This window comes from Mobula birostris, chromosome 15 (assembly GCF_030028105.1).
Source record: "Mobula birostris isolate sMobBir1 chromosome 15, sMobBir1.hap1, whole genome shotgun sequence".
NCBI classification, from domain to species: domain Eukaryota; kingdom Metazoa; phylum Chordata; class Chondrichthyes; order Myliobatiformes; family Myliobatidae; genus Mobula; species Mobula birostris.
In genome coordinates this window covers 15,092,604-15,236,782 of record NC_092384.1, presented here as the reverse complement: position 1 = coordinate 15,236,782, position 144,179 = coordinate 15,092,604, and the positions used below count along the sequence as shown (strand labels likewise).

The following is a 144,179-nucleotide window of genomic DNA, read 5'->3' as shown; positions in this document are numbered from 1 at the left end:
CACCTAGGAACTTGAAGCTGCTCACTCTCTCCACTTCTGTTTCCTCTATGAGGATTGGTGTGTGATCCTTCGTCTTACCTTTCCGGAAGTCCACAATCAGCTTTTTTGTCTTACTGATGTTGAGTACCAGGTTGTTTCTGTGACACCACTCCACCAGTTGGCATATCTCGCTCCTGTACGCCCTCTCGTCACCTTTTGAGATTCTACCAACAATGGTTGCATCATCAGCAAGTTTATCGATGGTATTTGAGCTAAGCCTAGCCACACAGTCATGGATATAGAGAGAGTAGAGCAGTGAGCTAAGCACACACCCCTGAGGTTCACCGGTGTTGATCGTCAGCAAGGAGGAGATATTACCATCAATCCACACAGATTGCGGTCTTCTGGTTAGGAAGTCGAGGATCCAATTGCCCAGGTTCTCTAACTTTTCAATCAGATGGTGGATGGCTGTATGAGCAGCTAGTATCACAAGTACTGTTTATGCAACCACTGATGCCAGGCAGACAATCTCTGAAGAGTATCGACAATGGCTTGCATCACCCATCTTGTAAAGGCACCGCCCAATGGCAAACTACGTCTGTGGAAAAATTTGCCAAGAACAATCATGGTCATGAGACCACAACTGACCACGTCATATGACACAACACATAATGATAACAATGATTATAATGATGATGATGATAATGACGACACATATGCAATACAGGTGTTTGGTTTAAAATTCAACCTATGTATTTCAGGCCAATCACACTGACAGCTGCGGGTACATATGTTTTTATGAATAAAGGATCTATTGAAGAAAACTTGCATTTATTGCATTCATTGATATAAGGGGTTATTTGATACGTACATTTGTAAACTTTGAGCTACATTTGCTTGATCTTCTAGTATGAAAGGATAAAACAAACACTCATTCTTGAGCATCAATTTGGTATAGAAATGGAAATAGAAAATATTGAGAAATCACAGTATGTCCTGTGGCACCTGTGAAAAAAAAACTTCCAGTTGAACTCTTTTTGTTAGAGCCATGAAACAGAGAAAACAGGTTAGTTTTAAGATGCAGAGAGGGTGGGAAGGGAATCAATAGGACAAAGGGAATTCCTCTGATAGGGAGCTGAAAGGAAATTCCTCTGATAGGAAGGTGAAAGGAAATTCTTCTGATAGGGGAGTTTAATATTTAGTTCAAGTTTGCTGTCATTGGAATAAATACCCATGAAACAGGTCTTACAGCAGCAGCCCAGTACATTACACATGAGACAAACCTAAATTGACATAAACTTAAATTAACCAAAGTTATACATAACTTGGAAGACAAAGCAAACAAAATAAACATAACTGTATTAGTGCAAATTGGGAGAGAGAAAAAGAAACAGAATCCAGGGTGGTGTTAAGGGTTTTCAGTTCAGTTCAAGAACCTGATGATAAAGGGGCAGAAACTGTTACTGAACCTTGAGGTTTGGGTCTTAAGATTCCAATACCTCCTTTCTCATGCCAGCATTGAGAAGAGGCATGGACCTGATGGCTGGGTTCATTAATGATGGATGCTGTTTTCTTGAGACATCATATTTTGTGATGTCCTTGATGTGGACAGAGTTGTACCCATCATGGAAGTGGTTGAATCCACAATCTCTGTAGCCTCAAGCACTCCTGTGCATTGGAGTTTCATACCAGGCTATGATGCAACCAGTCAGAATGGTTTTCACTATTCATCTGTAGAAGCTTGTCAGTCTTCAATGACATGCAGAGATGCTGGCACACCTTCAGTTTCTATATTTCAGTGAAGTTTGTCAGAGTCTTCAATGACATGCAGAGATCCTAGCACACCTTCATTTTCTATTCTTCAATGAAGCATAAAGTTGAACTGTGTATAGAAAGAATACCTGACACAGGCATACTTGGTTTCAATGGGGTTTCATAATGGGAGTCTTCTCTAATGCTATTTATTGAGGCAAATAGTGAAGATGGAGCTACCAACTAAACATCTTTTATTGATGTGGTAAGTTCTCCGCTATTGGCAGTGCGCTCAGCCCAGGATAGATTTTCTGAGATGTTAACACCCAGGAACTTAAAGCTGTTTTTCCTTCTCACTACATAACCATCAATGAGTACTGATGCTTGTTCCCCTGATTTCACTTCTTTGGTTTTGCTAATGTTGAGTGCAAGGTTGTTGAAACAACAGCGCTCAATCTGGAGCAATACACACAATATTTTGCAGGAAGTCAGTCTGTACTCCTCCTTGTCCAGGATTCCTGTTGTTTATGAATGTATCTGGCTGCTTGATTAATCAGAGAGAAAACAAACAAAGTAACATAAAAGATAAGATGTCATACAAGCCCAGCACATCAGGCTGTGGAGAGAGAAAAACTGAGCCAACATTAAGCAACAAAATATCTGCTGGAGGAACTCAGCATGTTACCTGTGGGGTACAGGAATTATCAATGGTTCAAGATGAAACCCTGCATCAGGACTGCTACATTGTTCCTGCAAGTCCCAATGCAAAGTTTTGATTTAAAACACCATCAGCTCCTTTCCTCCTACAGATGCTGCTTGATCTACTGAGGTCCTCAAGATGGCATGAACTGTGACCTGCATTGAGTCGCACCTCAGCTTCAGTGATTTTATAATTGTTTTTTTAGGTTTGTAAGGATATTTGGGGGACAGAGAGGGGAGGTAGGAGTCATGTTAGTGTTTAAGGACAGGGGTGTAAGTTAGGGATGTAGTCTAAGTCTCCACTCTGCGTTTTGAAGACTGGTGACGCAGATGTGGGGCATCCATGGTTAGATGTTGGATGTCAGACTGTCAGAAAGTATTCCAGTGCCCCTCGCCACCACCCAAGGTCAGCAGGTTCCAGAGTCAGAGTTCTATGTGGGCAACAGGAACAAATGCCACAGACTCCCGGGTTTGCGATTGGAGTTTGAGGTCTCATTATCATCAGTCCAGAGTTTGAGGTGTAGTGTTGGGAGTGATGCTGAGGATTGAGTCTGAATCAGAAATCCGGAAGTCAAGGCCCATTGGCCGGAGATGAGTCTGCAGGGGAGGTTGAAGTGTCTACAGGCCCAAATCCATGTCTGCTGGAGGCTGGAGGCCTGCCCTGAATGGGACAAGAGTGCTGTGTTGGTGAGACTTGCAGCTCCTCATCTGTGTTGGTTGTTAATGGAAATGACTCACTTCACACACAACCTGAATGGTCCACCTGAACAATTATTTACTTATAGAATAGTACAGCATAGTACAGGCCCTTCTACTCACATTGTTGTGCTGACTCTCAAACCCTGCCTCCCATATAACCCCCCCACCTTAAATTCCTCCATATAGCTGTCTAGTAGTCTCTTAAATTTCACTAGTGTATCTGCCTCCACCACTGACACAGGCAGGGTATTCCACGCACCAAACACTCTGAGTAAAACACCTTCCTCTAATATCCCCCTTGAACTTCCCAACCCTTACCTTAAAGCCATGTCCCCTTGTATTGAGTAGTGGTGCCCTGGGGAAGAGGCGCTGGCTATCCACTCTATCTATTCCTCTTAATATCTTGTATACCTCTATCGTGTCTCCTCTCATCTTCCTTCTCTCCAAAGAGTAAAGCCCTAGCTCCTTTAATCTCTGATCATAATCCATACTCTCTAAACCAGGCAGCATCCTGGTAAATCTCCTCTGTACCCTTTCCAATGCTTCCACATCCTTCCTATAGTGACACGACCAGAATTGGACATAGTACTCCAAGTGTGGCCTAACCAGAATTCTATAGAGCTGCATCAATACCTCGCAACTCTTAAACTCTATCCCTCGATTTATGAAAGCTAACACCCAATAAGCTTTCTTAACTACCCCATCTACCTGTGAGGCAACTTTCAGGGATCTGTGGACATGTACCTCAGATCCCTCTGCTCCTCCACACTACCAAGTATCCTGCCATTTACTTTGTACTCTGCCTTGGAGTTTGTCCTTTGTGACGAAAGTACACATAGATTAAGATGTTAACTGTCCTGTGCTGGCACCAGTGGGATCAGCAGTTGGTCTTCAGGAGAAAGAGAGATAAGGAAAACAATGGAGCAGCATTTGGAGATGTTAATGAAGGGACGGGAGAGTTTAACGGAAGGAGACACGGTCTGAGAGCTGTCAAGATCGGCTCCTCTTTGAACCCTGAACTGTTTGAAGTGATGGACAGGCAATACCCCAGCAGGGGGATAAAAAGGGACAGGTTCGCTAAGGCAAGAGACAGACAACACCACGAGGTAACGAGACCCTGGAAGCGGTGTGCCTCCCACAAGTCAGTGGGAGTTTTGGCGGGCTGGTCGCGGGACCAAGCCATAGACGCACAGGGTGGAAAGGTACGATCGGCGGGAACCTGGTGTGTGTCCGCCCTTGCCTGGGTGCCAGGTTCACTGCAGAGGAGCGATCGTATCTGAAAACGGAGGGGTCACAGTCGGTGGAAGCCGTTTGAATATTCATTGGCTTTTGCTCTCTCTCTCCTTCCCCCCCACTGTCCGTCGCCACGGCAGTGATTACTGTGAACTGAACTGAACTCCATTGAACAGAACTTTGCGTCACTTTGAAACTGGTCATTTACCCATAGACAACGATAGAGCTTGATTGATCCTGTTATCCTAATTCTGTGTACATGTGTGTTTATCATTGCTGAACTGTTGCATTTATTATACTTTTGATTAGAGTACTGTGCTGCTTATTTCTTTAATAAAACTTTCTTAGTTCCAGTAATCCAGACTCCAACTGAGTGATCCATTTCTGCTGGTTACCCAATTACGGGGTACGTAACATAAGTGGGGTTCTCATCCGCGATTTTGAATGCTAAATTTGGGACGGAGTAAATTGATTGGGTTAAAATTCCCGAAAGAAAGAAAAGACAAACAGCAGAAATGGAGATTGAGGAATTTCTAAAGGCGCCGACCTTGGAGGCATTAGAGGATGCCAGGAAAGCGGAATTGGCAGCTGTGGCCAAATGGTTGAATCTTGTTAAGGGGAAGTTGACAATGAGGAGAGAGGAGATACACAGAGCTATCGTAGAGCACTATGTATCTAAAGGTGTGTTTCCGCAAGGGGAGCTGGAGATGGTGTCTATTGAAAAACCTGCTGGAGACACGGTACAGATGCAGCTTGAAAAACTGAGACTCAAGCACGAGTTCCGGGTACGGCAGTTAGAACACGAAGAGAAGCAGTTAGAAAGGCAGGAGAAAGAGAAAGAGTTAGAAAGGCAGGAGAGAGAGAGAGAGTTGGAGCGAGAAGAGAGGGATAAACAGTTGGAGTGAGAAGAAAGGCAGTTGGAGCGAGAGGAGAAACAGAGGGAAAGGGAAGTTGAGCTTGAGAAGTTAAAGATGATGGCAGAGCAGGGGCCCATGCCGAACCAAGGTGGAGGGTTCAGGGCGACCCAGGAGGTTAGGCTGGTTCCCCCATTTGACGATACCGATGTGGATCGGTACTTTCTCCATTTCGAAAAAGTTGCTACAAGTCAGGACTGGCCGAGGGATAAGTGGGCTGTTTTGCTTCAGAGTGTACTAAAAGAGAAAGCCCAACAAGCTTACTCAGCTTTGTCTGCAGAAGATGCCCAGAGGTATGAGGTGGTGAAAGAGGCCATCCCCAGGATTTATGAGTTAGTCCCGGAGGCATACCGGCAGAGGTTCCGGAATGCGAGGAAGCAGTGGGACCACACGTATTTAGAGTTTGCCCGTGAGATGCAGACATATTGTGAGCGTTGGTGCGCCTCGAAGGGGGTGGATGGGGATTATGACAGACTGGTACAGCTGACCCTGATTGAGCAGTTTAAAGGTTGTGTCCCTGAGGGTATGAGACCCTACCTAGATGAGAAAGAGGCGGCCACGTTAGCCGCAACTGCTAAGTTAGCGGATGAGTACGTGTTGACACATAAAATGAAGTTTGCCCCGAGTAAAAGCTACCAGAAGGGGTAGTCAGGATGGCGGGGAGAGTCCGCCAGAAAAGTCAGAAAGTAAGCTGGGGACTAGTGAGAAGGATAAGGTAGACCGGGAGCAGTCTGGTAGGAAGTCTGCTGGAGTCGTCTGTTATAATTGTGGGAAAGTCGGACACTTTGCGTCCAGGTGCTTTGCCCCAAAGAAGGAGATGAGAAAAGGAAAAACGGCGATTTTGACTGGCTGTATCGAGCTGGTAAATGAACCGCTAGGAGAGGAAAGGTCTGCCAAAGTTCAGGAAGGGCGCGAGAGGTTTATCTCGGCCGGATTGGTGTCGGTGAAGGAGGGGTTAAACCCAGATCCAGTGCGGATCTGGAGAGACACGGGAGCGTGTCAGTCATTGATATTGAAGAGTGTATTAGAGTTTAGCTCAGAGACCCAGACTGGGGAGGTCAAGGTCAAAGGTATTGGGGAAGGGACAGAGGCAGTCCCTTTGCACCAGATACACCTACAAAGCAACTTGGTCTCTGGACTAGTCACGATCGGGGTGAGGCCCGAATTACCGATGAAAGGCATGGAAGTCTTGCTCGGTAATGACCTCGCCGGGGGAATTGTGTTCTTGACAGTGAGCTTGACAGGTCAGCCTGCCAGCATTGAGGCCCCGCCCATGGACTCACAGGTTCATCCCGGGACTGCCGAAGTAAATTTAGCTGAGACGTTTCTGCCAGCCTTGTACGAGGAGGGGGTAGAAAGTGAAAAGGAACGTAATGAAACAGGAGGAAGTGGGGAAATTAAGGTAGATTTATCAGTAGAAAAGAAGGACTTTATACAGGTACAGGAGCGAGACGAGGAAACAGCTCTCTCTGAAGCAGGATTAAAAAGAGAGCCAGTAGGCTATTGTGTGGAGGAGGAGGTGCTAAGGAAGGAAGGGAGACCAAGTACCACAGATGAGGAATAGGGGATGGTGCCAAAAATCTCTGGGGATGAGATTTTTAACCTGGCCCACAAGGTACCCCTCGGTGGACATTTTGAGGTGCTGAAGGAAACAGTTGGCAGAACCATGAAAGAGGTTTACTGGCTGCACAGGATGTTATTGATTATGGCAGACGCGAACTGAGACGGTCACAGGCTTTTGATATGCTAACAAACCTAGTCGGTGTTAGCGCGGAAATCAATGAAGCTAGGGTCCCCCTGATAAGAAAAAAGAACCATTTTGAAAAGATGAGTATGATATCGACCAGATGGGAGAAGGCTGTTGTTTTGGTCAGCTCTGCTGATAAGGTCTCTCCCTTAATCCCCAAACAAAGTGACCCTTTAGGAGAAGTAATTAAACGGCTCGCACACGTGTGTTTGATTGTCCCGAGGCGATGCAAAGAACTGGGACGTTGGGTGGTGTTTGTCACGCTAGGTCAGCCTAGTGAGCAACACTCCTCTAGAATGAGTAATTCAGTGACGAAAGGGCTAACGAACACAGAAGTGTGTATTGGTGATGTGATACAGCTGTCTGAAGCCAGCTTGATAGTGAACCTTGAAAAAAATGAGTTCGGCCACACGAAGGTTACTTATCTGGGAATTGTGGCAAGACAGGGGCAGCTGGCAGCGATGCAAGCTAAAGTGCAGGCTACCTCTGACATCCCAACCTCGACAGACAAGAGGGCCCTCAGAAGGCTCTTGGAGATGGTGGGGTACTGTAGGAAGTTTTGCAATAACTCTGCGGTTACTACCCCTCCCCCTCCTACTAAGCCCTTGCGAAAGAAAACTAAGTCAGGATGGGACGACCCTTGTTATCGTGGTCCGGGACGAAACCCAATGAGAGGTTACACTGATCGCAATTCATCAGTGTTTTCGGCCACTATGAAGTTTGCTAAGTTGGAGCCTGGTTTAGGGGATTATTAATAATACATATAAAAGGAACAGAAAATGTGATTGCTGACTGTCTGTCAGGTGTTGACAACTTAAAATTCACTGTATTAGCCAAATAGCTGATGAAGATGTATATTTGTGTGTATCAAATAATGTATTCATGTTTGTAATTTTTACCCCGTTAAAAATCCTTAAAGGTGAGGGGTGTGACGAAAGTACACATGGACTTAGATGTTAACTGTCCTGTGCTGGCACCAGTGGGATCAGCAGTTGGTCTGCCACCTGTCTTCGGGAGAAAGAGAGATAAGGAAAACAATGGAGCAGCATTTGGAGATGTTAATGAAGGGACGGGAGAGTTTAACGGAAGGAGACATGGTCTGAGAGCTGTCAAGATCGGCTCCTCTTTGAACCCTGAACTGTTTGAAGTGATGGACAGGTAATACCCCAGCAGGGGGATAAAAAGGGACAGGTTCGCTAAGGCAAGAGACACATGACACCACGAGGTAACGAGACCCTGGAAGTGGTGCGCCTCCCACAAGTCGGTGGGAGTTTTGGAGGGCTGATCGCGGGACCAAGCCATAGACACACAGGGTGGAAAGGTACGATCGGCGGGTACCTGGTGTGTGTCCGCCCTTGCCTGGGTGCCAGGTTCACTGCAGAGGAGCGATCGTATCTGAAAACGGTGGGGTCACAGTCGGTGACCTCAGAAGACATTACAAAGGGCTCGCCCGAAAGCTGACTGCGAAGAATATCAAAGGTCTGTGTGGAAGCCGTTTGAATATTCATTCACTTTTGCTCTCTCTCTCCTTCTCCCCTACTGTCCATCACCACGGCAGTGATTACTGTGAACTGAACTGAACTCCATTGAACAGAACTTTGCGTCACTTTGAAACTGGTCATTTACCCCTAGACGACGGTAGAGCTTGATTGATCCTGTTATCCTAATTCTGTGTACATGTGTGTTTATCATTGCTGAACTGTTGCATTTATTATACTTTTGATTAGAGTACTGTGCTGCTTATTTCTTTAATAAAACTTTCTTAGTTCCAGTAATCCAGACTCCAACTGAGTGATCCATTCCTGCTGGTTTGGCAACGCAGTTACAGGGTACGTAACACCTTCCAAAGTGTACCACCTCACTTCTCCAGGTTGAACTCCATCTGCCACTTCTCAGCCCACTTCTGCATCCTATCAATGTCTTTCTGTAACCTTTGAGAATCCTCTACACTATCTACAACACCACTGACCTTTCTGTCATCTGCAAACTTTCCAACTCACCCTTCTACCCCCACATCCAGGTCGTTAATAAAAATCACGAAAAGTAGGGGTCCCAGAATCAATCCTTGTGGGACACGACCAGTCACAATCCTCCAATCCGATTGTACTTCCTCCACCACGACCCTCTACCTTCTGCAGGCAAGCCAATTCTGAATCCACCTGTCCAAACTTCCCTGGATCCTATTTTACCATATAACAATTACAGCTTGGAAACAGGCCATCTCGGCCCTTTTAGTCCGGGCTGAACTTTTACTCTCACCTAGTCCCACCGACCTGCACTCAGCCCATAACCCTCCATTCCTTTCCTGTCCATATATCTATCCAATTTAACTTTAAACGTCAACATCGAACCTGCCTCAACCACTGCTGCTGGAAGCTGGTTCCACACAGCTACCACTCTGACTAAAGAAGTTCCCCCTCATGTTACCCTTAAACTTTTACCCTCTAACTCTCAACTCATGTCCTCTTGTTTGAATCTCCCCCATTCTCAATGGAAAAAGCCTATCCACATCAACTCTATCAATCCTCCTCATAATTTTAAATACCTCTATCAAGTTCCCCCTCAACCTTCTACACTCCAAAGAATAAAGACCTAATTTGTTCAATCTTTCTCTGTAACTTAGGAGATAAAAACCAAGTAACATTTTAGTAAACCTTCTCTGTGCTCTCTAAATTTTATTGACATCTTTCCTATAATTCAGTGACCAGAACTGTACATAATACTCCAAATTTGGCCTTACCAATGCCTTATACAATTTCAACATTACATCCCAAATCCTATACTCAATGCTCTGATTTATAAAGGCCAGCATTCCAAAAGCTTTCTTCACCACCCTATCCACATGAGATTCCATCTTCAGGGAACTATGCACCATTACTCCTAGATCCCTCTGTTCTACAGCATTCTTCAATGCCTTACCATTTACTATGTATGTCTTATTTTGATTAGTCCTACCAAAATGTACGCACCTCACATTTTTCAGCATTAAACTCCATCTGCCATCTTTCAGCCCACTCTTCCAACTGGCCTAAATCTCTGCAAGCTTTGAAAACCTACTTCATTATCTACAATGCCACCTATCTTAGTATCATCTGCATACTTACTAATCTAATTTACCACCCCATCATCCAGATCATTAATATATATGACAAACAACATTGGACCCAGTACAGATCCCTGAGGCGCACTGCTACAGTCCTCCAATCTGACACACAGTTATCCACCACTACTCTCTGGCATCTCCCATCTAGCCACTGCTGAATCCATTTTACCACTTCAATATTAATACCTAACGATTGAACCTTCCTAACTAACCTTCCGTGTGGGACCTTGTCAAAGGCCTTACTGAAGTCCATATAGACAACATCCACCACTTTATCCTCATCAACTTTCTTAGTAACCTCATCAAAAAATTCAATAAGATTTGTCAAACATGACCTTCCGTCCACAAATCCATGTTGACCGTTCCTAATCAGACTCTGTTGTCATACGGAGGTGGCTGGGGACGGACCAAAGAGCAAGACACAGACACTGAAGTACTAGGGACAGGACTAGCATTCTGGCTGTTGGCAAGGACATGGACAGGAAAACCAGGAACCTGGAACAGGACTGAATGAGAGAGCTAGGAGCCTGGGCTTGGACTCCAAGCCAGAGAGTGGACAAGGACCCAGTACCTGGGTCTTGCTTCTGGCTCGGACCCCAGAACTAGGCAAGGACGAGGCTTGGCAGGCAGGCAGGATGAGGCTAGAGATTAGAGGCAAGGCTTGGCAGGAGGCTAGAGGTTAGAGGCAAGGCTTGGCAGGAGGCTAGGCTTGGTAGGAGGCTCGGCAACAGGCTAGAGGCAGGAGGCTAGAGACCTGGCTTGGCTCGGCAAGAGGCGAGGTGAGGCTTGGTAGGAGGCTGGAGACTAGAGACGAGGCTGGAGACTAGGGGCGGGGCAAGGCAAGGCCGGAGACTAGAGGCTGGAGAATAGGGGCCGGGCGAGGCCAAAGACTAGAGGCGGGGCGAGGCCGGAGGCCGGAGACTGGAGACTTGAGGCGAGGCCGGAGACTGGAGACTAGGGGCGGGGCGAGGCCGGAGACCGGAGACTGGAGACTTGAGGCGGGGCGAGGCCAGAGACTGGAGACGGGGCGAGGCCAGAGCCTAGAGCCTAGAGCCCGGAGGCCGGAGACCGGAGACCGGAGACCAGAGGCGGGGCGAGGCCGGAGACCAGAGGCGGGGCGAGGCCGGAGACCAGAGGCGGGGCGAGGCCGGAGACCAGAGGCGGGGCGAGGCCGGAGACCAGAGGCGGGGCGAGGCCGGAGACCAGAGGCGGGGCGAGGCCGGAGACCAGAGGCGGGGCGAGGCCGGAGACTAGGGGCAGGGCGAGGCCGGAGGCTGGAGACTGGAGACTGGAAACGATGCGAGGCCGGAGGCCGGAGACTGGAGACTTGAGGTGAGGCTTGGCAGGCTCCTCCTGGGCAGGGCACGGTACTCCTGGGTAGGGTGCGGATCACCACCCGACAGATGCAAGGGACAGGAAGGGACAGAACCAACCCCAGGTAACAACAAGACGGCCTGCCTTACCTGGGCGGAGGCAAGGGACAGGAAGGCAGCTAGGTACAGGGTGGCTCCAGGAGAAGACTGCAGGCGAGACGAGGCGAGAGTTACCGACAAGACAAGGCAAGGCTTCTGGCAAAGCAAGGCAAGACGAGAGCTTCAGGCGAGCCAAGACGGGAGTTACCAGCAAGACAAGGCAGGGCTTCAGGCGAGGAAACAGAAGGCAGAGGAAGGGATACAAGGAGTAAGGACAAGAACAATCCAGCAGCCACTCCTCGGTCTCTGAAGGTATTTATGCAGCCAGCCCCAACGAGCATCAGCTGACTCAATTAGAGCTCAACAAGCCAGAAACAGGGTAGACAGGAAAACCTGGAGCAAGGGTCGATGGACGGGACCGTGAACCGGAATTCAGACTTCACAGACTGGACCATGACACCTGTCTATCCAGATAATTATATATACCATCTCTAAGAATACTTTCCATCAACTTACCGACCACTGACGTCAAACTCACAGGCAGGTAATTGCTAGGCTTACTCTTAGAACCCTTTTTAAACAATGGAACCACATGAGCAATACGCCAATCCTCTGGCACCATCCCCGTTTCTAATGACATTTGAAATATTTCTGTCAGAGCCCCTGCTATTTCCACACTAATTTCCCTCAAGGTCCTAGGGAATATCTTCTCCACTTATCCACTTTTATATTCCTTAAAAGCGCCAGTACTTCCTCTTATTTAATCGTCATACTTTCCTTAACTATCCTTCTTGTTTCCTTTACTTTACACAATTCAATATCCTTCTCCTTAGTGAATACCAAAGAAAAGAAATTGTTCAAAACCTTCCCCATCTCTTTTGGTTCTGCACATAGCCGTCCACTCTGATTCTCTAAGGGACCAATTTTATCCCTCACTATCCTTTTGCTATTAACATAACTGTAGAAACCCTTTGGATGTATTTTCACCTTACTTGCCAAAGCAGCCTCATATCTTCTTTTAGCTTTTCTAATTTCTTTCTTAAGATTCTTTTTACATTCTTTATATTTCTCGAGCACCACATTAACTCCAAGCTGCCTATATTTATTGAAGATCCCTCTCTTTTTCCGAACCAAGTTTCCAATATCCCTTGAAAACCATGGCTCCCTCAAACTTTTAACCTTTCCTTTCAACCTAACAGGAACATAAAGATCCTGTACCCTCAAAATTTCACCTTTAAATGACTTCCATTTCTCTTTTACATCCTTCCCATAAAACAAATTGTCCCAATGCACTCCTTCTAAATCCTTTCGCATCTCCTCAAAGTTAGCCTTTCTCCAATCAAAAATCTCAACCGTAGGTCCAGAACTGTGCTTCTCCATAATTATATTGAAACTAATTGTATTGTGAGCACTGGACCCGAAGTGCTCCCCAACGCATACCTCCATCACCTGCCCTGTCTCATTCCCTAACAGGAGATCCAACACTGCCCCTTCTCTAGTTGGTACCTCTATGTATTGCTGCAAAAAACTATCTTGCACACATTTGACAAACTCCAAACCATCCAGCCCTTTTACGGAATGGGCTTCCCAGTCTATGTGTGGAAAATTAAAATCTCCCACAATCACAACCTTGTGCTTACTACAAATATCTGCTATCTTCTTACAAATTTGCTCCTCCAGTTCTCGGTCCCCATTAGGTGGTCTATAATACACCCCTATAAGCGTCACAACACCTTTCCTATTCCTCAATTCCACCCAAATAGCCTCCCTACACGAGTCCACTAATCTATCCTGCCAGAGCACCGCTGTTATATTTTCTCTGACCAGCAATGCAACACCTCCCCCTCTTGCCCCTCCTATTCTATCACACCTGAAACAACGAAATCCTGGAGTATTTAGTTGCCAATCACTCACTTCCTGTAACCACGTTTCACTAATAGCTACAACATCAAATTTCTAGGTATCAGTCCATGCTCTGAGCTCATCCACCTTTCTTACAATGCTCCTAGCATTAAAATAGATGTATTTAAGAAACTCTCCACCTCCTACTCTCTGTTTATCCTTAATGGAGCAAACAACTTTGTTATCTTTTACTTCCTTGTCCCCTACGTGCCTTCTGACATTCTGAATAAGCCTACCGTGTGGGACCTTGTCAAATGCCTTACTAAAATCCATATAGATCACATCCACTGCACTACCCTCATCTATATGCCTGGTCACCTGCTCAAAGAACTCTATCGGCTTGATAGACATGATCTGCCCTTCACATCTGACTGTCCCTGATCAGACCAAGATTCTCTAAATGCCCATAGATCCTCTCTCTAAGAATCTTTTCCAACAGCTTTCCCATCACAGACATAAGGCTCACTGGTCTATAATTACCCGGACTATCCCTACTACCTTTTTTGAATAAGGGGACAACATTCGCCTCCCTCCAATCCTCTGGTACCATTCCCGTAGACAATGAGGACATAGAGATCCTAGCCAGAGGCTCAGCAATCTCTTCCCTCACCTCGTGGAGCAGCCTGGGGAATATTCCGTCAGGCCCCGGAGACTTATCCGTCCTAATGTATTTTAACAACTCCAACACCTCCTCTCCCTTAATATCAACATGCTCCAGAACATCAACCTCACTCATATTGTCCTCACCGTCATCAAGTTCCCTCTCATAGGTGAATACTGAAGAGAAGTATTCACTGAGGACCTCGTTCACTTCCACAGCCTCCAGGCACATCTTCCCACCTTTATCTCTAATCGGTCCTACTTTCACTCCTGTCATCCTTTTGTTCTTCACATAATTGAAGAATGCCTTGGGGTTTTCCTTTACCCTACTCGCCAAGGCCTTCTCATGCCCCCTTCTTGCTCTTCTCAGCCCCTTCTTAAGCTCCGTTCTTGCTTCCCTATATTCCTCGATAGACTCATCTGATCCTTGCTTCCTAAACCTCATATATGATGCCTTCTTCCACCTGACTAGATTTTTCACCTCACTTGTCACCCATGGTTCCTTCACCCTACCATTCTTTATCTTACTCACCGGGACAAATTTATCCCTAACATCCTGCAAGAGATCTCTCAACATTGACCACATGTCCATAGTACATTTCCCGCAAAAGCATCTTCCTAATTCACACCCGCAAGTTCTAGCCTTATAGCCTGTAATTTGCCCTTCCCCAATTAGCAAATTTCCTGTCCTCTCTAATTCTATCCTCTTCCATGATAATGCTAAAGGCCAGAGAGCGGTGGTTGCTGTCCCCCCCCAGATGCTCACCCACTGAGAGATCTGTGACCTGACCCGGTTCGTTACCTAGTACTAGATCTAGTATGGCATTCCCCCTAGTCGGCCTGTCAACATACTGTGACAGGAATCCGTCCTGGACACACTTAACAAACTCTGCCCCATCCAAACCCTTGGAACCAATCAGGTGCCAATCAATATTTGGGAAGTTAAAGACACCCATGAGAACCACCCTGATATTTTTGCACCTTTCCAAAATCTGACTCTCAATCTGCTCCTCAGTATCTCTGCTGCTACCAGGCGGCCTATAGAATACTCCCAATGGAGTATTCTATAGGCCCCCTTCCCCCTTCCATTCTCCCTTCCTGTTCCTGACTTCCACCCATACTGACTCAAAACAGCTACGTTACCCACCTTTTCTGTAGCTGTAATAGTATCCCTGACCAGTAATGCCACCCTTTCTCCCACCTTCCGCCCTCTTTATCCCTTTTAAGGAACTGAAATCCAGGAATATTGAGAATCCATTCCCACCCTGGTGCCAGCCAAGTCTCTGTAATGGCCACTACATCATAATTTCATATATGTATCCAAGCTCTCAGTTCATCACCTTTGTTCCTGATGCTTCTTGCATTGAAGTACACACACTTTAGCCCTTCTACCTTATTTATTGAGATACAGCACAGATTAGGCTCTTCCATCCCTTTGAGCCATACCTCCCAGCATTTCCCCGATTTAACCCTGGCCCAATCACGGGACAATTTACAATGACCAATTAACCTACCACCAGTGTATCTTTGGACTATGAGAGGAAACTGGAGCACCCAGAGGAAACCCAAATGGTCACGGAGAGAATGTACAAACTCTTTACAGGCAGTGGCAGCAATTGAACCCGGGTTGCTGTACTGTAAAGCATTGTGCTAACCACTACACTACCATGACAGCCTTCAAGTCTCCAGCTGGTTTATTGTGCTCTAGACTCCAGCACCTGGAGTTTCGCATCTCTCTATAAGATGGATGAGCTCCATCAAAATTAGCCAGTTCAGATACAAATCTTCTGACTCTTGTCTTTTTTGATCTGGATAACCATTACTTTCTGATCTGATCTTAAGACTTGGTTGAGGTACGAATTTAAAAATGATAATATATCAACACTAGAAGAGCTAATAACTCAACTAAAAATGAAACATTTAAATAGATTTCATTTCCTTCTTGAATTTGAAAATCAGCGAAGTCACATGTTTAAAGGCAATAAAGAAATGTTGAAAATGGTTACCAAGGGTACAATTGGTAGAAATGGCAGTGTTCCAGCTGGGTGTTTGCTGAATATGATGGTGTAATTGAATATAGGAATAGAGAACAAGATTCCCATCAGCTTGCTGTGGGAAAATGAGCTTTTCCGAACCATTAACTTCCTTCTGGTAAAGAATCCCTTTATTGGTGTGCTTCCCGTTGGCCCAGTCCTATTCAAACATTGAGCTGTGATATTTTCCATGATATAACCAGACTCTCACTTCAGTTTGGAACAATACTTTCCATATTATTACTTTGGAGAATGAGATTTCCGATCACACATTACTGCATTATTATGCCATCGCAACCACCAGGATTACTATTTTTAATAATTAAACAAAATACAAAGCTGGCGTAAGATCAAGAGCTCAAAAAATAGCAGGAAAATGAAAAAAAACTGCAGATTCTGGAAACCTAAAATAAAAAGAGAAAAATACTGAAACTACTCTGTAGGTCAGGAACTATTTGAAGAAAGAGAGAAAGAAAATTAATGTTTAGGCTCCAAAACATTGCGTAAGAACTGGGAAAAAAATAGAAAATAAAGATATTTTAATTTTGGAGATGTGAAGAAAACAAAGCAAATACTTGTGACTGGGCAGAGATCAAGACAGAAACACAAATAGTGGTGATGCTGCATGAGAGAGGAAAGTAAAGGTTTACCGATTAAAAGTGAAATCTGTCTCAAGGGGTTTAATCAGGAGATTAATAAGGATAGGGACCATAAGACCATAAGACATAGGAGCAGAATTAAGCCATTTGGCCCATTGGGTCTGCTCCGCCATTTCATCATGGCTGATCCATTTTCTCTCTCAGCCTCAGTCTCCTCGCTTCCCTCATATCCCTTCATGCACTGACTAATCAAGTATCTATCAATCTCTGCCTTAAATACAAACAATAATGGTCTGCACAGCTTTCCTCCACAGAGGAAAGAGAAAAAGAAGCAATGCTGGTCCTCTGAAATAGAAAACACAACAGATCCTGAAAATGTGAAGTAAAATGCTTGAAATAGCAAAGGTCAGGCAACATATGTGGAAAGATTCCTTGCAAGTAGACTCATCCCGCCCCCCCCCCCCACTTTCTGCTTTCCATAGGTATGTGACTCCCTTGTCCATTCATCCCTCTCCACTGATCTCCCACCTGGCACTTATCCTTGCAAGCAGAACAAGTGCTTCACCTTCTCCTTCACTACCATTCAGGGCCCCAAACAGCCCTTCCAAGTGAGGTGACACTTCACCTGTGAGGCTGTTGGGGTCATTTACCGTGTTCGGTGCTCCCAGTGTGGCCTCTTGTATATCAGTGAGACCTGACATAGATTGAGAAACCACTTCACCGAGCATCTACGCTCCGTCCACCAGAACAAGCGGGATCTCCTTGTGGCCACTCATTCTATTTCCACTTCCCATTCCCATTTAGATATGTCCATTCATGGTCTCCTCCACTGTCGGATGAGGCCACACTTAGGGTGGAGGCACAACTCTTTATATTCTGTTTGGGTAGCCTCCAACCTGATGGCATGAACATCGATTTCTCAAACCTCCAGTAATGCCTCTACCCCCACCTCACCATTTCCCATCCCCTTGTCCCTCTCTCATGTTATGTCCTTGCCCACCCATCGCCTCCCTCTGGTGCTCCTCCTCCCCCCCCCCCCACCTTTCTTCTTTCTTCCATGGCCTTCTGTCTCTTTCACCAATCAACTTCCTAGCTCTTTGCTTCATCCCTCTCCCTCCAAGCTTCACCTATCGCCTGGCATTTCTCTCTTCTCCCCCTCCCCCACCTTTCCAATCTACTCCTTGTTTTTTTTTCTCCAGTCCTGCTAAAGGATTTCGGTCCGAAACCTGTACTTTTAACTGTACTTTTTTCCATAGATGCTGCCTGGCCTGCTGGATTCCTCCAGTGTGTTGCTCGGATTTCCAGCATCTGCAGATTTTCTCTTGTTTGTGATATATGGAAAGAAAATTGATCTGGATTAACCTAACCTATCACCAGGTTTAGCCTGTTTTGAGACAAACTGGAAAGCTTGGCTATCTAAAAGTGCTGAATTCAATGAATCCTGATCGATCAATGGAAGATCAATTGTTTTTTTTTCTTAAACAGTATAAGATGCAGAAAACTGAAAAATCATAATGGACATGGAATAGAAAATTCATCATTATAAACAAAGTGTTAAGCGGTTCCTCAATCTGTGTTTGGTGCCCGTCATGGAGAGGAGTCCAAATCTTGGGCACTGCGTGCAGTGCAGTGAGGACGTGGCAGGCTGAGACGGTTGCTGTAGACTGGGAATGGTTTAATGAGATAGTTACAGACACTGACTGAGGTAGTAAGAGTGCACAAACAACAGAATACATAAGAGCTTTACAGATTCTGAGATTGGGACGATGGGAACCTTGCTGACAGAGAAACAAATATTGCAACTATTACTTGGACTGAGACAAAGAGCATAATGCAGACACTGAGACTGGAATAGAGAGGACATTGCAAAATAACCGGGGAAGTGAGAATGTTACATATTCTGAGGTTGGGAAAATTACCCACACCAAGACTGACAGTGAGAACATGACAGGCATTAGCTCCAAGGCAATGCATTTGGTGCAGACTCTGTGACTGAGAGTGAGATTGTTGCAGGTACTGAGACAGCAATTGGAACACTGAGAATGCTGCAGACATTGGGGCTGAGACAAAGAGAATGTTATAGACTGAGGCAAGGGGTCAGTGATGATGTGACAGGCTTTGTGACTGAGACAGTGACAAGGTTGCAAACTGACACTGAGAATTAATCAGACTGAGACTAAAATAATGTGAATTATTATGAGTGTGACATTGCAAATTCATCACAAGGACAAGATTATTACAGGCTGAGGCTGGAACAATGGGACAGTGAGATTGTCAGGAACTTGTTTACTGTTCAGTCTACTGCAGTGACATTACTAGCCCTCTGCACCCTTACACATTTGCTCCCTTGAACTCACCCCTGCTCATTCAAGGAGATCAACAGCTCCCTCATGCCGACCTCCTGCACCTTAGTATTTGTAGTCTCGAGGATTATTCGAATAAGCAGATAAGAATGTATGCCTTGCATGCAGTTTAATTAGTGCACTCTTCCTGCCCTCTAACACTTGAGCTGAAAATTAACCTGTACAGCACTGGGCAGGACTGCAAACTCCGGGAGTTAAAATAAACAGCTTTCCTTAAGAACTCTAGCTATGGGCACTGATTTTATTTTCTCTCTCAGGTAGAATGCCCAAATGTCATATTCCCTTCTACTACGATCTAGTATGGACTAAGATCACACCTGGAGAACACTTTGATTCTATGGATCAAGTTGGCACTCCATCGAGTTTGTGGCTCAGACCTAATTGTTTTCTAGGTTCATACAGATGATGTTGAGGACAAAGGGAGGAATTAGGGGCAGAAGGCCCGAAACATTGACTGTACTCTTTTCCATAGATGCTGCCTGGCCTGCTGAGTTCCTCCAGCATTCTGTGTGCATTGCTGGGATTTTCAGCATCTGCAGGTGCTTGTGAGTTAGGGGGTCAGATTAAGCTTTTAATGACAGTGATATGGGGTAATGCTCTACACTCGAAAGTGAGTGTGTGTTGAAGGGCATCCATGATTGGATGTCAGGCTGGCCAACCAATGAGGACATGGGCTGGTGGCCCCAAGTCAACAAGTTGTTGGTAGGTTCCAGGATCAGAATTCTGTGCGAGTAAGAGGCAAGAGGGCTGGTAACTCCCTGGCCATGTGAGTCAATGAGACCAGAGTTCAAGGCCTAAGTTCAGGTCCCATCATTGGTGACTCCAGAGTTCGAGGCCTGCTTTTCGGGGTCCTCATTCATCTTCATCGTCGGTGAGTCCTAGGCTTGATACTTGAGTTTGAAACCTGAAAGTCCAGAAGTCGAGGCCCGGCATTCAAAGCCCTGCTTCTGCGAGTCCATTGGGGAAGTCGAAAGGCCATGAGTGCACTGGTGGCCCGGAGATGGCCTGTCCTGGGACTGGAGTACCATCTGTGTGTGTGCATGGTTGGAAAGGAAGTAAGCGGTCTGTCCTGGGGTTGTTCTGTTGTTGCTTGCTTGTGTGCTCTGCAAAAATGCTGGGCATGCTTTGGGGAAGCCGGAATGTGTGGCGACACTTGTGGGCTCCTTCAGCACATTGTTAGGTTGCTAACGCAAATGATGCATTTCATTGTATGTCTTGATATACATGTGATAAGTAAATGAATCAGATTCTTACATCCTTGTGGTTTTGTTCAAGGGAATTGGCTTAAATGGAAATAGGTCAAGAGTGATAAAGAGCAGGCTGCTGATTCACTCTCTGTCAATTTACTCCTTTGTTCTATGCATTCTGACGCTCAGAGTCATATCACGCAGGCCATTAGCAGTCCCAGTTTTAATTCATGGTCAAACAGAGGATTGGGGATTATGTCATATATCCTGACAGTCAGCATACCACGCTAGTATTGAAGAGGTTGCCTAAAAAGGCAACTAATAAGTAGAAATGTAAAGTGTAGATCAGTGCTAGTTCTTGTTAGAGGAAAGAAGGAAGATTCATTCTCACAATTCAAATATGTTTGTTGTTCAGAATGTCCTGTAATGTCTGTCTCAAAGAATCATTGCCCAATTAGCCTTCAAATTCTCAACTGCTGACCATTGCTCCAGAAATGCACTGTATTTTCAGTCAGAAAGCTCCAACCATTGGTAATCCCTGCTCTGGCAGCCTATTCATTGAAAATGGTGTGCAGGCACAACCTTAGGACAGACTGCCAAGGACACTGTGAGGAATAAGTTCCAGGGCCCTGTAACATGCATCTGGGAAATGAATTACAAGGTTAGCCTGACCCCATTCAGTGTAACACATGAACCATACTGTCGGCTATATTATAATGAATGTAACATCTAGTCATGCGAGCAGCACTGTCAGTGGCTGGGAGCTTCTTCAGGGACCAACCCCAAGAAAGGCTAGTAGCTACACCTGGTCTGCATTTACTCAGAGGTAATCAGCTTCTAAACAAAAAGTGCATTGTGTCTGACACAAGAGAAAGTAACCTGCGAAACTGTAAGGGCCAATGCCATGCAGGAGTGAGTTGGTTCCAGAGATTTTATATTTTGCACCTAAGACTGGTGTATGAGATGAAAAGGAGGTAGACATGTCTTTTATCTTCAGGAGGTCAGTAGGCCTCCAAACATTCTCCACAGCATTCCCTTTAAGAGTGGATAGAGTGGAATTTGTGAAGAAATTCCACGAAAGCTCTTTTGCTGTTCCTCATAGTGCACTCTTCTGGACCGAGGTCTCAGATGTTGTTCCCAGGATTTGTTGGAGTCACTCTCCCAGTCCAGGTATCACTACTGGGATTACTCTGGCTTTAACCTTTCCATCTGCTCTTTCAAGTCCTGGTATTTCTCCAACTTCTCATATTCTTTCTTCCTGGTGTTACTGTCATTCAGGATGGCCACATCTATTACTATTGCTTTCTTCTGTTCCTTGTCTGATATTACCATGGTTGGCTGGCCAGTACCTGTTTATCAGCCTGTCCTTGGAAGGCCCACAGGATCTTAGCTCTGTCGTTCTCCGCTACCTTCTTGGGTGTTTCCCATGTGGATCTGAGAGTGTCCGATCCATGCTCAGTGCAGATGTTCCTGTGCGCAATTCCTGCAACTTGGTTGTGTCGTTCAGTGTCTGCTGTCCCTGCCTGCATCTTGCACCCTGCTACTACGTGCTGGATGGTTTCGGCAGATTCCTTGCACAGTCTGCATCTTGGGTCTTGTCTGGTGTGATAGACCCCTGATTCTATTGCTCTTGTGCTCAGCACCATGAGCAGCGCCTCTGTGCTGTCTCTCAGCTCTGCCATTTGCAGCCGTTGGTAGGCCTTTCTTATGTCAGCCACCTCCGATATCTGGTGATGGTACATCCTGTGCAGTGGGTTGTCCTGACATGGCCTCTGGTCCTCTGGCTCTGCTTCCATTTCCATATCCCCTGCCTGCTGTCTGAAGGGATTCTCCTAGCAGGTCATCCTTAGGGCTGTCTTCCCGACATACTCATGGATGTTTCACATTTCTTCTAGGACTGTGGCCTTGGCACTTCCAAGTCCCATTCCCCTTTATTCCAGTGAGTTTACAGTCACTCGACGTTGGACTTTGGATGGAATCCTCCATGAATTGTTAGTAGTTTCCGGGTCTTGATATCAGTGGCTTCCAGCTCATACCTTGGCCAGCACACTGGGCACCTGATGACTGGTAGCTGAATGTGTTGATGGCTCTGATCTTGTTCTTCCTATTCAGCTGGCTCTTGAGGATCTGTCTCACTCTTTGGAGGCACTTGGATGTTGCAGCCTTCCTTGCGTCCTCATCGTGGTGGCTTCCATGTGGCTGCCGGATTCCCAGGAATTTGTAGCTGCTCTGTACATCTAGATTGTGGCTGTACATCTAGATAACTCAGTTCCTTCAGCCTTGATGAGTTTGCCTCTTTTCACTATCTTTCCAGTTTTCCAGTCCAAATGACATCCCTTGTCAGGTGGATTAGTGAGTCGATGTCTCTTTAATCTCTGGCATACAGCTTGATGTCATCTATGTACAGGAGGTGGCCGATGGTCACTCCAGTCTTGAACCAGCACCCACATCCACTCTTTGAGATGATCTGGCTGAGGGGGTTCAAGCCTATGCAGAACAACAGTGGGGATAGTGCACCGCCCTGGAATACTCCACATTTGATGGTCTCTTGTGCTACTGGCTTTGAGTTAAGATGATAAGACCATAAGATATAGGAGCAGAATTAGGCCATCTGACCCATCGAGTCTGCTTCCCCATTTAATCATAGCTGATCCTTTTTTCCCTTCATCAGCCCCTCTCCTCGGTCTTTTCCCCAATCAAGAACCTATCAAACTTCCCCAATGACCTGGTCTCCATAGTGGCCTGAGGCAAATTCACCACCCTCTGGCTAAAGAAATTTCTCTGTATCTCTGTTTTAAATGGATACCGCTCTCTTCTGAGGCTGTGCCCTCTTGTTCTTGATTCCCCCACCATGGGAAACATCTTTTCTACATCTACTCTGTCTAGGCCTTTCAATGAGATCCCCCCCCCCCCACACTATCCTTCTAAGTTCCAGCAAGTACAGACCCAGAACTATCAAGTGATCCTCATATGATAACCCTTTCATTCCCAGAATCACCCTTGTGAATCTCCTCTGAACCCTCTCCAATGCCAGCACATCTTTTCTTAGATGAGGAGTCCAAAACTGTTCACAATACTCAAGATGAAGCTTCACCAGAGCCTTATAAAGCCTCAGCATCACATCCCTGCTCTTGTATTCTAGACCTCTTGAAATAAATGCTAACATTGCATTTGCCTTCCTCACCACCAACTCTACCTGCAAGTTAACCTTTAGGGTGTTCTCCACAAGAAGTCCCAAGTCCCTCTGCATCTCAGATTTTTGGATTTTCCCCTCACTTAGAAAATAGTCTGCAGTTTTATTTCTACTCCTAAAGTGTATGACCATGCATTTTCCAACATCGTATTTTACTTGCTACTCGCTTGCCCATTCTCCTAATCTTAGTCCTTCTTCAGCCTACCTGTTTCCTCAACACCAATCTTCATATCATCTGCAAACCTGGCAACAGACCCACCTATACCATCATCTAAATCATTAATGTACAACATAAAAAGAAGTGGTCCCAACACTGACCCCTGTGGAAAGCCACTAATCACTGCCAGCCAATCAGAAAAGGATCCTTTTATTCTCACTCGCTACCTCCTACCAATCAGACAATAGTCTAACTATGCCAGTAACTTTCCTGTAATTACACAGGCTCCTGTAACTTTCCTGTAATACTATTGGTAAGCAGCCTCACATGTGGCACCCTGTCAAAGGTTATTTGGAAGTCCAAATATATAACATCTACAGCACCCCTTTTATCTATCCTACATGTAATCTCCTCAAAGAATTCCAACGGGTTCATCAGATAAAATTTTCCCTTAAGGAAACCATGCTGACTTTGTCCTACCTTCTCCTGTGTCACCAAATACTCCATAACCTCATCCTTAACAATTGACTCCAACATCTTCCCAACCACTGAGGTCAGGCTAACTGGTCTATAATTTCCTTTCTGCTACCTTCCTCCCTTCTTAAAGAAAAGTGGAGTGACATTTGCAGTTTTCCAGTCTTTTGGCACCATGCCAGAGTCCAATGATTTTTGAAAGATCATTACTAATGTCTCCACAATCTCTACTAGCTACCTCTTTCAGAACCCTAGGGTGCAGTTCATCTGGTCTGGGTGACTAAAAGCATGTATGACTTATAGTTAACTTGTAGCATTGTCCTCCAATGGCTTATTGAGTTCTTGATGAAGGTCCTTAGTGTCTTGTTGACCTTGCACAGAGAGAGGCATTCCAGGATCTATGTGTGGGGCATTGAGTCAAGCCCAACTGTGCTTAGGTTGGTTTGCCTGGTCTTGAAATTTCACATGACTGCTTTGTCTACTAGTAGTTGGTGCTTGGAGCCTCTGGTTCCATTATTAATACCCCTCTGAGCAGGACTCGGGAACTTACACACAGCTTGGTGGCTCTGATGGGAGCTTCCATGTTGTTGACAGGCAAGTTATAGGCTAGTATTTTGATAGTGTCGTTCCTTTGTGAGGATCGTTCATTATCAGTACTGTCCTTCCTTGAGTGAGCCAGTCAGGGTGGGAGGCTGCTTCAAGCAGTGGGTTTATTTGAGCTGCCAGCTGTGTATGTAATGCTGTTACTTTCTTTGGCCAATAGGTGTGTGTCATGTCAGGCCCTGGTGATGTCTAGTTCTTCATCCTTGCTACCTGTTGCTGGACATCTACTGCTGTGATGGTGACTGGTCCTTCCTCTGGGAGATTGCACAGGCTTTCTTGTAGGCCTTTTAGCCATTGGGTACTGGTGTTATGTGATGCTTCTTTCTCCTATAAGCTCTTCCAGTACTCCTCAGTTGCAGTTTTGGTTGGTTCAGATACTGGCATGTTGTTGCTCCCGAACTGTGTGAATACTTTTCCTGGTTTGTCAGAGAAGAGTGCATTTCGTCACTTGGCTACTGCGTGCTTAGTGTACCTCTGTAGTCTGGTAGCCAGAGCTATTAACCATTGCTTGGCAGTTTCCAGGGCTTCAGCTATGGACATACCTCTGTACTTCCTTGGTAGTTGAGATGAGTCTTTGATCTTCCCATCTTTCTGCAGCTCAGTTAGTCTGCTGACCTCTGACCTTGTGGATTTCATCTTGGCTTCCAATCGCCATCTCCAGGGGGTGTTATGACAGTACTTTCCACTGTATTTCATTTTGTAGCCCAGCATTTCTAGGACTGCTGTTGCCAATGCATATATCAGGTTATTGGTCTCAGTTATGTTGGAAGTTGCAATTTTGAGTAGCACTTCATTGGCTGCTTCTAGCATGCAGTCTGATGGAATTTTATCATCAAGTTTGGGGAGCCTAGTTCGTTGATAGACAGTCACCAATTTAGCTATGATCTTCTCTCTGATTGCAGCAGCCAGCGTGAATGAGCCCTGAGATGAGATTGGAACTTTCATTTCCCGTGCTATTACGTTTGTGCCATCTGGGAGTTATGGAGATGGGGTTTGAACTCGTATTTCCCGATCAGCTTGGTTCTGTGGTGACATTGCTGATGTGCATCGTGATTGTCTGTCTTCCACTTCAGTATGTGACAGCAATCCTCTGTTGACAATGTTTGATTGCTGGGCAACCAGTTGTTTTTCGGTGAATGTGGGTGACGGTCTCGTTGTTCTCGGAGTCCCCCCATGTGCTTGACGTATCCTCTTTCATGTGGGTGGCTGTTAAAGCAGCATTCCATGAATTCCATGTTGCTCAGTCTCTTATGTTTATGGTTTGTTCCGATGGTCAATTTCTCACCAGACTATTGTCACGGACATTGTTAATCCGGGCGATGTCCGAGCCGGCATGACTCTCCTTGTTCTTGTCACTCTCACGCAGAGGTTTTTGTGACCAGATATAGCATAAGCATGAGGGGTCCAACCCAAGACCCCTACTGGGACAGAAAAGGGGGGTGAAATCCTAGAGATAGTGCTCATTGGACCTCTTCCTGGGAAGGGGTCTCTTGGTGAGCTCTTTGGGTCTGGTGGTCGTAATTCCAGCAGTTTTAAAATAGCTTCACTCAATTGATGTCAGCAGAGTGGAAAAAAATGCTATAAAACAGGAAAATCAAATCAAAAAATGAGCTCCCTTTATCCACGAGAGGGCTAAGACATCCAGAGAATGCCCAAAATTACTTCACTCCACATTAATGTGATATTCATCAGTGTGGTCTTCGTGGCTGAGTAGTTGAATTTCAGAGGTCAAGTCATTAGGTAAGTCAAAGGGGATGCTGGTGGGCTGTTGCTTAGTCAGGGCATCAAAGGTCATGGGAGAAAGCAGGACAATGGGATTGAGAGGGATGATATATCAGCCATGATGGAGCAGACTCAATGGGCTGAATGGCCTAATTCTGTTCCTATGTTTTATGATTTTATGGAATTTCTAACTTTAAGTTTCTCTGAATATACAAATTGATTATATACTGTAACATTGCCAACCTTTGATGAAAGATTCCAACATAATTAAAATATCAAGATATGCTTTACAACTTTTTATAAAGTCACAACTGAGAAGCAATCCAAAACAAGCATGCTTATGTCAAAAAGTTTGGGCTTGATCCCTGATCTCACTTTTTCCCTCATTTCAGAATATCTGTGATTGAATTCCACGGCCACACAAATTTCCCTTGGGACCAAACACATTTTGGCTTTTGCTCAGAAAAGCAGAATTATTTCCAGCATTAGCATTATCAGGATTGGTGCTCTGTGCAGCAGTTCATCTGATTTTATTTCAGTTTTTTTTATTTATTGGTGATTATTTTTTCTTCTCTGACGTGAGAGATTGCAGTTGCACATAAATCATCTTTGAAAGTTTTAACTCCAAACTGGCAGGAGGTACAAACTGGCATGCATACAGCATAGCTGTAACATAAACAGGCCAGAGGACTTTTGAAAGCAGCAAGCAAAGGTTCAGGCACTAAAGTTGTTGTGCTCCTCATTAAAACCTATGGAAAAGCTATGAAATTGCTCAGTAACCTCTTTAGTATTGTTAGGGGCGTCTTCTGGAGTTAGGGTATATTAAAAATATTAGGTTTAACAGCATTCATTCTTCAGACCTGAACATGGATTGTAGGTTAAATTTAAGATGCAGCCCTGAACAACAGTTTTACTGGAGCTATGGATACCAGTTGATTAAAAAACAGATGAACACTGAGTTCTCTAACTTCCATTAATGCCCCTCCTCCCCTTCCTACCCCATCCCTTATTTATTTATATATTATTTATTATTTACCCCTTTTTTCTCTCTCTTTTTTTTATCCCTCTGTCCCTCTCACCATAACTCCCTGCCTGCTCTCCATCTTCCTCTGGTGCTCCCCTCCCACTTTCTTTCTCCCTTGGCCTCCTGTCCCATGATCCTCTACCTTCTCCAGCCTTGTATCCCTTTTGCCAATCAACTTTCCAGCTCTTGGCTCCATCCCTCCCCCTCCTGTCTTCTCCTATCATTTTGGATCTCCCCCTCCCCCTCCCACGTTCAAATCTCTTACTATCTCTTCCTTCAGTTCGTCCTGATGAAGGGTCTCAGCCCGAAACGTCAACTGTACCTCTTCCTATAGATGCTGCCTGGCCTGCTGTGTTCCACCAGCATTTTGTGCGTGTTGCTTGAATTTCCAGCATCTGCAGATTTCCTCCTGTAAAGCTGATTAACATTCATTTTGGGTGTCTGAAGTGTGGGGGCAAAGGGGGAGGTGTGTGAAAAATATATGTAATTCAAGGGAAGCAACTATAGAATTGTCCTTTTGTTACTTTGATCTTTAGCATATACAGCGGCATGCGAAAGTTGGGGCACCCCTGGTGAACAAAGTCACCGGAGAGACACTGAAGCTAGTGGATACGCTTAGAAGAAGAGGCTTGTTTGACAAATATTACATGACATTTTACGTATTACCTTTGTAAAAGGTACTATACCCTGTATATGAATTCGAGAAGGTCTACATTGGTGAGACATTTTATAAATTGGGGACCGTTTTGTCAAGCACCCCTGCTCCTGGTGGCAAAACATTTTAATTCCCATTCCCATTCTGACATTTTGGTCCATGACCTCCTCTTGTGCCAAGATAAGCCACCCAGAGGGTGGAGGAGAAACACCTTATATTCCTTCTGGGTAGCCTTCAACTTGATTGCATGAATATCAATTTCTCCTTCTAGTAAAAAAAAATCCCCCTCCCCTTCTCTATTCCCCACTCTGACATCTTACCTCTTTGCACCTGCCTATCATGTCCCCTGGGTCCCCTCCTCCTTCCCTCTCTCATGATCTACTCTCATGTCCTATCAGATTCTTTCCTTTCCAGACCTTTACTTTCCCCAACCACTTGGTTTCAACTATCACCTTCTAGCTAGCCTCTTTTCCCTCCCCTCCCCCCTTTTTATTCTGGTGTCTTCCCCCTTCCCTCTCAGCCTGAAACATTGACTATCTATTCATTTCCGTAGATGCTGCCTGACCTGCTGAGTTCCTCCAGTATTTTGTGCAAGTTGCTTTATTACTATTTTGACAGGTAATACAATACAATATACCTTGTTACATTAAGTGAATTTGTATTAAATCATTGCTTTCATTACTTTGATTTCCAGTTGTTATGAATCCTACAATGACTAAATTCTGATGATAAGCAAGTAGGATCACTATTGGAAAATCCTGGGCCACAGTTCCGTTGTGTAGACCCAGCTAATGTGAAAGCCTTCCCTTAGGGAAATCAGTAATGCATTTCATTCCTGACTGCAAAGGTTTAGGATATGTGAAGCATGAGCAAGATCAAGAAACAATAAACATATCAGTATATGTGAAAAGTTAAAAACTATAAATTTTGGTTAAAAGACAATACACAAAAAACTGGATATCTGTCTTCAGAGTCTGCACTGACTATTGACTATAGGCATTAACGGGGGGCCCAAAATTGCTAGTAGCAAGTACTGCTTCGAGTTAGCCAATGACATTTCAGTGGATGGTACACATGTTAGTATTGAAATAATTCTGAATACAATGCATAGAAAGATTAACAATGGCTAAACTGAGACAGGAACAGAAGAAAAGTCAAAATTTTCAGTGATGGCAAGAGTCTTGGAAAAGGTGACAAAAAGGAGCTATGTCTTGTATCGTCAGGATCAGCTGGAGGTCTGAAGGCAACAGGCTGGCGGAGGTTTGGAATGTAATCCTGTATGAAGGTTCAGAACAGAAACGTAAGACCACAGGAGCTGAATTCGGCCACTTGGCCCATCATGGCTGATTTATTATCCCTCTCAACCTCATTCTCCTTCCTTCCGAGAACCTATCAATCTCAGTGATTTGGCCTCCAAAGCTATCTGTAGCAATGGAGTCCACAGATTCCCCACCCTCGGGGTAAAGAAATTCTTCCTTATTCCTGTTCTAAATAGATGTCCCTCCGTTCTGAAGCTGTGCCCTCTGGTCCTAGAATCACTCACGATAGGAGATATCCTCTCCACATCCACTTTATTTAGCCCTTCAATATTTGATAAGTTTCAATTGGACCCTCACTGCATCATTCTTCAAAATTTCAGTGAGTACAGGCCCAGAGCCATCAAATGCTCCCCATACCTTAGCCCTTTCATTCCCGCAATCATTCTCATGAACCTTCTCTGGACCCTCTCCAATGCCAACACATTCTTCCTTAGACAAGGGGCACAAAGCTGCTCACAACTCTTCAAGTGTGGTCCGACCAATGCCTTGCAAAGCCTCAAAATTACAACTTTGCTCTTATATGCTACTCCTCTCAAAAAGAATGTTAACTTTGCATTTGCCTTCCTTACCACTGATTAAACCTACAAGCTAACCTTCAGAGAATCCTGCATAAGGACTCCTGTCCCTTTGCGTGTCTGATTTTTGAATTTTCTCCCTATTTAAAAATAGTCTACATCTTTATTTTTTCTACCAAAGTGAATGACCATACACTTCCTTACACAGTATTCCATCTGACACTTCTTTGCCCAATTTCCCCAATTTGTCTACATGCTTCTGCAAATTTCCCTTCCAACACTACTTCCCTCACAAACCCAGGGTGAGTTCTATCATATTATGATCACTGCCTCCTAGGGGGCTTCTTTACCTTAAGCTCCCTAATCAAATCTGGTTCATTGCAGAGCACAACACCCAATCCAGAAGTGCCTTTCCCCTCATGAGCTCAACCACGAGCTGCTCTAAAAAGCCATCTTTTAGGCATTCTACAAATTCCCTCTCTTGGGATCCAGCACCAACCTAATTTTCCCAATCTAACTGCATATTGAAATTTCCCATGGCTAAAATAACATTGCCCTTTTGACATGCTTTTTCTATCTCTTGCTGCAATTTATATCGCATATCCTGACTACCGTTCGTGGGCCTGTATATAATTCCCATCAGGGTCTTTTCACGCTTGTAGTTTTCAACTCCAACAAGAAGGATTCTATGTCACCTCTTTCAAAGGATTTGATTTAACTTTATTTTTTAACCAACTACTCACCCCAACCCCCCTGCCTACCTGCCTGTCCTTTTGATACGATGTGTATCTTCAGATGTTGGGTTCCCAGCTATGATCTTCTTTCAGCCATGCCATGACTCAGAGATGCCTGCAACATTATACCTGCCCATCTCTAACTGTGCTACAAGATCATCTACCTTATTCTGTATACTGTGTGCATTCAAATATAACACCTTCATCACCTTCTTTGATTTTACCCACTTGTTACACTTCAACTCATCCCTCAGATTGCCCTGTAATTTGTATGTTCTTCCTCACAGTCTCACTACACAATGCATCGTCTTGTACACCAACTGCTCCATCCTCAGCCCTCACACTCCGGTTCCCGTCCTTCTCCCTAATTAGTTTAAACCCTCCCCATTAGCTCTAGCAAACGTGCCCACAAGGATATTGTAATCCTCCATGGATTTGTACATGATATAGAGAGAAGTTTAAAGATCTCATATTAGTAACAGTAAGAAAGGTCATCTACTGCAATACTCACTCCCCCCCCCCATTTCTCATCTACCCACAATTTCCATTAATCAGGAGTCATGCTGAATAACCATTTGTTATTTTCACCATCACACATTTAGCACTATTGCAAGCCTTGTATCTTTCAATTAAGACAATCAAATTGATTAAAAACATTGCAAAATAGTCACTGGCAAGCCTCTATCTGATGTAACAAGAAGCAATGGAAATTATTGTGATCTTCTTGTCTTAACCTCCCCAGCTGAGGGAGGCCATGAGACCAGGACGGCCACCAGGACTAAAGTCATTGAAAATCAGAATATCCACACCCTACATCCACGCGCCCCCCCCCCCCACCTCTAAATAAGCACACTGCAGACACTGAAAACAGGGGTATCTTGCACCTTAATTCCATTTTCTTTCATTTCTTTCATTTTCTTTCTCTCTGAAAAGCCGTGGATAGTGAAAACATGTACCCCACTGATCAATATTCTCATCACAACCAAAGAAATACAGAACAACCAAGAAGAAAAGAATGCATTTGGGGACACTATTGCTCATTTTGACAATGACAGCTCTCAGCTCAGGTTTTGACATTGCTCGTCATTGAGAGGACAGTATCCTGGCAGGAAATGCAACTGTTCAGACATCAAGTACAAATTTACTGCAACCAATGAAAAAAGAAAGTTTAATAGATCATTTGATGGACAGGTCCACAATAACAGTGCTGTGGCAGAGGACATACAGTGACTCTGTGTTCAGCAGCTGGATGCTGGTCAGAATTTTAGTTCTAGACTGACTTTTCAGCACTGCAGTGTTTAAGGACAATAGGTATCCCATTTCTTGAGGTTTTCTTGAATTGTTTGAAAATACCCCAACTTGCAGTAATAGAACTGTCTGGACAGTATAAAATTTCCAATAAGCTTCTTAATTATTTTGCATTTCTTACTTCAATTAAATTTAGAGACCAGTATAGGGCTCAGATAAAAGGGCAGAGGAGGGAAATAGGATCAGAAGGGAAAAGCTGTGATGCAGTGGAGGGTATGAGAGATGAAATAACAAAGGAGATCATAATAAGAGAAGGAAATGAACTTAAGGACCTGTGTTATGTTTTGTAACTCCAGGAACTAATCAAAAGAAAAACAACAGAGCCTGGGATAACTTGTCTACTTTGTTTTTCTTTCCTAAGTTGCTCACGTATGATGTGGTGACGTGATGACGTACGCCATTTGCGTACTTCTTACATATAACCCATAACGAATTGTGTAAGCAAACAAAGAATGCTTAATCAAACAATATATTTACAATACTACTCAAATATTACTGAAATATTGAATACACCACACCATGGAAAATAGAAACAGTCGGGAAGGCAGCACCTCCACCATTCTATAAAATCATGACTCATCCTTCACTTCAAGGCAACTTTTTGCACCTAATTCCCTATTCCTTGAGTCCTTTTGTCCAAAGTATTTTCAAATTCTACATAATACCTAACAAACTCTGATTGTTCTCCATGGCAGAGAACTCTAAGGAGCTTCAAGAATCCAATAGAAGGAGGCTTGTCTAATCCTTATCCTGTAAGGCTGGCCTTTTGCTTTGTGACTAAGCCTTTGACTTTGGATTCTCCAAGCTGAGGAATCCATCCATTCTTTCAATTCCATACAGAGCCTTGCTTGTCTCAATTAAATCATCGAATACCAGAGAGTTGAGGTCAACTTCCCTCAATCTCTACATTCCAGTAATCAATCTAATGAATCAGATTTGCACCAACCCAAGGCAAGTTCATCCTTTAGAGACAAAAACTATGTATGCAAAGCACTCACAGAACTGTTGCCTTACCAAAGTCTTGTTTCCTTGCAGCAAGATCTCTTTCAATGGTTCGATGGCTCAACTTAATATCAGAGAATACAACCTGAAATTCTGACTCTGTTTTATACTTAAGCTCTTTAACCAAGAAGGCCCACATATGTATCACTTGCCTGAATAATTTGTTGCAGAACCTTCATATTTACTTGCTGTCTTCATATGCTCACTTGCTTAACCTATCGCTTTGCGCAGACTTTGTGCCTCACAGTTAATATTCTCATTTAGCTTTTGACAAAATTAGAAAGGTTACACTCTATATTTTCATTTCAGGCATAAACGTAGATTGTGAATGGATGAAATCCAAGTGGCAGCCCACTAGTAACAACCTTACACTCTCTGTACCTTTGTCCCCCTTTAAGCAATCCCTTATCCACGCTAAAATATTTCCCTTAATCCAGCACGTACTTAATTTATGAGAAGTCCAGTGAAATGCTGCATAAAGTCTTTCTCCCCATTTTTCATATCACTAGTTATATCATCAGAATCACTAATACTTAAATCAAATAGCTTTTCTTTTTCAATAAACCATATTGATTCTGCCTCATTCTGTGATTTTCTAATGGTTAATTATCTAATAATAGATCCTGACAACTCAAGCTAATTGTTCTCTAATTATCATACACCCTCTTTCTTTGACTAGCAGAGAAATATTAAATCTGCTGGCATTGTTCCAAAAATTAGGAAGTTTGGAGATATCAACAGTAATTTCCTATTTTGCCATTAAAATCATAAATAGGAACATATTATCAAAATGGTAAGAGATTGTGTAGCAAACGATGCAGGGGCTTTTGGGTTTCCAAGTGCACAAAAAGTCAGTAATGTATCTCCTTTTGTCTCCTATGGCAGTGAGTAGTTAGGAAAGTCTATAGGTGAGCAGGCTCAAGGGATCAAGTGGATTACTCCTGCTTTTAACATCTGTATATATGTTCATATGTAACATATTGACTTTATCTCTAGACTCTTCAGAAATCAGGGATATTGAATATCTGGACTGGGACTTGGTTGGCTTTTTAATTTCCTCAGTACTAACTATTTCAGAATATGAATTATTTTAGTTCCTCCCCTCATTCAATCCTTAATGAGTGCAATGCAATGCTTGCCTGGATGATTATAGCTCCAACAACACTCACACCATCTATCACAATGCAACCATTTGGTATGTACCTCATCCACCACTTTAACCACTGCCTCTTCCCACCAATGTGCACTGAGGCTGCAGTGTGCAACATTTAAAAGATGCACTTTCACAACTTTCCACCAGCGTACTTCTCAAACCCCCAGAACTTAAGAAGAACAAGAGCAGCAGCGTATCAGGACATTCCGCTTACACAGATCTCACCATGTCACACATCATCCTGATTTGGAAACATTTCACCATCTCCTTACAGGCGCTGGACCAAATCCCTGGAACACCCGGCAAAAAGGATTATAAGGATCACTTCACCATATGGTCAGCAGCAGCCCAATAACACAGCTCATCGTTCTGCTCAGGTACAAGGTGCTACCATGTTTACCGTCAAAATTCAAAAGTTCAAAGTACATTTATTATCAAAATACATATACGAGGGGTTCATGGCCTAAGGTGGAAGGAGTCAATTTTAGAAAACCTAGCACATTTATTTTTCAATATAGTCCCCTCCTACATGTACACACTTAGTCCAGCAGTTGTGGAGCATACGGATCCCTTCTTTGTAGAAGTTGGTGTCTTGGACCTCCAGAAGTGGTCCACAGCAGGTGTAATTGATATGTTCATGGCCTAAGGTAGAAGGAGATGAGTTATTAACTTCAAACTTTCTGTATTTTCACTCAAAGAGTTGAAATGCACATGCATGTAACATGATAACATGTATAATTCATCTACTTCTACCTCAGGCCACAAACTTATCAATCACCCCTGCTGTGGACCACTTATACAAAGAAGGGATCCGTATGCTCCACGACCGCTGGACTAAGTGTGTAAATGTAGGAGGGGTCTATGATGAAAAATAAATGTGCTAGGTTTTCTAAAATTGACTCCTCCTACCTTAGGCCACGAACTTATCAATCACCCCTCGTATGTCACAATATACAACCCTGAGATGCATTTTCTTGCAGGCATACTCAATAAGTCTATAGACAGAATCAGTGAAATATAGTCCAACTTAGGCATTCAACCAGAGTGCAGAAGACAACAAACTGTACAAGTACAAACAGAAATAATAACAATAATAAATAAACAATAAATATCGAGAACATGAGATGAAGAGCTGCTGAAATTGAGTACGTTGGTTGTGGGAGCATTTCAGTGATGGGGCAAGTGAAGTTGAGTAAATTTATCCCCTTCGGTCCAAGAGCCTGATGGTTGAGGGTAATAACTGTTCCTGCACCTAGTGGTGTAAGTCCTAAGACTCCTGTACCTTTTTCCTGATGGCAGCAGTGAGAAGAGAGCTTTTCCTGGGTGGTGTGGGTCCCTGATGATGGATGCTGCTTTCCAGCGACAGTGTTTAGTGTAGATGTGCTCAATGGTGGGGAAGGCTTTATCCGTGATAGACTGGGTCATATCTACTACTTCTTGTAGGATTTTCAGTTCAAGGGCATTGATGTTTCCATTCCAGACTGTGATGCAGCCTGTCAATATACTCTTCACTTCACATTTGTGGAAGTTTGTCAAAGTTTTCGATGTCATTCCGAATCTCCACAAACTCCTAAGGAAGTAGAGGCGCTGCCATGCTTTCCTCATAATTGCACTTGTGTGCTGGGCCCAGTAAAGCTCCTCCAAAATAATAACACCGAGGAATTTAAAGTTGCTGATCCTCTCCACCTCTGATCCTTGGGTGGGAATTGGCTCATGGACCTCTTGTTTTCTTCTCTTGAAGTTAATGCTCAGCTCCTTGGTCTTGCTAACATTGAGTAAGAGGTTGTTGTTACAGAACCACTCCGCAGATTTTCAATCTCCCTCCTATGTGCTGATTTATCACCACCCTTGATTTACCCTATGACAGTGGTGTAGTCAGCAAACTTGAATACGGTATTTGAGCTGTACTTAGCCACACAGCCATTAGTGCAAAGTGCTCAGAGCAGAAGGCTAAGCACACAGCCTTCTGGTGCACCTGTGCTGATGGCGACTGTGGAGGCGATGTTGTTGCCAATCTGAACTGACTGAGGTCTGCAAGCGAGGAAATCGAGGATCCAAATGCACAAGAGGGTATTGAGTCCAGGCCTTGGAGCTTATTGATTAGTTTTGGGGGGATGATGGTATTGAATGTTGAGCTGTAATCGATAAAAAGTATCCTGATGTATGCATCTTTGCTGTCCAGATGTTCTAAGGTCAAGTGAAGTACCAATGACATGACATCTGTTGTGGACCTGTTGCTCCAGTAGGCAAATTGAAGCAGATCTAAGTCCCTTCTCACATAGGAGTCAATAGGTTACATCATCAACCTCTCAAAACACCTCATCACTATGGATGTAAGTGCTACTGGGCAATAGTCATTGAGGCAGGACACCACTCTCTTCTGGGCACTGGTATAACTGAAGCTTGCTTGAAGCAGGTGGGTACCGCACACTGCCAAAGTGAGAGCTAAAGATCTCAGTGAACACTCCAGCCAGTTGATCAGCACAGGTCTTTAGTACTTGACCAGGTACCCCGTCTGGGCTGCATGCTTTTCGTAGGTTCACCTTCCTAAAGGACTTGAGGATATTTGTAAAGAACTTGCCTCACAATAGCTTCCTGGAACTAATTAGCAAAGGTCAACATGTGACCTCGCTTTGCTGTTTGTCAAAGTTATCTCTGACATTCAGAAGCATTTCAAAAATATTGAAGATGAAATATGTCAGTTTTAAAAGACCTAGAAATTTTTAAAATAATTTCAAATACTTAAACAAGTACAAGTATTGTAAAAGATTGTTGCTAACACAAACATTTTTAAAAATGTAACAGCCTATTCAGTCCTTTCTTCAATACAGGCAAATGGAATTCGATTATGAATCCTGCGGAAGGTCTGACCTGACCTAGCAAGTTTATTCTCCATCACATGACCTGAACAGTGGAGCAAAGTGACAGATCTGCTGGCAGGGATCTGTGTAAACAGTGGCACTTTATAGCGGAGTTGCTGGTGAAATCCAAGAAAACCTAGTTCAATGTGAATGAACCTTAGTTGTGTTTCAGCATGGCATCTATCATCCCTGAAATCTGAAAATCGATCTAATTTTGCACAAAACTCCAATGCTGCATTGTTGAACTGTTACTCTTCAATTGCACTTGTAACGAGGGCATTCTCTGTACTGCAATCTAGCAAAGTTCAATGCAGATCACGGACACTGCCTTAAATTTCAGTAACAAATACTTGCAATACTTGTACTAATAGCCTTTTCTTGACAGATGCTGTGAGGTGGTAAGGGTTTTCAGCATTACCATTCAGTTATGACCTTGAATGGTTAATGATTGCTAAGGGCATCTGGAATAATGTCTGTAAGCACAAAGACTTCCAGTGTAGCAAACCACAAAGATCCTTATTTAAAATTCCAAACAGTGGTTCCTTCAGAACAATGCAATAGTGTCCTTGTGCCTAGAGGATGCTGTTAGCCATTTAAAGCAGGTCAGCTCTTGGCAGATCATCACATCCCAATCTGCTGCTTGCTCCATAAGCACTTGTGATAATAAACATCCCATGATGCAATTCATACTGTGGATTCACAAACTGTATTAACAAAGAGATCTTGACTTGGACAGCAGCCACCTTTCAAACACCCTTAACTGTTTCAGCTCTGAGATTTCCTCTGCTCTCAGAATGTAACAAATCTAATTAATTGTGTCATGATCTTTCAAACTCAGTGCTAACTCTTAAGAAGCTTCTGTACTTGGACTAGACTGCAGACCATTTTTGACTGCTTTAACATTTGGCAGCTAAATCATGCAAGGTGTCTCTACATTGTACTGGATGGGTTATTAAATTCTTCTGGGCTGGTCAGGCATTCTGAATCAGACACACTGATTTGGACTTTTGCCAGTCAGATTTAGTTGTGCTTCAGCAGTAATGCTAATTTCATGCAGCAGTATTTGCAAGAGCTGCCGCTTTGCATGACTAGAAGTCCTACTTTACTACTTCTTTATGGTTTCAACTTCTCATTAATCCGACTTGTCTGAGATTGTCTAAACCTTGTCTAAACCTTTAAAAATAATTGCATGCCTATTACTTATTATATTAAGTAATTAAAAGCAAGATCATGCACTTGTTTCTCAGAAGTGCCATTTCTGAGTATCAGATAAAAAGAGGTAAGTTAGATGTGATGAGATAGAACATTAAGAGACAGACACAATTTGCATTCTCAGATCAAGGGATTCCATGATGCCTTTAACGGACCAGTGGAGTTGACTAACTTTGTTGTATTGGAATTAAAGTGCCTTTGTTTGTTTATTTGTTTATTTATTTATTGGTGATGGGCCCCTTAGGTCCAATGAGCCCCTGCCAGCCAATTACACCCATCCACCAACAGATCTATTTTATATCAGATGAAGAAAGAACATCGCCTGCCGATCTAGAAACAGCCGTAGGATGATTGGGAGGGCAAACTTGTAGAACAGTAAGAGCCAGATAGGAACAGATCGTACAATCCACAATGTCTGTACCAAGCACAAAGCCAATTTAAATTGCATATCTGCCTGCCAGTGATATATATAGAGCACTACAGCACAGAAACAGATCCTTCAGCCCATCTAGTCCATATTGACCTGTTTTTCTGTCTAGCCCCCCCCCCCCCCCCCCGCCCATACCTCTCCATCCATGAATTTCTCTTGTATATTGAAATCGAACCTGGTCCTACCACTTCCACAGACAATTTCCTGCCAGTTCATGCACCTGTCTACCTGCCTCTCAAACATTGCTATATTGCCTGCTTCTACCACCTCTCTGGAAGCCACTACTCAGTGTGAAATATGTAACTCATCAAACTCATTTAAACTTCCCCTCTCTAGTATTTGTCATTTCTTTCAGGAAAGACACTCTATCTATTTTATCTATGCCTCTCATAATTTTAGATACTTCTATTAGGTTATTCTTCAGTCTCTGATGCTCCAGAGAAATCAATCCGAGTTTTTCCAACCTCCCCTTATGGTCTTGTTATGATCTCCTTAAATCCTTCTAAGCTCCTAATAGAGTTTTGTCAAGTCTTGAGTCAGTATGTTCTAAGATAAACAGTGGCCAATAGAAATATATTTTTATGGTCTTCAAATTATTAACAACAGCAAACATGTAACTCACATTTTATAACCTCTTAATCCAAAATTGGCAATATTGTGATCTTGGAGTGACAGACACGAGAGGCAGGATCTGGCTTTGGTAAGATTCTGAATATGTTGCTAGAGCTTAGAAATTAATTATCCCTCCTTATTGATTTTTTTTTCTCAGGAATTTTGTCCATTATTGCTTTGCTAAGTTTCATACCTTCTCTAAAACCACTTCAGAATGGTCCAAACTTTGATTCACGTGCATTCCAGAGGTATTTTGGAGCTTCCTGACAGGGTAGAATTCCACACCATCCTCTGATACAGATAGCAAGAAGGCTGCACTGATGCATCCTTGAAGAAATTTTAGAATCTCACTACCTTGACCACAGGGTTTGGAACACTGCCTCAAGATTTGGAATAAGCCACCTGGAGGATGCACCACGAAACTTAAATCAACAAACTGTCAGGAATTTGGGAAAACTTTGAATTGAAATGAAACAGCAGGAATGGTTTGAGGGGAAGAAGAATGGCACCACAGCTAGCATAGCTACTGTCTGATGAGAATGACTCATTGGTTGCTGAATACAGCTGCATTGAACACCACCGGCACATCCCTCCTCACCATCAACAGGAAGCACTGCCTCAAAAAGGCAATATCAAAGGTTTCCACCACTTGGGCCACGTAATCTTTTTGCAATTACCATTACGCAGAGGGACAGAAATCTGAAATCCTACACCACTAGTTTCAGGAACAGCTACTTCAGTTTCCGGAATCAACCGGCAAAACCCTAATCTCAACAGTTTAGCAACACCATGATCACTTTGACACCATAGCACTAAATTAGGTTTCGTTTTTTTATTTGTTCTAATTACTTTTTACTGTAAAGTGTTTGCATAATTTATGTCTTTCATGTGAATATTGCTTTTTGATGATGCTGTTGCTGGTAACTTTCTTGTTGCACCTGTGTGTACAGGTATGTGTGTAAATGACAGTAAACTCGCCTTTGATTTTGAACTAGTCATCTCCATCTTGGGCACTAGCCTACAAGGTACCCAGGACATCTTCAGGGAGTGGTGCCTCAGAAAGGCAGCATCCTTATTAAGGACCTCCAGCACCCAGGGCATGCCCTTTTCTCACTGTTACCATCAGGTAGAAGATACAGAAGCCTGAAGGCACACACTCAGCGATTCAGGAACAGATTCTTCCCCTCTGCCATCTGATTCCTAAATGGACATTGAAGCTTTGGACACTAACTTTATAATATACAGTATTTTTGTATTTGCTATTTCTTTTAAATCTATTCAATATATGTAATTGATTTACTTGTTTATTTATTATTTTTTTTTCTCTCTCTGCTAGATTATGTATTGCATTAAACTACTGCTGCTAAGTTAACAAATTTCATGTCACATGCTGGTGATAATAAGCCTGATTCTGATTCTGTAAGATCTTACTACAAACTATAAACTGCCCAATGTGAGAGGCATCAGCCAGTTAGTAAGCGATTTGCTTCTCAAAATGGATTTCCATCGAAGTTATTTCAACAATAATGACATTTTGAACGTTGTAAGGTGACCAAAGATGGTTCAAAGGAGGATTATCGGACTCAATTTGATAGCAATGTACATGAGGAGATATGACGCTTGGCCAAACAATAACAGAAAAGAGGGAAAGGGAGACCATCTTTCTAAAAGTTTAGGGAAGAGATTCGGTCCTAAAGAAAACTGGGGTTGCGCACAAAGCCAGAAGTTGAGGCATGTTTTTGAGATATTTTGCATTTCCACATCTTGCTATGCAGACTGCATGATATCTCAGAAATGGAACCTGGTGTGACGAGATATACTAAAGCTTTGGTCAAGAAAATGGAAGAAGGTTTAGGAAGTTGGGATCAAGCATACCCCTTGATACTATAAAAAGATCTTAAGAGAGAAATCAGGAGGGCAAAGGTAGGGTACAAGATGGTTCTGACAGGTAATGTTAAAGAAAATTACATTGCAAAGGATTTTATAGGTACATCAAGGGTAAAGAATATATTGCCTGCTCCTGAGCCATTTGCCCAACCCCCACCAAGGAACATTCACTGGGGTTCTACTCATTCAGCAATATAAGCTAAAGAACTGAACAATGTTTTCTTTTGTCATGATCGGATACAGGATAAAATTTCTTTTGTTCTGCTTCAGCAGTGTCAGTTAGTCATCATATTCACCAGTAAGACCTTTGAATATCTCACATCAGACATCCTTATGCCCAAAATGAAAAAAAATCCATTGTTCCGTTCCAATGAAGTTTCCTCTGCAGCATGAAAGAGGATGTAATTACAATTTCTTGCTGAAGAGAGCGGATAATTCTATCCTGAAAACCATAACCAGGCCTGCATACTGTGAGGCAGATGTAAAACATTCTGTGTTTTTGTAAAAGAAAGATGTAAAATTAAGTTTTTTCATGAATAATTTTAATACTTGAGTTTCTGCTGATGAGGTAAATCCATTAAATCTGCCATTTAAATTACTTTGATTTCCAATCTAGTTAGGTTTTGTTCTAAATTTTTTGCTGTTAATCATTAAGTTTAAAACTGATTATATTGAATCAGGCAAAATGTTGAGATTCTATACAAAACCTCAGTTAGCACTTCTAGGGTGTAAATGGACAGCTAATCCATTACTTGCTATTAGTAAAGGTAAAAAATCACCTCAGTATGTATTACAAGTTTATTACCTACCTCTGAATATCACAGAGACTGAATGCATACTTTACATTAAGCAAGGACATGAAATTGGATCTGGGCCCATTCCCATTCTTCAGCCCTGTTGTGTTGCTTTGAACAAGGAAACAAATAAGGAAGAAGAACCTGAATCCAGAGCTGCATTTACCGGCTCCCTTTTTTCAACTCAGGTAGGATATTCACATAAATTAGCTCCCTCGGATATCAATCAATAAAGGGACCATAATTACTAGGCTTGTAGATGATGCCACAACTGGCCGTGTAGCTGTTGGTGGACAGGAAAACTCAATGCCATAAGAAGATATCGATGATCTGGTTAACTGCACAGAAAACAAGGTGAATAGACTTTGATCCAGACAAGTTTGAGGCAATATATTTACAGAGGTGCGGCCAGACAAGAGTATACCAAAAGAACAAGGAGAGGCTGAGTGTTGTGGAGTAGCAGAGGGATGTTGGAGTCTGTGGATAAGGTAGGCAACAAGGTGTAAAGCATACAGTATATACCTTTGTTAACCAAGACGCCAAAAATAGGACTCGGAGGTTTTGCTGGAAGAGCAGAAATGGGTGTTAGGCCACATCTTGAAGCCTTATATCCCCACAGAGAGTGTAGTAGAACTTTATGAGAATCCTACTAAGCGGCGTTACCATGATGGCTATGAAGTACATTTGACAGGTTTGGAGTTGTTTGGAACAGACCAAGTTGAGGATTCTTATACGGGGTGCATGAAGTTAATTGGCTATTATAAATTGTCCCGTGATTAGGCTAGCATGGAATTGGGGGACTGCTGGGTGGCGTGGTTCGAAGGGCCAGACTGGCCTACTCTGCACTGTATCTCAACAAATGAAAACCATGAAATAAATACAATTAAGAAGTGGTTGGATAGAAGAACTAGGAATCTTGCTTAACCGAGTGTCAAAAACAGGTGATAAAAGTTTAAAGTGTTTGGTGAAAGAGTCAGAGGGGAGCTGGAGACTGAAACTCATGATTTTTGTATAAAAGTACTTGTAAAAGCATTTAAACAGCTGAGGGCTACGGGGTTCAAGACCTCCAAGATCAAGTGCTAGAACGTCGAATTAAGTTGAACACTGTCTTGTAACTTTCCTATGATTCTATTATTCTATGAATTTGTTACTATTACTTTGATCTTTGTTAATAATAACAATAATGGTTATAAATTATTCATTAGAGAGTTATTCATTAGGGAGAAGTTCCTTTCTCCAGAGTTATCTAGAGCATTAATCTTGGTAACATTGGCATTTCAACTCATAAATAGAATGAGTGGAAATTGTCTTCAGAGCAATTTACATAATGAAAAGTCATGGTGACGAAGAGGATGTCCCAGCTCAAAAACAATGTTACCCTGGAGCCCAAGAAAACCATTGTTTTAATTGAAATGGCAACTGTGCTTCAGTAAATATTCCAGCACCACAAAAAGCAAATGGTAGTTTGGTTAGTGAAGCAGTACAAATTTACAGGATCTCTTTAATCAAAAATACTCAGAAGAAGAGGAGAACTGCAAAAGTGGAAGCAGGAAACCGAACTCAGGCGAGACAATCAGTGGCAAATTTATCATTTAAAGTGATCTGCTCGTTCCCTGCAGCTTTGGTAATTCTTAGACCACACACTATGTAGCAAGTTTGTTTTTGGTTTAATGTAAATTCAATAAAATTTAATAAACGCACAGAAACTCACATCGATCTTGTGTAGAAAGTTGCACATCTATAGAAACAACATCAAGTTTGCTCCCGATGCGGCCTTCTATATATTAGACAGACCCAACGCAGGCTGGGAGACCGTTTCGCTGAACACCTATGCTCTGTCCACTCATTTCTGTCCACTCAAATGGTCCTATTATTTTGGATCTCCCTCTCCCCCCCCACTCCCACTTTCAAATCTCTTACTAACTCTTCCTTCAGTTAGTCCTGATGAAGAGTCTCGGCCCGAAACGTCGACTGTACCTCTTCCTATAGATGCTGCCTGGCCTGCTGCGTTCACCAGCATTTTTTGTGTGTGTTGCTTGAAGTTCCAGCATGTGAAGATTTCCTGGTGTTCGAGGTATTCTAAACAACTTGATCTAATGCATGGTAGAACTTGGACTGACAGTTTACAGTCAGTGAAGGCTGGAGCTCCCAAGTATAATACAAGCAGGTTAGTGGGATCCTGCTGCTGATGCAATGGGAACTATCCACCACATATCTGTCAATGCTAACCGGTAAACCTTTTTAACTGCCAGTGAAACATTCTTATCAAATTGTAATCACAGATTCATTGTCAATGTTGTCAGACAGATGGTGAGAATCTTTGGTCTTTCCATTAAAAATACTGTAGATGAAGGCCAAAGAGATAGCTAAGAACACCTCAAAAGGTGGCACCCTCAAATGAGCATATGATGGACTTTTCAAAAAAGATGGACACTGAACCGGAAATATGTCCCAATGAAGATGAGACCATATTACAATTGACATGTTAACAGAATAAGATTGCATGGAATGGTGACACAGTGTCACGGTCCCAACTGCTAGTTCCCCATTTTCTCCTAATTCCCTTTGATGGCGGCACAACTAGTTTTCATCAAGACCTGTAGCATAAGAACCCTGGCTTTGCAACCACTAGTTGCCAGATTGTTGGTTTTGCCAGTGTGGTAATTAACGTTTCCCAGCTGCTTAAGTTTTGTTTCAGTACCAAGATTTACCTGTGAAATTTAGTCTCTCCGTGTCAAGATAAGTATTCTAAGTTTTACTTCAGCACCAAGGTTTACCTGTGTAACTCCGTCTCTCCGTGCTAAGAAAAGTTTTGTCTGCTGCTTTCCTTTCTACACTCTCTGTCAAGATAAGTTCTGCCTGCTTCCTGCTTTCCTGCACTCCCTCCTGTTTTCCGTTCAACACTCATGCCCACATCTGCATCCTAACTCAATCTCTGTGCCTGTGTCCTGCATTTGGGTTTGCCTCATTCGTTGCAACACACAGAACTGTCATAAGAGCTTCATTTGAAGAAGTATGGTATAGTGAGCATCAAAGTTCAAAGTAGATTTATTATCAATGTGCGTATATGTCACCATATACTACCCTGAGATTCATTTTCTTGCTGGTATCCACAGTAGAACAAGGAAATACAATAGAATCAATGAAAAATTACACACAAACAAATCAAGGCAATTGCTGGAAGTTTTATTCATTGCCCCAGATTAGATAAAGTTCTTCAAAAGCCAATGAACAAGAAAACCATAAAGATTACAGAGCCAAACTTCACAGAATTGGAAATGGCTAAAGACCTTTCTAGAGACCATATATTGATTATTCTGAGAAAGAGAGTGATAACTTCTAATTTCTCATGGTCACTTGAAACAGCTTGGAGTGAAACATGAACTCATGGTTACGTACTGCCACAAAGCATTCTGTAGAAATACTCAAGTACCTTTTCCTCAAAAATGCCGCTCTTCTCTTACAAATACCACCTGACCCGATGACTACTTCCTGAATGCTTTACTTTTCTCAGACTTACAGAATTTAAAATCTGTTGTTTTTCCAATCTGATGAACTAAGTCAGGAGTGATTCTTCTTCAAATCAAGAAATAAACAAAACACCAAGAATTACATAAATAGCACCAGTGTGATCAGACACTCAGAAAGCCCAAAGGAGGTGAGGTATGTGAATAATGGGGCTATGTGGATTATTAATTTCAGGATTTAGGAACACAGTACGGAAGTGTGTGAATCCTGTATGATGTTCCTGCATCAAGGCAGTGTAGTTGGAGAAGCTGCACACTTCTCCACATTTCTTAGTATTTACAATATTCCCAGAACTCCATGCAATCGGATTAAGAACCCATAATTAAATTATACAAATGGACAAAAGGGCACAAAATCAAGTAAGTTACATTGAAATTTAATAAACCTGTAAGTTTCTCATTACCCTACAGTGTCTAATTCTGCGTAACAAAGCATAGTACACAAGTGTGCTCACATAGTGACAGTGTTGAGAGATTTCAGCTAATTTTGGGAGACTAGAATTTGTTCTCCTAACTGCAGTAAAGGCAATTGGATGTTAACTGGAACTGCTTGAAATTGTCAACATGACAATTTCATCAACATGGCTTTTGACAACATGAAAAGGAGGAAACTATTCTTACAGGCAGGAAGGACAGTCACCAGATGGCAGGCTTAAATAATTGATAGAAAAGTAAACAGGAGGTGAGGTTTTTTTTCACATATAAAGATTTTATGATCTGGAATCCAGTACTCAAAAAATCAATACGAGGACTGTAGGAAAGAGTGGGATGTAGGAATAATTGGTTGACTCTTCCACACCACCAGTATTTGAGGTTCAAGTTCTGTGCTAAATATCAATATTACATAAATAACACCAGTATGAGACAACCCAAGAAACAAAGCTGCTAACCGTATATTAATCAATGAACAATGAGGAAAAAATAAAAAGGTGGAGGAATCAGCAGGCCAGACAGCATCTACAGAAATATCAATAAATAGTCGACGTTTCAGGCTGAGACCTTTCTTCAGGACTGAGAAAGAAGGGGGAAGATGCCAGAATAAAAAGGAAGAGGAAGGGGTAGGAGGCTAGCTGGAAGGTGATAGGCAGAAAGGGAAGGAAGAGGTAAAAGGTCAGAGTGGGGGATAGAGGAAGGTGGGGGTGGGTGAATTTGTTTACCGGAAAGAGAAATCGATGTTCGTGCCATCAGGTTGGAGGCTATCCAGTTGGAATATAAGTTGTTGCTCCTCCACCCAGAGGGTTGCCTCATCTTGGCACAAGAAGAGGCCATGGACTAACATGTTGGAATGAGAATGGGAATTAAAATGTTTGGCCACCGGGAAGTCCTGCTTGTGGCAGAAAAAAAAACACCAATAGACTTTCGAACAGCACTCCCATTGGAATGCACCAATAAACCTGACCAGAAAAAAAATTATGAAAAAAGCATGATGTAAACATGAACAGTATGAAACAAATGTAAGCTGATGCCCCGATGAGAAAATTTGGAGAATGGAAACAAAGACGAATGTAAGCTGATATAGGTTGGCAAATGTCTGAAACTATGTTAGTAATGGTATTGGTAATAGTTTATTATCGTCACGTGTATCGACTGCCTTGCATACTGTTCCTGCAGATTAGACCATTGCACAGAGCAGTGAGCTGGAATAAGGTAAAACAATAGCAATGCAGAACATAGTGTAAAAGCTACCAAAAAGTGCAGTGCAGGTGAATGGTATAGTGCAAGATCATAATGAGGTAGATTGTGAGGCCAAGAGTCTGCCTCTTTATACAAGAGCTCTGTTCAAGGGTCTGATAACGGCTGCATAGAATCTGTCCTTGAGCCTGGTGTGTTTGTTTTTAGGCGTTTCTATCTTCTGCCTGATGAGAGAGGGGAAGAAGAATGTCTAGGGTGGATGGAGTCTTTCATTATGCTGGCTGCTTGACTGAGTCAACGAGAAGTAAAGATAGAGTGCAAAGAGGGGAGGCTGGTTTTGGTGATGTGCTGAGCTGTGTCCACAACCCTCTGCATCTTCTTACAGTCATACGCAGAACAATTGCCATAAAGCGTTCAGACTACCTGCTTTTCATGGCATATAGATAAGAGTCAATGCGCTTGTGCTAAAGTTCTTTAGCCTCCTGATGAAAGAGAGGCATCGGTAAGCTTTCTTGACCATGTTATCAATGTAGTTGGACAAGGAGATATTCATAGCAAGGAACTTTTGAAGCTCTCAACCTCAACTCCTTTGATCTAGACAGGAACATGTGCACAGACCCCCTTTCTGAAGTCAACAATCAGCTGATTTGTCTTGTTGACATTGAGGGAAAGATTACTGTCATGACACCATGTTACTAAGCTCTCTATCTCCTTCCTGTACTCCATCTCATTAATATTTGAGATGTGGCCCACCAAAATCATCTACAAACTTTCAGATGGAAAGAGCAGAATCTGGCCATGCGGTCATGAGTGTACAGGGGGTCGAGTAGGGGACTGAGGGCACAGTCTTGTGGAGCATCTGTGTTTAGAATAATTGTGGCAAAAGTGCTGCTGCCTATCCTTACTGATGGTCAGAAAGTCAGAAAGTCAAGAATCCATTTGTAGAGGGAGGCATTAACTCCCAGGGTTCCAGAGCTTGGTGACGAGTTTGCTTGTAATAATAGGATTGAAGGCAAGCAATGAACAATGTTCTGATGTAGATGTCTTAACTGCCCTGATGGTCCAGAGGTAAGCGTAGGTGCCTGTCATAGCTCTGTTTCAGTGGTAAGCAAATTGCAGAGGTTTGAAGTTATCTGGAAAGCTGGATAAGATTGGCTTCATGGCCAGCCTCTCGACATCTGTGGGTTATGCACCAGGCTTAGCTATAGCTCATTGTGTCCTACCTTCAGAGGCCAGATATCTTCATTGCTTTGAATGTCTTGTCAGATATTATAGGAAATTTTCTTTTTTTCAGCAATTTAAATATTAAAAATGTAACTGGTATCTCATTTCCTTGCTCGAACAAGAGATAAAAAACATTAACAGACATTTCCTGGGGTAATGTATGAGAAAAGCACGTACTATTCAGGGTGTTCCCTCCCAACTCCATTCAAGTGCTAAAGATAGGTAACACACACAGGAAATTAGTACTTTTCCTGCTCCGGTCCCTTTCCATGTAAGTGGCATTCTGCTGCAAAGAGCCTGTGTTCTGGCCCATTGTGTTCTCATCATGTCTTGTGAAGTCATCAGGCTGTATATTGTTCTGATTCAAACACACTACATTACATTTATAATTATATAGTGTATATATGACATCAGTAAGAAATGTAGAGTCTACAGGACATACTGTACACAGTTACTTATTGAACAATAAGGGTGGAAACAGGTGAATGTTTTAGCTCATCTGAAACATTAAGCTATCTTTTTAATAGATGATAACACTGCTGCCATAGCTCCTTTCTCATATTTTTAATTCTCCTTATTTCCATCTTTTTAATTCATTGATTTTTTTTGCTGTACAACAAGACAGAGAACACTTACTTCTCACACGCCCTTCAAGGTTTGGCACTTACTATGGTTCAGCTGGTTAAATCACACAACTCCATCCCCACTTTCGCTGTCAATGACTCTCTTCCACCTCACTGACACGGCCATTGAACTTCTCTCGGAACAATTCACCTGAGCAACTCGCACCTAAGTGGTTTCAGGTAAATGACGTATTTCTGTCAATGGTGGCTCAACAGGTAACACTGCTGCCTGAAAGCTCCAGCAACCCAGGTGTCAATATTGGTCTTTGGTGCTGTCATGTCCTCCCTGTAACTGAGTGGGTTTTGCCTCCATTTCTGAAGCTTCCTCTACGTTGCCAAGACATCCTAAATTATAAGCTAATTGACAATTGAGAACTGTTCTTATAATAGGTGGGTGGGGGAAGTCAGATTAAAGAGAGAGTTAAGTTAGAATGAAGTGTGCAGGGAATAATAGAGAAAGAGATTTCACTGAGAGCCAGAACAGACTTGATGGATCAAATTAATTCCTTCTATGCCGTACAGAAATATAACAAGATAATCTTGTGGGAATGGATGAGGTTTGAGGGAGAGGTGGTGGTGGGGTGGAGATTAAGAAGTAATGTTCCGCCAGATTGTTACATATGATCCTGAAGTTCATCAAACTGCCAAAGACCTTTCATTTTAACTTTGTGGCAGAGTTATGGAAACCACAGAGTAAAACTATAAATGATTGAAAACATCTGCATAAAGCTCAATTAGATACTCAGAAACAGGACACTTACATTTCCATGGAAATCACTATTTGCTGTTTCGTTTCTTAGGAACTTACTGCTACATATATAAGTACAGTTTAACTCTGTAACAAGTATCTACTACTTAAGGAGACCAGAGTGCTGTTGGAATATAATGAAAAAACACTGCGGTACTTTCCTTTCTTTTAAGCTATATACTCTTTGTTTTAATTTTAGCCTAAACTACAGAATCCCCATCAGTGCAGGCAAGAGTGAGTGAAGTGCAAGCTTTGTGAATTCCAAATATTTAGTATCATGGTGAAATGGTAACTGTTTGTCCATAGCATGCCTGCCCACAGACTTACTACAGTGCAGGAAGATCCTTTCAGTCACTTGAATCCAAGATAGTTTCCAGCAGAGCAATCCCATCTCTTTCACTTTGCTCATCACCTCCTTTTTGTTTCTTTGTACAATTTAACTATACTATGGGCTAATTTACTGTGGACAATTAACCTTTGGGATGTGGGAGAAAGCAGGCGCAGAGACTCCAGCCTTGGGGAGAAAATGCAAATTCTTTGATATGCTTAAGTTTTTAATTTCTCAGTCAGGGGAGAAATAGTTCTTCTTGCTGAGTCTGTGGACCATGATTGGGATATACTGTAAATCCTGCAATGTATTTTGCAATCATTGATTTCTTACCCTGATATTATGAACGTGCAGATAAATGTATCAAAAAAGCCACTCACAGTCACTGCAGACACAAGGTGTTTCATATGTGGTATTTAATTGCAACACACGCCCAGCATGAACCAATTAAAAAAAGAACTTCAGAAAATCTAAATACACAACATATTTATTTTAAAAATAAAAACATACTTCTAACATTTTTTTTCTAAATTGCATCATTTCTAGATACGTTGAATGACACTTGATTTAAGCACCTTAGCAATATTTGGTGACCAGTATTGCAGTGGGTGGTTTGGACAAGAGGACTTGGCAACCAGTTTCAGAAAGCGTTGCTCTCAAATTTAGTTACGTATTTCATTTTATTTTGAAAAGATTCACCACACAAATCCAGCATATATGATCTCCTGCTGAAAAATGTAAAACTACAATTTGCCCAGATCATGCTATAATAAACTGGCGAGGTCACTGTTAAATGCCACCCTCTTCGTCCAAGTTAGCACCAAATTCAAAAGGTACCTATAAATCACCACATCACTGTGGACTGATGACAGCAATGTGCTACAGAGAGGCAAAAGAAATTAACTGACCATCAGTTAATGCAAACTTTGACATCTTGGGCTGCTTCTATACCCTGCAATATTTAGGTTAGAATGAAGAGCCCTACTAGAAAGACTGTGAAAAGCTCCAAGTTTTGATAACTGCTCAATATAAAGGCACATGGAGTGTATGATATGGAATCAGTGTCCTCTCTTAGTGACCAGTGCAGAATCCCAATCAGAATATACACTTACTGCTTTGGATCAGACTACCTGATAAGTGGACAGCCCTAGGTAATTCTAAAATATTAACTGAATGTGCTATTAGTTAACTTTAAAATCAGCTTTTTTATCTTAACTGACGTAACTTTCGTGGGAATATCTGATCTTCTTCCAGAAGAAACTAGAGTTCCTTTTTATCACTCTATCATAGAGGTTGTTTCAATTTTTGACTGGCTGCTTCAGAATTGATATCTGAGAACTTTTAACTTTACAAGAACTTTATGGTTGAGGACGGCTATTTGCTTGATCTAGCTCATCCACCCAGAGAAAAAAAGCCTTATTTTCAGCTTTCAAATGTCTGCTAATGGTTTTGCCTGCCCTGTATTCGATCCAAAGATAATTACCCGAAATGAAAATTGGACCTAAATTATATTTTACCAGACAGAACTTCCTTCTATTTGTATTTAACAAAGATACATTTGAAATTTATCTTTTCTTATGTTGTTTTTCCATTTTATAGCTCACCTTTCAGTCTTTTTCTATCAAGGTAAGAGATTCAAGCTTCATCAATGAATTGGAGATCATTCATTACATTGTCTCCACGTTTTTGTTATACCTGTATTTTCTTGCATTAGGCATGGCTCTTCTGAGGACCACCTGTGAAATCTCAATGCCTTTTTGACCAACAAAGTTCTAACTTTACTTTTACTTTCTAACATAATCCACTAATTGGTTATAAAGCTCACCATTTTTTTCTTATAATGGGTCTCATTGTGTACTGAGTCTACAAACAATCTTAACTCTCTTTCCAACAGGAATTCTGCAGATGCTGGAAATTCAAGCAACACACGAAGAGTCTCGGCCTGAAACGTCGACTGTACCTCTTCCTAGAGATGCTGCCTGGCCTGCTGCGTTCACCAGCAACTTTTATGTGTGTTGCTTATCTCTCTTTCCAACTGCACTCTTGGGTATGTCAACACCATTCAGAGTATATCATCCAACTGCAAGTTTCATAAATATCTACACACAATATTGACTGTCATTTTACCTAAGAGGTCTGATGAAAGATCAGCTATCCGAAATGTTCTCTGCTCTTTAGGTGCTGACTTACTTGCAAACCATTTCTGGCAGTTTGCTTTTATCACAGATTTTATCAACCTCTTCAATTGCTTCCTAGGTGCTTTAATGATTATAATTGCATTAACCAATATCATATTTTTAAAGATTAAAAAACATTTAATATTTGAACTAAGATGTTCTAATGTAGTTGAAGGACAATAGATTCTAATATTTATCTTATCTGGTCTTTACCCAACACCAACATCAACCAAATTCTTAAGTTTCCAGGTTTTGCATTGAATTTTTGTTAGTTTTGTACCAATTTGTTGTGTCCTATTTTGTCAAAGGATTTCTGAAAATGTTTATTGTACATTTCCTTTTCCTTTACATGACTCATAAACAGGAAGTTGTCCCAGAGGCACTTATATTGGAAACAAAAATTATGAATGAATATAAACAACTATTGTGGGTATTTACATGGCCAATGAGAGGTTTCATTGGAAAACAACATGTTAACAAAGTAGAGAATGAGCTATACTCAATGTTGGCGAAGTAGGCTGCATTCTATGAGATAATGATTAGGGGAAATGTGGGATGAGCCAAGAGTTAAAATTGTGAAATCAGTTCTCTTTGAGCTGGCAATCCACATGGAGATTAAAAAGGCTGTGGTACAGTACAGAGAATTCAGAATTTCTGTTTGACTAAGAATGTAGGCCCTGTTCTGAATGAGTTATACTCTGTAGATGATAGAAGGAGATAGGCTTGATGTAAGGTAATCAAGGTAATAAAATCAAAATTAAGGTAATAAAATTATGCTTAGGATTTTAGGGGAGGTCAAAAGAGGTAGGGATGTTGCTGATGCAAAGAAAATCTTAGCAACGGTATAAAGTTGAAGAACTTATTCAATTGGAAGCTCAAAATACTGTAGGTCTATACACAGCATAGTTATATAGCCTGACTTAACCTGAAATTTACTTGGAAAGGTTAATGATGGCGCGTAGCTGAGGAATACCTGGAAGACCCAAAATTCATCACATTTTTCAAAATAAAGGTGATAAGTTTTGGGTCTTCCAGGTACAGTATTGATGTTCATTTAGCTGTTGCAAAGAGTCCCAATTTTCTTTGGAGGGGAAGATATACAATTCAATGTTGTTGGTGGAACCTGAATCTTATGGCTCTGCATAATATGATTGTGAGGATTGAGGATTGTGATGATGAAGCTACACATTATAGGAATTTTCTACAATTTATAAAAAAACTACGTAAAAATTGCTATTTACTGCATTTCATTCAGATTCGATAATCTCTTTGAAGTATGTTAAAACTGCAATTGCAAGTTCCGCCAGGATTAAGTTCTTAACAGCAGAAAGTGACAACCCTATTCCTGCTACATCCTATTTTTATATATGTCCAATGCCCATTCAAGGTTAAAATTATTAGTTTACTTTCGATAGCTCCCCATTAAAAACTTCAGTAAATAATTATCGCCAGTCAGGTACACTTCTGCATCCAGTATGGACACAGGTCTATGATGTTACAGTACTGACAAGGACATTTTTACTACTTATACATACAATATTCATCTGAGAACCAAACTATCCACAAAGGCAATTGATTTTACCACAATTACCAATTAAAGGCAATTGCTTTTTCCACTCTTACCAATAAAAACCCTTTCTCTACTTTAATTAAAGAGATCCATCAGTCAGAAGGTGAGAGAGACAAGTATGCAGCTAATGGGATCTGCCTCCTCCTTGAAGAGTGAAATTGGGTGACAGTTAAAGAATTTCAGCTTTGATTCTGAGGGGTTAAGTCAGGACTCTTGTTAAACTATGGTGATGGTTTACAGGAGCAATAACCTAATGAATAGGAAAGGCACACATGTAAAGCTTTGAGCAAGATATCAAAAGTCAACAAACAGATTTCTTTGGTCCTCTACTAAAATCTAGTAAAGTGTAATTTTTTTTTCTTTTAATAGGAGAAATCACAACAGAATCAGAATACTGATAAGGACTTCTCACAGAATCATCAAACTCAATTATAGGACAGCCAATGAAAATCTTCTCACATTTATGATAATTTATGGTAATTACCCCTCAGTGATACTGTGGAATAGTAACTTTCTCCCAATGATATGGTAATTTAATTAAAATTCTCTGGGAGTAATTTGTCTAAATGCAATAATTCTAAGGGTATAAAGAAACACTTTTGTGGCTGCTCCAATTTTTTTCATCACTTGTAACTATCACCGGTTTCTCTACCTTCATTACATGCTAATCCTTGACAATATTCAGAAAATCCTCAACTTGGGAGCAGAAATTTTTAGTATATTAAAGTCAGTGTAGTAGTTAGAAATTATTCATGAATTAACCTTGATGAATAATGTGCTCAAACAATATCAATAATTTCAAGTGTTCTGTATGGTGCAGTTCATCATTTATAGCCAATAAAGCTCTTTCAGAAGCATTAAAAGGAGTCATTCCTCATTTCAGACTTCACTTTGTACCATCCCACTTAGCATAGTTAAGGGGAGGGAGGCAAAGGGGTATGAAACCTTAAAACCACATCACAAATTCTTTCAGCCCGATTTCATTGGGACCATGTCAAAATACTCCAAGTTCTTTATGGTTCCTACGGCCAATGCTTCATTTAACACCATTGAGCAGGGCCGTTTAAAGCAAAACAAATACAACTGAGAAGCAGTGTCAACTGTACTCAATGTCTGTGGTGCACATTGGTGAGCCACCTAGCAAAAGCACCAGTATGAATGTCAAACCCATTCTTGCATGGAACGTTTATAGTACAGCAGGAGTCTCGGTGTTCCCTTCTTCTGCAGTTGGAGGATGGCATAGATCAATCCCAGAATGCAGAGCAGCAGAATAAGTGGCACTATGACAATCACTATATTCATAGCTCTGGTATAGTCATCCACAGGGATATTAATATGAATGTCCACCTCTTCGTCCCTCTCTTTCTCCTTATCTTCCTTTGTTCGATCTTCTTCTTCATCATCATCAACATTATTATCATCATCAGCATCCAAATTAGGCTCATTCTCAGTAAAATCTGGTTCAACGTCCACCCGGCATCCCATCCAGTCACGGAGGATTGATTTTGGATAACCAGGCTCTGTTCTCAGCAGATGGTTGTTAAATTTCCAGTATTTGGTACCTTTGTAAAAATGTGTGTAAGCTGCCAATCAAAAAGACTCAGTTTAGATGTGGCAACATTTAAGTGTAATACAATGGTTGAAAGAAATGCCACACAGTAAATTCCTTCAGCATAGAATTATGGAATCATAGAAAAGCCCATGCTGAACCATTCAAACTGCCTACTCACGTTGACCTGCTCCCGGACCACAGCTTTCCATACCCCTACCCATCCATGTACCTATCCAGATTTCTCTTAAACATTGAAATTGAGCTTACATGCACCACTTGTGTTGGCAGCTTGCTCCACACTCTCACGATCCTCTGAGTGAAGAAATTTCCCCTCATGTTCCCCTTAAACTTTTTACCTTTCATCCTTAACCCATAACCCCTGGTCGTAGTCCCACCCAACCTCAGTGGAAAAAGCCTACTTGCATTTACCCTGTCTATACCCCTCATAATTTTGTATGCCTCTATCAAATCTCCTCTCAATCTTGTATGTTCCAAGGAATAAAGTCCGAACCTATTCAATCATTCCTTATAACTTAGGTCCTCCAGACCCAGCAACATCCTTGTAAATTTTCTCTGTACTCTTTCAACCTTATTTACATCTTTCCTGTAGGTAGGTGACCAAAACTGCACACAATACTTCAAATTAGGCCACACCGATGTCTTATACCTGAGGGTGGTGAATTTGAGGAATTTGTTACCACAGGTAGCTGTGCAGGCTAGATTGCTGGGTGTATTTAAGGCAGAGATTGATAGGTTCTTGAATGGACAGGGCATCAAAGGTTACAGGGAGAAGGCCAGGGAATGGGTCTGAGGAGGGGAAAACAGTATCAGCCATGACTGAATGGTGGAGCAGACTCAATGGGCCAAATAGGCTAATTCTGCTCCTATGTCTTATGGTCTTATACAACTTCAAAGTAACATCCCAGCTCCTGCACCCAACGCCTTGCACTTGTCTGCATTAAATTCCATCTGCCACTTTCCAGTCCATTTTTCCAGCTGGTCCAGATTCCGCTGCAAGCCACAGCCTCAGTCTTGGTCTCATCCACAAATTTGCTGATCCAATTAGCCATATTATCATCCAGATCATTGATATAGATGACAAACAACAAAGGACCTAGCACTGATCCCTGTGGCACTCCATTAGTCACAGGAATCCAGTCAGAGAGGCAACCATCTACTACCACTCTCTGAATTCTCCCACAAAGTTAATGTCTAATCCAATTTCATTGTCAATGCTGAGAGGTTGAATCTTCTTGAGTAACCTCCCATGTGGGACCTTGTCAAATGCCTTGCTAAAGTCCATGTAGACAGCATCCACTGCCTTGCCTTCAACAACTTTCCTGCTAACTTCCTCGCCAAAACTCCAAGATTGGTTAGATATGACCTACTATGCACAAAGCCATGCTGACTATCATTAATCAATCCATGTCTATCCAAATATTTATATAACCAGACCCTCAGAATACTTCCCAATAACTTTCCCACTACTGATATCAGGCTCACTGGCCTGTAATTTCCTGGCTTATTCTTAGAGCCTTTCTTGGACAGTGGAACAACATTGATTACCCTCCAATCCTCTGGTACTTCACCTGTTACTAAGGATGATTTAAATATCTTTGCTAGGGGCCTGGCAGCTTCTGCACTTGCATCCTGCAGTGTCTGGGGGAACACCTTGTCAGGCCCTGGGGATTTAGCCATCTAATTTGCCTCAGGATGGAAAACACCTCCTCCTCTGTAATCTGTACAGGGTCCATGAAGTTGATGCCGCTTTCCCTCACTTCTATAGACAATGTGTCCAACTCCTGAGTAAATACAGATGCAAAAAATTTAATTAAAGTGCCCCCACTTCTTTTGGCTCCATATGTAAATTACCTTTCTGATATTCCAGAGGACCAATTTTGTCCCTTGCAAACCTTTTACTCTTAACATGTCTGTAGAATCCTTTAGGATTCTCCTTCACCTTGTCTACCAGGGCAATCTCATGCCTTCTTTTAGCCCTCCTGATTTCTTTCTTAAGTGTTCTCTTGCACATCTTATACTCCAGAAGTACCCCATTTGTTACTACCTGCGTAGACCTGCTATGCACCTCCTTTTAATTTCTTAATCAAGGCCTCAATATCTCTTGAAGACCAAGGCTCTCTACACTTTTTATCTATACCTTTTATTCTGACAAGTACATACAAGCTTTGCACTCTCAAAATTTCACCTTTGAAGGCCTCCTACTTTCCAAGTATACTTTCGCCAGAAAATGCTCTGTCCCGATCCACACTTGCCAGATCATTTCTGATGTAATCAAAATTGGCCTTTCTCCAATTTAGAATCTCAACCCACGGTCCAGACCTATCGTCTTGCATATTTACTTTGAAACTAATGGCATTGTGGTCACTGGATGCAAAGTGTTAACCTACACAAACTTCTGTCACCAGCCCTGTCTCATTCCCTAATAGCAGATCAAGTATCACACAATCTCCCATTGGGACTTCTACATACTGCGTAAGGAAACTTCCCTGAACACGTTTGACAGCCTCTATCCCATCTAGTCCTTTTACAGTATGGGAGTCCCAGTCAATATGTGGAAAGTTAAAATCGCCCACTATAAGATTTTCTCTTGTTTGGATTTCCAGCATCTGTAGATTTTCCTTTGTTTAGATTGGATTACTATAACAACCTTATGTTTTTGCAACAGTCTGCAATCTCTCTACAAATTTGTTCCTCTAAATCCCTCAGACTGTTGGGTGGTCTGTAATATAGCCGTTTTAACATGGTCAAACCTTTCTCATTTTAGTTCTCAAAGTTATTTGGTCATTGGGGATCAACTGATTCCTGCAAACATTTACTTACTGAAATGTAAAGGCCCTGTCAATAGTTGGGCATACATTTGACTATGACTGTAAAACATTAACCTCATGATGTTATTGTAGAAGCTGAATTGCTTTAAAATATACTGGAGGAATTCAGCAAGTCAGGCAGCATCTTACTGAACTTTGTATGTGTTTCTTTAAAATATGATGCATTAATATGTACATCATATAATGATATCATCATTACCTTGAGTTTGATTCCATTTCTTAACATGAAACAAATTGGATGTTCCTCCATTTAACAGACTGCTCTCATCTAGGTGTACCAAAAGTGACTTGTTATTTTGTCATAATTCATTATATGAACTCTTCCTTACCTCCATCATCCGTGAGAAAAGCTCCCTTTGGTGATGATGGAATTCCTTTCCAAATACTTATTGATTTTGGATAGCCATTATCTACTGCTCGTCTCTCCTCACTGAAACGCCAGTAGCTGAAATAATCATAAAGTCTTTTAAACATTCAATGTTACTGCAGCATTCATTGCAAGGGCTTTGCAAACCACTCTGTCCCAACCTCACACTACAAGGGGAATCACATCTCTGTAACTGAATTCACATCAAACGACACACAAGAAAAATAAAAATAGGTCAGAAAATCCAATATAAAAGAGCATCAAACAAGACCAATGAATAATAAGTAATAATTCTTCACAAAACATGAACTGAAGTGTTTTAGGCTGGGTGAAATAGTTGACTGTCTCATGGTCCATAAGCTCTAAAGGGTTGTACATCTGTTTGTGATGTTACCCTAAGTTCGGAGTACAGTTACAGCTTCAGAATGATTACAAGCTCTTACACTGTGGTCACAGAGAAATTAATTTATTATTATTGTGCAGCCTTGAAGCTCTGGAGGGGACTCTAATTGATGATTCTACTTGTAGTTTTATGGATCAATCCAGAGAACGAGAGAAGACTCATGTGGTGAATCCTAAGGCCAGACTCAATATTCTTAGCAGCAGTGCTTTACTCAACCACATTACAACACCTACAAACGTACCATTGTATTTTCTGTCACATGTGAACTGAAGTGTAGAGCAGAGGAAGTGGTCTTGGGTCCATCCACCTTGCTTATTGTTCTTTCCTACACTTGACAGTACAGTAAAGTCATAGGTTCCTTCAATGGGCCCTTCAAACTCCCCTAATACTGTAGCAACATTTCCAATGTAGGAAAATGGAGATTTTTCACCTTTCCTTGGCTGGTCTCTTGTCTTATTACCTGAAAGATTGTCTAGGCAGGGTCGATTGGAACTTTCTACAGGACCTAACTTCACAATTTTATCTATACTTTATGCAGTGATCTAAATAACATTGACTACAACTTTCAAGGGATGATCCAGTATGGACTCTATCATAGCAGAAAGGATCTAGAGCTTTCTTAGGTGCATAGATTATAAATGGGAAGGAAACCAACCCTAAGTTATCGTATAGTAAAAGGAAAGTGGCAAAGTAACTCAAAGCAGACCTGTCTCCTTTGAAGAAATATGTCTGACCAGTAATTTCCCACCAAATGGCTGCATCAATCCCATCACGAGGCATTCCAGCACCAAGGTCCATCAGATAACGGGGGTAACCTGGCTCCAACATTGCTTCATGGAACAGCCAAAATTTGTCACCTAGAAAGGGAGGAAAAATTCATTGTACTTTTGAAATCAATGCAAATTCTTGCCACTTTTAAAATCTGAATGCATAGAGTAGGCTTAGAAATTCAATTATGAAAGAAGATATATACTAAAATACACTAAAGTGTGTGCTTAAAGCAAATATTCAAGCACGTAGTATGGTCCACAAGCCACAACTGGATTCAGAAGCTCCACATCCAGTTGAAAACCTGCACTGATGAGGCGAAGGTGAATCCAAATGCAACCGGAAGTCATGCAGCCTGGGGAGCACTAGGAATGACAATCCAGACCCGGAAATAGATAACTTTCAAAACTGCTGATAAATGACACGTGTGTCAAAGAGATAGATGGATGGAGAGAGGTTGTGCCTTCTCAGAGACTCCGAAAACCCCCTCTTCCATGGTGGAAATAAAGGTGCAGGGGAAGAGGTGACCATGCAGAAAGGCTGAAGGGGTGTCGTCTAAAGACGGTCGGGAGCAACAAAATGCACTTACCATCAAATGTGCAGCTATTCTCATACACTCTTCCATCAACTAAAATCCAAAGCAATCGAAACTTCTGACAGGAGTCAAATACAACTTCTTACCGCACCTACAACTGCATCTTGTATTCTGTCTGGGTTGTTGTTGTTCGTCCATCGTACGTTGATGAGGACCTCGACACCATTATTGACGGTGTTTGGACTAGCGCGTGACTTGGATTTAAGGGAGGGAGAGTTGCGCAGCGTCAGCCTCACTCTCTCTTCCCAATTCCTATCTGGATCCAGTGGCAAGACAGAGTCGAGGCGGTTGGAGATGGGACTAGGCGCAGTGGATGACCAGGACGTCTTCTGTGTCTTGTCCTGCTCTACACATTCCAGGACGCTTGCAGAGACCGCCTTCTTGACCGTTGGACCTTCCATAGGTCTCATCCGCTCAATCCGCCGGAGTCTGTCTTCACATGCTGGGATAGACAACTCCCTATCTCACCAAGGGTTTGAGACCCGTCGGCTACCCTCACCTGGGTACCCTCCAACCTGCTGGCATGAATATCGATTTCTCCTTCCAGTAAGCAAATTTCCCCACCCCTCCTCTATTCCCCACTCCATCCTTTTACTTCTTCTCACCTGCCTATTACTTCCCCTGGGTCCCCCCTTCCTTCCCTTTCTACTATAGTCCACTCTCTTCTCCTATCAGATTCTTTCTTCTGAACCCTTGACCTTTCCCATCCACCTAGATTCACCTTTCACCTCCCAGCTAGCCTCTTTCCCCTTCCCCCACCTCTTTATTTTGGCACTTTCCCCCTTCCTTCTTAGATCTGAAGAAGGGTCTCAGCCCAAACATTGACTGTTTATTCATTTCCATGCTGAGTTCCTCCAGCATCTTTTGTGTGTTGCTACCACTTCTATGCTCAGAAATGCACCTCACAATTTCCACTCTTCCAGCTAGTCAGCCATGCCAGGCACATAATACCAAGCCAAATTACAACACACTTACTAACTTCTTACGGGAATGATGCCATTAAACAAAGCCTGCAACAACATGTTTGGAGACTTTGCTGTGCCATTGGGCTTGGCTGCGCAGAGAAGTCAATTGTGAGCTTGACAATTCCAAAGCCACATCCACCATCATGGAGCCTGGCATTCTGTGGAAGTGGAAGATAGTTGGAGGTGGAAGTGACATATGACAAGTCATCTTGCACCGAACGGTCTGCAGACAACCAGAACGAAAGGGTGCCTCTTTTATCAACTTATCAGAGAAGAAGATTGCAGTCCAGTTTTGCTGCAGAGGACTATATTAAAACTAAAGCCCAATTTATGCTTCTGTGTCAAATGTACGCCGTAGGTACAGCGTAGCCGCGTATCCTACGCTGTACTCTATGCTGAATCTTATGCCGTAGCCTAACACGTACCTCTCCCAAAATGTAACTACACGTCATGGTAACACAGACCGCAACAACTGTGATTGGGCCGCTTGGTAGCATCGCATTTCCTCCTACGCATTTCCGGTTGCTTCTTCTTCTCCGCCATTTCAGAATTGAGAGAGAAGAAACTCTTGTTCAACATTTATTAGCTCCAACTCCAACACGATGCGCTCAGTTTCAATTGCCATTGTTTGAAGTACAGGAAGAAACTCAACACAGTGGCATAGAAACCCCACTGCCAGCTAACATTTTGGCGGTGAATTGCAGAGCAACACGGACACACCAATGCACAAGTATAAATGTTCACAATGGTATAAGCTCCAGTGTAGCCCGTACGAACAAGTATAAATCAGCCTTAATTCAGCCCAAGGACATCACCACAGGAATTCCTAGTAGAAGTGTCCTATGGCCTTCCTTTTTCATATCAGTAATGTTCACTGATGTTCAAGTCTATTTGTAGCTCCTCTGAAAATGAAACAATCCATGCCTGGATGCTGTAAGAAAATCCATCAATGCTCTGATAAATGGCAAGAAGTTACTTTGTCACAAAATTGTCAGGCAATGGCCAAGCACTGGAATCACATCTGATGGATTCTAATGTAAGCACAAGCTTATTGTGGTTCATTGGCTGCGGTTATAACTACATTCTTTTGCAAGACCAGAATTCTAGACCAGGTGAGGTGGCGTGAGTAGAGGAATTATCCTTTGTCCTCAAAAGTCACCATCTCCCAGGAGGCCTAGTACTAGGTGCCAGTGCCTGGTGGGCACTCTGGTAGCAGTTGTGAAATGGTAAAATGTGCAAGTACTAAAATGAGACAAGCAATTAACAAATGCACAGTAGCTTTAATTGAGTATTTTAACATTCATCATTTCTTCATTCCAAACCAATCAGTTCCTATCTGAAATGTGATTGCTTGGGGCAGTTTTTGGAAACAATATCTTTTACTACATACAAGCAATCAGGCTATTTTAGAACCAGATAATAAGTACTGATCTATATTTAGTTAATAACCAATCACTGTACAAACATTTCACCAATGTGACTGTTCTCTTTTCATTCCAGGCAGCAGTTGAGAGATATACCGAACTAGAAAGTGGACTCATTAGTGCCCATTTCTGAAGCATAAGTTGTGCTTAAAAGCCCATTAGCAAAGTGGCCCTTGCATTCATGTGCACAGTTCGCCTTAGAAAGTGCTTCCTCCCTTAAATGGAACAAATTGGAGCTTTTGGTTGCAACCTACAGTATGCTGTTCACTGAACACTTACTAAAGGAAATTAGGAGCATGTCACAAAGTGATGGAAAATGCAACGCTAGTTAAAGGGTTGTGATATTGTGGCATGGATGTCTTGCACATAACAATGCCCAGAAACATGAAGATCTCATTAACAGTTGCTCCGTAACTCTGTAAACATCTTGCATGAATCACAACACCCTTGATGATTCTACACATTTCATTGGTATGGGATCACAGCATAGAATGGATAACCATGTGCTACGGTAGGTTGCCCACACACAGCGATCTCTCTTCCGTGCTGTTATAGTATTCTCATGTGCAGCAGTGTTGCGGCAATCATGGAGAAAATTCCTTCAAGGTCTCATGTTCTTGCCAGAAATGGCTGCAGCAATGATCTAGCAGCAGTAAGTTTTTCACACAGCCCTCTTGGCTGGGTTTCAGTGTACAGGTTTTGGTGCAAATTGCCATGTGCTGTTAAGTATCTGGCTTTTCATGACACTTTGCAGGTGATACAATTAGGCATTAAATATGCAGCACATACTTAATGCAACTAACAAGGATTTCTAATTTCAAGGCACCAATGTTTAAAATTCTTGGAGCCACTCTGATAGTTTGAATCCTGTGTCCTGCCCTGTAATATCCATTCAACAAAATGATGTTACATTTTGTACCGAGCCAAACCAATTCAGAAAAGAATATCAAACTAGGTTACTTTACATTCTGCCTAAGATTCATGTTATGGTTCTCTGTGATGAATATTACCCAAGTAGGGAAACACCATCTTTTTTTTTTAGTTTGAGCACGGAATAAACTATCAAAAAGATTCAATGTATATGGTAGTGTAAGTCCTGTCTTCTGCTGGCTGGATACCCAGGTGGCTTAATGACTTGGGCTACGTCCAAAGCAGAATGGTAGCCAAAACCTCTGCCCTGCCAAACGTCTGTCACCAGAGCAGGGTACCAATAATATCAGGCCCATAACATTCATTTACACTTGGATGTTAAAATTAACTTTTAGAGAACAGGCACAGATATACAGGCAAAATACTTCTGTGCATTTGTCATATGTAATGTGAGCTTATTAACTGGCATGAAATGAAATTGAATCCCATCCAGAAAGGAGGTTATGTAAAACGTTTCCAAATGAAGATGCACATTATAGCTTGTTGAGATTGTATGCAATCACTAATTTATATCTCTTCTATGCTTAAAGTAAAAATTGTTTACTGATTATTATTTCCAGTAGGAGAGATGCCCCTAAACAATTACTTCTGGGTCTTTGAAATTGCTAAGCCTTGTTTAATTTCCACAGCTTGCCTATGTCCAATTTTGGCTCTGGCAAAAGGCAATAGCTCCATCCATATGCTGTGTAGTTCCACACACAATATGTGTGCTTGTAAGGAAATGGAATTTGTAAACAGCCTTCTGGGAATGTTCATGTGATGTTCAAGCTACATTGAACACAGCTGCTCTGGAAACAAAGGCAAATTGTACAACAGACATACACTGGATTTTACACCAATATGGTAGATGGTGGCCCCTTGCACTGCTTTCCAGTGGAATAATTTGTTGTTGGCAAATAAAAATACAGGAAGAGGATCAAAGTCAAAGATTAAAAGGTTGTTTTTTTTTAATTGTTTTTACTATTGGTAACTTTCATCACTGTTCTCTTAGCTGTTCTGTTTGATGCAGAGATCAGCATATAGGAGGGAGACAGAAAATGCGGCTGAGTGGTGTCACAACAACACTCAATGTCAGCAAAGCCATGGAGATGATTATCGACATCAGGAGGAGGAAACCGGAGGTCTATGAGGCAGTCCTTAATTTCCTCGGTGTTATCATTTCAGAGGATCTCTCCTGGGTCCTGTGTGTAAGTACCATTACGAAGAAAGTACCGCGGTGCTTCTACTTTCTCAGACGTTTGCGAAGATTCGGCATGTCATCTAAAACTTTGACAAACTTCTATAGTCCTGACGAAGGGTCTCGGCCTGAAACGTCGACTGCACCTCTTCCTAGAGATGCTGCCTGGCCTGCTGCGTTCACCAGCAACCTTGATGTGTGTTGCTTGAATTTCCAGCATCTGCAGAATTCCTGTTGTTTGCGTTTTTAAACTTCTATAGATGTGTGGTGGAGAGTACATTCATTAGCATAAAACATCAATGCCCTTATATGGAAAACATTACAAAAAGCAGTGGATTCAGCCCAGCCCATCATGGGTTGGGCCAACCCCACCATTGAGCACATCTATATGGAGCATTGTCATGAGAAAGCAAGATCCATTATCTAGCCTGTGGTCTCTTCTCGCTGCTGTCATCAAGAAGAAGGTACAGGAGCTTCAGGATCCACACCACCAGGCTCAGGAACAGTTATTGCCCCTCAGCCATTAGGCTCCTGAACTAGATGGGAGTCACTCAACTACACTCATCCCTTCATTGAACTGAACTCATTTTCAAGGATTCTTCAGCTTGTGTTCTCAATAGTTATGGTTTGTTTGTTTATTTATTTGTTTGTTTATTTTCTCTTTCTTTTTGTATTTGCACAGTTTGTTGTGTTTTTTTTTTGCACACTGGCTGTTGTCCGTCCTGTTGGGTGTGGTTTTTCATTGATTCTATTGTGTTTCATGTACTTACTGTAATTGCCAGCAAGAAAATGAATCTCAGGGTTGTATATGGTGACATATATGTACTTTGATAATACATTTACTTTGAACTTTAAATTTTGAACTTTGAGATGCAAGAGGATATAAAGCAAATGAGCGGAATTTAATTTCCTTTATCAGTTAGAGAACATGGAGTTAAGGTTGCAACAGAGAAAATCAAACAACAGCTTGAATATTGTGCAAACTGTTCACAGGAGAATTATCAAAGAAAATTTGGCAAAGAGTCACTGCAGAATCAAATTCAGGTCTATTATCACTGATATCAGTTGTGAAATAGAATGTTTTTAGGCAGCAATACAATGCAAGACAATGCAATTACTATAGGTTCAGACAGATAGATGAATGGATGGATAGATAGATAGATAGATAGATAGATAGATAGATCAGTAGCTCTTCAGGTTCAATGAGAAGAGGGCATGTCATCGATGATGAAGATCTATTAGACTGTACAAAAATACATTTTAGGAAATGATCTTAAGCAGGAGAGGAGGAAAAAAAGAGCAGAATAGTTTAAGAAAGGATTTCCAGAGGCCTTGGCAGCTGAAACCTTAAGCATTGATACAGTTATGGAGCACTACAAACAGAAACAGATGCTTGAGCCCATCAAGTCCATGCCAAACTATTATTCTGCCTCGTCCCATCGACTTGCAGCTGGACGATAGCTCTTCTTACCCATTCCATCCATGTACTTAGCCAAACTTCTATTAAGTGTTGAAATTGAACCTGCCTCCAACACTTCTGCTGGCAGCTCGTTCCACAGTCTCACCACCTTCTGAGCAAAGAAGTTCCCCTCAAGTTCCCCTTAAACATTTACCTAATCTATACTCTGCATAATTTTTTATATCTCTGTCAAATCTCCCCTCATTCTCTTGCGCTCATGAATAAAGTGCTAACGTATTCAACCTTTCCCTATAACTCAAGTCCCAAAGTCCCAGCAGCACCCTTGTAAATTTTTGCTCTACTTTTTCAATCTTTTCTGTAGGTAGGTGACCATAAGTACACACAGTATCCCAAATTAGGCCTCACCAATTGCTATTAACTTAGCATTGAAAATATTTTACAAACAGCCACAGAGAAACTGCATTTAGTGTACATGAGGATAGTGTAGATGGCTAAAGATACATGAGGATAGTGTGATGGTTTCTGGGAGTAGTTCATAAGGTGCAGGATAGATACGTCCCACAGAAGTAGTAGTTCTCGAATGGCAGGTAACCGTGGCTGACAAAAGAAACTAAGGACTGCATAAAAGCCAAAGAAAGGCAGCAAAAATGAGAGGGAAGTTGGATGATTGGGAAACTTTTAAAATTCAACAAAAGGCAACTAAAAAAGCTATAAGAAGGGAAAATATGAAATATGAGGGCAAACTAGCAAATAATATGAAGCAGGATAATGAAAGTTCCTCAGTTATATGAAGGGTAAAAGGGAAGTGAGAGTTGATATTGGACCACTGGAAATGACACTGGTGTGGTAGTAATAGGGGACAAAGAAATGACAGATGAACTGAACAGGTACTTTGCAGCAATCTTCACTGTGGAAGACAGTAGCAGTGTGCCAGTGGTCCGTGGGTGTCAGGGAGCAGGAGTGAGTGCCATTGCTATTACAAAGGAAAAAGTGCTAGGCAAACTCAAAGGTCTTAAGGTGGATAAGTTACCTGGACCAGCCGGACTACGTCCCAAAATCCTGAGAGAGGTTGCTGAAGAGATAACTGTTGCATTGGTCGTGATCTTTCAAGAATCATTTGATTCTGGCTTGGTCCTGGAGCACTGGAAGATTGCAAATTCACCCCACTCTTTAAGAAGGGAAGAAGGCAAAATAAAGGAAATTACAGGCAAGTTAACCTAATCTCAGTGGTTGGGAAAGTATTGGGAGTCTATTATCAAGGATGAGATTTCAGGGTACTTGGAGACTAATGATAAAATTAGTCAAAGTTATCATGGCTTCTGCAAAGGGAAATCTTGCCTGACACATGTGTTAGAGTTCTTTGAGGCAGTAACAAGCAGGGTGGACAAAGTAGAGGCAGTGGATGTTATTCACTTGAATTTTCAGAAGGCATTTGATACTGTGCCATACAAAAGGCTGCTTAACAAGATAAAATCCTAAGACGGTACAGGAAAGATATTGGCATGGATAGCAGAATAGCTGACAGACAGGAGACAGTGAGTGGGAATAAAGGGGGCCTTTTCTGGTTGACTGCCAGTGACTAGTGGTGTTCCTCAGGGATCAGTATTGGGACCGCTACTTTTCACATTGTATGTCAATGATTTGGATAATGAAATCGACAGCTTTGTGGCAAAATTTGCAGATGGTACAAAGATAGGTGGAGGGCTAGGTAGTGCTGAAGAAGCAATGTGATTGCAGCAGGGTTTAGACAATTTGGAAGAATGGTTTTGGAAAATGTACGATAATGTATTTTGCTAAATTGAACAACAGTGCAGACTATTATCTAAATGGGGAGAAGGTTCAAACATCAGAGGGCAGAGGGCAGCAAGACTCTCAGAAGGTTAATTTACAAGTTGAGTCTGTGGTAAAGAGGGCAAATAAAATGTTGGTATTTATTTCAAGGGGAATAGAATATAAAAGCAAGGAGATAATACTTAGGCTTTATAAGACACTGGTCAGGCTGCACTTGGAGTATTGTTAACAGTTTTGGACCCGATATCTCAGAAAGGATGTGTTATCATTGGAGACAGTCCAGAGGAGGTTCATGAGGATGATTCCAGGAATGCGGGGGTTAACATATGAGGAGCACTTGGTAGCTTTGAGCCTGTACTCACTGGAATTTAGAAGAATGTGCAGAGTTCTCATTGAAACCTACTAAATATTGAAGGACTAGATAAGATGAGTGTAAAGAGGATGATTTCTATGGTGGGAGTGTCCAGAACTAGAGGACACAGCCTCAAAATTGAGGGGGGGGGGCCCTTTAGAATAGAGCTAAGGAGGATTTTTTTTCTAGCCAGAGAGTAGTGAAACTGTGGAATACTCTGCTACAGACTGCGGTGGAGGCCAAATCTGTGGACATATTTAGGGTGGAAATTGATAGTTTTCTGATGAGTCAAGGCATCAAAGTCAAGGCAAGAAGGTAGCTGTATGAGGGATTCGGGATCAGCCATGATGGAATGCTGGGGAAGACTTGTTGGACTGAATGGCCTAATTCTGCTCCTATGTCTTACGGTCTTATATGGAAAGAAGAGACGGATGTTTAACTTTTTTAGTGTGTGGAGGGTGGGGGAGGGTCACAGGTGGTGTAGTGGGCAACCAAAGGAGCACTGAAGGTGCCAGTCTGAAGTTTCCAAAGCTGAGGCAAAGTAACAGTATATAACGTAGCCTTGGTGATAGAGTAGACATGTGATCAGCACTCATCTAGGGATCAAATATGGCATCAACATCAGCAAGTAATCAAGTGCAGCCTCTGACAGTGTCTAAGAAGAAAGATTAGGACACTGAGCAAACAACATGGCAAGTCAGAGGCAGCAAAATGGTTGCATTCAGGTTTAGAAGATGCCTTCTGAATTATCAGTGACTCCATTCTCCAAAAAAAAAACTAACTTTAATATCAAAGCACATCAATAGCAGTGTGGCCTGTGAGAATGTTGAGTGGCAAGTCCATTCTAAGCAATACTAGCTTTCACACTGTCTTTATGCCTCTTATGAGGTCTACCACAGTTTGTGCTTCCCTGTGATTACCGGCCATAGAGAAGCTGCAAAGTGTTTGTGCTTAGAAGGACCTGGTGTTCTTGTAACTGAATCACTAGAATTTAAAATGCAGGTTTAACAAGCAGGTAAGAAGGCAAATGGTATTATTGCAAAAACAATTTGATATGTTTAATATATAGTAGACATATTGATCCTATTCTATAAAGGCCCTTATTAGACCTATTGGGAATGTTGTGTACATGTCTGCTTTCCCATGGATATACTTCCAATAGACAGAGTGCAGAGAAAGTTTACCAGGTAGATTCCTGGGTTGATGAGTTTTTATATGGGAAGTGATTAACAGTGCTGGGCCTTTACTTTCTGTGGAAAAATGAAATGGGTTCTCACTAACACACAAAATTCATAAGGGGCATAACAGTGTAAATGTGAAATTAATGTTTTTTCTGGATGAATTCTCTACAGCTGTGAATCACAGTCTCAAAATAAGTTATTAATAATAAGTTATAAATAATAAGGAGAGCAACTAGAAAACATTTTACCACCCAAGGGGTGATAAATCTTTAGAATTCACTACCTTAAGAGCTAGGGAGGCTCAACCTTCGAGTATATTCAAAGCAAAGATTGATAAGATATTTAGATATTAACAGAATCAATACATAAGCAAATATTGTAAATATTGTGGTAAGGGAGTCGCAAAGATCTCACTGAATGGTGGAGTAGGCTCATAAGCCCAAATGCTTATCGTCGTTTCTACTTCTTGTTGTGAAAAAGGCTCAGAACACTAGAAGGTGTTGGATTGCTCTCAACAGCTAATCTAGCATCTCGATTTCAAATGCATGTCAGGGTAAGTTTCCATGATTCCGTGCTTCTCAACTCCACACACTGACTATCCACATTTCCTCCAGTTTGGCACTTACTTTGGGCCTTTCCACTGGAAAGACAATGAAGAAATAAAAGGAAAATTGCAGTTTAGGTGATAAAGAGATTCTGTTTGCTGACGATATTAGGTGTGGAAAAGGCAGACCTTGCAGATTCAGCAAGATAGTTAGAAGTAGAAAGGAGGAATCCATGATTATATTTTCTTTCTGGATCCCTCAAATTTGGAAATTCTGTTTAGATAGGTAGATAGATACTTTATTGAACCCAAAAGAAATTACAGTGTCACAGTAGCATTACAAGTGCACATTTATAAATATTAAAATAGAAGTAGAAAGAATAAAAAGTAAGTTACCACAGTCTAACAGGAGGGGGTCATCACTTCCCCGGCTATAGGTTAACTCATTATAGAGCCTAATAGTCGAGGGTAAGAACGACCTTATATATGGCTCTTTGGAGCATCGCAGTTGTCTTAGTCTATTACTAAAAGTGCTCCTCTGTTCAGCCAAGGTAGCGTGCAGAGGGTAAGAAATATTGTCCAGAATTGCCAGGATTTTCTGGAGGGTCCTTTGTTCTATCAGAGCCTCCAGTGTGTCCAAATTGACTCTTACAACGGAGCCAGCCTTTCTAATCAGTTTACTGAGCCTGTTGGCATCACCCGTGTTGTTGCCATTGCCCCAGCACACCACCACATAGAAGATTGTACTGGCAACAACAGACTGGTAGAACATGTGAAGGAGAGGCCTGCATATTCCAAAGGATCTCAGTCTCCTCAGGAAGTAGAAGTGACTCTGGCCCTTCTTATACACAGCACCTGTATTGGTGCTCCACTCAGTCTGTCATCCACCCCCAGATACTTATCGGTCCTCACCATATCCACGTCTTCACCATCAATAGTGACAGCGAGCAGAGCAGGCTTAATCTTCCTAAAGTCCATCACCATCTCCTTTGTCTTACTGATGTTGAGCTGCAGATGATTCAGCTTGCACCGTTTGACAAAGTCCTCCACCAGGGCCCTGTATTCATCCTCCCATTCTCCCTTTATACACTCAACTATTGCTGAGTCATCAGAGAATTCCTGCAGATGACATGACTCAGTGTTGTACCTAAAGTGTTGTATCTGTTTGAGGCTTAACAAAATTTAACTGGGCATGGTAAGTTCCCGTAATGATTGACAGATCCTCTGTGTACTCTATATTTTCCTTGTTGGAATCAGCTGTTAATGTCAAGGTCAGCCTGTCTCATGATTCCTAGAACTGAGTTACTTAATCAGCCACTTCAGGAGGGCATTTCAGAATCATATACTGTATACTGTAGGCTAAACCAGGTAAGATTAGATGAGTTCCTCTCCTGAAAAGCAGATAGGAACCAAGCGGGGTTTTATAACCATTTAGTAATTTTGTGGTCACTAACATCTACTTTATGAATTTTACTTTCACAGCTGTTGTGAAACCTCTGATTGTTCATCCAGGCCTCAGGACTTGTTTTCCAGTAGTTTAACCAATGCATTATCATCAAAACCCTATGTACTTCACAGGTTTCAGACAGGAGTCTGTATCAAGGGAAACAATAGGCGTAGGATGATTTGAAGTCTGTGCTCAGAGTTCCAGCATTGATGGTAAATCAGGCTGCAGAATTATATTAATCTTGTGTTGCTGGTAGGGGGAGGGGATGAGGATGCAGATAAGGGGGAAACCCAGAAGGAAACAGAGTCGAGCCTTCAATCACTACTTATTTAATTGTTTTAATAGCTATTTCTCACTGTAATTTATGTAATGCTCTGTCATGCTGCCACAAAACAAGTTTCATGACATATGTCAGTGATAACGAACCTGATTCTGATTTTGACCTGACCTCAAGGGAATCAATTAATTTTGACCTCCATAGTCTGCAATGCCTAGCTGGGGGTGTCCACATGATATAAAGGGATAATCCACAAATGGGATTTGGGTGCACTTATCAAGCAAGGGTAATATCCCAGATTAATAACACCTTGTAGGAATTACTGCTAAGCACAGTTTGAAAGAGAAAGAGGCACACACCTCAGCTGGTGTAGGAAGCAACTGGCTGTTTTCACTGAGAAGGTGTGAGGAGGACAGCAGCAGTGGTGCCCACGTCAAGAATGTAGCACAACAAGAATGCAAACAACAGGAATTCTGCAGATGCTGGAAATTCAAGCAACACACATCAAAGTTGCTGGTGAACGCAGCAGGCCAGGCAGCATCTCTAGGAAGAGGTACATACGACGTTTCAGGCCGAGACCGGTCTTGGCCTGAAATGTCGACTGTACCTCTTCCTAGAGATGCTGCCTGGCCTGCTGCGTTCACCAGTAACTTTGATGTGTGTTGCACAACAAGAAGCTTGATTGTCTATTCAGGCCAGGAAAGGTCTTATTAAGCTCAAAGCACCTTTCACTCTGTTGCGTTAAACATACTGCATCACATCCTTTTACACCCCCATTCAATGTTCAGTGGCATCCAGCTGTGCACTATTTCACTTCCCCAGACTGAAATTGAAAACTCATTCCTAACCTACCTTTAAAAAACACAAATTTTCCATCATGTCGTTCATATGCTGCATCAATGTTGGATGGTAATCCTCTCCAGAAATGGTTAATAGGCATTGGGTAGTTGTCCAATACTCGGTTATTTCGAACTCTCCAAAACCAAAGTCCCTGTTTGGGCAGGAAAGCAAACTCACATCACACCTTCACAGAGAATTTTGGGATCTGCAGAATCTTAACATTTTAAACTTTATATTACTCTATTTGATCGAAAGTTCAAAGATCAAAGTAAGTTTTATTATCAGAGATTCATTTTCCTGCAGGCTTACTCAGCAAATCTACTTATCAAAACCACCTCTGCTCATGAGGATCTAACAATCCTAAAGGTTGCTGTGCAGCAAGTGTAATACATTGGGTTAGTGTGTGTCCTTTAAGATAGTTGACTGAGGTTCGCAAGTTCATCCTTGCAAATCCACCTAATGTTGTTGCAGATGCAGTGTGCTTTGAATTAACAAGGGCATTATTGCTGTTTAGTTGCTGGCATTGGGGCTTGGATTGATAAAAAAAAATAATTACAACTCCATTGCCAACTCCTTTTTTTAAAGGAAAAGCAGCTTTGTAATTATTTCCATCTGCATTAGCATAACCTGAAGAAAGAGTGAAAGACAGCCAGCAGACATAAATTCAATTATTTTGCTTCTACTAATAGTGTACTGCAACAAGGGTGGTGTCAATCTCTTTAAAGCAGTATGCAAGCTTTTTGATGCTCTTTACGTCATTGACACTGAGGAATAGGTGACCAGGAAGGAAGTAACAGAAGCCCAGTACTTCAACTTTCAATCCATCTTTACCTTAAACACAAACATCTCTCCTCGCAACATTGCTATGCTATCAAAGTTGCCATCACATATATTTGGACCATATTGTGTGGTTCCATCTGTGGAGTCTGGATTGCCTGGATCAGGGTCTCTTGGTGTTGGCTTTCTGTCAGGTGTTTTGGGAGGCACACGCTCAGGTTGTTTCGGTCTTCGTGGTGTCAGAGTTGGAAGTGAATTTGTGGGGCTCGGGTTGCTATCTGGTGGCCCTTGAAACAATGAAAATATCAGTCAAAAATCTGCAGATGTTAACCATTTACAAAATTGTGATGAATTAAGAAGAGATGGACACTTATTGACAAAGAGATTTAAATTAGCAACATAAATGAGTATAAAAAAACATAACTGGAGCAAGACCAACTGTCTTTTAATATGAATACAAGGTGCACAACACATTGACAAAACTTACACAGAAACAGTGTATCTGGTCCACAAAAAGCAAACTAACTTCAGCCTAATTACTGTTCCATGACCCTTCTCCCGTCTTTATGTACAAATATGGGATATGCCCTTGATCACAGTTAAGTGCATTTAGCCATTATTAACTTGCACATTTTGGTCCCATAAAGGCTAATTACGTTCAGACCTCATGACAGTGTTGTCCCAAATATGGAAAAAAAACATTCCTCAAGGATCCCTGGTAAACAGAAGTCAATAGCATCGAGGACTCTACCTCATATAGAAGATATTTCTTGTTCTCAAAGGTTATTCATCCTTTTCCAAGGACATCACTGAATGAGGTTTAACTATTTTCTGTTGCTTCGTCAAACATGAAAAGTGAGGTTATTTATTAACGACCTAGTGTTCAGCTCTATTCCTGGTCCACATTCCATGTCTACACATTGAACAGTACAGCTGAGGAACAGGCCCTCTAGCCAAGACGCCAATTTAAGCTGCATATTTGATTGCATATGGTCTATACCCCTCAATTCCCTGCCTAGTCTTGCATCTGTCTTAAACTTTGCCATCCTGTCTACTCTCATGACCTCTTTTGGAAGCACATTTCAGGCACCTACCACCTATGTTCCCTCTAAGCTGTGTGCGTGTGCGTGCGCACACACGTTTTTCAACCAGCGCACAAAGGAAATTAATGTGCGCACAAAAGGTGAGTTACCTAAAATAATGCAGTAATTAGTGATTATACTTACTGAAAATAATCCTTCAGTTAAATGTTTCTGTTAACTAGTTAGTTGGTTTTTCAAATACCACAATGCATGTCACTAATTTACGTCACCTCACCTATCCTGTTCCTGGATCTGCGAGACAATGTTTCGTGGAGTGACAAAGTTAAAATTTTGCTAAGCCAACAACGTGAAGAAAACATCACAGTAGATACAAGTTCGCTGTTGACTTTTATAAATAGTCTTTGTGTTCTTTTAGAAGAAATGTTTCCTGAAGATGAGGTACAAGAATAGTCAGCTTTAGATTTTTCCGCAATTGCAGATTGTGACTTCACATTTGGTGATGAACAAGTTAATGCCTTATGTCTAAAATATCATGATTTTCTAGCTGAAAATAAAATTATATAATCATATTTGTCACAAATCTCCACGTAATATTTATCTGACAAAAAGGAGAGGAAAGAAAGAACAATCGAAAGAAGAAAATTATGTACAGAGTAGGAAGTGATTTTTTTTACAACATATTCATTGACTTGTGAGAATAAAATCAGGCCTATGAGGTGTTATATAGTTAAACTATTTTTTCCAGTATGAATAAAATTGTTCCAACTTATGATTAACAGATGCTGTTATCTTCTCCATTTTGTAAATGTCCATTGTAATTTCAATCCATACATTTAGAGTTGGGCTTTCCTGTGATAACCATTTCCTGGTAAGGGTCTTTTTACCAGCCACCAGCAGTACATTCATTAAATATTTATCTCTTTTCAACCATTCTTGAGGTATATACCCAAAATATATAACTCCCCTGTTTGCTGGAGAAATTGTGGAAATCAAAATGCAAACCATTATCATATTTTCTGGGAATGCCCTATTATCAAAGACTACTGGAATGGGATACATAATGCCCTACAAGACATCTTTAAATGTGAAATACCCTTTGAGAGTAAGACCATATCAATTGGATGGAAGTTCTATTAGTCTAGATAGAGTTTTCAAAGAATGGGTAAATGCCAAAGACAGGAGAGAGAAAAAATGACTGAGTGACTTAAATATGTTATTTTTTTGTTATTCTGTGCAGTTTTATGTCAAATATTTTGTAAACCTACATAAACTGTGCCATGTGTGCATTCAGTGTGCACATACTTTTGTCACAGGAAAAAAAATTGCACAACGTAAGATTTTTGCACACACTGACTACTAAAAATTAGAGGGAACATTGCCTACCACCCTCTGAGCAATAAAACTTGTCACATACATGCCCTTTAAATGTTCCCACTTCACCTATAGCTATGCCCTCTAGTATTTGGCATTTTCATCCCTATTGATGTCCCTCATAATTTTACAGTCGTCAATTAGATCATCCTTCAGCCCCTGACTCTTCAGACGAAACAATCCAAGCACGCCAAACTCCCCTTATAGCTAATACTTGCAGGTAAAAACCTCTTCTGTACTCTATCCAAAGCCTCCACATCCTTCCTGAAATCAGCGATCAGAACTGCACACAGTACTCTAATACTGGCCAAGCTGAAGTTTTATATAACTGCAACATGACTTCCAAATTTTAATACTCAGGGCCCTGACCAAATAAGGCAAGTATGCAATGTGCCTTCTTTCCCACCCTTTCTACTCCTCTCGCCACTTTCAGGGAGCTATGGACCTATAGCTTCCCAAGATCCCTCTGTACATCAATGTTCCCAAGAGCCCTCTGTACATCAATGTTCCCAAGAGCCCTGCCATTTATAAAGACTAATACAGCACACAAACAGGCCCCTTGGCCCAATAGTCCTGACCACAGCTTCCTCCCTGTCTGTGATTTGCCTATAAAGGTTCCAGGTCCCTCCCTCCATGTACTTATCCAAATTGCTCTTAAGTGTTGCCGTTGTATCGGCTTTGAGCATGTCATCTGACAGCTCATTCGAAGTACTAACTGCTCACTGTCTAAAGATATTACCTCTCCCCTCTATCTGTGCCCTCTAGTTTTGGAAGCCGCAACCTTGCAGAAAAGCCTACGATAATCTACCTTATGCACACCCCTCATGATTTTATAAACTTCTATGAGGTCATCCCTCATTGTCCTATGCTGTCAGGAATAAAGAACCAGTGTGGCCAATCTCTCCTTATAATAAAGGCCCTCTAATCCAGTCAGCAATCTCATAGATATCTTCTGCACCCTCTCCAGCTTGTTCATATCTCTCCTGTAACAGGGCGATCAAACTGTACACAATATTCCAAATGCAGTTTCACCAACGACTTATGTAACTGCAACGTAACATTCCTACTCCTAAACATAATGTCCTGGCTGATGAAGCCAGCATGCTATACACCTTCTTCACTACACTGTCTACCTGTGTATCCACTTTCAGCTAACTAAGCACTTGTATTCCCAGGTCTTTCTGTTCCACAACACTTGTCCGTGCCCTTCCATTCACTGTGCAAATTGGAACTTAAAATGCATCACCTCACACAACTGCCATGCACAAAATCCATTTGCCATTCCTCAGGCCACCTTCCTAACTAATCTAGATCTCTTTGTAATTCATTACAACCTGATTATTATCAGCACACTTGCTAATCATGCCATGTACATCCACGTCCAAATCATATACATAAATAGTGAGTACAGGACCCAACACTGACTTCTGGGGTGCCTCTTAAATTTGACCTTCCAAAATGCAGCACCTTACACTCGTACAGATTAAACTCCATCTGTTATTTCTCTGCCCATATTTTTAACTGATCTATACCCTATTGAAACCTTCAACATCCCTTCTCACTAGTTGGAACTCTGCCAATTTTTGCAGTACCTGCAAAATTACTGCTCAGCCTACCTGCAATTTTTATCCAAATCATTAATATATTAATTTGGGACTACAACCATGGCTTAAGGGTTAAAGGTGAAAAGTTTAAGGGGGACATGAGGGGAAACTTCTTCACTCAGGGTCATGAGAGTGTGGAATGAGCTACCAGTGCAAGTGGTGCATGTGAGCTCAATTTCAACATTTAAGAGAAGTTCGGACAGGTAAATGGATGGTAGAGATATGGAGGGCTATGGTCCCAGTGCAGCTTGATGGAACTAGGCAGCTTGAATGGTTCGGCATGGACGAGATGGGCCAAACAGCCTGTTTCTGTGTTGTATTTTTCTATGATTCTATATACTGTACATCACAAGCAACAGTGGTCCCAGCACTGATTTTTGTGGACCACTAAATGCCATAGACTTGTAGTCAGAAAAACACTTCTCCACAACTACCCCCTTTCTTCTGTTGCCTAGCCAATTCTGCATCTAATCAACAAAGTCTCCATGTGTCCCATTTACTTTAATTTTCTAGATCAGCCTACCATGAGGAACCTCATTGAAAGTTTTACTGAAGTCCATGCACACAATATCGACTGCCCTGCTGTCAATCATCTTTGGCCATCTCCTCAATAGAAATTCCAACAAGTTTGTAAGTTGTGACCTACCCCACACAAAGCCAGGCTGACTATCCCTGCTGGGATTGATTAGTATCAAGTAACAAAGAAAGGCAAAGGATGAAAGAGTATAGCCAGTTCTGCTAAAGTTTATTCACTGTCACTCACTACCATAAACACCCACATTTCCGAGTCACCAATGATCAGGAATCTGTCTGGACCAGTCCATATAAATATTGTGACTTCAAGAACAGGTCAGAAGCTGCGTAACTATGGTGAATGATTAACCGGCTGATTCTTTAAACCCTTTCTACCATTTATAAATCACAAAATGAATACGTCCTAGCACACATTATTCAACCCTCATACCCTCTGACCTACCATAAATTTGTTGGATTCCTCTTAGATCATCTTCTGGAAGCTCAAACTTCTCTGTATCCATCCACTGATAAAAAGGGGCCATGATGGCATTTGGATTGCTAGAATGTTCTAGGCCCAAAGAATGGCCTAGCTCATGGACCGCCACAAGGAACAGGTCATTCCCTTTGGACAAAACATAATGATCAAGCTTTGGTAACCAGTCAACTCCAAAAGCCGAATAAAATACTTCATATCAGATACAGGCTTCCGAGCGACTAAGAGAAAATGTAAGACTAATCAGATTCTATATAAAGCCACTCAGTATTAATACAGCATCGGAATCAGGGAAAGTGCAGTTGGAACAATGCACTCCTATGGCTGGCCTCTTCTAAAGATCCAGCAAAATAAACATAACTGATCATTCAGAGAATTGCCAGCTGTGACAGGAAACCGGAGAAACATTATACAAATATAAGAAGTGCTCATTTGTCAACGATAAATGATTTATTTCCCATTCACAAACTACTTCAGATGAATCTAATTAACAATGGTCTCTGATAAAATCACTCTCTTTAAAACAGCTGCAGTCAAAGTAGATGGGGACTGTCAACTGAAATTTGCAATGCAACATTTTAATTCCTCTGATTTAGATTTAGAGTCTGTGCCTGTTTTGCTTTGTGATTTATCCATGTGTACACATACATTAATGGTAACTATTTCATTTGCTAATGTTGGATTCAGGTGTTTGCTTATAATTTTTATATAATCATCTATTTAAGCTCAGTAAATTATTTTCCAGTAATTGTATTATAGTTGATTCTGTATTTTCCAGAAGCGTCTCAAGTTCCTTTGCAGAAGGTGTCACACCACTTGAATCTGACTATTTCATAGGTTACCTCTGTCCTTTAGTCTGACTATGAGAACAGTACAACTTCCTTATCTTTGTCTCTGTGTTCATTTTATTTGTTGTTGGGTCACTTAATAAAATGGCCATAACCACCAAACTTAATGTCTCATTCTTGATGTCTGGTGAAGAACCTCTAGATCAATATCACTGGATCCAACACTAATTGGCTTCAGAATTTTATTCAGAAATGTATGGTTTATTTTATCAGTTCCCAAGGATAAACACCTCAGCAAGGCATAGCCAAAGAAAAACTAACAAATGTAAAATGAAAATATAGTCTATCTCTCAGAACATCAGTTTTAAAATAGAGGTCTCCAATCCTGTCATCAGAATTAAACCTGGCACGTTTTAGCAGTAAAGTATATTGTTCATTGCACTGATGAGATGTGGACCTTGCGCCAATGTTCCTTCAGATATTAAGGTGAACTATGAGGCATCCAATAGATGCTATTGTGCTAACTGTAGATCTTTTGCCAGGCATAGAGTATTCCATAGCCTATCAACATTCTTACAAACACATGCAAAAATTACATCCATTAAATCAAAATTGCTACAGTGTTGACCTGTGGAGGGAACACTGGCCTTCCTACAAAAAGGGAAGATATTTCTTAACATTTGATTTGATGTCTTAAATATAACCATACTTATGACAAAATGTAAAAACAGAAATTGGAAATCCAGGCTGGAAATGAAAATAGTTATGAGAAAAAAAGTGGTTTTCATGATGGTCATGTCTGTGATAAAATCTAGAGAGGCATAGAGATTGTGCAAGATTTCAGGCTCTAAAGGTTGACCATGAATATAAGTATGAGATTTTGTAAAGAACGTAAGATGTGGGGCAGGGAGAGAAGGGAGTCAAATAGGGCAGATAATTCATAGCAGCGAAAATTAGAGATCGCAAAGTTGAGATTACAATCACAATGTATCATTCAGTACAGAAAATGAAGAAAATATAGCATAAGCCCAAATTTGCTATTCACTTTTTCCCTTCACACCTTAGAGAGAAACAAAAATTCTGCTCTTACCTTGAAGGTTCGTGTTGCCCAGTGTCCATGGCTCATCTGAATCAAAATGTGTATCACCACCCATTCCAATGCCAGGGAAATAGGCATGAGCCAGGAAACCACCCTCCCCATCAAATGGGGAACTGTCACCATGGAAACCTGAGGCAAAGAAGACTACGATGTCTGCATTCTTCCTGCGTCCATATCGAATATCGAAATAAGAAATCTCTTCAAAGGTTAACGGTGTAGCTTTCTGCCAGACGGCAAAAGCCTGGCGGATAGCCTGGAGTGACTTATGTTTTCCCAGTTTGGGTGTATAGTTATTGATACTGCAAGAAGAAAAAGTATCATACTTTAGGAACTCTGCATCGCCATAAACTTCGCAGTAGGATTTTGAACTCAAAGACCAATCTTTATAACGTGATATATCCTTTGCTGAGGATGATCACAAGATATTAGACAAGAAAATATTTAAGTAAATATAGACATTGCATTTTACAACCGCATAGCCTACTGTACCAGTTCAATGAGACTTGAGTTCACTACCTGAATGTGATATGTTTTGAATTCCACTTTTGCCCTGTGAGGGCATACCGCTTACGCCGTAAATTTGTCTTGATTTCTGTGCCAAAGTTGTCAGGGACTCCACAACGGGGTTTCTTCATCCACCTGTCAGAGATAAACACAAAAAATAAAGTAGTTAAATCTGCATTCTCCTCTCATAATCCATGCTTATGACTGGTCAGATCATGCTGAACTTTTGTTCCTGCAAAATCTGGCCTGGATTTGCTTGGATAATGTTTTCTGGGTGAAAAAAAAACAACTGTTGGCTCTCTCCTCATTTGTGCTTTGAACACATTTAGTTGGATTTCCTGATGAGCTAAATTTGTTGCTGGAAATGATTAAGATAGGACTGATGCCTGATGCAATGAAAGCCATGATTCTAACTGATCCATAATTCCATCAGAGACTGAATTCCAGTGTAGACTTGGGTTAAGCAATGTTGTGTAATCACTCCAATACTTTTCCCTATTTATACTTCTACAATGGTGTATCTTATCTTGAACCAGCTTCCTACTGAGAAGGACTTAATACTACAGGACAAATGGAAAACTCTTCAAAGTTCAATATCTGCTCTTCAGGATCAAGGTCACACCAATGTTAGTCATTGAGCTAAATGACAAATGTGAATGTTCACTTTCATAGGTTGAGGTCTGAGCCATTGTTGACTCATTACTGAGGTGTATGAGGGACTGCACCTTACATTTAATACCCCAGAACAAAATATCCTCCGCTGCACAATGTTGCCTCTGACAATACAGTTCCATATTGAGACCACAGAAATTCCCTACCTTCAGAACTTTTTCTCTGTGAAGGCAGGAATTAATGATGAAATTCACCAGTATCTCTAACGTAGATGGAATACAGACTAAACTACAGAAGGGTCAGCAAGGATCACCATTATCCAAATTATGAAGTTTATAATTGTATTATATCTTTGCTAAATATTCAAGGTCAAAGCAGACACTTAAACATTAAATTTCTTAGGCAATGCATTTTGGATATATCCATGCAGAAGTATAGGATCATTCAAAATATTTCAGAGCATGCTTGGAGAAAATAATTACTGGAAAATGCTGAGAATTCAACCCTTAGGCATCCTGAATCATCTCCAGACCTATATATTCTTGTGTAACGATGAGCCCTTTGTAATGACATTTCATTTAAGTGCTCTCTGTATTACCACAATATATAGTATCATGACAAATCAGTGCATTTCTTTTGTCATAATCCACTGAAATTGGTATGAATACCAAATTAGCTAAACTGCAATAAGATTATCCAAAAATTGTATGCACATGGAATCGGAATCAAAATCTATTATCACTGGCATGGGTCATGAAATTTGTTAACTTACCAGCAGCAGTTCAACGCAACACATAATATAGAAGAAAAAAAAACAATAATAAATAAATAAATCACAGTGTACGTACAGTATATTGAATAGATTAAAAATTGTGCAGAAAGCGGAAATAATATATATTAAAAAGTGATGTAGTGTTCACACGGTCAATGTCCATTTAGGAATCCGATGGCTGAGGGGAAGAAGCTGTTCCTGAATCACTGAGTGTGTGCCTTCAGGCTTCTGTACCTCCTACCTGATGGTAACAGTGAGAAAAGGGCATGCCCTGCATGCTGGGGGTCCTTAATAAGCTGCCTTTCGGTTCTGTGCAGTTAGCCCCCACCCCACCCCCCCATACCAGACAATGATGCAGCCTGTCAGAATACTCTCCACGGTAAATCTATAAAAGTTTTTGAGTGTATTTGTTGACATGCCAATTCTTTAATCTTCAATCTGCTATTAACAATAACAAAATTTTACATTAAGGCAGCAAAAGCAGAGGGCACTAATTGTCAAACTAATTTAAAGGCACGGTGGAAATGCTGAATCAGAAAAATACATTGAATATTCAGGTCACTGGAAAGTCTTAAAAGAGTGACAAGGCTAACTTCGGTGTATAAGGCTTTAAATCATGTGACAGACAGAATTTTATCATTTATTGAGAAAAGTTTGAGAGAACAAACCAAGACTTTATAAAATCTAATGAGGCATTAATAAAGTGAATGAAAGTAATCTATTTGATCAACAAGTTCAGATCAGAACTAAAAGGCACAAGTTTAAAATGACTAAAGTAATATTGGAAGAAAATTCCCAGCTTTCCTGCAGGATGTTGGGCACAGGATTGCCAAAAATCCATTTCTGAATTCAGGATACATCAGCAAGCACAGTCCAGCACAATCCACTATGGTACAATAGCTTCTCTTTCTCAGGTCCGGTGGACAAATGCAATCAATGGTCACTGGAATCAATTGGCTTATACTACCGAAGACTTGGGCTTTTAAATGGCTCATACAAAAGTCCTACGGATAATGAACATCTGGCTTATAAATGGAAAAGTGGAAAGTAGAAAGTTCCAGATCATGCATCAACACACTATTTTACAGCCAAGGAAAGCTGTTCCCTGAAATTGAAGATGTATATCAGGAATTTCCTTGATGAAACTGTTAGAACGTGTTATACTGTACATAGCTTTTGGAGAGTGATGTCCAGTGGAGAATGACCAGTGTGGTACATTATGCTGAGGGCTTTACAGGAGATACTCCCCAAATCTTTACCATTCATTCAATTTCTGGTATAATTGTGGGGTTTTTTTTGAGGCAATCTGGATATTGTTGTGAGACAGCACTAAGAAAATGTCATTTCAGAGTCAGAAAACTACACAGCAGATAGAAGGGTCCTTTGGCTCACCATGCCTAAACCAAACCTTTTGCTCATCTTCACAAAACCTGTTTGCCTGTATTAAGGCTCATATCGCTCAATGCTTTGCTTATTCAAGAAAGTCTAAACAACTTTTATAATCACTACATTTATCTGACTCCACCGCCTCTTCTGGGAGTGATGTGTAAAAAAAAATTGTCCCTTCAAATCTCTTTTAAGCTCCTTCCTCTCATCTTAAACTTATGCTCTCTTGTTTGTGATACCCCTACCAAGGGAACATGATTCTAACTACCTACCCAGTCCATGCCTCCCAATTTCTATCTCTGCTCACCCCTCAGTTTCCTTTAGTCCAACAACAACAATCCTAGCCTTTCCAATCTTTCCCCATAACTAAAATTCTGCAGTCTGGGCAACATCCTTTTCACACACAAAATGCAGGATGAACTCAGCAAGCCAAGCAGCATCCATGGAGGGAAATAAGCAGTTCACATTTTGGGCCAAGACTCTTCATCGGGGACTGGAAAGAAAGGAGGCAGAAGCCAGAATAAGAAGGTGAGGAAGGGAAAGGTATACAAGCTGGCAGGTGATAGGTGAGGGGAAAGTGGGTGGGTGAGGGGAGAGGATGAAGTAAGACCTGGGAGGGGTTAGGTGGAAGAGATAAAGTGCTGAAGAAGAAGAAATCCTATAGGAGAGGTCAGAGGACCATGAGAAAAGGGATGTGATGGGCAAGGGAGAAGAGAAGGGGAGAGAAGTTAACAAGAATGAGGAATAGAAAAAGAGAGGAAGGAGGGGGGATGAAATCGATGTTCATGCCTTCAGGTTGGAGCCTATCCAGATGGAATATGAGGTGTTCCTCCCCCAGCCTGAGTTTGGCCTCATCATGTCAGTGGAGGAGGCTTAGGACAGACAGGTCACAATGGAAATGAGAAGTTGAATTCAAATGGAGAGTCACCAGAAGATCCTGCTCAGCACTGTCTGCTGCAAATGGACTCCTCTACCAACATGTACATGGACACTGAACACTCTTAAATTGCTTCCGCCTTCAACCCTCCTGGAAAGATCCCTTTTCTTTTCCCCACTCTATTAGTCTGCTCTTCATCCTTTGCTCTGATCATTTCCAGTGTAGTGAGTCTCCATTCTTCCACACTCTTAACTGCCCTAATACATTCACCCTTTGTCTTCCTCACACCTCCCCATCCCTCTGGTTACCCTCCGCCTTCCCTTTCTTCCATGGTCCACTGTCTTCTCCTATCAAGGGACAGACTGTAACTCCCTTAGGGATTTTTCAGCCCATATAGTTCCCATGACATCCAACATGTCCCCTTTCGTAATACTGAACTGATCCAGATTATCCATGTTCTCCCACCTGAACTATCTTTTATGTTCTTCTTGGTGAATACAGTTGAGAAATATTCATTTTGCACCTCATTCACATTGCCTGACTCCACACACAATTGCCTCTGTACTCTCCTAGAGGACATCTCTTTCCCTGGCTACAGACCCCCTCCTGGTATACTTGTTAAATGTCTTGAGATTCTCCTTGCTAAACTGTTTTCATGGCCCCTTTTCGTTCTCCTAGTTTCTTAAGTTTTCCCTGATACACTCTATATTTCGCAAGAGGCTTCCTCAATCCCAGATGTGTATATCTGCACATTTCCTTTTCTCCCCCTTTTAATACAATTTCTTACATTTTTGTGTTTTCATCAAGTTCCCCAGTTACTTCAATTCCATAGAATCTCTGCATTTTAGCGATAGCGTTGGACAGTGTCTGTGCTGATCTCATTGTGGACATTCGCAAGCCACCTTGAGGGAGGTATCCATATAACTGAAGCCAGGACTGAAAGATAAACACACAGAAAAAGAGATGGTTAGTCATACATATATGTGGTTGCACATCCACTCCTCCAAAAAAAAATCAGCTTGCCGTGCTAGATTGGAGGACTGACTGTCATCCGCACAGATATTCATTGTGACAAGCACAAAAGCAATGTTGACCGGAAAATTAAGCAAATGGTTGGAATCATATATTGCACTAGGAAAAATGGTTGTGGTTGTTGGAAATCAATTATCCCAACTGCAGGACATCACTGCCAGAGTTCCTTAGGACAGTGTGCTGTCCTCAACTGCCTTATCAATGACCTGCCTTCCATCATGAAATAAGGAATGGGCACATTTGTTGATGATCACCCATCTGATTCACTAATGATATTCAGGGAAGGTAGTCTTCCATATTTATTCTTATCCTGTGCTCTACACTCTTTAATACAGTTCGCTCTTAACTGCTCCTCAGTGTTGAGAAAGTTAGGAATGAACAATGTCAGAGATGCCGATAGCTCATAAATGAATTTTAAAAGTTTATGAAAAATGGAAATAAAGGGTCATGTGAGGTTTGGGACTACTACTACTACTACGTCGACTCAGGCCTAGGGAGCCAGGAAATATCTCTGAATTCCCCCAATTATATTTTTCTAAATGTTCATTGGAAGTAATAAAGCCAGGGATACTCAATTTTTAAAAAAGTAATTTAAATGTTTACTTGCTGATTTCCTGCACAGGAGACACCTTTAGCACTTCAGTGCTGGAACCTGGTACAAGGCCATAAGATAACGGAGCAGAACTAGGCCATTTGACCCATCTAGGTCTGGTCAGCCACTTCATCATGGCTGATCTTTTTCCCTCTCCTGTCTTCTCCTCAGATCCCTCATGCCCTGACTCAGCAAGAATCTATCAACCTTTCGTTTAAGTATACCCAATAACTTGGCCTCCACAGCCACCTGTAGTAACGAATTCCGCAGATTCACCACTCTCTGGTTAAAGGAGTTCCTCCTCATCTCCGTTAAAGGACGTTCCTCCATTTTGAGGCTGGAATTAGACTCCCCCACCATTGGAAACATCCTCTCCACATCCACTCTATTGAGGCCTTTCAACAATCAAAAGGTTTTAATGAGATTCCCCTTCATTCTTCTCAACTCCAGTGAGTAGAGGCCCAGAGTCATCAACGTAAGAACATAAGAAACAGGAGCAGGAGTAGGCTATCCGGCCCGTCGAGCCTGCTCTGCCATTCAATAAGATCATGGCTCATCTGACCAGGGACTCATCTCCACCTACCTGCCTTTTCCCCATAACCCTTAATTCCCCTACTATGCAAAAATCTATCCAACCTTGTCTTAAATATATTTATTGAGGTAACCTCCACTGCTTCATGGGGCAGAGAATTTCACAGATTCACCACCATCTGGGAAAAGCAGTTATCCCTCATCTCCATCCTAAATCTACTCCCCTGAATCTTGAGGTTATGTCCCCGAGTTCTAGTCTCACCTACCAATGGAAACAACTTTCCTGCCTCTATCTTATCTACCCCTTTCATAATTTTTTTGTTTCTATAAGATCTCCTCTCATTCTTCTGAATTCCAGTGAGTACAGTCCCAGGCAACTCAATCTCATCTCATAGTCCAACCCCCTCATCTCTGGAATCAACCTGGTGAACCTCCTCTGCACCGCCTCCAAAGCCAGTATATCCTTTCTCAAATAAGGAGACCAGAACTGCACGCAGTGCTCCAGGTGCGGATTCACCAGTACCCTGTACAATTGCAGTATAACCTCCCTGTTCTTATATTCAGTCTCTCTAGAAATGAAGGCCAACATTCCATTTGCCTTCTTGATAGCCTGCTGCACCTGCAAACCAACCTTTTGCAATTCCTGCACAAGCACTCCCAAGTCCCTCAGTACAGCAGTATGCTCCAATTTTTTTACCATTTAAATGATAATCTGTTCTTTCCAAAGTGGATGAACTCATATTTACAAACATTGCGCTCCATCTGCCAGATCCTTGCCCACTCACTTAACCTATCTATATCTCTTTGCAGACTCTCCATATCCTCTGCACAATTTGCTTTTCCACTCAATTTAGAATCAACAGCAAACTTAGATATGCTAAACTCAGTCCACCTCTTCCAGCTCATTAATGTATAGCGTGAACAGTTGCGGGCCCAGCACCAGCACCTGTGGCATCCTGCTCACCACTGATTGCCAACCAGAGAAACATCCATGTATCCAACTCTATTCTTTCTATTGGTTAATCAATCCTCTATTCATGCTAATACATCAACCCCAACTCTATGCCTCCTCATCTCAAGGATAAATGTTTTATGTGGCACCTTATCGAATGCGTTCTGGAAATCCAAGTAAATAACGTCCATCTGTTCCCCTCTATCCACTGTGCTTGTTATATCCTCAAAGAACTCCAGTAAGTTTGTCAAAGTGGACTTTCCTTTACTGAACCCATGCTGCTTCTGCCTGATGGATCTATTTCTTTCCAGATGCCTCGCTATTTCTTATTTATTGATAGCTTCAAGCATTGTCCCAACTACAGATTGTTAAACTTACTGGCCTATAGTTACCTGCCTTTTGCCTACATCCTTATTGAACAGTGGTGTGACATTCACCTTCTTCCAGTCTGCCGGGACCTACCCAGAGTCCAGAGAATTTTGGTAAATTGTCACCAAAGCCTCTACTATAATTTCTGCCATTTCTTTCAGTACCCTGGGATTCCAACAGGACTAGGGGCTTGTCTATCTTAAGGCCCGCAAGTTTGCTCAGCACTACCTCTTGAGTGATAGCTATTGTATCGAGGTCCTCACCCCCCATCGTATGCATAGCATCTCTCTTTGGCATGTTAGACGTGTCCTCCACCATGAAGACTGACAAAAAATAATCATTTAAAGCCTCTGTCATTTCCTCATTACTCAATATCAATTCCCCCTTCTCGTCCTCCAAGGGACCTATGTTCAGTTTAGCCACACTTTTCTGCTTTATATAGTTCTAAAAACTTTTATTGTCCATTTTTATATTTTGTACTAGTTTATTTTCATAATCTATCTTCCCTTTCTTTATTGTTCGCTTAGTGGTTCTTTGTTGCTTCTTGAAGTTTTCCCAATCTTCCAGTTTCCCACTACTTTTGGTGACTTTGTACACACAAGCTTTTAGTTTGATGCCTTATTTTATTTCCTTAGTTATCCAAGTCTGGCTTTCCCCACCCTCACTGTCCTTGCTTTTAACTGGAATATACTTCTGTTGAGCACCGTGAAAATTCTCTTTGAAAGTCTTCCACTGCTCCTCAACTATCCCGCCATATGGCCTATGTTACCAATCTACAATAGCCTAATCCTCCCTCATCCCATTGTAGTCTCCATTGTTTGGGCATAATACAGTGGGTTTAGATCGAACTATTGAACTAGACCTGTCTTATTGCACAGGACCAGATCCAAGATAGCACGTTCCTTTGTAGGTTTACATAGAAACATAGAAAACCTACAGCACAATACAGGGATTTCAGCTCACAATGCTGTGTCGAACATGTACTCACTTAGAAATTACCAAAGGTTACCTATAGCCCTCTATTTTTCTAAGTTCCATGTACCTGTCCAGGAGTCTCTTAAAAGACCGTTCATATCCGCCTCCACCACCGTCGCTGGCAGCCCATTCCACACACTCACCACCCTCTGCATAAAAAACTTACCCCTGACATCTCCTCTGTAACTACTTCCAAGCACCTTAAAGCTGTGCCCTCTCGTGTTAGCCATTTCAGCCCTGGGAAAAAGCCTCTGACTATCCACATGATCAATGTCTCTCATCACCTTATACACCTCTATCATGTCACCTCTCATCCTCCGCTGCTCCAAGGAGAAAAGTCTGAGTTCACTCGACCTATTCTCATAAGGCATACTCCCCAATCCAGGCAAAATCCTGGTAAATCTCCTCTGCACCCTTTCTATAGTTTCCATGTCCTTCCTGTAGTGAGGTGACCAGAAATGAGCACAGTACTCCAAGTGGGGCCTGACCAGGGTGCCATATAGCTGTAACATTACCTCTCGGCTCTTAAACGCAATCCCACGGTTGATGAAGGCCAACCACATAGTCAACCTGTGCAGCAGCTTTGAGTGTCCTATGGGCTTGGACCCCAAGATTCCTTTGATCCTCCACACTGCCAAGAGCCTTAACATTAATACTATATTCTACCTTCATATTTGACCTACCAAAATGAACCACCTCACAGTTACCTGGGTTGAACTCCATCTGCCACATTTCAGCCCAGTTTTGCATCCTATTGATGTCCCGCTGTAACCTCTGACAGCCCTCCACACTATCCACAACACCCCCAACCTTTGTGTCATCAGCAAACTTACTAACCCATCCTTCCATTTCCTCATCCAGGTCATTAATAAAAATCACAAAGAGAAGAGGTCCTAGAACAGATCCCTGAGGCACACCACTGGTCACTGGCCTCCATGCAGAATATGACCCATCTACAACCACTCTTTGCTTTCTGTGGGCAAGCCAATTCTAGATCCACAAAGTAAGGTCCCCTTGGATCCCATGCCTCCTTACTTTCTCAATAAGCCTTGCATGGGGTACCTTATCAAATACTTGCTGAAATCCATATACACTACATCTCTGCTCTACCTTCATCAATGTGTTTAGTCACATCCTCAAAAAATTCAATCAGGCTTGTAAGGCACGACCTGCCTTTAACAAAGCCATGCTGGCTATTCTTAATCATATTATGCCTCTCCAAATGTTTATAAATTCTGCCTCTCAGGATCTTCTCCATCAATCTATCAATGACTGAATTAAGACTCACTGGTCTGTAATTTCCTGGGCTATCTCTACTCCCTTTCTTGAATAAGGGAACAATATCTGCAACCCTCCAATCCTCCAGAACCTCCCCTATCCCCAATGATGATGTAAAGGTCATTGCCAGAGGCTCAGCAATCTCCTCCCTCACCTCCCACAGTAGCCCGGGGTACATCTCATCCGGTCCCAGAGACTTATCCAACTTGATGCTTTCCAAAAGCTCCAGCACATCCGCTTTCTTAATATCTGTATGCTCAAGCTTTTCAATCTACTGTAAGTCATTCCTACAACTGTCAAAATCCTTTTCCATAGTGAATACTAAAGCAAGGTAGTCATTAAGTATCTCTGCTATCTTCTCCGGTTCCATGCACACTTTTCCACTGTCACACTTGATTGGTCCTATTCCGTTGCGTCTTATCCTCTTGTTCTTCACATACTTGTGGAATGACTTAATCCTGCTCGCCAAGGCCTTCTCATGGCCCCTTCTGGTTCACCTAATTTCATTCTTAAGGACCAACCAGTTAAGAGCCTCGGGCGATGGTACACAAAGGAGCTGAGAGACACCAAGAGGGTTCAAGAGACAGGAGAACAGATCAGCAGAGGTCTTATGTCTGTTGACAAGTGTGGCTTGCCTGGCAAGTTGAAGTTGTGGTGCTTGCAGTACAGACTGATGCCACGGATAATGTGGCCACTAAATGTCTATGAAGTGGCAATGTTCCATGTTGAGGCAATGGAATGGAAGATCAACAAGAATGTGAAGAAGTGGCTTGGAGTACCGAGCAGCCTCACCAATGTTGCAATCCACAGTAGCCAGAAAAAGCTTACCATCCCAGTGCAATCCCTTGTCGAAGAGGTCAAGGTAACCAAGGTAAGATCATTCTTGATGCTTTGAGACTCAAAAGATCCTGTCATCAAGAACACCCAGCCGGATGTGAGATCAGGCAGGAAGTGATCAGCCCGTGTAGCAGTTGATGAGGCAGAACCTAGACTGAAGCACAAGGAGACGGTTGGGACTATCCAGCTAGACCACCAGGAACTTGGGTGAACAACCCACAAGTGGTGGTCATCTTCTACATAACAACGTTCTCAAAGTTGTAACAGAAGCAGTTGAGCAGAGAGTACTGCAGCACAACTTATCTCATGCCCCATACTGCACAGAACATCACATATCATTTGTGAAAGGCGGCTCCAAGTCAAGGGTGTGCAGCGCAGGCTCACGATCAAGCATACTTTCTTCAGCCAATGATTGGTGTGTCAAGGCTGACCTGGACGGGAAAGGCAGTTTCCCGGAGCACCACCTTTCACCACATTGCGTCCAGATAGAATCGTATGGTCTGACAGCAGTAGAGAAGCGGTTATTGGTGAACTCACAGTACCCTGGGAAGACAACATCGATGAAGCCCATGAGCGCAAGTTAACCAAATATGCAGAATTAAGATCAGAGTGCAGAGTCAGAGGGTAGAAGGTCTCATGCTATCCATTCGAAGTAGGCTGCCGTGGGTTTATTGCGTTCACTTTCCAGAAGTGGCTGCGTGACCTTGGCTTCACTAGAAGAGAGATCAAGTCAACCAGCAGGGCTGTAGCTGAGGCAGCAGAGAAAGGATCAGCGTGGGTGTGGACCAAGTATGTCCAGAGGGGCAGATAGTCAGACAGTGTATACATATCTTGCAAACCCTTCAGTAGTTGCATAGACACCTGAAGAGCAGACTATCTGTTGGATGGAAGTGACCAACAACTCTGACAAAGGCAGATGCCAAGTTTTTAAGATCACCAGTGGGAGGTGGTGCTTTAGCACTGCTGGCCCACCACCTCGAGGGAGTCTTGATCATAAGCGGGCCAAAACTCCTGAAGACAGGTGGCAGATCAACTGATGATCCTACTGGTGATAGCACAGGACAGTTAACATCTTAGTCCACGTGTATTTTTTAACTCTTAAGCTCCTTATAACCTTTTACATCTCTATCATTACCCAGGTTTTTGAACCTTTCATAAGCATTTCTTTTCTTCTTGACTAGATTTTCAATAGCCTTTGTACACCACGGTTCCTGTACCCTACGATCTGTTCCCTATCTCATTGGAACATACCTATGCAGAACGCCATGCAATTATCTCCTGAACATTTGCCACATTTCTGCCGTACATTTCCCTGAGAACATCTCTTCCCAACTTATGCTTCCAAGTTCCTGCCTGATAGCTGCATATTTCCCCTTACTCCAATTAAACGCTTTTCTAGCTTATCTGTTCCTATCCTTCTCCAATGCTATGGTAAAGGAGATAGAATTGTAATCACTATCTCCAAAATGCTCTCCCACTGAGAGATCTGACACCTGACCAGGTCCATTTCCCAATACCAGATCAAGTACAGCTTCTCCTCTTGTAGGCTTATCTACATATTGTGTCAGGAAACTTTCCTGAACGCACCTAACAAACTCCAATTTATCTAAACCTCTTGCTCCAGGGATATGCCAATCAATATTTGGGGAATTAAAATCTCCCACCACGATAACTCTTATTATTACAGAATCAGTCTCCCTATCTGCTCCTCGATGTCCCTGTTAATATTGGGTAGTCTATAAAAAACACGCAGTAGAGTTATTGACCCACAGAGACTCAGTAGACAATTCCTCCATAACTTCCTCATTTTCGGCAGCCGTGACTCTATTTCTGATTAGCAATGCCATGCCCCCGCCTCTCTTGCCTCACTCCCTGTTCTTTCTGAAACATCTATAGCCTGGCACTCTAAGTAACCATTCTTGCCCCTGAGCCATCCAAATCTCTGAAATGGCCACAACATCATAACTCCAGGTACTGAGCCATGCTCTAAGCTCATCTGCTTTGTTCATGATGCTTCTTGCATTAAAATAGACACATCTCAAACTGTCGGTTTAAACTCTCTCCAACAGACTTAGCAAACCTCCCTGCCAGGATATTGGTCCCCCTCAGATTCAAGTGCAACCTGTCCTTTTTGTACAGGTCACGCCTGCCCCAAAAGAGGTCCCAATGATCCAGAAATCCGAATCCCTTCCCCCTGCTCCAATCCCTCAACCACACATTTATCGTCCACCTCACACTATTCCTGTACTCACCATCACATGGTACAGGCAGTAATCCCGAGATTACTACCTTTGAGGTCCTCCTTCTCAACTTCCTTCCTAACTCCCTGTAGTCTGTTTTCAGGACCTCCTCCCTTTTCCTACCTAAGTCATTGGTACCAATATGTTCCATGACCTCTGGCTGTTTACCTTCCCATGGACGCGATCAGAAACATCCCAGACCCTGGGATGTTCCACACGATAGGCTTATTCAGAAAGTTAGAAGGCATGGGATCCAGGGAAGTTTGGCCAGGTGGATTCAGAATTGGCTTGCCTGCAGAAGGCAGAAGGTGGTGGTGGAGGGTGTACATTCAGGTTGGAGGATTGTGACTAGTGGTGTCCCACAAGGATCTGTTCTGGGACCTCTACTTTTCATGATTTTTATTAACGACCTGGATGTGGGGGTAGAAGGGTGGGTTGGCAAGTTTGCAGACGACACAAAGGTTGGTGGTGTTGTAGATAGTGTAGAGGATTGTCAAAGATTGCAGAGAGACATTGATAGGATGCAGAAGTGGGCTGATAAGTGGCAGATGGAGTTCAACCCGAAGAAGTATGAGGTGGTACACTTTGGAAGGACAAACTCCAAGGCAGAGTACAAAGTAAATGGCAGGATACCTGGTAGTGTGGAGGAGCAGAGGGATCTCAGGGTACATGTCCACAGATCCCTGAAAGTTGCCTCACAGGTGGATAGGGTAGTTAAGAAAGCTTATGGAGTGTAGCTTTCATAAGTCGAGGGATAGAGTTTAAGAGTCACGATGTAATGATGCAGCTCTATAAAACTCTGGTTAGGCCACACTTGGAGTACTGTGTCCAGTTCTGGTCACCTCACTATAGGAAGGATGTGGAAGCATTGGAAAGGGTACAGAGGAGATTTACCAGGATGCTGCCTGGTTTAGAGAGTATGCATTATGATCAGAGATTAAGGGAGCTAGGGCTTTACTCTTTGGAGAGAAGGAGGATGAGAGGAGACATGATAGAGGTGTACAAGATAATAAGAGGAATATATAGAGTGGATAGCTAGCGCCTCTTCCCCAGGGCACTACTGCTCAATACAAGAGGACATGGCTTTAAAGTAAGGGGTGGGAAGTTCAAGGGGGATATTAGAGGAAGGTTTTTTACTCAGAGAGTGGTTGGTGCGTGGAATGCACTGCCTGAGTCAGTGGTAGAGGCAGATACACTAGTGAAGTTTAAGAGACTACTAGACAGATATATGGAGGAATCTAAGGTGGGGGCTTATATGGGAGGCAGGGTTTGAGGGTTGGCACAACATTGTTCTGGCACCTGGGAGGCAAACTACCATCTGCGTTTCTTTCCTGCGTCCACAGAATCGCTTGTCTGAACCCCTAACTATAGAGTCCCCTGTTACTACTTCCATCCTCTTCCTTTCCCTACCCTTCTGAGCCACAGGGCCAGACTCTGTGCCAGAGGCACAGCCACTGTTGCTTCCCCCAGGTAGACATCTCCCTCAGCAGTGCTCAAACAGGAGTACTTATTGTTAAGGGGGACAGTTACAGGGGTACTCTCTAGTATCTGACCCTTGCCCTTCCCTGTCCTGACTGTTACCCACTTACAGTGGCACCCCTGGTCAAGATTTCTGTTACTGTGAATAGTTAAGCGAGTAAAAGATGAACTGATTTCCAAAAGGCATAAAGTTAAAGATGACACATTCCTTTAATATTTTAAGCAAGATCACTTTTTTATTTTCATCTTTTACCGTTTCAAAATAACAAAAAAGGAAAAGGGCCCGAAGCAAATGTTTGGGCACCCTGTACGGTCAGTACTTAGTAACACCCCCTTTGGCAAGTATCACAGCTTGTAAACACTTTCTGTAGCCAGCTAAGAGTCTTTCAATTCTTGTTTGGGGGATTTTCGCCCATTCTTCCTTGCAAAAGGCTTCCAGTTCTGTGAGATTCTTGGGCCGTCTTGCATGCACTGCTCTTTTGAGGTCTATCCACAGATTTTCGATGATGTTTAGGTTGGGGGACTGTGAAGACCATGGCAAAACTTTCAGCTCGTGCTTCTTGAGGTAGTCCATTGTGGATTTTGAGGTGTGTTTAGGATCATTATCCTGTTGTAGAAGCCATCCTCTTTTCATCTTCAGCTTTTTTACAGATGGTGTGATGTTTGCTTCCAGAATTTGCTGGTATTTAATTGAATTCATTCTTCCCTCTACCAGTGAAATGTTCCCCGTGACACTGGCTGCAACACAAGCCCAAAGCATGATTGATCCACCCCCAATGTTTAACAGTTTGAGAGGTGTTCTTTTCATGAAATTCTGCACCCTTTTTTCTCCAAACATACCTTTGCTCATTGCGGCCAAAAAGTTCTATTTTAACTTCATCAGACCACAGGACTTGTTTCCAAAATGCATCAGGCTTGTTCAGATGTTCCTTTGCAAACTTCTGATGCTGAATTTTGTGGTGAGGATGTAGGAAAGGTTTTCTTCTGATGATTCTTCTATGAAGGTCATATTTGTGCAGGTGTCGCTGCACAGTAGAACAGTGCACCACCACTCCAGAGTCTGCTAAACCTTCCTGAAGGTCTTTTGCAGTCAAACGGGGATTTTGATTTGCCATTCTAGAAATCCTATGAGCAGTTCTCTCGGAAAGTTTTCTTGGTCTTCCAGACCTCAACTTGACCTCCACCGTTCCTGTTAACGGCCATTTCTTAATTACATTACGAACTGAGGAAACGGCTACCTGAAAACGCTTTGCTATTTTCTTATAGCCTTCTTATAGCTTTGTGGGCATCATTTATTTTATTTTTCAGAGTGCTGGGCAGCTGCTTGGAGGAGCCCATGGCTGCTGATTGTTGGGACAAGGTTTGAGGAGTCAGAGTATTTATAAAGCTTTGAAATTTGATTCTCCTGGCCTTTCCTAACAATGACTGTCAACAAACCATAGCCCTAACAAGCTAATTCAGGTCTGAGACCTTGGTAAAAGTTATCTGAGAGCTCAAATCTCTTGGGGTGCCCAAACCTTTGCATGGCGCTCCTTTCCTTTTTTCACTCTAAAATTGTACAACACAAAAATAATACACTGATCTTGCTTAAAATGTTGAAAAGAATGTTTCATCTTTAACTTTATGATTATTGGAGATCAATTCATCTTCTACTCACTTAACTATTCACAGTAACAGAAATTTTGACCAGGTGTGCCCAAACTTTTGCATGCCACTGTATCTGTCTCCCGAGGCCCTGGTGTGACTACGTGCCTATAGCTCCTCTCTATCACTTCCCCACTCTCCCTGACCAGACAAAAGTCATCGAGCTGCAAATCCAGTTCCCTAATTCCGTAAGGAGCTGCAGCTCCACGCACCTGGTGCAGTAACATGCTGTTCAAGAAAGCCATCACGGATATGTTCTATGAAGTCCTCCTCAAGACTGCCTCAACTAACTTGATTCACCCAATCTATATGCAAGTTAAAGTCTCCCATGATAACTGCTGTTCCATTCTTACATGCCTCAGATAGTTCTCTGTTAATTGCCTGTACCCCTGTAATGTTATTAATTGGTGGCTGATAGACAACTCCCACTAGTGATTTTTTTCCCTTTACTATTACTAATCTCTGCCCAGATGGATTCAACATTCTGCTTCTTAGATCTTATATCGTCTCTATCGCCCTGATTTCATCTTTAATTAACAGCGCTAACCCACTTCCCTTACTTTCATGCCTATCCTTCTGTATTACCTGATATCCTTGGATAATTAATTCCCAATCCAGTCCATGCTGCAACCATGTCTCTGTATGGCCACTAAGTCATACCCCCTTGTACTGATTTGTGCCACAAGTTCACTGACCTTATTTTGAATACTACGGCATTCAAATAAAGTGCCCTTACACTCATTGCGCTTTTAAAATCTTGTAACCTTTTACTCTTTTGCACTTGACTTTTCTTCACTCCACTCTTACTTTTCTTTTTTTAATCTTTTGCTTTTTCTTTATCTTTATCCACACTTTTCTTTTTTGCTTTGCTTCTCCATTCAGTTGAACCCACACCGCCTACTATTTAGTTTAAACATTCCTCATACGACAATGAGCTCCTTTGAACACTCTCCTATGTCAGCACATCCTTTCTGAGGCAAGGGGCTCAAAACTACTCCGACTGAGGACCCACCAGTGCCTTATAAAGCCTCAACGTTACATCCTTGCTTTTATATTCTGTCCATCTCAAAACGAATACTAACATTGCATTTGCCTTCCTCACCACCAACTCAACCTACAAACTAACTTTTAGGAAATCCTGCACAAGGACTTCAAAGTCACTTCGCATCTCAGAGTTTTGAATTTTCTCTTCATGTAGAAATTATAGAGTATTCTGTACTCCTTGCATGAAACCTGCATCAGAAGTAGGGCTACAACTTAAATTTACATTTTTTAAAAACTTTCGGTGCTTTGTATAGATTTTAACATTGTTTTTATTTTTTTTTATTTATTTAGAGATACAGTGTGGATTAGGCCTTTCCGAACATGCCACACAGCAACACCCAATTTCAAATAACCAGTTAACCTACTAACCAGCATGCTTTTAAACAGTGGGCAGAAACCTGAGCACCCGGAGAAAACCCATGCATTCCATGGGGAGGACGGACAAATTCCTTACAGACAACATCGGAATTGAAATCCGAACTCCAAAGCTCCGAGCTGTAAAAGCATCACCCTAACCACTACACTACTGTGCCACCATTGTGTACAGAATAAAACTAATGACAGTAAATCAGAAACCTGTTTTATGTTGCCCTCAATGAGTGCTGATTGTTCAGTGTCATCCATGTGAAACTATCACACAAAAGTCCTTTCCGTGAGTAACTTTTTACAGATATCATTGGCTTGCAGAATTGCTTTGATCTATCTGTCTGTTAGGCTTAATCTATTGACAACACAGAGGTATTTGGCGACATTTCTTCACTCATCACAATACTGAACACTGTCATTGAACACAACATTTGGACTCACTTTCAAGGACTCTGCAGCTCATGTTCTCAGTTCTATTTATTTATTCTCTTCCTAGAGATGCTGCCTGGCCTGCTGCATTCACCAGCAACTTTGATGTGTGTTGCTTGAATTTCCAGCATCTGCAGAATTCCTGTTGTTTCTATCGATTTATTATTTTATTTTGTATTTGCACACTTAGTTCTTGTGTGAGCTCTTTCATTGATTCTATTGTACTATTTTGTTCTACTGTGAATGCCTGTAAGAAAAAGAATCCCAGGGTCGTATTTGGTGACAAAAACGTAATTAGATAATAAAATTAACTGTGAACTTTGAATTTCTGTAATGTTTCCTTGAACATAAAAAAAAATGTCCTATTACACTTTTTAATGTAGCCAGAAGCAATCTGGAGAAACATCAGTCTTTGAATTTTGGGAGAGCTCAAGATCTGTGCCCCTCAGCTATGTGGAGTACTTCACCATGTATTCAACCTGAGCCTGAGGCTCCAGAGGGTTCCTGTACTGTGGAAGACGTCCTGCCTTGTCCCTGTGCCGAAGACGCCGCACCCCAGCGGCCTCAATGACTACAGACCGGTGGCATTGACCTCCCACATCATGAAGACCCTGGAGAGACTTGTTCTGGAGCTGCTCCGGCCTATGGTCAGGCCACACTTAGATCCCCTCCAGTTCGCCTACCAGCCCCGACTAGGAGTTGAGGATGCCATCGTCTACCTGCTGAACCGTGTCTATGTCCACCTGGACAAGCCAGCGAGCACTGTGAGGGTCATGTTTTTTGTCTTCTCCAGTGCGTTCAACACCATCTGCCCTGCTCTGCTGGGGGAGAAGCTGACAGCGATGCAGGTGGATGCTTCCCTGGTGTCATAGATTCTTGATTACCTGACTGGCAGACCACAGTACGTGTGCTTGCAGTACTGTGTGTCCGACAGAGTGAGCAGCAGCTCTGGGGCTCTACAGGGGACTGTCTTGTCTCCCTTTCTCTTCACCATTTACACCTCGGACTTCAACTACTGCACAGAGTCTTGTCATCTTCAGAAGTTTTCGGATGATTCTGCCCTAGTTGGATGCATCAGCAAGGGAGATGAGGCTGAGTACAGGGCTACGGTAGGAAACTTTGTCACATGGTGTGAGCAGAATTATCTGCAGCTTAATGTGAAAAAGACTAAGGAGCTGGTGGTAGACCTGAGGAGAGCTAAGGTACCGGTGACCCCTGTTTCCATCCAGGAGGTCAGTGTGGACATGGTGGAGGATTACAAATACCTGGGAGTATGAATTGACAATAAACTGGACTGGTCAAAGAGCACTGAGGCTGTCTGCAAAAGGGGTCAGAACCGTCTCTATTTCCTGAGGAGACTGAGGTCCTTTAACATCTGCTGGATGATGCTGAGGATGTTCTACGAGTCTGTGGTGGCCAGTGCTATCATGTTTGCTGTTGTGTGTTGGGGCAGCAGGCTGAAGGTAGCAGACACCAACAGAATCAACAAACTCATCCGTAAAGCCAGTGATGTTGTGGGGATGGAACTGGACTCTCTCACGGTGGTGTCTGAAAAGAGGATGCTGTCTAAGTTGCATGCCGTCTTGGACAATGTCTCCCATCCACTACATAATGTACTGGGTGGGCACAGGAGTACATTCAGCCAGAGACTCATTCCACCGAGATGCAACACAAAGCTTCATAGGAAGTCATTCCTGCCTGTGGCCATCAAACTTTACAACTCCTCCCTTGGAGGGTCAGACACCCTGAGCCAATAGGCTGGTCCTGGACTTATTTCATAATTTACTGGCATAATTTACATATTACTATTTAACTATTTATGGTTTTATTACTATTTATTATTTATGGTGCCACTGTAATGAAAACCAATTTCCCCCAGGATCAATAAAGTATGACTATGACTAGATCGACAACCTGCGCCCTCAACCCATGATAGGGAACAAGAGGTGACAAGTGATAAAGGTTACCACATCACTGTGACTTGATTATTCAGGACTTTCTACTGCCTTGAATGGGAAACGTGTTTCCTGTTTACAGATGTCATCATCTTGTGCACAATTCAGAATTCTATTATCTGGTATGGTTAAAAAATTGAGATCTTTTTACAAACACCTTTTGTATGTGGACTTGAAACCAGCACCCAATATTCTGAGTAGCAATTTGCCATAAAATTTCCACTTCAAAGATATTCCCTCTGGAGAGCCTTCACAAAGAGCTGCAAGGTCTTGGAACGATAAGCCACTTGACAGGAAGTGAAGCATTGAGCTTTGTCAGTAAATGCTCATTCACAAAAACTGCTGTAAATTCATTTGAACAAAGGAGTCCTTAGTTCTGTACTGCACTTGCCACTGCCAAACAGATTAAGAGTTTGAAAGACAGAGCTCACTTCAGCACTTAGTGGGAGAAGACGGTTGTCTTTCTGACTACAAGCCTATGACTCGTGGTGTGTCACAGGGATCAGTGCCGTGTCTGTTGTTACTTTTCACCTTTATTAACGATTTAGCTGATAACATGGTAAACTAGATCAGCAAATTTGTGGATGACACAAAGTTTGGGGGTGCAGTGGACAATGAGGAAAGCTATCAAAGCTTGAGGCACGATCTTGGCCAGACGGGAAGATGAGCTGGAAGTGATCAAATTTAATGCAGATAAATATGAAGTGTTGCATTCTGGAATGACAGACCACGATAACGCTTACACAGTGAATGGTAGAGCTCTCATTGAAAGTAGCAGCGTAGATGGATAGGGTAGTACATTGGCCTCTGTACCTCTCTGCAATTGGATCCTCGACTTCCTAACCAGAAGACCACAATCTGTGCAGATTGGTGATAACATCTCCCCTTCACTGATGATCAACCCTGGCACACCTCAGGGGTGTGTGCATAGGCCACTGCTCTACTCTCTCTATACCCATGACGGTGTGGCTAGGCATAGCTCAAATACCATCAATAAGTTTGCTGATGATACAACCATTGTTGGTAGAATCTCAGATGGAGACGAGAGGGTGTACAGGAGTGAGATGTGCCAACTAGTGGAGTGGTATCGCAGCAACAACCTTGAACTCAGTGCCAGTAAGACGAAAGAGCTGATTGTGGACTTCAGGAAGGGTAAGACGAAGGAGCACATACCAATAGGGATCAAGAGTGGAGACAGTGAGCAGTTTCAAGTTCCTGGGTGTCAAGATCTCTGTGGATCTAACCTGGTCCCAACATATCGATGCAGTTATAAAGAAGGCAAAACAGCGACTATACTTCATTAGGAGCTTGAAGAGATTTGGTATGTCAACAAATACACTCAAAAACTTCTATAGGTGTACCGTGTAGAGCATTCTGACAGGCTGCATCACTGTGTGGTATGGGTACTAGCCTACAAAGTACCCAGGTTACCTTCAAGGAACTGAGTCTCAGAAAGGCAACATTCATTATTAAGGACCTCCAGCACCCAGGGCATGCCCTTTTCTCACTGTTACCATCAAGTAGGAGATACAGAAGCCTGAAGACACACACTCAGCAATTCAGGAACAGCTTCTTCCCCTCTGCCATCTGATTCCTAAATGGACATTGAACCCATGAACACTACCTTACTTTTTAATATATATTATTTCTGTTTTCTGCACAATTTTTAATCTATTCAATATATGTATACTGTAATTTACTTATTTATTATTATTTTTCTTATTATTATTATGTATTGCATTGAACAGCTGCTGCTAAGTTAACAAATTTCACGACACATGCCGATGATAATAAACCTGATTATGATTCTGCTAAATCAGGATATGAGTACTGGAGTTGAGACGTTATGTTGATGTTGTACAAGGCATTGCAGAGGCCAAATTTAGAGTATTGTGTGAAGTTCTAGCCACCTACCGATGGAAAAAAAATCAATAGGCTTGAAGAAGTGCAGAGAAAGTTTACAAGGATGTTGCAAGGACTTAAGGATCTAAGTTATAGGGAAGATTAAATTGGTGAGGATTTTATTCCCTGGAGCACAGATGAATGAGGGGAGATCTCAGGGGCATTAAAAATTATGAGAGTGACTGCATGCAGATTTTTCCCCTCAGGTTTGATGAGACTAGATCTAGTGGTCATAGTTTCAGGTGAAAGGTGAGATTTAAGGGGAATCTGAGGGAAAACTTCTTCACTCAGAGGGCGGTATGAGTGTGGAATGAGTTGCCAGCAGAAGTGGCAGCTGCGGGTTCAATTGTAACACCTAAGACAAGTTTGGATAGGGTTATGGATGACAGAGGTTTGGAGAGATATAATCCAGTTGCAGGTAGGTGGTACGAGGCAGATGAGTCAGGCATGAACTGGATGGGCCGAAGGAACTGATTTCCTGCTGCAGTACTCTTACGACTCTCTAACACAAATGTGAGTCAGTAATCTGCTGTGCATACACAATATTATACCCATGTCAATGTTTAATATTAAACTCATGTCAATGTTAACCATTTTAAACAAGTAAATGCTGGCATTAACATAATACCGGAGTATTTAGACCATTCTCAGATTAATGATGCTCCACTTTCAACTGCCAGGTTCTGAAGGCTACTCTTGCAAAACCTAGCATGTTTTTGATGCAGTTTTGGATTTATCAAGATGAAGATGTAACACTTAACAAAAGAAGCAATTTTCTACTTCAATAGTTTGGTATTAGCATTTAATTCACAGCTCAGAAGTTGAGTTTTCTCCATTCTGTTCCCGAATTCCAATATCATGAGCATATCTCTGACTACATAACAATTGAAGGGAAACTTTTAGATAATGTGATTGAAACTGGATATCAACTTAATAATCATCATTTATGCTCACCTACAAAACTCCTCATAAAATAATAACTTGTATCAGTATTCCACCAACTTCTAGGCATATTAAAAGCTACTTCTTGATGAACATCCTAACCTGGACATTCATGTCATTATTCTTTCTGAAACCTCTTATCATTTGGAAGGCTTTTGTTGTCAAATGTGCTCTTGATCTCTCTTAACTAGTGAGGTGATGTTATGCACCTTATCAGGCGAGCAAAACAAAAACTATTTATTGCTAGTTGCAAGCTGTTCATTCATGCTGCTGATCTACATGTCATATTCAAGCTTACTGTTTGCAATGTTGATTTGCCTCCCAACCCATCCAAGTCCTATACAACAATCCCTTCAGGGTGACGGAACTGACACACCATGAAGCTGGACCAAGACCTGCCCACAAACCAATGAAAAAAGTTTTGACACCTTGTCCCTATGTTAATGAGCCATCAAAATCGTCATTCTCCGAAATTCAAAAGAAATAATACTTCACAAAACAAGTAACGTATTGAAAAAAAGATCAAAAGCTCAACAATATTTTAAAAATTTGACTAATGTGACGAGAATACACATAGATTAAGATGTTAGCTGTCCTGTGCTGGCACCAGGGGGATCAGCAGTTGGTCTGCCACCTGTCTTCAGGAGAAAGAGAGATAAGGAAAACAATGGAGCAGCATTTGGAGATGTTAATGAAGGGACGGGAGAGTTTAACGGAAGGAGAGTTGTCAAGATCGGCTCCCCCTTTGAACCCTGAACTGTTTGAAGTGATGGACAGGCGATACCCCAGCAGGGGGATAAAAAGAGACAGGTTCGCTAAGGCAGACACACACGACACCACGAGGTAACGAGACCCTGGAAGCGGTGCGTCTCCCACAAGTCGGTGGGAGTTTTTGGAGGTCTGATTGCGGGACCAAGCCATAGACACACAGGGTGGAAAGGTACGATCGGCGGGAACCTGGTGTGTGTCTGCCCTTGCCTGGGTGCCAGGTTCACCGCAGAGAAACGATCGTATCTGGAAACGGAGGGGTCACAGTCGGTGACCTCAGAAGACATCACAAAGGGCTCGCCCGAAAGCTGACTGCGAAGAATATTGAAGGTCTGTGTGGAAGCCGTTTGAATATTCATTCGCTTTTGCTCTCTCTCTCCTTCCCCCCCACTGTCCATCGCCACGACAGTGATTACTGTGAACTGAACTGAACTCAGTTGAACTGAACTTTGCGTCACTTTGAAACTGGTCATTTACCCATAGACGACAATAGAGCTTGATTGATCCTGTTATCCTAATTCTGTGTACATGTGTGTTTATCATTGCTGAACTGTTGCATTTATTATCCTTTTGATTAGAGTACTGTGTTGCTTGTTTCTTTAATAAAACTCTCTTAGTTCCAGTAATCCAGACTCCAACTGAGTGATCCATTTCTGCTGGTTTGGCAACCCAGTTACGGGGTACGTAACATAAGTGGGGTTCTCGTCTGCAATTTTGAATGCTAAATTTGGGACGGAGTAAATTGATTGGGTTAAAATTCCCGAAAGAAAGAAAAGACAAACAGCAGAAATGGAGATTGAGGAATTTCTAAATGCGCCGACCTTGGAGGCATTAGAGGATGCCAGGAAAGCGGAATTGGCAGCTGTGGCCAAACGGTTGAATCTTGTTAAGGGGAAGTCGACAATGAGGAGAGAGGAGATACACAGAGCTATCGTAGAGCACTATGTATCTAAAGGTGTGTTTCCCCAAGGGGAGCTGGAGGTGGTGTCTATTGAAAAACCTGCAGGAGACGCGGTACAGGTACAGCTTGAAAAACTGAGACTCGGCACGAGTTCCAGGTACGGCAGCTAGAACACGAAGAGAAGCAGTTAGAAAGGCGGGAGAGATAGAGACAGTTGGAGCGAGAAGAGCGGCAGTTGGAGAAACAGAGGGAAAGGGAATTTGAGCTGGAGAAGTTAAAGATAAGGGCAGAGCAGGGGCCCGTGCCGAACCAAGGTGGAGGGTTCTGGGCGACCCAGGAGGTTAGGCTGGTTCCCCCATTTGACGATACCGACGTGGATCGGTACTTTCTCCATTTCGAAAAAGTTGCTACAAGTCAGGACTGGCCGAGGGATAAGTGGGCTGTTTTGCTTCAGAGTGTACTGAAAGGGAAAGCCCAACAAGCTTACTCAGCTTTGTCCGCGGAAGATGCCCACAGGTATGAGGTGGTGAAAGAGGCCATCCTCAGGATTTATGAGTTGGTCCCGGAGGCATACCGGCAGAGGTTCCGGAATGTGAGGAAGCAGTGGGACCACATGTATTTAGAGTTTGTCCGTGAGATGCAGACATATTCTGAGCGTTGGTGCGCCTCGAAGGGGGTAGATGGGGATTATGACAGACTGCTACAGCTGATCCTGATTGAGCAGTTTAAAGGTTGAGTCCCTGAGGGTATGAGACCCTACCTAGATGAGAAAAAGGCAGCCACGTTAGCCGCAACTGCTAAGTTAGCGGATGAGTATGCGTTGACGCATAAAATGAAGTTTGCCCCGAGTAAAGGCTACCAGAAGGGTAGTCAGGACGGCGGGGAGAGTCCGCCAGAAAAGTCAGAAAGTAAGCTGGGGACTAGTGAGAAGGATAAGGTAGACCGGGAGCAGTCTGGTAGGAAGTCTCCTGGGGTCGTCTGTTATAATTGTGGGAAAGCCGGACACTTTGAGTCCAGGTGCTTTGCCCCAAAGAAGGAGACGGGAAAAGGGAAATCGGCGCTTTTGACTGGCTGTATCGAGCTGGTAAACGAACCGCTAGGAGAGGAAAGGTCTGCCAAAGTTCAGGAAGGGCGCGAGAGGTTTATCTCGGCCGGATTGGTGTCAGTGAAGGAGGGATTAAACCCAGTTCCAGTGCGGATCTGGAGAGACACGGGAGCGTGTCAGTCATTGATATTGAAGAGTGCATTAGAGTTTAGCTCAGAGACCCAGACTGGAAAGGTCAAGGTCAAAGGTATTGGGGAAGGGACAGAGGCAGTCCCTTTGCACCAGATACACCTACAAAGCAACCTGGTCTCTGGACTAGTCACGATCGGGGTGAGGCCCGAATTACCGATGGAAGGCATGGAAGTCTTGCTCGGTAATGACCTCGCCGGGGGAATCGTGTTCCCAGCTGTGAGATTGACAGGTCAGCCTGCCAGCATTGAGGCCCCGCCCATGGACTCACAGGTTCATCCCGGGACTGCCGAAGTAAATTTAGCTGAGGTGTACCAGGAGAAGGTAGAAAGTGAAAAGAAGGAGTGTAGAGAAACAAGAGGTAGTGAGGGAGCTGAGACAGACTTAGCATTAGCCAGGAAGGAATTTGTGCAGGCGCAGGAGCGAGACGAGGGGCTGATGCTTTTGGTGGAGACAGCTCTCTCTGACCCAGAATTAAGAAGGGAGCCAGTAGGCTATTGTGTGGAGGAGGAAGTGCTAAGGAAGAAAGGGAGACCAAGTACCGTACCCGCAGATGAGGAATGGGGGATGGTGCAAACGAGTTATGGGGATGAGATTTTTAACCAGGCCCACAAGGTACCCCTCGGTGGACGTTTTGAGGTGCTGGAGGAAACAGTAGGTGGAATCATGAAAGAGGTTTACCGGCTGCACAGGAGGAAGGATGTTATTGATTATGGCAGACGCAAACTGAGACGGTCACAGGCTTTTGATATGCTAACGAACCTACTCGGTGTTAGCGCGGAAATCAATGAAGCTAGATAAGAAAAAAGAACCATTTTGAAAAGATGAGTATGGTATCGACCAGATGGGAGAAGGCTATTGTTTTGGCCAGCTCTGCTGATAAGGTCTCTCCCTTAATCCCCGAACAAAGCGACTCTTTAGGAGAAGTAATTAAACGGCTCGCACACGTGTGTTTGATTGTCCTGAGGCGATGCAAAGAACTGGGACATTGGGTGGTGTTTGTTACCCTAGGCCAGCCTAGTGAGCAACATTCCTATAGAATGAGTAATTCAGTGATGAATGGGCTGACGAACACAGAGGTGTGTATTGGCGATGTAATACGGCTGTCTGAAGCCAACTTGATAGCGAACCTTGAAAAAAATGAGTTTGGCCACACGAAGGTCACTTATCTGGGAATTGTGATAACACAGGGGCAGCTGGCAGCGATGCAAGCCAAAGTGCGGGCTATCTCTGATATCCCGACCCCGACAGACAAGAGGGCCCTCAGAAGGCTCTTGGAGATGGTGGGGTACTGTAGGAAGTTTTGCAATAACTCTGCGGTTACTACCCCTCCCCCTCCTACTAAGCCCTTGCGAGAGAAAACTAAGTCGGAATGGGACGACCCTTGTTATTGTGGTCCGGGACGAAACCCAATGAGAGATTACATTGATCGCAATTCATCAGTGTTTTCGGCCACTATGAAGTTTGCTAAATTGGAGCCTGGGTTAAGGGATTATTAATAACACATATAAAAGGAACAGAAAATGTGATTGCTGACTGTCTGTCAGGTGTTGACAACTTAAAATTTGCTGTATTAGCCAAATAGCTGATAAAGATGTATATTTGTGTGTATCAAATAATGTATTCATGTTTGTAATTTTTACCCCGGTAAAAATCCTTAAAGGTGAGGGGTGTGACGAGAATACACATAGATTAAGATGTTAGCTGTCCTGTGCTGGCACCAGTGGGATCAGCAGTTGGTCTGCCACCTGTCTTCAGGAGAAACAGAGATAAGGAAAACAATGGAGCAGCATTTGGAGATGTTAATGAAGGGACGGGAGAGTTTAACGGAAGGAGAGTTGTCAAGATCGGCTCCTTCTTTGAACCCTGAACTGTTTGAAGTGATGGACAGGCGATACCCCAGCAGGGGGATAAAAAGGGACAGGCTCGCTAAGGCAGACACACACGACACCACGAGGTAACGAGACCCTGGAAGCGGTGCGCCTCCCACAAATTGGTGGGAGTTTTTGGAGGGCTGGTCGCGGGACCAAGCCATAGACGCACAGGGTGGAAAGGTACGATCGGCGGGAACCTGGTGTGTGTCTGCCCTTGCCTGGGTGCCAGGTTCACCGCAGAGAAACGATCGTATCTGGAAACGGAGGGGTCACAGTCGGTGACCTCAGAAGACATCACAAAGGGCTCGCCCGAAAGCTGACTGCGAAGAATATCGAAGGTCTGTGTGGAAGCCGTTTGAATATTCATTCGTTTTTGCTCTCTCTCCTTCCCCCCCACTGTCCATCACCACACCAGTTATTACTGTGAACTGAACTCAGTTGAACTGAACTTTGCGTCACTTTGAAACTGGTCATTTACCCATAGACGACAATAGAGCTTGATTGATCCTGTTATCCTAATTCTGTGTACATGTGTGTTTATCATTGCTGAACTGTTGCATTTATTATCCTTTTGATTAGAGTACTGTGTTGCTTGTTTCTTTAATAAAACTCTCTTAGTTCCAGTAATCCAGACTCCAACTGAGTGATCCATTTCTGCTGGTTTGGCAACCCAGTTACGGGGTACGTAACACTAATTGTAAACATTTAAGTATATCCAATTAGTTCAAACATTAAATTCTAACAATTACCCATATTCCTTGTTGCCATTCCTCTCCATAGATGCGAGTTGGCTCACTGTTCCTAACCTTATCCTAAAATGCAGATTAGGAGAAAGCTTGCTCTCCACCTATGAATTCCACAAGGAGTGTTAAGCTTGAAAACTATTGGCAAAGTCTGCAGAAGGTAGGGCTTCTGCATTTGCGCAAGAATCCCAATCTTGGTGGAACTGCCAGTGTTTCCTAGCAAGTTTTGTTCCATTTGTTCTTTAGGCCTGATGAGTTAGCCAATGAAAGGCCTCAACTAAGTGTAAAGTCTGCTCATCCAATACAACAGATAATTGTGAGATGGAAAAAAATAGTTGCAGGATGGATTAGTAACCAGTTAGAAGGAAGCACACCAGCAGTCGTTGCAAGTTAATTTCAAGATATTTATTATGTGGTAGACACTTGGATGCACATTGGGGGTAATTTAAGTGAGCTACTTCCAGTTTTAATGAAAAGTACATAAACTTGTAGTGACAAGAAGTGCAGATTCAAAGAAATCAGCTGAGCTCACATCCAGCAGGATACGCGTCTGATTTGTTCAGAATAAAATGCAAGGTACCACACGCTGGCTGTAAAAGTTAGTCCCTGTGTTGTCCATGAGTGGGATAGCACTTGCCAAAGTGAAAGCTAAATAGGACTGGTGTGTCAATCAACTCTGGGGTATTCTAATCAAGCCGTATCTAACAGTGTGTGGGGAAAGAAAATTGATCATTATGGTGTTGGCATAATTGCCTGCTTCTATCAGACATTAGATTATAAAGAAATAACATGCAAGATCCACGGAACAGTACAAAGCACTATCAAGGCCAAGTGCTATAACTAATGACATGCAAAGCTACTGCTCTTCAGCTTCTTAGTAAAGAACTGCAGAAAGGAAAGATATAGAGCAGTCCTTATGCAATGCCAAGTTTGTGAGCTCCAAACAGCAAGTTAAGGAAACACTACAGAAAATGAAGTATCTACTTTGTTGAAGAAGATGATTAACATTCTGAAAGGCATCCAAAAAACGAGACAAGGACATCTGACATACATAAGTAATCATAATGGCTGCATCAGAAGAGGGATGGGATCAAAGGGGTTGAAAATCTTTCTTTGTCCAAACTTTCCTTCAAATCTCGACTACACAATCTGCCTAATACAGTTCATACTGACTCTTCCAGTGTCAAAATGTATACGGGATACTCAACAACTGTACACAATATGGAAATACAATAATATTTATCACACCACAATTCTTTGTTGCTGGAGCCAGCTAGCCTAAACTTTGCTTTCATACACCATCAAACTTAAACTTTAACTTCTGCCAAATTAGTTTTCTCCAGGAAAAATACCAATTCCTTCAGTTACCATCTCAAACTCAATTAACTTTAACTTTTAATTGGCATATGTGCCACACTGAGCAATCCTGCAAACATGTCCTCTGCATGGACCCCAGATTAAACTTTCAACCTTCTACCTTTCCCCATTTTCTCACCCCCTTTCTTCACATGAAGCTCTCACTCAGACACTTCTTACACCTTCAGACTCAGTTATTCCAATAAACAAATGTGAGGTTTTGTACTTTGGGAGGTCAAGTGCAAGGGGAAAGTTTGTATGCGATTACTGCATTGACATACAGAGGGATCTTCACCATGTAATTACAACATTGACATATAGGGGATAACATTATAGTCATAGTCATACTTTATTGATCCCGGGGGAAATTGGTTTTCGTTACAGTTGCACCATAAATAATAATTAGTAATAGAACCATAAATAGTTAAATAGTAATATGTAAATTATGCCAGTAAATTATGAAATAAGTCCAGGACCAGCATATTGGCTCAGGGTGTCTGACCCTCCAAGGGAGGAGTTGTAAAGTTTGATGGCCACAGGCAGGAATGACTTCCTATGATGCTCTGTGCTGCATCTCGATGGAATGAGTCTCTGGCTGAAGGTACTCCTGTGCCCACCCAGTACATTATGTAGTGGATGGGACATTGACATACAGGGGATCTTTCACCATGTAATTACAACATTGACATACAGGGAATCTTCAGGTCCAACTCTAAAGCTTCCAGAAAGTGGCTGTGCAAATAGAAAAGGCAGTAAAGAAGACATATGGCATGCTTGCCTTCATTTATTGCGGCATTGAATATAAGGGTAAGAAAGTCATGCTGCAGCTATATAAAACTTTGATTAAAGTTCCATACTTCAAGTATAGTGTGCAATTCTGGTCACCCCATTACAGAAAAGATGTGGAGGCTTTGGAAAGAGAGATGTGATGGATTTTTGCCTGGATTAGAGGGCATGAACTATAAGCTGATAGTGGAAAAAAACTTGGGTTGTTTTGCCTGGAGCATCAGGGGTTGAGAGCAGACCTCATAAAAATTGATGAAATTCTAATGGACAATGAGAAAGTGGACAGTCAGTGCCTCTTTGCCTGGGTAGAAATGGCAAATACATTTGTTTTTACACAGAGGGTGGTCAGTGTCTGGAACAGGATGCCATAGTTAGTGATGGAAGCTGATACAATGATGGCATTAAGAGACTGCCAGATAGACACATGAATATGCAAGAAATGAAGATTTATGGAGATTCATGTACAGGCAGAAGAGATTTTAGTTTATTTCGGCATCATGTTCGGCGCAGATACTGTGTGCCAAAGGGCCTGTTCCTCTGCTGTACAGTTCTATATTGTGAGTCCTAAAAAAATGCTCATAAAACTTGAGGTCAGGTAATTCTTTTAGAAAAGGTTAAAATTTCAGACTAATGTCCTTTCAACTTGTTTTTCTCTCTAGTGATACCACCCCACCTGATCAGGTGCTGAATATCTCCATCGTTTTCTCCTTTTATTTAATTTAGTTCACTGGTCAACAGATCTCCTTTTCATATTTCATGTTGTTGTAGAATACACCTTCTGGTGCTACTTGGACGCGTCTTCAGTGATGAGCCCGGGGTCATAGGACGTTTCAGATCTTTAATCATCAGACAACCTCGACCGGGCGACCCAGCCGGGGGTGATCAGCCCCCTACTTGTGTCCAAGTGGTGCACTAAACCACGGATCCCCCCTCCAGATCCACAACCACCGCGAGGCCTTTTCAGCAGCCTCCAGAATGTTCTTGGTGGCTCTTCTGCACTGCAGTCCTTCAACTCCAAGGAGTTTTAGAGTCCGCTGTAATGTCAATTTACAGCAAGCCTTGACAACTTATCCCATTCTCTATCAAGTCATATTTGCCCATCAGCCCATTCTCAGCTACAATTCTGATTTAAGTCCTTCCATAGACTTGACAACCACCACCAATTCAACTCCAAAATTTTTCATTCAACTGAGTCATTTCTAATATATCTCCTACTCCTTTATCTTACGATTTGCAATCACACTTTCAGCCATTTGAGTTTCAATCTCTAGAATCCTTTCTCTAAACCCTCTCCTTTGCTTTAAACCCATTCTTAAAATTTATATTTGGCCATTTCTACTTTCTTCTTTGGCCTGCCATTTACTTCTTGGTATTTCTACCGGTCATTCCCATGTCTGGAACTGTCCCACCACTCCCCTCACATGCAAACTCACTTTTTGTGACTTAATTGCCCCATCTTTAAAAGGCTTGGGTTTAAAACAATACTTGCTCAGATAAATAGAAAAGCTATATCCCAGATTTACACTGGAGAGAAAATGCTGAAGTCTTAAATTTCACATATTTCAACGTTAAGAGCCTCTGCAAAAGTAAAAATGAAAATAAGTTTGCACAAGAGTATACTTCTTGGCAATCATTGTGAAAGTCACACCCTGCTTGGTATATGGTATTTGTCACTGTTCCAACAAAGATCAATAGGCTTCAATTCCAGCATGACTAATCTTTATAACACCAGTATCCATCCAGTTTAATGTGCATCTCCGGAACCTGCTTGCCCCATGGTTGAAAATTTGACATCTGGCTATTATGAATGGGGAGGTGAGAGAAACTAACAAGTGGAATCTAATCTCCAACCCCTCCCCAATGGCATTGGTTCACTGTAATAAAAAGAATGAGATAAATTTAGAGACAGAAAAAAGTTCAGCACAGAAACAAGCAATATGGCCCATGTAGTCTGTGCTGAACCAATTAAACTGCCTACTCCCATCAATTTGCACCAGCACCACAGCATTCCACATCCCTACCATCCATGTACCTATCCAAGCTTCTCTTAAACATTGAAATCGAGTTCGCATGCACCACTTGTGCTGGCAGCTCATTATACACTCTCACAACCCTCTGAGTAAAGAAATTTCCCCTCATGCTCCCCTTAAACTTTTCACCTTTCACCTTAAACTCTACTTGGATTCTCACCCAACCTCAATAGAAAAAGCCTGTTTGTATTTATCCTATCTATACCGCTCAGAATTTTGTATACCTCTATCAAATCTCCACTCATTCTTCTACGTTCTAAGCCATTCAGTCATTCCTTATAACTCACGTCCTTCAGTCCCGGCAACATCCTGTAGGCAGGTGACTAAAACTGCACACAATACTCCAAATTAAGCCTCACCAACACATTATGCAACTTCAACATAGCATCCCATCTCCCGCCAATATTTTGATTTATGAAGGCCAATGTGCCAAAAGCTCTCATTACAACACTAACTACTTGCTAATCGACTTTCACCTGTATTTCCAGATCCCTTTGTTCTACTGCACTCCTCAGTGCCCAACTATTCACTGTGCAAGACCTACCCTTGTTGGCCTTACCAAAGTGCAATACCTCACGCTTATCTGCATTAAATTCCATCTACCATTTTTCAGCCCATTTTTCCAGCTGGTCTAGATTGTACTGCAAGCTCTGATAATAAGACTGTAAGACTATAAAACATAGGTGCAGAATTAGGCCATTTGGCCTATCGAGTCTGCTCTGCCATTCAATCATGGCTGATCCTTTCTTTCTCCTCCTCAATCCCATTTCCCGGCCTTCTCCCAGTAACAGTAGACAATAGACAATAGGTGCAGGAGTAGGCCGTTCGGCCCTTCGAGCCAGCACCAACATTCACTGTGATCATGGCTGATCATCCACAATCAGTATCCATTTCCTACCTTATACCCATAAACTTTGATTCCGCTAGCTTTAAGATGGCAGATGGAATGTGATGCAGACAAGTGCGAGGAGTTACACCTTGGGAGGTCAGACCTGGGGAGGACCTGCACAGGGAAAGGTATGACACTGAGGGTGTGGCAGAGGGTTCTGGGAATATTGATCCATAAATCCAAACTATTAAGTACAGGAGTTAGGATGTTATGTTGAAGCTGGATAAGAGATTGATGATGCTGAATTTAGAGTATTGTGTGCAGTTCTGATCGTCTACCAACAGGAAAGATGCCAATAAGTACAGATAAAATTTAGAAACAGCTACCAGTACTTGAGGACCTGCAAAAGATTGAAAAGGTTAGGATTTTCTTCCCTTGCGCATAAAAGCATGAGGGGATATTTGATAGAGGAATAAAAAATTATGAGGACTATAGTTAGGGTAAATGCAAGCAGGCTTTTCCACTGAGGTTTGGTGAGACTAGAATTAGAGGCCACGAGGTAAGGGTGGAAGGTGAAATGTTTAAAAGGAACATGAGAGGGAACTTCTTCACTCAGACAGTGGTGAGAGTGTGGATGCAGGTTGAATTTGAACATTCCAGAAGTATGGATATATACATGGATAGGAGGGGTATGGGGTGTGCAGGAGTGAACAGGTGCAGGTCAATGCAACCAGGCAGGTTTGGCATCAACTAGGTGGGCCAAAGAACCTCTTTCTGTGCTGTAGTACCTACGACTCTGATTCTATAAAAGGTGTGAAAGACACGTGTACCATTTGGAGTGGCATGGTAATATAGTGGTTTGCATACTCTATACTTTATTGTCGCCAAACAATTGATACTAGAATGTACAATCATCACAGCGATATTTGATTCTGCGCTTCCCACTCCCTGGCTTACAAATATTAAATATTAAAAATTTTAAAAATAGTAAAAATTAGTAAATATTAAAAATTTAAATTATAAATCATAAATAGAAAATAGAAAAATGGAAGTGCAAAAAAAACTGAGAGGCAGGTCCGGATATCTGGAGGGTACGGCCCAGATCTGGGTCAGGATCCATTCAGCAGTCTCATCACAGAAGCTGTTCCCAAATCTGGCCATACGAGTCTTCAAGCTCCTGAGCCTTCTCCCGGAGGGAAGAGGGATGAAAAGTGTGTTGGCTGGGTGGGTCGTGTCCTTGATTATCCTGGCAGCATTGTTCCGACAGCATGCGGTGTAAAGTGAGTCCACGGACGGAAGATTAGTTTGTGTGATGTGCTGCGCCGTGTTCACGATCTTCCGTAGCTTCTTTCGGTCTTGGACAGGACAGCTTCTATATCAGGTTGTGATGCAGCCTAGAAGAATGCTTTCTATGGTGCATCTACAAAAATGAGTGAGGGTTTTAGGGGGCAGGCCAAATTTCTTTAGTTTTCTCAGGAAGTAAAGGCACTGGTGGGCCTTCTTGGCAGCGAACTCTGCTTGGTTGGACCAAGTCAGTACATTTGTGATATTGACCCCGAGGAACTTAAAGCTTTTGACCTGTTCCACTTGCGCACCACCGATGTAAATTGGGTTGTGCGGTCCGCTACTCCTTCTGAAGTCAACAACCAATTCCTTCATCTTGCTGATGTTGAGGGATAGATTATTGTCTTCGCACCATCCCACCAGGTTCTTAATTTCCTCTCTGTACTCAAACTCATCATTACCCGAGATACGGCCTACAATTGCTGTGTCATAAGCAAACTTATATATTGAGTTCAATGGAAACTTGGCTAAACAATCATGGGTGTACAGTGAGTACAGCAGGGGGCTGAGTACACAACCTTGTGGGGCACCGGTGCTCAGAGCCTTGGATGCCATGTCCAATTAAGAACCTGTCATAGAGGGGGGTGCTGGAAGTGGACCCAAATGCAAGACACAGACACTGAAGTACTAGGAATAGGACTTGACTAGAGAGCTGGGATAAATACACAGACTTGGACATTGGCTAGGCAAGCAGGACCAGGACAAGGAAGCGGCAGCTAGGAGCCTGGGCTTGGACTCTGAGCCAGAGACTGGACAAGGACCCAGAACCTGGGTCTTGACTCGGGCTCGGACCCCAGAACTAGGCGAGGACACAGAAACATAGAAAATAGGTGCAGGAGTAGGCCATTCGGCCCTTCGAGCCTGCACCGCCATTCAGTATGATTATGGCTGATCATCCAACTCAGAACCCTGTACCAGCCTTCCCTCCATACCCCCGATCCCTTTAGCCACAAGGGCCATATCTAACTCCCTCTTAAATATAGCCAATGAACTGGCCTCAACTGTCTCCTGTGGCAGAGAATTCCACAGATTCACCACTCTCTGTGTGAAGAAGTTTTTCCTAATTTCGGTCCTAAAAGGCTTCCCCTTTATCCTCAAACTGTGACCCCTCGTTCTGGACTTCCCCAACATCGGGAACAATCTTCCTGCATCTAGCCTGTCCAATCCCTTTAGGATTTTATACGTTTCAATCAGATCCCCCCTCAATCTTCTAAATTCCAACGAGTATAAACCTAGTTCATCCAGTCTTTCATCATATGAAAGTCCTGCCATCCCAGGAATCAATCTGGTGAACCTTCTTTGTACTCCCTCTATGGCAAGGATGTCTTTCCTCAGATTAGGGGACCAAAACTGCACACAATACTCCAGGTGTGGTCTCACCAAGGCCTTGTACAACTGCAGTAGTACCTCTCTGCTCCTGTGCTCGAATCCCCTTGCTATAAATGCCAGCATACCATTCGCCTTTTTCACCGCCTGCTGTACCTGCATGCCCACTTTCAATGACTGGTGTATAATGACACCCAGGTCTCGTTGCACCTCCCCTTTTCCTAATCCGTCACCATTCAGATAATAATGTTTCCGCCACCAAAGTGGATAACCTCACATTTATCCGCATTAAATTGCACCTGCCATGAATTTGCCCACTCACCCAACCTATCCAAGTCACCCTGCATTCTCTTAGCATCCTCCTCACAGCTAACACTGCCGCCCAGCTTCGTGTCATCCGCAAACTTGGAGATACTGCATTTAATTCCCTCATCCAAGTCATTAATATATATTGTAAACAACTGGGGTCCCTGCACTGAGCCTTGCGGTACCCCACTAGTCACTGCCTGCCATTCTGAAAAGGTCCCGTTTATTCCCACTCTTTGCTTCCTGTCTGCCAACCAATTCTCTATCCACATCAATACCTTACCCCCAATACCGTGTGCTTTAAGTTTGCACACTAATCTCCTGTGTGGGACCTTGTCAAAAGCCTTTTGAAAATCCAAATATACCACATCCACTGGTTCTCCCCTATGCACTCTACTAGTTACATCCTCAAAAAATTCTATGAGATTCGTCAGACATGATTTTCCTTTCACAAATCCATGCTGACTTTGTCCGATCATTTCATCGCTTTCCAAATGTGCTGTTATCACATCTTTGATAACTGACTCCAGCAGTTTCCCCACCACCGATGTTAGGCTAACTGGTCTATAATTCCCTGGTTTCTCTCTCCCTCCTTTTTTAAAAAGTGGGGTTACATTAGCCACCCTCCAATCCTCAGGAACTAGTCCAGAATCTAAAGAGTTTTGAAAAATTATCACTAATGCATCCATTATTTCTTGGGCTACTTCCTTAAGCACTCTGGGATGCAGACCATCTGGCCCTGGGGATTTATCTGCCTTTAATCCCTTCAATTTACCTAACACCACTTCCCTACTAACATGTATTTCCCTCAGTTCCTCCATCTCACTGGACCCTCTGTCCCCTACAATTTCTGGAAGATTATTTATGTCCTCCTTAGTGAAGACAGAACCAAAGTAATTATTCAATTGGTCTGCCATGTCCTTGCTCCCCATAATCAATTCACCTGTTTCTGTCTGTAGGGGACCTACATTTGTCTTAACCGATCTTTTTCTTTTCACATATCTATAAAAGCTTTTACAGTCAGTTTTTATGTCCCCTGCCAGTATTCTCTCATAATCTTTTTTCCCCTTCCTAATTAAGCCATTTGTCCTCCTCTGCTGAACTCAGAATCTCTTCCAGTCCTCAGGTGAGCCACTTTTTCTGGCTAATTTGTATGCTTCTTCTTTGGAATTGATACTATCCCTAATTTCCCTTGTCAGCCACGGGTGCACTACCTTCCTTGATTTATTCTTTTGCCAAACTGGGATGAACAATTGTTGTAGTTCATCCATGCGATCTTTAAATGCTTGCCATTGCATATCCACCGTCAACCCTTTAAGTGTCATTTGCCAGTCCATCTTAGCTAATTCACGTCTCATACCTTCAAAGTTACCCTTCTTTAAGTTCAGAACATTTGTCTACAGGACTGGACATGGCTTGGGTTCCTCGAGGCAAGGACATGATGAGGCTTGGGTTCCTCAAGACGAGGACATGACCAGGCTTGGGTTCCTCGAGGTGAGGACATGACGAGGCTTGGGTTCCTCGAGGCGAGGACATAACGAGGCTTGGGTTCCTCGAGGCGAGGACATGATGAGGCTTGGGTTCGGACTCCGAGCCAGAGACTGACAAGGACCCAGAACCTGGGTCTTGACTCAGGCTCGGACTCCGGAACTAGGCGAAGACATGACGTGGTCTTGGGAGACAGGAACCTCAGAGCCTTGGACGAGGGCTGGACACTCAGAGCCTTGGTCTCGAGCATAGGAACCTTGGACTTGAGAGACAGGACATGGAACACAGAGCCGAAACCCCTCCTTGGGAACAAGACGTAGGGCTGGGACTCATACACAGAAAGCTGAACATGACGAGACAGTTCCCAACACTAGGTAGCGGCAAATGGCCGGATGTACCTAGCGAAGGCGTGGACACAGAGACAGTGTCCAACTCAACGATAGACAGTTCTTTATCCTGACACAGCAAGGCTCTGGTCTCGCTCTGGTGGTTGAACTTGACAAGTTGCAGGCAAGGCTTCAGAAGGAAGGGGAAGGGAAGGGAATAGCCCAGCCTCAGGGTAACAGTAAAGACGGCCTGGCTTACCCAACGGAGACAAGGACAGGAAGGGACAAGATCCAACTGCACAGTAACGGCAAAGACTTACCCCACGGAGGTGAGAACGGGATACTGACAAGACGAACCAGCAACCACACTTGAACCCAGGGCCACTTATATTCCCAGCCCCAAGATGAGCATCAGGTGCCTATGATTAAGCCCAACTGAAACAAGGGACAGCTGGAAGACCCAGAGTCCGGAGTCCATGGACCAGACCGTGAACCGGAACGCGGACTTCACGGACCGGACCATGAGAGAACCTATCAATCTCTGTCTTAAATACATCCAACAACTTGGCCTCCACAGTTGTATGTGGCAACAAATTCTACAAACTCACCACCCTCAGGCTAAAGAAATTTCTCCGCATCTCTGTTTTCAAAGGGCGCCCCTCTATCCTGAGGCTGTGCCCTCTTGTCCTAGACTCTCCCACTATGGGAAACATCCTTTCCACATCTGCTCTGTCCAGGCCTTCCAACATTTGAAAAGCTTCAATCAGGTCCCCCCTCATCCTTCTAAATTCCAGCGAGTACAGACCCAGAGCCAGGGCTGGACTTAGTGGAACTGAGGCCCCTGGGCTGGAGGCTCTGATGGGCCCCTGCCGACACCGTAAAATGCTGCTGTACCAAACAAAAAAAGGCAAGAACAAGAGCAAAGGTCGTACTGGTCTAGATATCAAAACTGTGGACCAAGACATTGGTTTAGTACAATATGTAGGCTATAAGCTTACAGGCCCTAAGAGGGAGGACAGAAAGTAATGCAGATTCTTAGTTTGAAGGACAGCATCTATAGCACTCAAAAATTGACCTAGGCTTAGTTGGTTTAGTAAAGTTATGAGGGAGACGAAGTATGATGTACCCAGTCTTAGATCTTTATTTAGCTATTGCTGCACATACCATAGGCCTTATTTCTCAAACAATGCCAAAGCATCTTTATCTGGTATTTTTCTCAACCGTGTTCTGAGAAAGTAAAATGGAAATGAGAGACAAAAAGGCCAAGAGAGATGGCACTATGGCAAACTAGGAAACTTGACAATATTCCAACAATCTTTTTGAAAAATGAGATCTAGCACATACTAACCTATTGCTGTACTGTGTGGCTTGCAGAGTAAAGACCACTTATTACTTACTAAGTTTGTAAACAGTCAACTATTAGCCTATTGCCACAAAAACAGGAAAAGCACTGACACACAAGCCTAGATATTTACAAAGTCAGATGCTTGTCTTTCAAAATTAAAGTCGAGTTTTTCTGGATTTCATCGCAGCAAAGCCCTTGTTCAGATCACTAAAATCCAGTTTCCGAACAAAATCACTTTCAAGTGACATCAGTGTAAGATGACTCAGCCTGTCCTGTCCCATTGTGGATCTGAGCCTATGTAGTTGCCGTTATCAGGCCTGCCAAATATGTCACTGGAGCCTCAGATAGCCAGTCCCCTCACGACCAAAAACTTCACAACCACCAACACTCTTCTCAATATGTCAGTCCAGTAGACACACTCTGACTCGAACTGTTTTTGCAGTTCTGCATCTATTCTTACGCTGTCAGACTCTAGTGTAACGTAGGTCAGTATCGTTTTCCTGTGGTGTTCGCTATTTTCATGCTCTCCTATGTTTCCAGTCGCTAAAGTTAGTTTCGAAGATGGACTGACAGTTACCATCACTGAAGATGCGGCATGCAAAACAAAACACACAGCCGGTGGGAGGGGAATATAAGAGCCATCGCCTTGATGTGTACTCACCATTTACAAGCTTGCATTTCAAGTGAAATTTGGAGAAAAAATGTCTCTGCTGTTTGTATACTCGTTCCAAAGCTTTGGTAGCCACATCCTTATTCTGGCAGGACTCCGGCCCTTTCTTAGCCCAGTACGCTGGGACTGAATCATCTAACGTTTCCTTTCCCCATCGAGCAGGATCAGTACTGTAAGGATCCTCAGTAGCAGTAACGTTAACATTAATGGCGGCCCGACTTGGTTGTTCGGAGGCCTCTGTGGTCAGGAATCCCAAAGTCATGCTCTCTGCGTCTTCAACGTTAGCTGCTGACTGTGGCAAGGACGGTGATCCTGTGCTAACGCTGGTGTTAGCGCTAGCTGTTGAACAAGTCTCCGTTTGTCCACCGGTCTCAGACTGTGACAAGAGCGATGTACTGCCGCATCATCGAGAACAGGTTTAAAAATTCTGTCAATTTTAATGTCTTTTTAAATGCTTCTTTCTCACGGTCCTCTTTCTCTTTTCTGTGCTCCACTCTCGTATTTTTTTTGTCCGCCATGATGATAGCTACCTATTTTGGGCCCCTCTGTAGCCCGGGCCCCTGGGCTGCAGCCCAGCCTAGCCCTGCCTGAAGTCCGGTCCTGCACAGAGCCATCAAACGTTCCTCGTATGATAACCCTTTCATTCCTGGAATCATCCTTCTGAACCTCCGCTGGACCCTTTCCAATGCCAGCACATCTTTTCTAAGATGAGAAGCCCAAAACCGTTCACAATACTCAAGGTGAGGTCTCGCCGGTGCCTCAGCATCACATCCCTGCTCTTGTATTCTAGATCTCCTGAAATGAATGCTAACATTGCACTTGCCTTTCTCACCACCTACTCGACCTGCAAGTTAACCGTTAGGGTGTTCTGCACAAGGACTCCCAAGTCCCTTTGCATCTCAGATTTTTGAATTTTCTCCCCGTTTAGAAAACAGCCCACACATTTATTTCTACTACCAGAGTGCATGACCATGCATTTTCCAACATTATACTTCATTTGCCACTTTCTTGCCCATTCTCCTAATCTGTCTAAGTCCTTCTGCATCCTGCCTGTTTCCTCAACACTACCTGCCCCTCTACCAATCTTTGTATCATCTTCCTCGCTGTGCACTGCACCCCCAATCTTGTTGTCGTTCACAAATTTGCTGATTCAGTTAACCATATTATCATCCAGATCATTAATATTGATGAAAAACAACAATGGATCCAACACCAGTCTCTGCGGCACTTCACTCGTCACAGGCCTCCTCAGAGAGACAATCATCTACTACCACTCTCTGGCTTCTCCCACAAAGTCAACGGCTAATCCAATTTACTAGCTCACCTTGAATGCCGAGCGACTGAATCTTCTTGACCAACCTACCATGCAGGACCTTGTCAAATGCCTTGCTAAAGTCCATGTAGACAACAGCCACTAGCTTGCTTTCATCACTATTCCTGGTAACTTCCTTGAAAAGCTCGAAAAGATTGGTTAGACACAACCAGCACACACGAAGCCATTCTGACTACCCTCGATCAGTCCATGTCTATCCAAATACTCATACATATGGCCCTTTAAAATACTTTCCAATAACTTTCCCATTACTGATGTCAGGCTCAATGGTCTATCATTTCCTGGTTTGTTTTTAAAGCCCTCCAACCACTGAGCATATCGACATGAAATACTGTCATAGAAAAGCAGCATCCATCAGAGATCCTCACCACCCAGGCTTTGCTCTTTTCTTTCTGCTGCCATCAGGTAGATGGTACAACAGCTAAGGACTCGAACCACCAGGTTCAGGAACAGTTATTACTCCTCAACCAATAGGCTATAGAACAAAAGGGGATAACAACACTCATTTGCCCATCCATTGATATGTTCCCACAATCAATGAATTCATTTAACTCTTTATCCAGTTATTTCATGTTCCCATTAGTTATTGCTATTTATTTATATTTGCATGTGCACAGTCTGTTGTCTTCTGGTTGATCTTTCGTTTACCTTGTTATACTTACTATTCTATAGATTTGCTGAGTATGCCCGCAGGAAAATGAATCTCAGGGTTGTATGTGGCGACACATATGTGTTCTGATAATAAAATTTATCTTGTACTTTGTATTTTAGAGTCTTTCTTAAATATCAGAACAACATTAGCTATCATCCAATTCTCTGGTACCTCTCCTGTGACTAAGGATGTTTTAAATATCTCTGCTAGGGCCCCTGCAATTTCTGCACTTGCCTCCCTTAGGGTCCAAGGGAACACCTCATCAAGCCCTGGAGATTTATCCACCCTAATATATCTCAAGACAGCAACACCTCCTCCTCTGCAATCTGTACAGGGTCCATGAGGTCGATGCTACTTTGCTTCACTTCTACAGACTCTGCATCCGATTCCTGAGTAAATACAGATGCAAAAGATCCATTTAAGATCTCCCCCATCTCTTTTGGCTCCAAACATGGATTACCGTTTTGATTTTCCAGAGGACCAATTTTGTCCCTTGCAATCCTTTTACTCTTAACATATCTGTAGAATCCCTTAGGATTCTCCTTTACCTTGTCTGCTAGAGCAACTTTAAGCCTTCTTTTAGACATTCTGATCTTTGTTAAACGTTCTCTTGCATTTCTTATACTCCATAAGTACCTCACTTGTTCCTACCTGCCTATACCTGCTAATCACCTCCTTTTTTTCCTTAACCGGGGCCTCACTATCTCTTGAAAGGCAAGATTCCCAAAAAACTGTTATCTTTACCTTTTATTCTGACAGGCAGACGCAAGCTTTGTACTCTCAAAATTTCACTTTTGAATGCCTTGCACTTGCCAAGTACTGTACACCTTTGCCAGGAAACAGCTTGTCCCAATGCATACATGCCAGATCCTTTCTTAAACCATCAAAATTAGCATTTCCACAGACTTTTTTTCCCACAAGTGACCATCTGCTTATATCATAATCTACTTCATTATGACATTTCACCTTGCCTGTGCTGTCCTTTCTCTCCAGCTGTAACACTTTATCTCAACGCACTGTTGCTATGAAATGACCTGTATGGATGGCATGCAAAACAAAGATTTCACAGTAGTTCAGAAAATGTGACAATCATAAACCAATTTATCAATTTAGAAAGTTTAATATGATAAGCAATCAAGATATTCACATTATTATATAAGAATGTAATAAAGAGGTAAGCAAATAATTTAATGTTAGAGATAGCCTCAGAAGAGCTGACACTAACGCATGCATGATGGGGTAGAGCTCCAGCCTGCTACTTCTTTGAAGCTACAGTACTGCATATAAATATATATAGACTGGGTGGCTAACACTTTCACACAGTACTGTATTCATCAATGTGGAGTGGAGAGCGAGTTCGTAAATCTGGGGGAGCAAAGGATGTTGGGAATGGTGAGGATGGAGCACCATGGGACAGGTGGCAGAGAACGAGTGCCAGGGTCGGGGGGGCAGATGGGTTGGAGCAGTGCAGACACACACAGCCCTCAGTCACCAGGCGAGGTAATACGATTCCAGACAAATGGTTTATTGATGTCTCTCTGGTGCTTCCTGCTCCTTCCCTTCTCCCTTCCACTTTTCCCAACCATGATTCCACTCTCCCTGTTCCCTTCCCACTCTCAGTTCACAATACAGACCCATATCAGATAAGGTTTATCATCACTCATATATGACATGAAATTTGTTTTTTTTTGCTGCAGCAGTACAGTGCAATACATAAAGTTATTACCATACTATGCAAAAGTCTTACGCACCCTAGCTATCTATGTGCCTAAGACTTTTGCACAGTACTGTATAACAAATACACTAAACAACGTGCAAATGCGCATATATCTGTTCACACAAAATTGATGTTCTTCAACTCATAATCATAGTCATACTTTATTGATCCCGGGGGAAATTGGTTTTCATACAGTTGCACTATAAATAATTAAATAGTAATAAAATCATAAATAATTAAGTAGTAATATGTAAATTATGCCAGGAAATAATTCCAGGACCAGCCTATTGGTTCAGGGTGTCTGACCCTCCAAGGGAGGAGTTGTAAAGTTTGATGGCCACAGGCAGGAACGACTTCCTATGACGCTCAGTGTTGCATCTCGGTGGAATGAGTCTCAGTTAATTATGTTTCATAAATCTGCATTTATCATTAGAAAATCACACATTAACCTGTTATCCTGACATTTTAGTTGTTTTAGATTTTCTGTAATATCGCAGAAATCAACAATGTCATACATTTGCCATAGCACTTTAGCTGTTAAGCTCCAAAAATGAAATAGTATTGTGGAACAAGATATCCAAGACTGTGTGGTAAAGGTAATCCCTTTAACAGTGCTGAGAAACGGACCTTGTCTGGAAACAATGAAGGAATAACAAAACAGACTAAAAATAGTTGTTTAATTTTAGGGTATTTCTTTTCATCCTGCATAAAGCTCACTCTAGAAATCTACTCAACATACAGAGTGCCTTTCTGTTGTACATGTGTTGGATTTATTAAATGCTCAGCTACGTCAAGAAGAGCTGCCAGTTAAAACATTTTGTCAGAAGTGAAATAAACCACCATTTCAATTTAGTCTATTTCGCTATTCCTTCACTGGCTATTGATAAAGTCTTATTGACTCCTTTATCTCAGCACTGTAGGCGTAGCTTCACCCCCACAGGCTGCAGCAGTCCAAATAGGAGTCTGTCCATCGTCACCTTTTCAAGAGAAGGAACAGATAAATATCATCTTATATGGATAAGAGAAGTATGCGGCCCTTCGGATATATATTCTGATAGTTCTTAGCAATCAAATTAATTTCAATGTTAGAAAATCTAACACTATTTATAATCACAAACACAAGAAAATCTGCAGATGCTGGAAATGCAAAGCAACACACACACAAAATGATGGGGGAACTCAGCAGGCCAGGCAGCAACTATGGAAAAGAGTTGAACAGTCGCGGTTTTGGGCCAAGATCCTTCATCAGGACTGGAAAGAAAGGGGACAAGTCAGAGTATGAAGGTGGGGGGAATGGAGAAAAAGTACAAGGTGGTAGGTGATAGGTGAAACTGGGAGGGGGGAGGATGTGAAGCAAAGAGCTACAAGTTGATTGGTGAAAGAGATAAAGGGCTAGAGGAGGGGGAACCTGATAGGAGAGGGTAGAAGAAAGGGAATGAGGAGGAGCACCAGGAGGAGGTGATGGGCAGGTAAGGAGATAAGGTGAGAGAGGGAAATGGGAATGAGAAATGACGAAGGAGGAGGGGCAGCAATTACTGGAAGTTCAAGATATCGATGTTCATACCATCAGGTTGGAGGCCACCCAGATGGAATATAAGATGCTGCTCCTCCAACCTGAGAGTGGCCTCACTGCGGCAGTGGAGGAGGCCACAGACTGACATGTCAGAATGGGAATGGGAAATAGAATTGAAATGGGTGGCTACTGGGAGATCTTGCTTTTTCTGATGGATAGAATGTGGGTGCTCAGCGAAGCGACCTGCCAATCTTTGTCTAGTCCCATCAATATACAGGAGGCCACGCCGGGAGCACGGGACACAGTAGCTGACCCCAGCAGACTGGCAGGTGAAGTGGCACCTCACCTGGAAGGACTGTTTGGGGCCCTGAATGGTTGTGAGGGAGGAGGTGTAGGGGCAGGTGTGGCACTTGTCTGCTTGCAACTATTTACAAACAACAAATAAAGAATTTGAAAATATAAGAACTCTTTTTACTTATATGAAAGATCTGTATAACCTATACCATTCTGGAAGTTAAGTTGCAAATTTGACAGTTACTTTCCCATTTGTATTTGCCGTTACGCACCAAATTTTGGCGTAACTTCGTGAATAACTGATCGGTACAGTGGTCAAATGTATGATGTTCATCACCAATGTTGTAGTTGCACTGAATTTAGGGTCTTCTGAACCATAATTTCTTCACATCTTTATTCATCTTTAGACAAGTAAAAATGGGTTTATAGCTCCTGGCTGAACAGTGATTGCTCTCTGAATGGAATAATCCTAGTATTTCTTAGTAATTTTCTTTGCAAAAATTTTTATACTTAAATATATAAACACACATCAGTTGAAGTTAAACACAGTCGTCTGGATTTGTTACCCACTCTGACTGCTTTTCTGTAGTTCAGATGTGGTCAGAGAAGCCTGAAACTTGCCATTTCCCAGAGTGCAGATCTCAAAACCTGTTCATGTGTAGTTATGTACAATAAAAATAGGAACAGCTCTTTGTTGTTCAGTCGTTTAGTCAAGTCCAGCTCTTCATGACCTCATGGACCATAGTGTTTTCATGGCAAGATACAGAAGTAGATTGCCAGGCTTTGGTTTTGAACTCAGGATCATCTGCCTTGAAGTCCAGTGCTAATGCCACTGCACCGCCAGCCAGAACAGCTCTACTTACTCATTAAACAGTGTTCAATTCTCCCATTCTGCTCCTAGAATTCCAAAACTTGGTACAGCATTTAAAATGCCAGGTTAAGAATCCAGATTCCTTGACTAGCAAACCAAAGACCCAAGTTTAAATCCAACAAGGGCAGCTGTTAATTTGAATTCAGTTAATAATCTGGAATTTAAAAACAAAAGTCAGTAACTACTTACTAGCAATGATTACCTTAAAGACCATCAGAATGTCATGATAACCTAAATGAATCACTAATGCCTTTCAGGGGATGAAATCTTCTTTCCTTATTCAGTCAACCATGCATGCCTGGATATGTGTGGCTTCAGAGTCTCCATGTGGTTGACTCTTAAATACCTTCTGAAGTGGCCTAAGAAGTCACCACAGTTACGTTGGAAATGCTACACTCAAAGAATCGATTCAGTTGGAACTTTCTGCATAACTGCACAGAAAATGGACTCCTGTGGTTCAGTAAGATAGCTCACCATCATCTTATCAAGAGAAAACTGGTTTGAGCGATAATTGCTAGACTTGCCAATGATGTGCAGATGCCAAAAACAAATAAAGACAAAAAGTCAGAGTGGGCACTGAGAGTTGTAATAAAGTCTGCACAAAGCTCCTGAGAAACTGAGCAGGAAAGGCTTTCACAGACGAGCTTGAAGGCCCATTGCTCACTTGAAGCAAATATAAATTTGACAACATTCTTTGATAAATGAAACTCCCATTCATGTGTAAAAGTGTGCTACAACTACAACATACATCATAGAAATTTCATTGGGCAAGTGGAAATATGATGGAGAAATGTCCTCCATTGGGATTGTTAGATGTTTATTTTTGTAAGATAATGGTTTCCTCTTTATTAATGCATCATGTCGTAAGAGAATTGGTATCTATTTGCATACATTACAGAAGCAGGAAGAGGTTATTTGCCCTTATAGCTGGTTCTGTCACTCAATAAGATCAAGGCTGATCCTCAACTCTATTTTCTTGCACCGACTTTATATCCCTTGATTTCCTGAATGCCTAAAAGCCAATTGATCTTCATTTTGGATATACTTAGTGACAAAACCTTCACAGTGCTTTGGTCAAGTACTCACCATCATAAGATAATGATGTCTGATTATTGGCACCTAGCCAGGAAACACCAACTCCATATCTACCCTATCAAGCACCATATGAATCTTAACTACATTAATGAGATTTCCTCCCATTTTTCTACAATTAGAGCATGGATTCAGCCTGTTTAATGTCTGCTCATACAGCAAACCTACCATCCTATGAATTAATCTGGTGAACCCTTGCAGCAGTCTATCTATTATAAGTATATCCTTCCTTAGGTAGAGAGACACTAGCACTAAGTATTCCATTGCAACCTCACCAGGGCTGTATACAATGGAACACAACATCCTGCTATAAAGGGAAGAATACCATTTGCCTTCTTAATTGCTTGCAGTATCAACATTTTAATTTTCTGTAACTTTGAGTACTAAGGAACCCAGATACTTCTGAACATCTACAACTTCCAATTTCTCACCACTTAGAAAATAGTCCTGAAGAAGGGTGTCGACCCAAAATGTTGACCGTTCATTCATTTCCTTAGATGCTGCCTGACCTGCTGAGTTCCTCCAGCATTCTGTGTGGGTTGCTTTGGATCTCCAGCATCTGCAGACTTTCTCATGTTTTAGAAAATACTCTACCCTTTACTATTTTCACTCATAGTGATGACTTCACATCTTATCACAATATATTCCTTCTGTCATACCGTTGCCTTAGCCTCTACACTCAGTGGCCACTTTACTAGGTGCACCTGTACACTTGCTTATTAATGCAAATATCTAATCAGCCAATCATGTGGCAGCAATTCAATACATGAAAGAATACAGAGATGGTCAAGAGGTTCAGACCAAACATCAGAATGGGGAAAAAATGTGATCCAAGTGATTCTGACTGTGAAATGATTGTTGGTGGCAGATGGGGTGGTTTGAGTATCTCAGAATTTGCTGATCTCCTGTACTTTTCACACACAGAGGTCTCTAAGGTTTACAGAGGATGGTGTGAAAAACAAAAAACATTCAGTGAGCAGCAGTTCTGTGGGTGAAAACTGCTTGTTAATGTCAGAGGTCAGAGAAGACTGCTGGCAGGAAGGCGACAGTAACTCAGATAACCACGCATTACAACAGTGGTGTGCAGACGAGCATCTCTGAATACACAACATGTCAAACCTTGAAGTGGATGGGCTACAGCAGCACACCACGAACATACAGTGTGGCCACATCATTAGGTATAGGAGCTACCTAAAAAAGTGGCCACTGACTGTATATCCAAATTCTCTCTGCACCCTTCTCACACACCTGGACTACTCTCTTGCTTTGTATCGTCAGCAAACTTGGTTATATTAAATGTGATCCCTTTATTACTGATACACTTTATAAACATCCAGGGTCACAACATCAATCCCAACTGCACAGAAGCAGTCAAAGCTAAATATGACCCATTCATTCCTAAGGTCTGTTTTCTGTCCATTAAGAAGTCTTCAATCCTCTTCAATATACCATTGAAAAATCATGGAATCTTAGAGCACAGAATCGCATAGGAACAGGCCCTTCACCCCACAATATCTGTCCCAAGCACATTTCCAAATTAACTTAATATTTTCATCCTGAACATGATTCATATCCCTCCATTCCTGCTTATTTAAATGACTATTTAAAAGCTTATTTCACTACTTACCCTGCCAGTATGGTCTAGGCATCTAGCACTCTATATAAAAAAAACTTGCCCTGTACCACAGCTTTAAATTGTCTACCCTCCTGTCAACTTCAATAGTATCAATATGGAGCATAACCTTTGGCTGTTCACCATCCTATCTCAGAATGCCCTGAATACACCAGCATTTTATTTGGTTTGATAATCTCTTGTGTGGCACCTCAACAAATGCCTTCTGAAAATTCAAGTCCGTTGCCTCCACTGACTTGATCTTATTTATTTAATTAATCAGCATTAAGAAAAACTAATTCCTATGTATTTTACATAATAACCAGGAATAATCACAAACTATCACCTATAAACCTATTAAAAGACACATCCAAGTATTTTGAAATTCTTTCAGCCTTTACACACCTGCATAATTATCAAATCAACCTTGCACGTATATAAAAAAATCGAAAAACCATCACTAAATAAATGTTTTGGAATTTTATTTCCTATCTTTGAATGTATAAATGTACAGTTTTCCCTTGGAAGCTTCAACATTTCTCAGAAGCATTGAACCGTAGAGGGAAATTCAATCCTCTTGTAAAATCTTCTTCAAACAATTTACAAGATTTGAAGTAGATTTATTATAAAAGTACTGTATGTATGTACTATACAGCTCTGAGATTCATCTTCCCACAGACAGCTATGAAACAAAGAAAAACTATTTAACCCATTCAAAGAAAAACATCAAACCCCCAACATGAAAAGAAGAACAAATCAAGCTAATAGCTAAACATCAAACCACAGAGTCGTCGAAATAGTCCAGAATATAAACACAAGAAAATCAGCTGAAGCTGGAAATTCAAAGCAACACACACAAAATGCTGAGTTCCTCCAGCAATTTGTGTGTGTTGCAGTCCGGGAGTATTCAGTTTAATTCAGTTCAACTTTGCGCTGTGTCATTCGTGAAGGATTTTACATATTTTCACATTTTGTAAATTGCATAAATGTGAAACTGTCTTGAATATAAACAATGAGATTCATTCCTCAGTTCACAGATCTCCACTCTTCAACTGAGCATGCAGGCAATTATCTCTCATGTCACACAGCCTGTTCATTTCTTACAGCCATGGTGTGCAGCCCAATGTTCTTAAATGCATGGCCTCACCATTTTTTAAAAACTGCTTAGATTATTAGGTTATGAAGACACGCAGTCCTCCTTTATTGTCATTTAGTAATGCATGCATTAAGAAATGATACAATATTTCCTCTGGTGTGATATCACAAAACACAGGACAGACCAAGACTGGAAAAAAACTAACAAAACCACATAATTATAACATATAGTTACAACAGTGCAACAATACCATAACTTGATGAAGAAGTCCATGAGCACAGTAAAAGTTCAAAGTCTCTCAAATGTCCCACATCTCACGCAGACGGGAGGAGGAAGAAAAACTTCCCTGCCATACCCGACCATGGTCCGACTCTGAGTCATCCGAAAACTTCGAGCTCTGATCAGCTCTCCGACACCAAGTACTGAGCGCCATCTCTATCCGAGTGATTCGACCTCCATCTCGGTCGCCAACAGCAGGCAAAGCCGGGGATTTTGAGGCCTTCCCTCCGAAAGATTTCTGAACAGGTAGTAACAACAGCAGCGAACGAGCATTTCAGAAATTTTTCCAGATGTTCCTCTGTGCTTTCACATCCGTCTCCATCAAATCAGAATTGTCCACGGCCCCTATTTAACGGATACGATATCATTTTTCACTGGAGGGCTGCGCACATGCGGCGCGCTGCTTTCTCTCCTCCCGCCGTTCCTTCCAATTTCAATTTCCCCATCAAGTTCACCAGTATTCAAGACTTGTCTTTAAAGCTACCAGAGAAAATCATCCCACAAGAATTTTCATCACCACCACTTTCCGCTACTGATAAACTTTAGTGCTCACCTTGGATTTTCCAGATTCCACAATTGAAAATGATGCGCATATTGGTGTTTAAAAAAATTGTTGGGTTATAATCAACCAAATAAAAACAAATACTATGCAATTTTAATCCAGACCACTCATTTGCAGTTATTTCTAGCTTAGTAGCACTTCTAACACAGAAAAGGTGACAGGCTGCTTCATTGGTCTGAAGTAAACGGGAAGGGCCTGAGCCATGTATGAGAAGTAAGGTACATATTAGAAAGGTCAATAATATGTGGAAACTGGTGTGAAAAACAATGGTTAAAGAAAGTATCAAAATCAAGTTCCACCAATTTTAATGATTTGGAAGAGATTGCATATATAAGGAGATGGAAAATGTGAATCATTTTGAAATTTAAAACAGGAATTGTGAATTCAGTATTTTGAGGAACATGCAGTCTAGGACATGAACAAATGGAATGAAACATGAGCTACAATGAAGTTTTGAACTTATTAGATTTTAAAGAAGATTGAAGATTGACTAATAAGAAGAGTAGTTGAATATGCAACAAAGTTGTAAAACTTTGACCAAAATCCCAGGAGCGCTTTGCAAGTATAACTAACTATAATTTATGCAGCCATTGTAAGTAAGAGGGCTTAATAATAAATGTTAATCAGTACATTTACTGTTATAAGATAGCATCTTCCCTAATTTACCATGAACAACAGCATGAAGAACCAATCTTCCATCCTTAGACTCACTTTACACCGCACGTTGTCGGAGTGGTGCTGCCAGGATAATCAAGGACACGACCCACCCAGCCAACATGCTTTTCGTCCCTCTTCCCTCCGGGAGAAGGCTCAGGAGCTTGAAGACTCGTATGGCCAGATTCGGGAACAGCTTCTTTACAACTGTGATAAGACTGCTGAACGGATCCTGACCCGGATCTGGGCCGTACCCTCCAAATACCCGGACCTGCCCCTCGGCTTTTTTGCACTAGCTTACTTTCCATTTTTCTATTTTCTATTTATGATTTATAATTTAATTTTTAATATTTACTAATTTGTACTGTTTTTATTATTTAATATTTGTAATCCAGGGAGAAGAAACGCAGAAGCAAATATCGCTGTGATGATTGTACGTTCTAGTATCAATCGTTTGGCGACAATAAAGTATAAGAAGTTGCCAATAACATTAACACCTTTATCACAATAATCAGATCCTTTTCATGTGTTTTTGGGAGCTAGGGGTGACTAATTGATTCTAAGATGTCATCTAAATGCTATCTGGTGTGCTTTGTGCCACAACATGTACCAGATGGCATACTAGTAAGGAAATTAGTGGTCGTCACTCAAAAGTTTGTGGATAGCTTTTTGTGACGCCTATTAGCCTACAATGCTCACTTAATGTCGGTGCTACCATTTTAAAACAAACACCCAGCTAACATCTTCTCATTCAGCAGCAGGGAAGACGTCAGACTGTACAATTTGAAAAGTTCATTATTTAATTTGCAAATGGATTGCTGAATGATTTTTCCTGGCTGTTTCAATGATTGCACATCATGGTACAACTGTCTGGTGCCTTTTACACTGTAAGTGTCCCTAAAGCTTACTGAATGTGATGTGGTGCACTCTGAGAAGATTGATTCTGCCTTCAGACTTCCTAAGTAAACATGTAGCTCCCTATAACCAAGTGCATTAGGGGGGATTTCCCCTGGGATTATTCTGCATATAATATGACAGAGATGATGAGTAGAGTGCTTGCAAAGTACAATTTGCTAAGAGTTGGAGGAAATGTTAGAAATGAAGGGATCCCAACAAAAGGCTACCTCTGCCCAGAGTCTTCTGGGTTAAATTGCCTAATTGATCTTCAATATGTGAAATGTTTACATTTCAGTAAGGATATCATCATTAAAATCTGCCATGCATTCCAATATCGGAGCAGGGATCCATCATCATGAAGTGTTTCGAGAGGCTCACCATGAGGCACATCAGGACCCTGCTGCCCCCCTCACTGGACCCCCTGCAGTTCGCGTACTGTCCCAACCGCTCAACAGGCGACGCCGTTGCCATCACCCTCCACCTGGCCCAAACCCACCTGGACAAAAAAGACATGTACATTCGAATGCTGTTCATAGATTTCAGTTCAGCATTCAACACAATCATTCCTCAGAAACTGATTGGAAAGCTGAGCCTACCGGGCCTGAACACCTCCCTCTGCAACTGGATCCTAGACTTCCTGACTGAGAGACCCCAGTCAGTCCGGATTGGAAGCAGCATCTCCAACACCATCACACTGAGCAAGGCCCCCCCACCCCACTCAGGGCTGTGTGCTCAGACCACTGCTGTTCACTCTGCTACTCTGCTGCAACACACAGCTTGAACCACATCATCAGGTTTGCCGGTGACACGACCGCGGTGAGTCTCATTGGCAAGAACAATGAGTCAGCATACAGAGAGGAGGTGCAGCAGCTAACGGACTAGTGCAGAGCCAACAACCTGTCTCTGAATGTGAACAAAAGAGATGGTTGTTGACTTCAGGAGGACACGAAACGACCACTCTCCGCTGAACATCGACGACTCCTCCATAGAGATTGTTAAGAGCACCAAATTTCCTGGTGTTCACCTGGCAGAGAATCTCACCTGGTCCCTCAACACCAGCTCCATAGCAAAGAAAGACCAGCAGTGTCTCTACTTTCTGCGAAGGCTGAGAAAAGTCCATCTCCTACCCCCCCATCCTCACCACATTCTACAGAGGTTGTATCGAGAGCATCCTGAGCAGTTGCATCACTGCCTGGTTCGGAAATTGCACCATCTCGGATCGCAAGATCCTGCAGCGGATAGTGAGGTCAGATGAGAAGATCTCGGGGTCTCTCTTCACGACATTACAGACATTTACACCACAAACTGTATCCATAAAGCAAACAGCATTATGAAAGACCCCATGCACCCCTCATACAAACTCTTCACCCTCCTGCCATCTGGCAAAAGGCACCGAAGTATTCAGGCTCTCGCAACCAGACTGTGTAACAGTTTCTGCCCCCAAGCCATCAGACTCTTCAATACCCAGAGCCTGGACTGACACCAACCTACTGCCCTCTACTGTGCATATTATCTTGTTTATTATTTATTGTAATGCCTGCACTGTTTTGTGCACTTTATGCAGCCTGGGTAGGACTGTAGTTTATTGTAGTTTTGTGTTGTTCTACGTAGTCAGTGTAGTTTTTGTACTGTTCATGTAGAACCACGGTCCTGAAAAACGTTGTCTCATTTTTACTGTGTACTGTACTAGCAGTTATGGTCGAAATGACAATAAAAAGTGACTTGACTTGACTTGGGATAGGGAAGTTGCCTGCCACAGAGTCTCATCTTGGACTCCTTCTAGGCTGACTTAGTTATGTGTAATAATTCATACAGTTAGATAAAGCAGTTCAGATGCTCTCTAATAAAAGAGAACTCACTATACTTCATTGTCTTGCCTAAGAACAACAGGTGGAGTTTGCATGTTTACTCATGTTAAGGATGCCAATTACTCTGCTTTGTGAGCATTGTAATATCAGCAATGAGCTATATTGTTGCTCAAGGCAATCCTAGTCACTGAACGCTCAGTGGGTTGTGCAGGTCACTGGCAGTTTTCCAAGTGGGTATGTTGTATTCATTCTGCAAAGTCTGGTGTACTATGTCATGACTCCAATTTGCAAATCATACATAACTAAGCAGTATGCAAATTATGAAATCAAGGCCGGTGAATGAAAAATGATTGAACAGGCTACTGGCATTTACAAGCTTTTGTCTCATAATTTCTCCTCCAAGGCAGCTGTCAAGAATCTTGGTGATCTTGCTTCTTGCTGAAAAACATGCTGTCATGAGTCCATAATGTGTCAGCGGCTACAGAGCGATCAGCTAAAGAACAGTGGAAGTAACAAGAAGAGCAGAAGGCAAATGTAAATGAAGAACAGAAGTGGAGGCAATTGAAATAGCTCTTCTATCACTTGACTGTGAATAATTCATTGGAAGTGGAATTGGTTTATTATTGTCACATATACCAAGAATCAGTGAAAAGTTTATTCAGATAAAATCGTTACACATTGCATTGAGGTAGAGCAAAGTAAAATAACAGAATAAAGTGTAACATCTACAGATAATGTAAACAATAAGCTGCAAGATGGTAGGAGGTAGATTGTGAAGTCAAAAGTTCATTTTATTGAACTAGGGACCATTCAATAGTCTTATAACAGCAGGGTAGAAGCTAACCTTGAGCTTGGGGGTTATGTGCTTTTAGCTTATTCTATCTCTGCTCAATAGAAGAAGAGAGACTGTACAATCTTTGATTTTGCTTGTTGCTTTACAGAAGCAGAGAGAAGTATAGACCATGGAGGGAGGCTGGTTTCATTGATGTGTTGAGATGTCTCCACAACTCTCTGCAGTTTCTTCCGGTCAAGGACAGGGCAGTTAACATACTCATGGGATAAGATGCATTCTGTGGTGCATCAATAAAAATGAAAAGGATTGATGGGGACATGCCAAGTTCCTTTAGCCTCCTGGGGAAGTACAAAAAGTCATGACCTTTCTTGATGTAGTTGGATCCGGACACATTATTGGTGATGTTCACTCCTAAAAACTTAAAGATCTTAACCTCAGCACCATTGATGAAGACAGGGGCATGTACACCACCACCCCACCACCCTGTCTTCTGAAGTCAATAACCAGCTCTCTTGTTTTGTTGACATTGAGAGAAAGATTATTGTCACAGCACCACGTTACTAAGCTTTCTCCTTCCTGTACTCTAATTGTTATTTGAGATGCAGCCCATTACACCGACATCATTTGCAAACTTGTAGTTGGAGTTAGAGTAGATTCTGGCCACACAGACACGGGTGTACAGGGTGGAGAATAAGGGACTGAGGATGTCACCTTGTGGACTGCCAGTGTTTAGAATAATTGTGGTAGAGATGTAGCTGCTCATCCTTACTGACGGTGATCTGCTGATCAGAAAGTCGAGGATCCATTTGCAAAGGGAGGCATTAATTACCAGGGTGCAGAGTTTGGTGATGAGTTTGCTTGGAGTAATAATATTCAGGGCAGAGCTATCACCGATAAACAATAGTCTGACATAGTCTTTACTGTCATGACGTTCCAGAGATAAGTGTAGGGCCAGCAGGATGGCATCCGCCATAGACTTATTTCAGCAATAGGCAAATTACAGTACATTGAGGTTGTCTGAGAGGCTGGAGTTAATGCGCCATGACTAACCTCTTGAAGCACTTCAAGATGGTCGATATCAGAGCCATGTAGGATCCACAGATTGAAGCAAGAGGTTAAAAATGTCTGCAAATGACCCTGCCAGCTGATCTGCACAGAATCTAAGGACACAGCCAGATATGCCATCTAGGCCAGATACTCTCCATGGTTTCTCTCTCTGGAAAACTGATCTTACTTCCACCGCAGTGACGGTGGTTTCAGGTACACTGAGAGCTGTCGGGGTGCGTGGTGACATACCAATTCCCTTCTGTTCAAAATATGCAGAGAATTCCTTAACCTCACTGGGAAAGGATATGCTGCTGTTGGCAATGCTGTCTGACTTCATTCTGTAGTTCATTATAGTATGTAATCCCTGCTACAGCTAACAGTTGGTCTAGAACTTGACTTTGGCCATCCAACTGAAATTTCAATATGCACAAGCACAAATCCTTGTGTCACTATGACATATCCTTTAAACCATAATGCAAAATTGGAAGCCAACTCAGGGCATACAAAATCAAATTTATGACTCAAGTAGCCTTATCTCATAGAAACATTATTCACATTTGTGTCGCACACACAAAATGCTGGAGGAACTCAGCAGGCCAGGCAGCCTCTATGGAAAAAAGTACAGTCGACATTTTGGGCCAAAACCCTTTGGCAGGACTGGAGAAAAAAAGCTGTGGAGTAGATTTAAAAGGTGGGGGAGAGGAGAGAGAATCACCAGGTGATAGGTGAAAGCTGAGGGGGAGGGATGAAGTAAATAGCTGGGAATTTGATTGGTGAGATGAGGTAGGAGAGGAAAAAGGGGATGGGAAATGGAGAAGGGGGGGTGCAGTTGAGGGTCATTACTAGAAGTCCAGGATGGGGGCTACCAGACAGAATATAAGGTGGGGTTCCTCCAACCTGAGCGTGGTCTCATCACAACAGTGGAGGAGGCTGTGGATGGACATGTCGGAATAAGCAAGGGAAGTGGAATTAAAATGGGTGGCCACTGGGAGATCCTGCCTGTTCTAGCAGAGATGCTCAGCAAAGCGGTCTCCCAATCTACGTTGGGTCTCACTGATGTACAGGAGGCCACAGCCGGAGCACCGACCATAGTAAATGACCCCAACAGACTCACTGGTGAGGTGTCACCTCATCTGGAAGGACTGTTTAGGGCCCTGAATTGTAGTGAGGGCGGAAGTGTAGGGGTAGGTGTAGCACTTGTTCCGCTTGCAAGGATAAGTGCCAGGAGGGAGATCAGTGGGAAGGGACAAATGGACAAGGGAGCCACATAGGAAGCGATCACTGCGGAAAGCAGAAAGTTAGGTGGCAGGAGGGAAAGAAGTGGTTGGTGGTGGGAACCCGTTGGGGGTGGCAGGAGGTTTGGAGAATTATGTGCTGGATGTGGAGGTTAGTGGGGTGGTAGATGAGGACAAGAGGAACCCTTCTCTGGCAGGGTGGCGGGAGGATAGGGTAACAGCAGATGTGTGTGAAATAGAAGAGATACATTTGAGGGTAGCATTGATGGTGGAGGACAGGAAGCCCCTTTCTTTGAAAAAGGGCATCTCCTTTGTTCTAGAATGAAAAGCCTCATCCTGAGAGCAGATGTGATAGAGACGGAGGAATTCAGAAAAGGGGATGTCATTTTTACAAGTAGTAGGGTGGGACAAGATGTAGTCTAGGTAGCTGTGAGAGTCCATGGATTTGTAATAGACATCGTTGGATAAGCTGTCTCCGGAGATAGAGACAGTGAGATCGAGAAAGGGAAGAGAGGTGTCGGGAATGGACCAGATGAATTTTTTTTTAGATTATGAGAACACTCAGTCCTCTTTTATTGTCATTTAGAAATGCATACATGCATTAAGAAATGATACAATGTTTCTCCAGAGTGATATCACAGAAAACAGGACAAACCAAAGACTAACACTGACAGAACCACATAATTATAACATATAGTTACAGCAGTGTGAAGCAATACCATAATTTGATGAAAGACAAACCATGGGCATGGTAAATAAAGTCTCAAAAGTCCCCGAGTCGATCAACTCCCGAGTTCCCGATAGCAGGCGGCAAAAGGGAGAAACTCCCTGCCATAAACCTCCAGGCACCGTCAACTTGCTGATGCCTTGGAAGCAGCTGACACTGAGTCCATCCTTCCAAAAACTTCAAGCCTCTGACCAGCCCCTCTGATACAGCCTCCCAAGAGCCACCCTCTGCCAGGTGCCTTCGACCTCGCCCCGGCCGCTGAAACACGCAAAGCCGAGGATTTTGGGGACTTCTGCTCCGGAGATTCCAGGTACCACACAGTAGCAGCGGCAGTGAAGCGGGCATTTCAGAAATTTTCCAGATGTTCCTCCGTACTCTCATGTCCGTCTCCATCAAATCAGAATTGTGCACGGTCTCCTACTTTACAGATAACAGACATCACCACCAAAGTGGCCGCACGTGTTGCCGTCGTGCCACCATCTTTTCCTCCTCCTTTGAGGGCAGGGTGGAAGATGGAGGCAAAATGGATGAAGTTGATGAGTTCAGCACAGGTGCAGGAATCAGCACCAATGCAATCATCGACAAACCGTAGGAAAATTGCAGGATGGTCACCAGTGTAGACTTGGAACATAGACTGTTCCACATAGCCAACAAATAGGCAGGCATAGCTAGGACCCATGTGAGTGCCCTTTTGTTTGAATGAAGTAGGAGGAACCAAAAGAGAAATTATTGAGAGTGAGGACAAGTTCTGCTAGGTGGAGGAGAGTGGTGGTGGAGGGGAATTGGTTAGGTCACACTTTTGTGTTTGCTTGGTGCCTCTGTTTAGTATGCCTTGTCTAGTGGCCACAGCATGGCTAATGAGAGGCTGATACTTTCTGTATTGTAGTGGACAAAATTGTACCTGGGCCTGGAAAACTGCTTCTGACACTTCTGAACCTAGAGAGCCTTTGCTCTGGAAAACACCATCTCGAAATCAGTAACAGAGTCCAGGGTGGCCAATAGGTTGCAGGAAGAAAAGTGTTAGTGTTTATAGTTGGATCATGAATATAATCGGCCAGACACTAAACTTGTTTTCCTCTTAGCAGTACCTCAGTGGTAATTTGCCGGGAACAATACTGCTGTTGAATGAATAAAAGGTGATGATGAGACAGAATACAGGAGTGAGGTAGGGCATCTCATTGAGTGTGCTGCAGCAGAAACCTCTTATTCAACATCATTAAAACTAAATAACTGATTGTTGATTTCAGGAAGGGGAAGGAGGGCAAACATGTGCCAGGCTATGCTGATGGAGACAGTCAATAGCTTTAAATTCTTGAGCCTTAACATATCGGATAGTCTGTCCTGGGCCTACCACATAACTGCAAGCACAAGGAGATTTGGCATGTCACTGAAAACTCTGTAAGTTCTATAGATGCACATTGAAAGTATTCTAACTGATTGCAGTGTGGGCTAACACAGCAACTTGAATGCGCAAAAAGTTGCAGAGAGTAGCAGGCTCACCCCAATACATCATGGGCACTTCCCTCCTCACCAACTGTAGTAACTACATCTATTACTGAAGGCAACATCTATTATCAAAGAGCCCCACCATCACTGGATACGATTCCAGATATTAACATCTCCAATGACTTTGTTTTTTTTTTTGAAGGGCTTCTTGGTTCCTTGCATATAGATTATATTTCTGATACTTTCCGACTTCACCAACTTCCAATATGCTGATAGAAAGTTTGAAGCCCTTTTGTGTTATGCCAATCTTTCATTGTCTCTTTGGTCCCACTCAGTTCTAATCTGTCACCAGCACCTTCTGTAGCCACAGTACTATTTTAAGAGATGAAGGCTAGTTTTTAAGCAAAGCTACTACCTGCATTGGGATCAACTGATGTGGATTAGTCACATGTCCAGACTTTGGTGCCCTGTCTAGATGGATATCCAATATAACAGCTGTGTATCTATCCAGTTCCTGTGGTGTAGTCTTATATTATAATCAGATGAAGCCAAAATTCAGGAAATTTAAACAGATTTCTACCAATAAATATCAGAAAAAGTTAGCTATTTGTAATGAACACATAAATTTAGTCAGATAGACAGAAGTTTTATTAGCAAACATTAATGCATAAATATGCTGATCACAAATATTTTCTCAGAAATTACATAACACAAAACAAAAAAAAGCCTACTTATTGATTCAATGTTTTCATATATAACCTTAACACCAAGCAATTCTAAAATAACAGGGAGATGAAAAGAATGTGGCATTGTCTTTGTGAGTGCAGATTTGTATGAGTTATTCATTAGGGTCATGTGCCATGCCATTGAAAGAATTTTGATTGCCCATCAGCTCTGTTTACATTTGTTGTGGTGGTTCAAATTGTTGCCTTAACAGGTTGCTGCAGAATTAAGTCAGCATGTCTACAGTTAGGATATGAGACAGTAACCTAAATAATTCATTACCTTTGTCTATTCATCAGCTATACCTTGAGGGAGTAGACTCACTTTTTGTTCCAAAATAAGGCAGAGTTAATGTGCAGGTCCTGCAAAGCAACATGCATTTTGTCAATGGACAATGGGAAGCCATACAATTTTTGCAAAGCAGTGTGCTTGTCCTGCCTGTAGGTGTCCAGCAAGTGAGAATGAAATCCAGTCAATTAAGAACTTAATTGACCTTCTTTATGCAACAGCAGACAGCAGACTTCAACACTAGAAGGAGCCCAAGACATAAAAGCTCAGTCAGTTATATACTAACAATGCAGATCTCTCCCTGCTCGGAGTCTGCAGTGACCATTGTATTTTGCACCAATAACTAGGTGACATTCATACTTCTACTTTCAATAAAATATATCCTTCATCTTTTTAAATCTCAGCAGTGCAAGTTTAAGGAGAAGCAGTTGAAATATAAATATAGTTTTGCAATAAACGTTCATCTCTCTAATTTCTTAAAAGCAGTTATGCATTTAGTATTTTGGGGTTTGCAAGATCTACATTCCTTGAACAAACAGTTTCTCCTGATTTTTTAATTATACTTGGAAGTGACTATCATAATCTCCAGTTCTTACTCAACTCTTCTAATACTATCCTATCATCCCAATGATGTGCCAAAAAAAAAGTCCATTCACAATTTAGGTATAATCCTTGTAATTTTTGTTCAAAGTTTCTCCTGTGCTTCTATAACTTTTTTACAGTATGTGGGTCAAAATTAAGCACTGTTCTCTGAAAAAGATTTAATCAAGACTACACACATTTCCATTAACTTTTCAATTCCATCCCAATAGCAACAAACCTCAGTGCTTTGTTTGTTTTTATATAGCTCATTATAATTAGTGACATATCATCGTTAACTCTAGATTCTGCTAGTTCACTTTAATCTTGTAAGGCTATGCTGGCCTCATTATACTTCCTAATAAAATGCAATGCTTCACACTTGTTTACATGAGAATCCATTTACCAACTACATTCTGCCCATTCTGAAAGTTTATTAGTGTTTTGTAATTTGCTGCAGACCTTCTCTGCCATATTCATCATCAACAAATTTAGAAACTGTCTTCTCAATTTCAAAGTATAAATCATTAACACAAATTGTTAACAGCAGTAGACCTAGCATCAATAGTAGTCTAATACACCACAAAATCACCAACAAAATCCTTAATGATCATATAGTTTTGGGGTGGACTACTGAATAATGACTCTTCTTGCAATAACCACCTACAATAATGGTAGTTAATGTGCTTATTTATGCAGTATGATAGTTTTGTGTTGTCAATATTTGGAGTGTCTATAGTTAATGTTTTCAGGTGTCCATCATTTCACAATAATCACCCAGCAGTTACATATTATAGTCAAGGTAAAAGGTCAAATGATGTCAGTACTTGGGTTTAGATCAGACCAGAATGGAAGTGGCTTATAGCAATCTTCAGAACATAATTCTGATTCAGATTCTGCTTATAAGGAGCAGTCTGATTTTTGGAAAGCAAATAACTGCAGATGCTGGAAATCTGAAATAAAACAGATGATGTCGGGAATATTCAGCAAGTTAGGCAGCAGTGAAAAGAGAAAAGGAGCTAACATTTCAGGTTAATGACATTTCATCAATGTGAAAGATTGTCAGTTTTTCTCTCCACAGATATAGGCTGGCCTACCAAGTATTTCCGGCATTTTCTGTTTCTTTTATTTAGGTTTAAATATGCCTGTAATATATGTACACAGTTATAATGCAGAATATTAATCAGTAAGTAAGATGACCTTTTCTCTTCCAAAGTTTTACATTCTCATGCTTATTCCCTTCATTCATATTAATGTGAAATCAATCCATGCATTTTAATAAAAGTTAATCAGCAAACTTTAATACATGCAACTTAATACTGAAAATTAATCAGTCAATGTTATACTGGATAATGAGCCTTCCATGCATCTTTGTGTTATAAATATATATAAATACACCTTGCTTGAAAGTACGTGTATGCAATTTATTATTATTTACTACGAAACATTAGCGCTGTATAAAGAAGTAATCCACGTATATTAAAGTGTATTAGGGATGTCATTCATATTAAAAATGGCTAAGAATATTTGCTGTATATATGTGATATGGAATGAATAAATTCATATATATCCACCCAAAACTAGCTAACATACAGTCTAGATATGTATTTTAACTATATATATATATATATATATATATCTGTTAATCCATTCATGATATTGAGTGAACCATGCGTATTAATACGATCCAGCACTATTTACACACTAAGACTAGACAATAAACCCAAGCATGTATATTAATGTTCGCCACCATGCAATGCATTAACATTCGTCAGTACTAACCATTTAATCTATCCATATTAATATTAAATAAAGATTAACCGTGTGTATCAATATTGAATTTCCCGGTGCGTGTTAACACAGTGTAGTTAGATCAGCAACAGTTCCCATGATGGTGCAAGTACTGTAGCAGCTGTGCATGCATCGACTCGACTTGCGTCTGACTCCAACTGGAATCTAGATGTCTTCTTTACCTCTGCGTTAAAGTTGTCCTGCTCAGCCCGGCTAAGCATGGCGCAAAACCCAAGAATGAGAGTGGGTACTTTCCAGTCGCGGCACCAGCACACCTCACCGGCCATTTCCAAGCGATGCACTTTGGCTCTACCGCCCGAGCCCGGGTTACCCTTCAGCGCTCGCTCGCTCGCTCTCCCTCTCTCTCCCTCCCCCTTCTCTCCCTCTCCCCTCTCTCCCTCTCTCTCGCTTTCTCATCCGTTCTATAATCATGTACTGACCGAAGAAGTCAGCGCCCTCTACGGTTTAACAATCGGGAGACCATTATTACTTCCAGTCTAGGGACTGTCTCAAAATTGACTCGCTTTCCTGAATCGAATTATTAGTTTTCATCTTCCCAGTTCCCGGACCTATTATGATTATGCCATGTCTGTACTTCCCTTGCAAAGCCGTTTTTCTGCAGTCTTCTCTACAAACGGAATTTCTATTCGCTCCGCGTTCCTGGTTTCTCTTTGCCTTTTAATACTCTCACATCACAACCAAATCTTCCAGTAATATTTTTGTCTAGTGCAATTTTGGAAAACTGCACTTAACCATGCATCACAAAAATTCATACACGTACATGCAGCCCTATATACAGACCACTTCTGTATGTTGAACATCATTAACATGGGAGTCATCTACAGAT

General features: G+C 42.2%; 1 protein-coding gene across 2 annotated transcripts; it reads right to left on the bottom strand.

Moving 5' to 3' along the window:
* Positions 1 to 50,358: 50,358 nt before the first annotated feature.
* On the bottom strand, positions 50,359 to 143,710 carry LOC140210411 (matrix metalloproteinase-15-like). 2 transcript variants are annotated; one of them, XM_072279349.1, is made up of 11 exons: positions 143,515 to 143,595; positions 140,957 to 141,036; positions 85,218 to 85,366; positions 80,796 to 80,918; positions 80,271 to 80,578; positions 78,360 to 78,521; positions 73,420 to 73,652; positions 72,601 to 72,739; positions 59,584 to 59,734; positions 58,437 to 58,552; positions 50,359 to 55,289 (listed from the first exon to the last, which is right to left on the bottom strand). In XM_072279349.1, the coding sequence occupies exons 3-11, from the start codon at positions 85,319 to 85,321 to the stop codon at positions 54,868 to 54,870; spliced, it is 1,758 nt and encodes a 585-aa protein (XP_072135450.1). In that variant the 5' UTR covers positions 85,322 to 85,366; positions 140,957 to 141,036; positions 143,515 to 143,595; the 3' UTR covers positions 50,359 to 54,867. The 2 variants fall into 2 exon arrangements, with proteins under 2 accessions (XP_072135450.1, XP_072135449.1); XM_072279348.1 differs by lacking the exon at positions 140,957 to 141,036 and having other exon boundaries at positions 143,515 to 143,710.
* Positions 143,711 to 144,179: the final 469 nt, after the last annotated feature.

Excerpts from the sequence above, each read along its gene's own strand:
- LOC140210411 (XM_072279348.1), bottom strand. The coding sequence starts at position 143,619 with ATGGCCGGTGAGGTGTGCTGGTGCCGCGACTGGAAAGTACCCACTCTC. Across the intron at positions 80,579-80,795 it reads TCAAAACATATCACATTCAG|TATCAATAACTATACACCCA; the intron begins GTAGTGAACTCA and ends TTCTTCTTGCAG. Across the intron at positions 73,653-78,359 it reads AGGAATCCAACAAATTTATG|GGCCACCAGATAGCAACCCG; the intron begins GTAGGTCAGAGG and ends CATTGTTTCAAG.